This window comes from the organism of the source record quoted next, unplaced genomic scaffold (genome assembly GCF_019419815.1).
Source record: "Pyrus x bretschneideri cultivar Hongxiangsu unplaced genomic scaffold, Pyrus_bretschneideri_v1 Contig28, whole genome shotgun sequence".
Taxonomy (NCBI): Eukaryota; Viridiplantae; Streptophyta; class Magnoliopsida; order Rosales; family Rosaceae; genus Pyrus; species Pyrus x bretschneideri.
This window is the reverse complement of record NW_025999590.1, coordinates 3,786,440-3,923,686: the sequence shown is the minus strand read 5'-3', so window position 1 is coordinate 3,923,686 and position 137,247 is coordinate 3,786,440. Positions and strand designations below refer to the sequence as shown.

The 137,247-nt window shown below is 36.2% G+C and overlaps 22 protein-coding genes, 1 long non-coding RNA gene and 2 pseudogenes across 28 annotated transcripts; 10 read left to right on the top strand and 15 right to left on the bottom strand.

The window, feature by feature from the left end:
* The first annotated feature begins 10,726 nt into the window (after positions 1–10,726).
* On the top strand, positions 10,727–13,851 carry LOC103955369 (probable jasmonic acid carboxyl methyltransferase 2). The gene is made up of 3 exons (XM_009367244.3): positions 10,727–11,061; positions 11,221–11,901; positions 13,279–13,851. Exons 1-3 carry the CDS (start codon positions 10,987–10,989, stop codon positions 13,621–13,623), a joined length of 1,101 nt encoding a protein of 366 aa, XP_009365519.2. The 5' UTR covers positions 10,727–10,986; the 3' UTR covers positions 13,624–13,851.
* A 7,775-nt stretch (positions 13,852–21,626) lies between these two features.
* Positions 21,627–26,239, top strand: LOC103955370 (abscisic acid 8'-hydroxylase 1). Of its 2 annotated transcripts, XM_009367246.2 has the most exons (10): positions 21,627–21,941; positions 22,029–22,339; positions 22,606–22,927; positions 23,330–23,479; positions 24,458–24,730; positions 24,827–24,913; positions 25,199–25,277; positions 25,378–25,484; positions 25,617–25,738; positions 25,914–26,239. In XM_009367246.2, the coding sequence occupies exons 2-10, from the start codon at positions 22,194–22,196 to the stop codon at positions 26,008–26,010; spliced, it is 1,383 nt and encodes a 460-aa protein (XP_009365521.2). In that variant the 5' UTR covers positions 21,627–21,941; positions 22,029–22,193; the 3' UTR covers positions 26,011–26,239. The 2 variants fall into 2 exon arrangements, with proteins under 2 accessions (XP_009365521.2, XP_048444221.1); XM_048588264.1 differs by having other exon boundaries at positions 21,627–22,339.
* Positions 26,240–35,629: 9,390 nt separating this feature from the next.
* Positions 35,630–36,434, bottom strand: LOC103955371 (50S ribosomal protein L31, chloroplastic-like). The gene is made up of 2 exons (XM_048588246.1): positions 36,295–36,434; positions 35,630–36,210 (listed from the first exon to the last, which is right to left on the bottom strand). Exons 1-2 carry the CDS (start codon positions 36,415–36,417, stop codon positions 35,860–35,862), a joined length of 474 nt encoding a protein of 157 aa, XP_048444203.1. The 5' UTR covers positions 36,418–36,434; the 3' UTR covers positions 35,630–35,859.
* Positions 36,435–38,090: 1,656 nt separating this feature from the next.
* Positions 38,091–38,611, bottom strand: LOC125479230 (basic blue protein-like). Its single transcript, XM_048588352.1, has 2 exons — positions 38,428–38,611; positions 38,091–38,296 (listed from the first exon to the last, which is right to left on the bottom strand). The coding sequence occupies exons 1-2, from the start codon at positions 38,609–38,611 to the stop codon at positions 38,091–38,093; spliced, it is 390 nt and encodes a 129-aa protein (XP_048444309.1).
* A 767-nt stretch (positions 38,612–39,378) lies between these two features.
* LOC103955372 (peroxidase 9-like) lies at positions 39,379–41,312 on the bottom strand. The gene is made up of 4 exons (XM_048588553.1): positions 41,005–41,312; positions 40,729–40,920; positions 40,426–40,591; positions 39,379–39,974 (listed from the first exon to the last, which is right to left on the bottom strand). Exons 1-4 carry the CDS (start codon positions 41,263–41,265, stop codon positions 39,625–39,627), a joined length of 969 nt encoding a protein of 322 aa, XP_048444510.1. The 5' UTR covers positions 41,266–41,312; the 3' UTR covers positions 39,379–39,624.
* A 1,821-nt stretch (positions 41,313–43,133) lies between these two features.
* On the bottom strand, positions 43,134–43,654 carry LOC125479243 (basic blue protein-like). The gene is made up of 2 exons (XM_048588384.1): positions 43,471–43,654; positions 43,134–43,339 (listed from the first exon to the last, which is right to left on the bottom strand). The coding sequence occupies exons 1-2, from the start codon at positions 43,652–43,654 to the stop codon at positions 43,134–43,136; spliced, it is 390 nt and encodes a 129-aa protein (XP_048444341.1).
* A 500-nt stretch (positions 43,655–44,154) lies between these two features.
* LOC103955373 lies at positions 44,155–46,379 on the bottom strand (annotated as a pseudogene).
* Positions 46,380–47,512: 1,133 nt separating this feature from the next.
* On the bottom strand, positions 47,513–48,033 carry LOC103955481 (basic blue protein-like). The gene is made up of 2 exons (XM_009367380.2): positions 47,850–48,033; positions 47,513–47,718 (listed from the first exon to the last, which is right to left on the bottom strand). Exons 1-2 carry the CDS (start codon positions 48,031–48,033, stop codon positions 47,513–47,515), a joined length of 390 nt encoding a protein of 129 aa, XP_009365655.2.
* Positions 48,034–49,057: 1,024 nt separating this feature from the next.
* Positions 49,058–57,061, bottom strand: LOC125479116 (peroxidase 9-like). Its single transcript, XM_048588155.1, has 3 exons — positions 56,977–57,061; positions 56,749–56,910; positions 49,058–49,407 (listed from the first exon to the last, which is right to left on the bottom strand). Exons 1-3 carry the CDS (start codon positions 57,059–57,061, stop codon positions 49,058–49,060), a joined length of 597 nt encoding a protein of 198 aa, XP_048444112.1.
* A 5,222-nt stretch (positions 57,062–62,283) lies between these two features.
* On the top strand, positions 62,284–65,977 carry LOC103955376 (glucose-1-phosphate adenylyltransferase large subunit, chloroplastic/amyloplastic). Its single transcript, XM_009367250.2, has 14 exons — positions 62,284–62,983; positions 63,106–63,228; positions 63,336–63,509; positions 63,607–63,699; positions 63,778–63,861; positions 63,959–64,014; positions 64,160–64,253; positions 64,410–64,595; positions 64,742–64,822; positions 64,926–65,012; positions 65,088–65,192; positions 65,353–65,459; positions 65,549–65,609; positions 65,712–65,977. The coding sequence occupies exons 1-14, from the start codon at positions 62,798–62,800 to the stop codon at positions 65,811–65,813; spliced, it is 1,539 nt and encodes a 512-aa protein (XP_009365525.1). The 5' UTR covers positions 62,284–62,797; the 3' UTR covers positions 65,814–65,977.
* A 589-nt stretch (positions 65,978–66,566) lies between these two features.
* Positions 66,567–69,611, top strand: LOC103955378 (pentatricopeptide repeat-containing protein At1g01970). The gene is given in 3 exon segments (XM_009367255.3): positions 66,567–67,322; positions 68,293–68,452; positions 68,455–69,611. Coding segments are annotated over 3 exon segments (1,278 nt in total). The 5' UTR covers positions 66,567–66,833; the 3' UTR covers positions 69,084–69,611.
* On the bottom strand, positions 69,526–72,779 carry LOC103955377 (mannan endo-1,4-beta-mannosidase 7). Of its 2 annotated transcripts, XM_009367254.3 has the most exons (5): positions 72,391–72,765; positions 71,775–71,969; positions 70,895–71,017; positions 70,271–70,467; positions 69,526–70,164 (listed from the first exon to the last, which is right to left on the bottom strand). In XM_009367254.3, the coding sequence occupies exons 1-5, from the start codon at positions 72,706–72,708 to the stop codon at positions 69,708–69,710; spliced, it is 1,290 nt and encodes a 429-aa protein (XP_009365529.2). In that variant the 5' UTR covers positions 72,709–72,765; the 3' UTR covers positions 69,526–69,707. The 2 variants fall into 2 exon arrangements, with proteins under 2 accessions (XP_009365529.2, XP_048444239.1); XM_048588282.1 differs by lacking the exon at positions 71,775–71,969 and having other exon boundaries at positions 72,391–72,779.
* Positions 72,780–80,174: 7,395 nt separating this feature from the next.
* On the top strand, positions 80,175–82,160 carry LOC103955379 (annotated as a pseudogene).
* Positions 82,161–83,789: 1,629 nt separating this feature from the next.
* LOC103955380 (ornithine transcarbamylase, chloroplastic) lies at positions 83,790–86,448 on the top strand. The gene is made up of 5 exons (XM_009367256.3): positions 83,790–84,075; positions 84,916–85,250; positions 85,449–85,580; positions 85,671–85,946; positions 86,056–86,448. Exons 1-5 carry the CDS (start codon positions 83,865–83,867, stop codon positions 86,236–86,238), a joined length of 1,137 nt encoding a protein of 378 aa, XP_009365531.2. The 5' UTR covers positions 83,790–83,864; the 3' UTR covers positions 86,239–86,448.
* A 319-nt stretch (positions 86,449–86,767) lies between these two features.
* LOC103955381 (auxilin-like protein 1) lies at positions 86,768–93,957 on the bottom strand. The gene is given in 9 exon segments (XM_048588385.1): positions 86,768–86,986; positions 87,078–87,254; positions 87,413–87,502; positions 87,582–87,647; positions 87,765–87,862; positions 88,008–88,053; positions 88,148–92,416; positions 92,418–92,997; positions 93,410–93,957. Coding segments are annotated over 9 exon segments (5,691 nt in total). The 5' UTR covers positions 93,739–93,957; the 3' UTR covers positions 86,768–86,950.
* A 3,593-nt stretch (positions 93,958–97,550) lies between these two features.
* On the top strand, positions 97,551–99,963 carry LOC103955382 (proteasome subunit alpha type-1-A-like). The gene is made up of 2 exons (XM_009367258.3): positions 97,551–98,147; positions 99,305–99,963. Exons 1-2 carry the CDS (start codon positions 97,797–97,799, stop codon positions 99,794–99,796), a joined length of 843 nt encoding a protein of 280 aa, XP_009365533.2. The 5' UTR covers positions 97,551–97,796; the 3' UTR covers positions 99,797–99,963.
* A 391-nt stretch (positions 99,964–100,354) lies between these two features.
* On the bottom strand, positions 100,355–103,166 carry LOC103955383 (uncharacterized sugar kinase slr0537). 2 transcript variants are annotated; one of them, XM_009367259.3, is made up of 8 exons: positions 102,801–103,166; positions 102,352–102,615; positions 102,174–102,251; positions 101,979–102,032; positions 101,727–101,834; positions 101,254–101,351; positions 100,986–101,106; positions 100,355–100,903 (listed from the first exon to the last, which is right to left on the bottom strand). In XM_009367259.3, exons 1-8 carry the CDS (start codon positions 102,954–102,956, stop codon positions 100,655–100,657), a joined length of 1,128 nt encoding a protein of 375 aa, XP_009365534.1. In that variant the 5' UTR covers positions 102,957–103,166; the 3' UTR covers positions 100,355–100,654. The 2 variants fall into 2 exon arrangements, with proteins under 2 accessions (XP_009365534.1, XP_009365535.1); XM_009367260.3 differs by having other exon boundaries at positions 101,979–102,017; positions 102,801–103,164.
* Positions 103,167–105,183: 2,017 nt separating this feature from the next.
* LOC103955385 (gamma carbonic anhydrase 1, mitochondrial) lies at positions 105,184–108,665 on the bottom strand. Its single transcript, XM_009367261.3, has 5 exons — positions 108,478–108,665; positions 107,523–107,666; positions 106,781–106,906; positions 106,527–106,678; positions 105,184–105,711 (listed from the first exon to the last, which is right to left on the bottom strand). The coding sequence occupies exons 1-5, from the start codon at positions 108,590–108,592 to the stop codon at positions 105,430–105,432; spliced, it is 819 nt and encodes a 272-aa protein (XP_009365536.1). The 5' UTR covers positions 108,593–108,665; the 3' UTR covers positions 105,184–105,429.
* Positions 108,666–109,540: 875 nt separating this feature from the next.
* Positions 109,541–111,646, top strand: LOC103955386 (protein RER1B-like). The gene is made up of 4 exons (XM_009367262.2): positions 109,541–109,697; positions 109,965–110,339; positions 111,072–111,252; positions 111,375–111,646. Exons 2-4 carry the CDS (start codon positions 109,987–109,989, stop codon positions 111,414–111,416), a joined length of 576 nt encoding a protein of 191 aa, XP_009365537.1. The 5' UTR covers positions 109,541–109,697; positions 109,965–109,986; the 3' UTR covers positions 111,417–111,646.
* Positions 111,647–111,800: 154 nt separating this feature from the next.
* Positions 111,801–112,981, top strand: LOC103955482. Its single transcript, XM_009367381.2, has 2 exons — positions 111,801–112,268; positions 112,360–112,981. The coding sequence occupies exons 1-2, from the start codon at positions 112,157–112,159 to the stop codon at positions 112,593–112,595; spliced, it is 348 nt and encodes a 115-aa protein (XP_009365656.1). The 5' UTR covers positions 111,801–112,156; the 3' UTR covers positions 112,596–112,981.
* A 1,797-nt stretch (positions 112,982–114,778) lies between these two features.
* Positions 114,779–115,603, top strand: LOC125479323. The gene is made up of 2 exons (XR_007259928.1): positions 114,779–115,076; positions 115,253–115,603. It is a non-coding gene; the product is annotated as an uncharacterized LOC125479323 (long non-coding RNA).
* Positions 115,604–116,722: 1,119 nt separating this feature from the next.
* On the bottom strand, positions 116,723–118,487 carry LOC103955483 (phenylcoumaran benzylic ether reductase Betv6-like). The gene is made up of 5 exons (XM_048588154.1): positions 118,242–118,487; positions 118,032–118,166; positions 117,516–117,753; positions 117,058–117,261; positions 116,723–116,889 (listed from the first exon to the last, which is right to left on the bottom strand). Exons 1-5 carry the CDS (start codon positions 118,485–118,487, stop codon positions 116,723–116,725), a joined length of 990 nt encoding a protein of 329 aa, XP_048444111.1.
* Positions 118,488–120,665: 2,178 nt separating this feature from the next.
* Positions 120,666–124,340, bottom strand: LOC103955388 (phenylcoumaran benzylic ether reductase Betv6). Of its 2 annotated transcripts, none has more exons than XM_009367266.3 (5): positions 124,134–124,340; positions 123,918–124,052; positions 121,679–121,916; positions 121,198–121,401; positions 120,666–120,986 (listed from the first exon to the last, which is right to left on the bottom strand). In XM_009367266.3, the coding sequence occupies exons 1-5, from the start codon at positions 124,314–124,316 to the stop codon at positions 120,820–120,822; spliced, it is 927 nt and encodes a 308-aa protein (XP_009365541.1). In that variant the 5' UTR covers positions 124,317–124,340; the 3' UTR covers positions 120,666–120,819. The 2 variants fall into 2 exon arrangements, with proteins under 2 accessions (XP_009365541.1, XP_009365540.1); XM_009367265.3 differs by lacking the exons at positions 123,918–124,052; positions 124,134–124,340 and adding exons at positions 122,038–122,172; positions 122,281–122,608.
* Positions 124,341–126,019: 1,679 nt separating this feature from the next.
* On the bottom strand, positions 126,020–127,298 carry LOC103955387. Of its 2 annotated transcripts, none has more exons than XM_009367263.3 (4): positions 127,135–127,298; positions 126,914–126,996; positions 126,674–126,810; positions 126,020–126,407 (listed from the first exon to the last, which is right to left on the bottom strand). In XM_009367263.3, the coding sequence occupies exons 1-4, from the start codon at positions 127,184–127,186 to the stop codon at positions 126,266–126,268; spliced, it is 414 nt and encodes a 137-aa protein (XP_009365538.1). In that variant the 5' UTR covers positions 127,187–127,298; the 3' UTR covers positions 126,020–126,265. The 2 variants fall into 2 exon arrangements, with proteins under 2 accessions (XP_009365538.1, XP_009365539.1); XM_009367264.3 differs by having other exon boundaries at positions 126,674–126,807; positions 127,135–127,295.
* A 1,109-nt stretch (positions 127,299–128,407) lies between these two features.
* Positions 128,408–130,211, bottom strand: LOC103955484 (putative pectinesterase 11). The gene is made up of 4 exons (XM_009367383.1): positions 129,816–130,211; positions 129,279–129,467; positions 128,781–129,019; positions 128,408–128,597 (listed from the first exon to the last, which is right to left on the bottom strand). Exons 1-4 carry the CDS (start codon positions 130,209–130,211, stop codon positions 128,408–128,410), a joined length of 1,014 nt encoding a protein of 337 aa, XP_009365658.1.
* Between the last annotated feature and the right edge of the window lie 7,036 nt (positions 130,212–137,247).

Below are 137,247 nucleotides of genomic sequence, written 5' to 3'. Positions count from 1 at the left end.
TATGTGGCCCTCTATTATTACTTCTATTAGTTATATCCATGTGCTCAATTATTATTTGAGAATCATGTTAACGAAACATGTGTCTGTTTATTACGATAAGTTAAATATTTAGTTAGTTGTTTAATCAACTAACTAATCACACAACAAACCTTTTATTTTTGTCATGCCAAATTTGCGAATCAACAATTCACAATCATTATGTTTTTAGCAAAATTCAGTAGTCCTTGGTAAAGACTCTAGATTCATCAAGTCTTGTTATTAAGGGTTCTACACTATTAATGCCTTTTTAGCCAAAATGATCCCTGAGATTTGCATAATACATCACTTTGGTCCATGAGATTGAAAATCAATAGAAATGGTCCCTGAGATTGTCCACCATCCATTATTTTGGTCACTCCGTTAAGTGTCCCGGAGCTCTTGGCCGAAAGTTTGAGTAATTTTCAAAGCTTCGTAACTCAATTGTTTCTTAACCAAATTCGACCCATGATATATCAAAATGAAGATAGGAAAGTGTAGAACAATATTACACCTATTTGGAAGCCCAATGGTCGCCGGAGATGGCCGGAAAATGGCCCGAAAGCTGACTGGTCCTCGGGAAAATTGGAAAACTTGCCAGAAACTGGGTAAACTTTAAACGTTTACAACTTCTTCAATACTCAACGAAATCGAGTGATTCAAAAACAAAAATCATACTTCTTGATGAGACGAAGAGAATGATACCTTTATCGATGACTAAATCATCGTGTTTTGGCCCAAGAACGGCTCAAAAGTGGCTGTCTTGGTCTCGAGTTAGCCACTTTCGATCTTTTTTTGCCCAAACCACAGCGAATTAGCCACTAAAAAAGGTACCATTCTCTTCTTCCCGTTGAGAAGTATGATTTTTGTTTTTGAATCACTCGATTTCGTTGAGTATTGAAGAAGTTACGAACGTTTAAAGTTTACCCAGTTTCTGGCGAGTTTTCCAGTTTTCCTGCGGACCAGTCACCTTTCAAGTTATTTTATGGCCATTTCCGGCAACCATTCCAAATATGTGTAATCTTATTCTACACTTTCTTATCTTGATTTTGATATATTATGGGTCGAATTTGGTTAAGAAACGATTGAGTTTCGAAGCTTTGAAAATTGCCCAAACTTCCGGCCAAGAGCTTTAGGACATTTAACGGAGTTTTTAACGGAAGGACCAAAATAATGGATGGTGGACAATCTCAGGGACCATTTCTATTGATTTTCAATTTCAGGGACCAAAGTGATGTGTTATGCAAATCTCAATGACCATTTTGGCTAAAAAGCCTTAGTTAGGTGGTTAGTTAAAATGATTGTACAAGTCGGCAATTAGTTAGTAAGTTTGTTAGTATTTGGTTAGAGTTAGGATTTCTGTTATAAAAACAGAATTGTTAATCATTTTGTAAAAGTGAATACATGTCTCATTTTTCTATCTCTAAATTCTCTCGTTCATCTTTCTCTCTGTTACTCTTTCTTCTTCATTTTCTCTTGAATTCTCAAATATTTCAATGTAGTTAACATTTGTGACTTTCCGTACAAGGCATGGTGGGACTATTAATATGTTTTGTAGCTTAATTATCTATTTAAACAAGCATCTCTACCGCTTGGGCTTTTGATGGCAACACCATGATAGCGTTTTGGTGCCAAAAGATACGTTTCTTAGGCCATCTCCAACCAAATGAGCTATGTTTAGCCCTGTCCAAAGTTATAGCCATGTAAAAAATTATTTTTAAATGAACAGAGTCATGCCATATTTATATACCATTTTCAACTGAATACGCTAGTTTTTTAGTCTCCTCAATAATTTATTATTTTTAAGTTTGTTCTTTAACTTTATTGGTTAATTGAATTAAACTACCATATTAAAATAAATTTATCCGGACATATTTTGAGTGTTAATTGTTGTTAAATGAATAAGGTTATCGAGACATATTTTGAGTGCCTTTTGAAAAAATAATTGAAAATTTTAAATTTAGATTATTGGAAGAGGAAAGAGAGGGATGTGTATCAAAAAGAGTGTTTGAGGTGAATGGAATGTGAAGAATTGGATTAAAATAAGGTAAGATAATATAGAAGGGTGAAAAAGAGGTGAGAAATGGTGTAGAAATGACTTAGATATTTATAGGAAAAATTAGAATTTTTTTTTTGAATTTCATCCTTTAGAGAAAAAAGAAACCAACAAACGGGCTGCCAGGCAAGCTCAACATGCCTAACCCGATGGCCAAAAGGCTCTAATTTGGCTTGGTGGGAGCCACTTGATTTTGGCTCAGCCCTCTATTGACGTTGAATTTTGTGAGAAAAAAAAAAAAGAGGCTGAAAATTACCCTATGGCCCTATAAATGGAGATGGTCTTAGGTGCACATTCATTGGATGGACATCAAAGCTCAATAGCGTTCATGTCAAACCTTTCCACAAATCAATAATAGCAGAATCCACCATCAAGAGATTTTGGTTCTCTTTTCTCAATTTATACAGTAAAGGATTCCAGATTTGAGAATTTGAAGACTGGAAGTTGACACATATCAAGGGCATTTTCCGAATCATCATGTATTTGGCTGAGATTTTTAAATTATATGCTCCATTTAGCTTTGCACGTGCATGTCTTTTCCAACTCTCTGAAATGTGTCATCCTTTTTCTCATCAAATAATTCAAGGTAGAAACTTTTTTTTTTTTTTTTTTTATCAACTAAAAGCAGGAACCTTTATTAAACACATAACAAAGATTTACAAATTATTGGTCCACAGACAAAATATACTAACAAAAAAGAACCAGCTCAAAAACACAGAAAAAGCCCAACCAAAGGTTGAGCCCAAACCAGAAAAAACCAAGAACAACCTAGATCTAAGCTGCAGCCATTTCCACACCAGAAAATCCCATCCAGCAGCCCGCTTCCACACTTCCGACGAAGCATCCCCACTACGGTTGCCTCCATCAGCTGACAACAACTCTTTAATCGCAACCACAAGCTAGAAAAAACCAGCCATGAAGCATGTGGAGATCCATATGCAACGCTGCCAAAGGCAGAGAGAGAGAAGGTGGTGGTGTAGATAACACCCGAACTAACACTGAAATTCGATACACCGACTCGATAAATTGAGACGAATTGCGATGAAAAGTGGCTATAGATCGAATTGGAAATGACCCAAAAAAAGGAATGCCAAAGAATTGTGGAGAATTGACTAGAAAGGAATTGGTAGGAAAGGAAAAACGCAACAGAAAATCACAAAGAGAAAAACAGAACGAACAAAGAAGAAACTGCCATCAACCCCAACCGGAGTTAGGATCGACAACAACGAAAAATGACATAATTACAAACACTTAGACGAGACGGTGAGAAAGGCTCTCAAGCAGAGACAAAGGAAAGTTGGTGGTTTGCATTCTAGGTCGAAACTTTTGCATGCGTCATTAGGTGGCAATTGCATGGTGGTGAAAATTCAAGTTTTCGACAAAATATAGGAAGAATTAAAATATGAATATTGTCGGTACACCCAACAACATGCATCATAAATTCAAGGGTTCTTTAGATTTAAACCTTTGCAACTCTTAAACTCTAGACAAAAACCCATATATATTATAACTTCTAAATAAAATCCAAATTTTAAAGATGATGTCATGTTAAATAAAAGATGTCCATGAATTTGTGTTTATTTACAAAATCATGCCACCAAATCTCTTATACGTTTCTTAAGCTAGACATTTAATTTGTTTAGTATATTTTTTATATTGTGTGAACTCCTCCAATCCAAAATCTAATTAGATCAAATATATACGGACATATATTCTACATTTATGTATACTAATACCATAAAAAGAAGTAGGTAAATTAATTTTGTTACAAATTTAAAAAGCAGGCACATTAATTTTCATGTAATTATACAGTAGGTAAATTATTTTCATAAAATCAAACAATAATAGATATTGTTTTCAAAAAAATAATTTTCATAGTAGGTAAATTTTTTCATGTAATTATATGGTAGGTAAATTATTTTCATAAAATTAAACAATAGATATTGTTTTCAAAAAATTAATTTTCATAGTAAGTAAACTATTTTCATGTAATTATACTGTAGGTAAAAAATTAAACAATTGATATTGTTTTCATAAAATTAATTTTCATAGTAGGTAAATTATTTTCATAAAATTAAACAATAGATATTGTTGAAAATAAACACTAAATTAGGTATATTCAAATTGAAATTTATTGTAGAAATTAAAAAAAAAAATTCCAAATTAATTCCTCTATCTAGACCCATATATCATGGCTACAAGGTCTTGCCAAATTCAATGCACGTGATCAATTAAAACAAAATTACAAGAACTTTCCATACTAGCTTAGATGGGGTATATTAGGGATCCAAAAAATATAAAAACGGACACACAAACTTAATTTGGTAAGTTGCTTAGTTGGATCCTAATCATTGAGTTTTATTCGAATAAATATTTTATGATGGGCTAGAGGCTAGAAAAAATGAGTTTGGAGGGGGAAAGTTAAATAGCTAGGCTCTGGGTTTTCGGTTGAGCCACCGATTGCGATTGTTAAGTTCTTTTGGTCACAGCTCGCAGATTGCGATTGTTGGTGATAAACTATATGATTTGCATATGACATAGTTGTTAATAATTAAATTATTACTTAAGTGTTAATTAACGTGTTTATTTTTTATTGGTGACACATCATATGATTTGTAAATTTAATCTAAAAAATTAGTTTACCATTACTCTTTGCATATAGTTTTTTTCTTGTAAGATGATGCTATTTAGACACTTAAACTAACACATCTACTAATATATTATTTGATATGATGAGTCAGAACAGTGCAGCAGCAGAAGCTTCAACAGAAATGAAATGAAGGAAAAGAAGAAGAGAAGCGGAGAAGTAGAGAAAAGAGGATTGTATTTCACTGTCTTAGTCATTGCAAGGAATATGACCTATATATAGGCCTGGCAAACGGGTCGTGTCTGTCGTGTTCGTGTCGTTTTCGTGTAACACCTGTTATCTTAACGGGTCGTGTCGTGTCACACCCGTTATCTTAACGGGTCCTTAACAGGTCGTGTCACTTTACCCAACGGGTAAAGTGACCCGACCCGTTATGACCCGTTATGACCCGTTAAGAAAAAAATATATTTTTTTACAATTTGCACATACTACACATTGCGACATAAATATTACTTGAAAACATTAAAACATTTCTCGTTCAAGTACTATATCTACACTCGAAAATGAAAGCCTAATAAAAAAAATAATACATACACTACTAATCTATTACAAATATTAAATGTGCAAGGATAAAGAGTTTTTGTTTTTAAGATTGTAAGTCTTTCTTAAAAGTTTACACCTTCATTTACAAAATCTTCAATTTACATCGAACATCATGAAATTATATTGGAACTTTGGCTTGATCTATTGCCTTCAAGAGTTATGTTGAAGATGTTTTAAGTAAGATTTTCCACGTCCGAACTCTCTTCCGCATAAAATTATTAAATTAATGTATATAATTATTAATATGATAGTTGATTCATACTTTTATTAAGTATATAAATTCCACTAGTATAAATATTTTAAATTGAAGATCGAATTCATTCATTGTATTCATATAGGGTCAAGGAGTGTAGTTAAAAAAAATCATCAAAATCGGAGTTAAAATAACCGTTAAATCTTGATTTTTCGTTTATAACCGTCGAAAAGCTTTGTCCCGTTACTTGATCTCTGAATGTTTTTTTTTTGTGATTTTTTACTGATGTGATCTCCAAGCATATACAAACAATTTTGACGGTTTTGATCGTTGAAATTAGTTTTGGAGAATTCGTAAAATGATTGATTGACTAACACTTAGAGTTTATTTATACTTTTATTAAGTATAACATAAGATTTTGTGGTATCCACTTGTGTAAATATTTTAAATTGAAGATCGAATTCATTCATTATATTCATATAGGGTCAAGGAGTGTAGTTATAAAAAATCATCAAAATCGGAGTTAAAATAACCGTTAAATCTTGATTTTTCGTTTATAACCGTTGAAAAGCTTTGTCCCGTTACTTGATCTTTGAATGTTTTTTTTTTGTGATTTTTTGCTGATGTGATCTCCAAGCATATACAAACAATTTTGACGGTTTGGATCGTTGAAATTAGTTTTGGAGAATTCGTAAAACGATAGATTGACTAACACTTAGAGTTTATTTATACTTTTATTAAGTATAACATAAGATTTTGTGGTATCCACTTGTGTAAATATTTTAAATTGAAGATCGAATTCATTCATTATATTCATATAGGGTCAAGGAGTGTAGTTATAAAAAATCATCAAAATCGGAGTTAAAATAACCGTTAAATCGTGATTTTTCGTTTATAACCGTTGAAAAGCTTTGTCCCATTACTTGATCTTTGAATGTTTTTTTTTTGTGATTTTTTGCTGATGTGATCTCCAAGCATATACAAACAATTTTGACGGTTTGGATCGTTGAAATTAGTTTTGGAGAATTCGTAAAACGATAGATTGACTAACACTTAGAGTTTATTTATACTTTTATTAAGTATAACATAAGATTTGTGGTATCCACTTGTGTAAATATTTTAAATTGAAGATCGAATTCATTCATTGTATTCATATATGGTCAAGGAGTGTAGTTATAAAAAATCATCAAAATCGGAGTTAAAATAACCGTTAAATCTTGATTTTTCGTTTATAACCGTCGAAAAGCTTTGTCCCGTTACTTGATCTCTGAATGTTTTTTTTTTGTGATTTTTTGCTGATGTGATCTCCAAGCATATACAAACATTTTTGACGGTTTTGATCGTTGAAATTAGTTTTGGAGAATTCGTAAAATGATAGATTGACTAACACTTAGAGTTTATTTATACTTTTATTAAGTATAACATAAGATTTTGTGGTATCCACTTGTGTAAATATTTTAAATTGAAGATCGAATTCATTCATTGTATTCATATAGGGTCAAGGAGTGTAGTTATAAAAAATCATCAAAATCGGAGTTAAAATAACCGTTAAATCTTGATTTTTCGTTTATAACCGTCGAAAAGCTTTGTCCCGTTACTTGATCTCTGAATGTTTTTTTTTTGTGATTTTTTGCTGATGTGATCTCCAAGCATATACAAACAATTTTGACGGTTTTGATCGTTGAAATTAGTTTTGGAGAATTCATAAAATGATAGATTGACTAACACTTAGAGTTTATTTATACTTTTATTAAGTATAACATAAGATTTTGTGGTATCCACTTGTGTAAATATTTTAAATTGAAGATCGAATTCATTCATTGTATTCATATAGGGTCAAGGAGTGTAGTTATAAAAAATCATCAAAATCGGAGTTAAAATAACCGTTAAATCTTGATTTTTCGTTTATAACCGTTGAAAAGCTTTGTCTCGTTACTTGATCTTTGAATGTTTTTTTTTTGTGATTTTTTGCTGATGTGATCTCCAAGCATATACAAACAATTTTGACGGTTTGGATCGTTGAAATTAGTTTTGGAGAATTCGTAAAACGATAGATTGACTAACACTTAGAGTTTATTTATACTTTTATTAAGTATAACATAAGATTTTGTGGTATCCACTTGTGTAAATATTTTAAATTGAAGATCGAATTCATTCATTGTATTCATATAGGGTCAAGAAGTGTAGTTATAAAAAATTATCAAAATCGGAGTTAAAATAACCGTTAAATCGTGATTTTTCGTTTATAACCGTTGAAAAGCTTTGTCCCGTTACTTGATCTCTGAATTTTTTTTTTTGTGATTTTTTGCTGATATGATCTCCAAGCATATACAAACAATTTTGACGGTTTGGATCGTTGAAATTAGTTTTGGAGAATTCGTATGCCATCAATCAAGTTCCGTGTGTGTGTGTGTATATATATATATTTATTAAGTAGATTTAAATCTATTTATTTTGTACGTATAAATTATAATTGACTGGTACACGGAATAGTACATACATCACGTGTTCATTATAAAAATAGTGAGATATGTCATGACAGTCATGTGTGTGATAAAAAGTTAATAACTTAAAAAAAAAAAAAAATTTCTCACCACTTCTATTAATTTTCATTTTTCCCTCTCTTTTTTGTTTCCTTTTCAACTTTTTCTTATTATTTTCACTTTTCCCTCCAACATCTTTCCTTAATTCCCTCACTTTTTTGTTTTATTTTCAACTTTTCTTAACATTTTCATTTTCCCTCCATTTTTTTTTTCCAAAAAGGACGGCAAGTTGGCAAATGCATGATCATGCATATTAAATTATTAATTCATATGCATTATAATTTTTATAAAATTTAATATATATATATATATATAATATAATATAATTAGTATAGATAGACTTAATATTTTGGGGGTATAATTATTATAGTATATATAATTATTATAATTATTATAAATTTTATAGTTAATTTAATATATATATATATATATATATTTATTATAATTTTTACGGGTATAAAATTGTAAAATTAATGTATATAATTATTACAATATTTTTTTAGGGGTTATAAAATTATAAAAATAATATTTTGCTTATCGTGTATCGTGTTTACCCACGTGTATACCCGACCCGACCCGTTATCTTAATAGGTGCTTATCGGGTTACCCGATAAGACCCGATTCGTTATCGTGTCGACCCAAACACCTGTTAATTTCGTGTCGTGTCGTGTCGGGTTATCGGGTCGTGTCAGAAATTGCCAGGCCTACCTATATATACATATAAACTTGGAATCTTAGTGACTAAGCAAACCTCCTAACAACCAAGACTATAGGACTGTGGCACTCGTGATTACATTGGAGAACCGGCATAGAATGCAAGGTTGGGTTTCTATTAGAATTGGGGTGTATTCAATTGGGAATTGGAGAGATTTTTATGGAGTTTAATTGATTTGTAGAGATTTCATGTAAAATTTTAATTTAATTCCCTTTAAATCTCATGGGAAGGAGTGAGATTTGTGAATACTTAAAATACATTACAAAATCTCTCCAATTCCCTCTAATTCCTCAACTTTTTGAAATTCTTTAAAATTAAATTATAATTGAATACACTTGAAATGTTATAAACTTCTTTAAAATTCTAATTGAATACACCCAGATTTCTAAAGATTTTAATAAACTATCTTAAAATCCTGATTCAATTTCAAATAATCACTTAAAATCCTCATTGAATACCCCTAGATTCATTAAAAGAATTAAAATCCCTAAAAATCTCAATTGAATACATCCTTTAGTATGCAAATTTTACGTGTCCAAATAATTTTATTATTCTTTCTCAAAAAAAAAAAAAAAATTATTGTTGCATTATTAATTTTTATAGGTCGTTTATTTTTATGGATTCCTGTTTCCACTCATTTAATATTCAGCATTTACATTTTCTTGTAACTGTTAAGCATGTTGCATATCATATGGGACAATAAATGAGTTTAGTGTTTTATTTATCCAGTAATTGTATTAATCAGTCCGTTTTGTAACTGTATCATGTATTGTATAAGTACAGAGATTATGGTCTTTACAATTGAGATTGGAAGTTTCGCGTTGAAGGGAAAAAAAAAATTAAATCCAATATTCCAAGCTTATTGTTCTGTTTATTAGTTAATTAAATTGCCGATTCTCTGTGGTGATTGTTGAGATTTTTGTTAAGAAATAACGATAGCTATTTTATTATAATATTAGCATTAATATTTAATACAAATATCAAAGAAGATATTCGAGATTTTTATAATTATTAGTTAATTAAATTGCTGATTCTCTGTGTTAATTGTTGAGATATTTTTAGAAACAACGATGCCGATTTTATTATAATACTAAGCATTAATACAAATATCAAAGAAGACATTCAAGATTTTTATAATTATTATCTTTGTTTATTTAGAAAAAAAAAGAAGGAATATTTTGTCTAAAAAGATCACCATTTAATTTTTTTTTTCCTGAGTTTCAGAAACCTCACAACCGGCTCTGCATTCTTAATTTCTAATAACAGATCCTTAATTCTATTTACGATCAGCTGATTCTATTATATAGGTAAATACTTTCACTATTTTGGGGATTGAAAGAGATAAGGTAGAGTTTTGTCTGGCTGTTGGCCTTAGGTTTTATTAACGTTAGGTTAGAATGCATCCATGTGGTTCCACATGTAGTACGTAGTATTAATTATTACTTGTGTGCTGCAGTGTTGCAGAGATAAATTTTTCAATATGGTTGGAATTAATATGACATGATAGGAGATATATAAATTGAGAGATTTTTTTTTTTAAATATCTTTACATTTATATAATAACATACACTGTATGTTCCTCTATTCCGGTCACATTGAAAATCTCTCTGCTGCATAGCCCAAGATGTGGTGTATTTTTACTCATTACCCTTAAGTGATGTTAATGCTCGCTACCACATTTATCATCATTGGATGAGTTTAATTTAAATTTTTGTCTATCCATTAGCTACACAAATTTCAAAATTTAAATTTATCTAATAGTGATAAATTATGAGTATGCCATGTCAGCTATGCCACATAAGCAATAGCTTCAGTCTTATGCCAATGTACTTGAATTGTGGACTATAAATAGTTTTTCCTCGTATTTTAGATACGCTTGTATTGTAAAATTGATTGTGTGAAATATAGAAGATATTCATTTTCTTTCTCTTCTTGTATTTTAGACAAGATTGTATTGTAAAATTGGTTATGTAAAATATAGAACATATTCATTTCCTTTATATTCTTGTATTTTAGATAAGATTGTATTGTAAAACTGGTATGTGAAATATAGAAATTCATTTTCTTTCCCTTCAAGCTTCCCTCTACGATCTTAACTAATTGTTAAGATAAATAAGGTTCTGAGCCTCACCAACCATCACGACGACTTTGGTGAGCAACAATATTCCCCGAAATGGAGTCTATATATCCACCATCAACATCACTTCAAGGTTTCATAAGTAACAAACTATAGGCATACAGCGCTCTCTGGACTGCTGCGAGAGAGAGAGAGAGATGGAGGTGCTGCAAATACTTCACATGAACCAAGGCAATGGCGAGACTAGTTATGCTCAAAACTCTACAGTTCAGGTACACATTATTTTTTACTTCCAACAACAACATCACCCAATGATAACAAAGGACATTAGCCGAGCAGAACTAGCCAAAATCAACTAATATTGTTTTTTTTTTTTTTTTTTTTTTACATGGATCTCGATTGATTAATCTAATTATTTATTTTTTTTGTAGAGAAAAATATTATCCGTCGTAAAGCCAATCATTGATGAAGCTGTACAAAAAATGTTGTGCTCAAATATAGCACCAATTGGGAGCATGGGAATAGCTGATTTGGGTTGCTCACCTGGACCAAACACCTTACTACTCATCTCCATAATAATTGATGCCATACATGCCACAAGTTGCTCATCATCATCCACAGAGTTTAGAGTGTTTGTAAACGACCTCTTTAGCAACGACTTCAACACCATTTTTATGTCACTCCCGGCATTCTATAACCAACTGAAGGAAGAAAAAGGTGATGGATTCGGGTCTTTCTTTATCTCCGCCGTGCCAGGCTCGTTTTACGGCAGATTGTTTCCAGCCAAGAGTTTGCATTTCGTGCACTCTTCTTCTAGTCTTCATTGGCTCTCTCAGGTCCCTCCTGGGCTGGATTGCCAGGCAGCTGGCAAAGCATTGAACAAAGGAAAGATTTACATTTCTAAGACCAGCCCTCAATGCGTTTTGGAAGCATATTCGCTTCAATTTCACAAGGACTTTTTGCTATTTCTCAAGTCCAGGGCTGAAGAAATAGTAGGTGGAGGACGAATGGTGTTGTCACTCATGGGCAGGTCGTCCTCTGACCCATCAACTCAAGAGAGTTGCTACCAATGGGAACTCCTAGCTCATGCATTAATGAGCATGGTTTCAGAGGTAAATACATAGATAAATATGCAATATTTAGTTTTAAGTTTCTGTTAGTTCTCTTCATCTACTAAGAAATTTTTTCTTAGTAATTCAACTTTTTTACTACAAATTTACTGTTATTGAGAAACAATAATTCCAAGAATCAAACCTTCGAAGAAATGGCCTATCAACTATTTAAGCTGGGCGCAGTTATAGTTGATTAGGTAATAACAATTGAGTTTACATTTTTTTTTTCTTCTTTAAAATGATATTCAAGTGTGTGTTTTTATTATGAACGGAGTTTATAGACTAACTTATGAAGAATCCGTTTTTTCTCTATTAATTTTCATTAGCAATGCTAAATATATAACTTTAGTCCATGAAATTCAAAATTTTCTAATTAAAACCCAATGAAGTTTATTTTCTTGACTACAACTCAATGACTAGAATTCACCCAACCATTTTACCTAATTAAGCTCGTGTGTCATATCTTTTAGGTTCCCACAAGTACCCTCAACTATAGCAGTATTGCACTTTGTATGTTGATGTAGGAATAAAATGGAAAGAGGTTTTATTGCTTGTAACGTGTATTATTGGCATTTGAATTCTATTGATGTAGGAATAAACTTGGATGTTTTTATCTCCACAATAAATTTCAGACTTAATGCACCTATTGGTTAAAAAATAAAAATCTTATTTAAAAAAATTAAAAGACAACGTCTCTATGTCTTTTATGAGTTGCCTAAAACATGATTATATAAAACAAATTATGTGTATTACTTTCTGTTAAGAATATCAGTGTACCTGCTAAGTAATAACAGAACTAATGTACCTACATGTAAATATATATACATATATATTTATTATGTAAACGTACACATATCTCTAACACCAATAAAAATGCCTAATATATGTAGTAATACATTTACTTACAAAATATAAGAATGTTATTTGACTAAATATTAAACTAATGAATCTGCAAAATATAGGTAAATTAATTTACAATTTTTTAATTTTTTTTTGTCAGAATATATATTACTACTGGGCATATACATCTATATTGTTAATATATAATACGAATTTCCATGCAGGGTTCATTGTGTCATCAATGATTAGTGTGTGTTGTGCCATAAATTGGAAATATTTGTGATAATATGTCATTTATTTGTCTACATGGTAAGCTTATTTGAAATTTGGATTTTATTTAGATGTTTAAAATTATATGGATTTTTGTTTAAGAAACATGAGTTGCAAGGATTTTATCCCTAAACAACTTAAGTAAATGTATTAGTTTTATGTGTCCAAATAATTTTCTTATTTTTCCTAAGCATATATATTTTAGCGTGTACAAACACTAGCTTATAATTTGTTGCCTACTAACATATGGTATATGCAATGTTATAGGGTCTCATTGAAGAGGAAAAGGTTGATTCATTCAACGCTCCGTACTATGCCCCAAGTGAAGAGCAATTGAAATTTGAGTTAGAAAAAGAAGGATCATTTACAATGGACCGCCTTGAAGCCTTTGAAATTGATTGGGATGGTGGTGCAGAAATATCTGCCGTAGCTAGTGGGCAGCGAGTGGCCAAGACTGTAAGAGCTGTGGTTGAGTCGATGATTGAATCTCACTTTGGAAAAGATATCATGGATGATCTATTTCGTCGGTACGCTGAGCTCGTCGCCGATCACTTGTCAAAATCTAGAACCAAGAACATCAATTTGGTTGTTTCAGTCATTAGAAATGACTGAATTTTCTTATCTTCCCCATCTTTTTTTTTTTCCACAAATTAAAGGCTAGTTTGGTATTGCTATACTTTTTTAAAAACTTGCTTCTACTCTTTTGTGAGAATAAACTACTGCAAAATAAATTTGTTGAGTGTTTAATAAGCTTTTCTTATGAAAGTGCTTTTATTAAAATAAAAAACAGTGTATGATGGTTTGGTAAACTTTTTTTTATAAAACTACTGCGACTATGTTAAATGACTAGAAATGATATTGTGTTGAATGAGATAATAATAATTTACTAGTATTTCTGCACTCGCTCATGCGGGTGCAAAAGGCCTTTTTTACATCATGGGATCGCTACGCGTGGTGTGTAGAGTTATTTTTTCTTTTTACCTTTGTTCACACATAAAGACATTATTATAGTTACAATGTGCTAAGCGCGATGTACAATGTTTGTACTTGTCAAGAGACATTCTTTTATATTAATTTTTTTGACTAAAAATTTGTACGAACTTTTGCACCGTTAGATTTAAATTAAGATGCTGCAAACCTCTCAACCTAAAAAGAGAAAAGCACATAAACGAAATGAAGATAAACATGATGTTCATGATCAATCTCCCGTATCAAAAATGCCACAAAAAAAAAAAGGAACTTTATGTCCACATGATAGCAAAAAAAGTCACATATGAATACGCCATTTAAATTATCGTCATACTAAGTAAATAAACGGCACAAAGAGAAAACTAACCCTCAGTCTTAAAAAAAGATCACATTAAAATTGCAAACTTGAAGTCCAACTAGTCACCAACATATACAAACATATCGAATAATAAAATTAATAATATTTTAAAATTATTTCTCGCATTCCTCAAAACTAAAGAAAAACCGTGTCAACAATAAATTTAAATAACATAATAAAAATGTTAGCTATGTTATAAATTTTGTATTTAAGTGTAATTGTGTAAATCTTAGATTAGATTTGATTCTAGTTATTCTTCCCTATTATGACTTGTATTCCTTGGAGGAGAATGATTCTTCTCTCCCTTATTACTATAAATAAAGGCACTGCGTAAGGGAATAATACATCCTCTACAAACACATCTCTCTCCCTACTCTCTCTCTCTGCCGAGCGCCCCCTCTGTCCCTGTCAGATAATATAAGTCACAACAAGCTAAGAAGGAGAAAAATCAAATTTTAATCACGACAAATATAATCATATCGTGCTTGCGAGAGGATTTTTTTTACTATGGCCCCTAAAGTTATCTTGCATTAGTTATTCTTCATTGCATTTTGAAAAGACATGTTTAATGTATTACGCAAGTGATAAACTTTTTCTTTATGATGCAAGTCCTAAAAATTTGTCATGTTTTTGCTTTTACTTGCGTAAAGTAATGGTTTGTGTTACATATTAATTTTAAATGTACTTATATAAGTGGATAGTTTAACTTTCTATTTACTTTTTTCGTCATAAGACAAATTACAAAAACAAAAAAGAAGATGATTACCCATCATATTAAGTACAAAAATTCAAAAAAGTCAGTGATCCTAAATTAGATAGATACAAAATATCTTTATACACAACATTTCTTCATTTCTTGTGAAGACTCATTGGTTGTGGAGAAACCAACATCCACATACATGCTAGCCAAGGCATGTTTCTCCTCTCCCTTGAAGCTGCCTGTGCAAAGTATTACTCCATCTTTTCTTCCCTGAAACCATCTCTATTCCAAGCATTGGTAAACCAAACTTGTGACAATTCCAGTTTCTGAGTGGTAGCAATTTGAAACAAAGGGCAACCAAAGTATGCTATAGCAATGCGGATCACTTCAGTTGAAGCAAGGTGGGACTAAGAACTATTAATCCCTGCAAGCATCAGTTACATTTAAAATAAAATTTGATTTAATATATATACATTGAAAATGGAATTAGTGTCGTTTTGTATCCGATACAATACCTTAATAAAATTAAACCGTAAATAACAAAATATACATATTAGTGTACCTTAAAAACTTGATAGCCATATCTTCGCCACTCAAAATTAATGATTACATCCACCTTGCATTACATAAGTAATCAATATAAAATGGAAACCATCATATTAAAATGGACAGTGAAACTAAAATCCCCCACCTAGAACAGGAAGCTGAAAATCCACCCACCCCTTAAATTCTGCAAAATGAGTAACCATTATTTAACTAATAAATTAGTATATAAAAAAGAAGTTAATAGAAAGGCAACCTATTGTAAATACAAACAGAATGATTGCACCAAAGCCTATTAAACCAAAAGGAAATGAGGAGAATGCAGACCAAATGAATAGGACTCTGTTTCAGAAACTCATTCAATTACCTAGAAATAAAAAATGAAAATTTTATTAAATTAATTAATATAAACTCATTGGCAGAATGAACATAAAAATGAAAATTTCTACTAAATTAATTAAAATAAACTAATGCATAGGGGAACATAAACAACCTTTTGAATTAATCTAAAAGCGATACAAACTAAAAATATTAAGATTAACAGGAGGAAATTATTGAGATTGAGAGTTCAGAGTAAAAGAATAAGATTGAGAGTTGAGAAGTTATACCGAGGAAGACTCTTTGTCGATTTATCTCTCTGTTTCATCATCCGCCTTGCCCTAGTTCTCTTCTCCTTGATTTCTGCAATAAACGAAGAAATAATTTGCTATAAAAAATATATTTGTGTAATCAAATAATATGTAGCTAACCTAGTTGAGAAGAAATTGGGAATTTCGTAAGAATGAGACTCTGTGCACGTTTATCTTTTCAAATTTCTGAATTGAAATGAGATTTCTGGAAGGATATATTGGAATTCAGTTTATCAAACTGCTTTTTGCTCAACGTGGATGCAATTTTTCAATTTCCACGTTCTATTTTTTATTTGAGGGATTCATCATGTCTCTTTTTTATATTTTTTTTTTCATTTTTTTTCCCAGTAAAATGAGATATTGGCAGTTCAGTTTAATAGAAATTGTTTTTAGCTGAATGTAGGTGCAGTTTTTCAATTTTTCAATTTTTTATTTGAAGGATTCAGCACGTCACTTTTTTTTTGTTCTTTTTCCTTCATTTTTTTTTCCAATAAAACGAATTTTACAAAATCATTCTTCATTTTATTATTGTATTTTCTTATTTATATACATTTATATGGGATAATAATCTCTCTCCTATAATGGAGAAGGAGTTGGGTTAGTTGCGTTGGCCCATTTTTTCGGTGGAGTAATATTATTCATACCATATTTCTATACCACCTTAGATGATATATGATGTGGACAGTTACATCATTTGGAAAATTTGCAAAACCCAAGGAAATGAAGGAGAAAAACTTCTCGTATACCCCAATCATCATTTAATTAACTAGTTTTTATTAATTATTAGTTTATTAAATAATGAACTAAATTTAAAAATTTGATTAATTCAAATGATGTGGCTGTCCACATTAAATGCCACCTAAGGTGATATGAAAATATGGTACAAAAACATGGTATGAATATCATTACTCTTTTTGGTGAGATTTAATCTCTCCTTAGTCCAACAGGTCATCTCCTTCTTCTTTTTTTCCTTTTTTTTCTTCTAATTAATAAAACGAATTTTAGATTTTTTTTTTTACAAAATTGCCCTTGCATGTTTTCATGTATCAAATTCGGTTAGTTTTCTTTTATTTTTGTTCAAGGGGCCTTTTGGTCCAATTCTTTTTGGTGCAGTAGACGTGTTGGCTTTATAATATTAAAGATTAAAGGGATGCGATCATACCAACTCACATAAAACTCCGAAGTTAAGCGAGTTGTACTAAAAAAAAATATTAGAGATTTTTTTTTTTATTATTTTTTATAATCTCTAACGATTCAGACTTCAATTTCCCACATTTTCTGTGTTTTTTTTTTTTCGTTTGATTTGCAGATCGCAAATTGCCTTTCAATTTCCCAAATCCCAACTTCCAATTGCAGAAATCCCAAATTTCAATTGCAGAATCCCAAATTATAATTGGATATCGATGGCTTCGAAGAGAAGGCTGGAGGCGGTACGCCTTTGGAAGGAGAAGAGGGGAAGAGAGTTTTGCAGAATGAGGAGAAGAAGGTAGACGGGAGGTGTGGTTGTTGATGAGTCAATATTATACCCTATTTTAATATTAGGATTAATTTATTGGTTATTTTGGTAAGATTTGATATTTTGAATTATATTTTTAATGTAGGACATTCAACTGCTTTTTAGCATAAAGTAATCAAATGGATGAATTTGAAGTGATTTCAATTGGTGGATGTTCGTGAGTCTTTCAAGGTGATTGTATCAAAATTCCAGATTTTTTTCTAGCAAGAAGAGGGGAAGAGAGTTTTGCAGAATGAGGAGAAGAAGGTAGACGGGAGGCGTGGTGATTGATGAGTCAATATTATACCCTATTCTAATATTAGGATTAATTTATTGGTTATTTTGGTAAGATTTGGTATTTTGAATTATATTTTTAATGTAAGACATTCAACTTCTTTTTAGCATAAAGTAATCAAATGGATGAATTTGAAGTGATTTCAATTTGTGGATGTTCGTGAGTCTTTCAAGGTGGTTGTATCAAAATTCCAAATTTTTTTATAGCAACCAGTTTAATCATGGCGAAGAAAAAAGGCCCAGTGCGCAGTTTTCCATATTGACGTTTTTGGACGTTGTGGGCATTTTAGAAGTCATGATGACATATTTTGAGGTAGATTTCTTTTGAGGATTTATAGGGGATGACTTAAGCTTCTAAAAGAGAAATCCGAATTTGACTTTAAATAAGAAGCCTTTTACTTGCTAGTTTATTATTTTATTTTGTAGAAATCCGAATTTGATTTTAAATAAGAAGCTTTTTACTTGCTAGTTTGTTATTTTATTTTGTTTCCTAGTTTTTAGAAAACCTATTCTATGAATGATAGTAGATCTTGGTTCTGTTTTTCTATGTTTTTTATTGTCATTGGCATCAGTTTTTTTTTTTTTTTTTAAAACTCTTTTTGTTTTATCAAACACATTTGATGCCCTAGATTGTTTTAAATAATAAACTGTTTATTTAAAAACACCATAATCCCAAATTAACTCTTAATTATGGTCTTCCCTGTACTTTCTTAGTTATGTTGTTGGTTTGCTTTTGCACCAGAGAGGAATAAACACAGAGTTTTGAATATTAACCTTTTTTTATTATTCATGTAAAGAATCTATATGTGGGCATCTATTATTGCTTCTAATTAGTTGTATTCATGTCGTCAATTATTGAAGAGGCTTTTGGTAACACGATACATTTGATAACCACGTCAATGGAATATGAGTCTGTTTATTTGATGTTGGGTTGCTCTTCATATTGCCGATTAGTTTTATGATGAAACTTCAACTTTTTCATTCCCTACCAATTAAGCTGGATTTTGCATATAATTTTGTTGTTGTGAGTTGATGACTCGTAAACTAATATATTTACTAACATATTCTTTAATATGATGAGGACCGACATATAATGTATTTTAGTAAGTGCGTAAAGTTTACGTGTCTAAATAATGTATTTTAGTGTTTGTACGTATTTTAGTGTTTGCATGTATTCATCTCCATTAAAATGTATTTTAGTAAGTGCGTAAAGTTTACGTGTCTAAATAATGTATTTTAGTGTTTGTACGTATTCATCTCCATTAATATGTATTTTAGTAAGTGCGTAAAGTTTACATGTCTAAATAATTTTGTTGTTTCAATATTAGGGTCAAATTATTGTTACCTTATAACTCTAATTGAATATCACATATTTCCGACAAAAAAAAAACATAATCGATTAACATAAGGTGGCAATATTTGATATTTTGAGATAAATGTGGAAGACAAACCCATTTAATATTTGATATTTTGAGATAAATGTGGAAGACAAACACATTTAAATTCTTTAAATAATTAAGTAATTAGCAGATAAATTACATCATTTCTTTGTTTTTAATGTAGATAATATCGTTTATTAAAAAAAAAAGATAAATTGCAGAGGGTTTAATTAGATTAACGTGTAGCACGTGATTCAAACGTGTATATGCTTCCAGCTGGGATACATGCATGCATGGATTAATAATGTTCGCACCTGCGTGGTTTACATTTTTATTTCTGTTTCCATTCATTTAGGGGGTGTAGTCAAATTCAGATTTGAGAAGATTTTAAAAGACTTTAAAATTCTAATGTAGTTACTTAAAAGATTTTAAAATCCATTCAAATCTAGGTGTGGTCAATTAAAAAAATTTTAGAATCTATTCAAATCTATGTGTAGTCAATTAAAAGATTTTAAAGGATTTTAAAATCTATCCAAATCTAAGTGTATTAAAAAAAATTATGATTTTGGGGATTTCAATAAGTTGTGGATTTTGTGGGATTTGAGAGCAAAAAGTATGTATAACCAAGACTAAAAAGAATACAACCTCACTTCCTAGGATTTCAAATCCTTCCACCATAATCCATTCAAATTCTTTAAAATCCATATGAATTTTGTAGAAGTCTTTAATCCTCTTAAATCCTATCAAATCTATCATTTTTAAAAAGGAAAACTAATGAAAATGACTTGAAAACTTTGAGTTTTAACGATAAGGACAAAATAAAGGGTAAAATTTTTAATGCAAAATGTAATTTTTCGTTAAAATGAATAGTACAGCAAATTTTTTATTAAAATTCTTTTTTTTTAAATCCTTTAAAATCTTAATTTGTCTACACTCTTTAGTTTCAGCATTAACATTTTCTTGTGGGTGTGTTGACTGTTGAGCGGCTCTGGGTGTGCTCTCCCCAAAATAGTGTCTCCTTCACGTCTCATTCTTTATGTGTTTGACACGTGTACTACCATTTAACTATAATTTAACCATGTTAACTTTTACTAAATTAAAAAAATAAATAATAAAAATAAAAATAGCAGAGACAACTCCACAGTTTCCAGTCCCCGCCCATGCCCACTCCCACCCCCTCCCTTACTATGTTGGCTTTTGGGATGGAGATTGACGGATCTGGGGCGGGATGTGGGCGCACCGGGGTTCGAAGAAAAAAAATTGAGGACGTCATCTGCTTACAGTCGGGTTCGCCATTGATGGACAAGAAGAATCCATATGCGATAGATTTTGTCACCGGCCATGGAAATGGTGGCTCGAAGCTCTGTGATGAAAGACCCGGGTGTTGAAATCGAGCAGAGACACCACCTCACGCACCGCCGACGAAGCGGCGATGCTTTTCCTTTCGGCTTCTTCGACTTCCTGGAAAGAGAATTTTCAGTTTGTTTCCAGGGAAAATTGGGATGGAAATTTGGAATTTGATCTTTCATTATGATTTGGGGTCAATTGTTTTGTGTTTTGCAAGAACTGAGGGGACTCTACGCCTGGTTTTAATTTACTTTTTATTATTATTATTTTTTAACTTATTAAAAGTTAGCCGACAATTAAGTGATAGTATCAAACAAATAAGGAATGAGACACCAATTTCGGGACAGCAGACCCGGAGCCGTGTTGAGCATGTTGCATGTTATTATATGGGGCAATAATTGAGTTTATTGTTTTATTTATGGGTAAATTACACTTTTATACCTCAGGTTTAGGGTTTATTTCAATTCCTTACCACATCTTCACATTTTACTTTCATATCTTAAATACTATTTTATTTCAAAATAATACCTTCGTTACATTTTCCATCCATTGATCTGTTAAGTGCTGATGTGGCTGTCACATATATGCCACGTGGTAAAAAAAATTTTTTTTTTAATTTCTTTTTAAAAAAAAACCTGAATTTTCTTTAAAAAAAATAAAATAAAATAAAATTTGATAACCATGATTGCTTCATGTGAACAATCTAAAATATATGTGGGATCTATTATTGCTTCTAATTAGTTGTATTCATGTGGTCAATAATTAATAAAGAGGCGTTTAGTAACACGATACATTTGATAACCATGTGAACGGAATCTCTACCACTTGGAGCCTTCGATGGCAGCACCTTGATGGCGTTTGAGTGCCAAAGGATAGGCATCTTGGGTGCAATTTCAATGTCTGGAATATCAACCCTCAATGGCGTTCATGCCAAAACCTTTCGACAAATCAATAATTACAAAAGATAGCGCACAAATTTGAGCGGCCAAATCGATTAAGTGAATTGTCTGGTTGTCGTTATACCTTGGGACCTTATTTCAAAATCGCATCAAACCATGTCGGCCAAAACACCAACCCAATTTTCCTCCATTTTTTATTTCACACCAGCAACCACTCAACGTTAACACATGTTTTATTCAACAACTTAAATTGAGTCACTAAAGTCGGTCGAATTAAATCTATCTGTGACTCAAATATATGTTGAAACTCAGTGCATGTAAGTACTCATTAAAATCCAATTTTCCTCGTACGTTGATGTCTCTCGCTTATAATTCAAGAGTTCAGTTCTTCATAAAATTTTCAGATCATTCTACCTACCAAGTTACTCAAAATCTGCAGAACAACAAGGTAGCAGAAGAATAAACATGTCTTCCCGTTTACCACAAGAAGCTTATTATTCTTTGGTTGTTACGCCGTGGTAGTAGTATTAGGTGCCTTGTCATGTCTGCTTTATCAAATTATCAAGTCAATGAACTGCTCAAATCACGACATATCAACGGCTGATATTCCTCCAGGCAGCCGAGGATTACCATTCATTGGAGAAACCCTGAAGTTCATGGCTTCCCTGAACAGTGGTAAGGGGCTTTACGAGTTTGTCCGTCTTCGCCGTCTCCGGTAATAATATCTCTCTCTTTGAGTGCATGATCTACCCTTTACTCTATAATTTCTTCTGTTAATGAACAGGCCAACGGTCCACACTAATTATGTTGTTCTCTAATTTGTAACTCGCCACTTGTACTGTATGTGGTTCATCACAAAAAGTTTTAGTATAAATGTAATTATAAGTGAAACCGCTCAATATAATTAAGTTATATTCAATTTTATCAATTTTCAACGTGAGATTCTTGTATTCTTCAACACCGTAATTTCTGTAAGTGCAGGCATGGAAATTGCTTTAGGACTAACATATTCGGAGAGACGCATGTTTTCGTTTCAAGCACGGAGTCAGCAAGGGCAGTCTTAAACAATGACTTGGGGAGATTCAGCAAGAGGTACATGAAAAGTATTGCTGCGCTAGTGGGAAATCAAAGCCTCCTATGTGCTTCCCACCAACACCACAAACTAATTCGTGGGCAGCTAAGCAACTTGTTTTCTACCAATTCTTTATCAGTTTTTATCAAACAGTTTGATGAACTCATTGTTGATGCTCTGAGAGGGTGGGAGCATAGAAGCTGTGTGGTCATACAAGATGAAGCACTCAAGGTAACATACAAATAATGCAATTTCTTCAGAACTTGCGATTTTCCATTTCTGTATCAAATTTCCAAACCTTTACTAGAAGTCTATAACTGTGTCACGGGCACACAAAGCTTAAATTGTCCTGCTTGGCATAATGAAGACTGAATGAATACTTTCAAGGAAATAATTTACATTCACAAGGGCCTTTCTTTAAAGCTTGTGAAATTTTATAATAAAAAATTAATTGTTTCTTGAAAAATCACTCATTAATACTTAACGTTTTCTATTATTGTCACAAGCGTTTTGGGTTATATTAAAGTGCTTTAATTTATACATTCAGAAAGCATTTCAAAACAGATCATGGTTTGCTAGTTTTTGTGATTACTATTTGATATGGTATTTGATGTAAGTTTCATTTTGGAGCAGATAACCTGCAAAGCTATGTGCAAGATGTTGATCAGCGTGGAAAGCGGATACGAACTAGAGGTGTTGCAAAAGGAGGTGGCTCATGTTTGTGAAGCGATGTTATCATTCCCCTTAAGGTTACCGAGGACTAGGTTTTACAAAGGACTTCAGGTAAAATACTATATTCAACTACGCGTTCGAATCCTTCCTCCCTTGGCGGAGCCACTAAGACCATCTCTAAAGGAGATGTCAAATTCTAAACCTAAAATTTAAATTTGAAGGCTTACATGGCACTTTGACATCTTTTAAACTTTTGCTCTCCAACCGATATGTCAAATTTTAAACATAAAATAATAATTCATGTACTTTCTTTGCATTGGAAATGAAAAGAAACAAAATGATAATGCTTTAAACTAAGAAAAAAATTAATAAAAAAATTTTAATAATTAATTAAATTTTTTTTGAAGGTGCTATCAAATTTGGCAGCAATGGAGAGAGATGTCAATTCATGTCATGCCACATCAAATTTGGCTTTTCGGTTGGAAAACATTAATGTTGTCTTTTATTACCGTTATTGCTGATTTAGACAATTTAACATCTCTTTTGGAGATGCTCTAAGGGGCCAGAATGGTCCCTTGCCCATCCTGCTTTTTTTTCCTGGCTAGTATTGTAGATGTTATTGCTGCATATCAGTCTAATACCCTTTTCAAGTGTTTTCTCAATCTAACTATTTTCCATTCCAAGTCAGCCTTATTTTTCTCTTCATCCCTCTTATAGAAGTGCAGTCTTCACTTCCCCTCCTCATTTTATCAACATTTCTTTGGCTTTAAGTTATATTTTAAAAAATTTCTTGCGTACTCTTTACCTCATATTCGGGTTCCTAGGTTTGTACAACATTTTTAGTTCTCTTTATTGAAATTAGGGTCTTTTAATTTTTATGCAAATTACTTCAATCTCTCATGTTTTGAGTTTAAATTTTCTATGTATGCAAATTACACATGAAATATTTGCTCCAATACTGCTCTTCAGTACTCAAAAAATAAATATAAAAAAGGCCCAAAATATCTCATAATTGGGCTTTGTATTGATCTTTATGGGCTTCTAGGCCTAAATTTCAAAACCTAACCAGGCTCAAACTGTATGATTCAGGCTAGAAAGAAAATCATGGGAATAATTGGGGATGCAATTAGTGAAAGGAGAAAAGGGTTAGAAGTTAAGTGTGAAGATCTTTTACAGCGGCTTTTGACAGAGGATGAAAAAGCATGTGGTGAAACAGGCACTACTGCCCGGCAGCTAACAGATGAAGAGATAAAAGACAATATATTAACCATGATCATTGCAGGTCAGGATACAACAGCCAGTGCAATGACATGGATGGTCAAATTCTTAGACGAGAACCCAGAAGTGCTTCACACTCTTATGGTAAGTCAGAGTTAAGGCTTCACTTTCTCTTATTAATTTTGTTTATAGTTGTATTAGTGAATAATATGCTACTTTTTTTTTTGTTGATTGAAACAGAAAGAACAACTTGACTTGGCGAGAAAAACTTCTTCAAAGTCATTTCTAACATTGGAGAGCATTAACGACATGCCGTATGCTTCTAAGGTGCTATTAATCAACAATACTCACTTCACTTTTGGCATTTGTGTTATTTAACAAACCTAGAAACAACTTTCTCTAAGATTTTTTTTTAATTTTTTTAATTTTGTTCTTTTATCAATAATTATCGTCTACATACACATGTGGACCTCTTTAGAGTGGAGACTAATGCCAATTGATCAGATGGTCATATGCTTGTTCTTGAAGACTCGCAACTATTAAAAACAACATGTTTCTTGACATACTTCGTTTATTAATTGATTGAACAAATGAGTTCGGTGTGTCAATTAGGTGGTAAAAGAATCCCTAAGGTTGGCTTCTGTCGTGCCATGGTTTCCAAGACTAGCTCTCGAGGACTGCGAGATGGAAGGTTTGAGCTTTGAACAAAATATGTTTGTTTTATTTATTTTCCCTCTGTCTGTCTGTGTATGTAACTTGTTGATTGATTTGTGTTTCTGGGGGTGCATTAGGATTTAAGATAAAGAGAGGGTGGAATGTGAATGTTGATGCTAAATCAGTACACCTTGATCCTACGGTGTACACTGATCCCAACAAGTTCAATCCGTCAAGGTTTGACGTACGTATGCATGGATATAATTCACCTCATTCAATTAATTTCTTGTTAAAATTAAGTTAAAACATGTGTACATGATTAAAAGTTGCAACTCACTGAATTCGACTTTGTGATAAACCACATGCATGCATGCAGGATGAGTCAAAAGTACCATACAGCTTCTTAGCTTTTGGGATGGGAGGGAGGACATGCCTGGGGATGAACATGGCCAAGGCCATGATGCTGGTCTTTCTCCACCGCCTCACCACTACTTACAGGTCGCATATCTCACTTTTTTTCCCTTCTTTTTTGATATCGATCATTGAATTTGAGGCTAGGGTTTCAAGCTAGAATTCAGTAATTAATCAACGTGGAATGCCAAAATTCATAATTATATTGACAAATTAAGATGATTATTTACAAAACTCTTAATTGATGTAAAACCTTATCCAGGTGGAAGGTGATTGACGCAGACTCCAGTATTGAAAAATGGGGGCTCTTCTCAAAATTAAAAAGTGGCTGTCCGGTAACCGTGACCTGTATCGCTTAGAATTATACCCCCAGATATCAGCCAGATATCAGCAATAAGATGCCTAACTGATTCCATGTCGATTAAAATCTCAAGGTCCAGACTTTCTGCTTGTTGAATGTTGGGTAGTTAGCTCAACACTGCATTTAAAATTACCATTAGGAACATATTAAATCAGCTTTAATGTATCAGAATATTCAAGATGAAGGCATCATTTCAATATCCATATATATTTTTCAATTCAACTTAATTCATGGAGAAAAAGCTCAACCCATTTGGTATTGGACACAAAAAAAATAAAAATAAGAAAATAAAAAAAAATAAAAAAACTCCCTACTCTGAGAAGCTCTCCATCAATTCAACATCTACTTTTTTTTTTTTTTCTTCAAACGATAAAATTAGTAGGTCAAAATAGTTAATTGTTGGAGGGGAGAAGAATCGGTGAGGATCAAAATCGCATTATAGTGTATTGGCATAATTGTTTTCTGCCAATGCGACCAATTAAACATCTAAATTGACTCTTTATTGTTGTACTTTTCCTGTCATTTTTAGCTCTAAATAAGTTATTCAAAATTCAGACAATGACATTGAAAGTGATTTAACTAATTTCTCATTCAACAAGGTACAACCTAATAAAACAATTCATGTACATGTGTGTGTGTGTGTATGTGTGTGTATATATATATATATATATAATCCATGTTCTCAAAACCAAATGCCAAATCTTTATACTAAGAATTTTCAAGTGTCAATGTTACAGATCATTATATCTCTAGGACGCATTCTTGTTCATGATGTTGACTTAGCCACATATGCCTCTCCAACTTAATGCAATCTAATGTGTGGCCTTCTACTTAAAACCCTAAATTCTCTTTTATCACCAACTTTTATCCCCTGTTTTGACTGAAATATATGAGACAGAATAATGTGTATAAACCGGCTACTTCACCAAGAATTTGAGAGGATTAATTGTTTGATAAATACTAAGGAGGCTTAAATGTTGAAATGGTCCATACACCTCTTTAGTTGATTTGGTCCTTGTGTTTTCAATTCAGCCGATTTAGTCCTCGTGTTTCACTTAAATTAGTCAAATACTTTTCATCCAGTTAAATGTTTTATAAATATGTTTCGAATTGGTTAACAAATAAAAATAAAAGATAAGAAAAACAAAAGAACTCAAAAGTAAAAGAAAGCATCGCCACCATCGAGCACACCCAAGGCAACACCCAATTAACGTGAATTATCCTTGCAATCACCCACACTCTCGAGAGAGAGATTTTTCAGTGTAACCGGAATACGTAAATTAGTAAATCTTCACCCAACGGTTCCCAAGATGACAACGCGTAGATCACCCTTTCCCCATCCGTGCCATCTCCCTTCTCCCATACCCCTCATGGTTATGAAGATTTTTAGATTGTTTCATATCTGAACTTTTTAATTTTTGACAAAAATCTTATCATTTTTTTAATTGGAGTTTATTTCTTTATGTAATTAGAGTTTTTAATTTTTTAAAATGAATTTTTAAACACTAAGATAACGGAATGGATTACATTGGCTAACGATGTAAAATACAAGGACTAAATAGGAAAAATTTAAAACATGAGGATTAAATTGATTAAAAGGTTAAAGCAAAAAGACCATTTTGATATTTAAGCCTAATAATAAACTGGAAAAAAAAAAGTAGGACATGTTTATTTATACAGAGAATATGAATTTTATTCTATAAATGAACTTTTAATTTCCATTAACCAAATTCTTTTTTCTCACATACTTGCTTTTATTTTTCTCCCCCCATTTATTTTGAGTGGTTTAGGAGACATATTGAAGCATAAAAAAATAAAAGGGAGGAGAAGGAGGAGTTTGTTATTTAGTGGTGGTTGCACAAAATAAATAGAGTTTTTGTGTGGAGTTGTGGAAGGATTAGTACAACTCGTATTTGTTAGGACTTAATCATTGAGGGGAGGCTTCTTTACAATGAAGCAGTTTCCTCTTATCCACTTGATATTTGTCTTCTGGAACAACAAAAGCCAAAATCCAAAAGCAATAAGCAGCTTTTCTCGTTTATTATAAGGCACGTAACAACAATTTTCCTTTCTTTTTCAAGACTTTTTAAGTTGTTTTTATTTATTCGCTGGGCAGTAGCTAGCAAGTCCACCATCCAGCACCACCTACACTCGTGGTGTTATACATTTCAAATGTTTAGTAAAACATCTCCTTCAATTATTTTGTGTGGCCTCCATCCGTACAAATGGCACTAACCCTATGAATTTAACTTCGACAAGAAAAATACTCACGGAATTAAAGTATTTTTTTCTATACTACATGATTGGGATACAGGACACCTGTGTAACATATTGGACCACCCAGATCATCTTCAAAACACGATTTACATGTCTGTGAATTCATTATTTGAAGACAGCAACAAAACGTTAAATAAAACCAACATTATTGATCTGAAACGGATAATGTTTGGCTGTATAAACTTGGATAAAATATTTGATTTTATAATGCAGTTGTCTCTGTGTTTAATTTGTTGGATCAATAATATCGTTGTCCTGGGGTTTTGTTATTTGCTTCTCTTCATTCCACACAGCTCAGTCACTGAGGTTCCGTCGCCGTTTTCATATGGCAATTGACCATTGTGTACAGTTGTCTCCCATCTTCCTCCTATGAAATTAAAATGGGGCCATGTTGATGTGACAAATATATGGGAGAAGGAAATAATTAGAGATTTTAGAAATATAGAAGGGAAGTAAGGAAATGGAACTTAACTAACTAGCCGTCTCTTGTTGATTTGATTCTTGATGTTTAAGCATTTGTCATTATAAATTTCAAAGGGAAACTCAAACTGTTCCAATTCCATATGTATTAATAACTAATGTAGAACAAAGGGCCGACTGGATTGAAGAGTAAATGGACTGATGGAAGACAAAGAGACACAATGAGAATTTGCAGATTTAGCGTCCAAGCTTTGATTTGATGTGATGTATGATGGATTTTGGCTGAGCTTGTGTAATAAATTATGTCATTTTCCTTTCGTTTAAATTCCTAAGAAATTTTAGTTGTTCCAAGGTGTTGTAAACAGGTTATTTAAGTCATTGGGCACTTTGTATTGTAATCATCTTTCAATCAATAATCAAACAATCTTTTTGAGATTTCTCTCATAACTGGTGGATTCTAGACTTCTGATTCTTCAAAGAGTTACGCTTGTAATGCTTTAGCTTCATGCTATGTCATAAATACACATAACAGTTAAAAATTGAAATAGCTGGTTTGGTAAACGCAATGAACTCAAAAATTATAATCGCAAAAGTGTGTGTAACTTTGCAAGAGATATACAAACAATTAGTGTAAACATAACCATGAGAGACCTAAATGGAAGACATGAGGGAATTACTCTCATTCATAGTTTAATTTATAGAATAACATGTAACGTATATACTCGTATTTCAGGCACACAAAAAAATCTCTCCATATGAAGGGAGAAGAAGATGGCACAAAGCATGCAGAAGAGTTGACTAATCCCTTAGTTTTGGTGAAGCAAAACGTATTAATCTTACATTCCAAGCATGCGGGAAAAAAATGACAAAACCTCCCTCCTCACCACCTCATCAAGCAAATACCAACACAACACAACAGGCACAACTGTCATCAATCCATAGGGATTTCCAAGTGCCCACTTCCCAGCTTTATTCTTTCCTCTTTATTTTTATTTAAAACTTTTTTTTCCTCAAAATAAATTATTCGCCACAAACTAAGCCAAATTTTGCTCGAGTTGCCTTAACTCTTTCGTAAAAATATATTTAAACAGAAAAATAATTTAATAATAATAATACTATCAAGTAGCATGTTCCTAACAATCAACCATTCATCATATTGTCGTTACTTAGTACTACCGTCTAGTAGTATTCTTCGATTTTCACCAAATGCGAATTTAAACCACATTATTGCCAGCTCATTATGAGGCTAAATCCATCCCTCTCGCTTTTTATGTAGATAATAGCGTGTGTTCTAAAAAAAAAAAAAAAAAACAATTCAACATATTCTCTGGGGTAATGCGAGGAAGACTTTATAAACTACAAGATGTGTCACCAATAAGAAATAAGTAACACTTAGTAATAATCCAATCATCAACTTCCATGCCATTTAGTTTGCAAAATTTAGTCTTCCTAGCATTACCCTATTCTCTGTGAGTCTTCTCGACTTCTGAAATAATGGACTACCATGATGAAATGACCAATTGATTTCCTTCTTAAGAAGAGAGAGAAAATTAAAAACAAATCAACATATTCTCAACACATCTTTGTGTCATTTTTGGCTGATCCATGTGACGATTATATAGCAAAGAGCTTGGGATTCCAATTGTTTTGCTGCGAAACCATTTTTCTGTCACGTCTCAAAACTAGGTTTGTAAAAATGTTGTATATTATAAGGCACATGAGAGTACAAATGTTATTAAGTGAATATATAGAAGAGTTTTATCAATTCTTTGCCATGTAAACAAAACGCAAATACGTATCAACATCATCATTGACAAAAAGGAATTGGAATTTTGGAACCATTATTTTGCACTTTTCAATTTCCCATTCCCTTCAAGAAATTTTTAGTATATCGGAAATACGGTCTGGCACACCAAATGCCATAATACAATTGGTTGAATTTTTTTTTTCAAGTTTCCAACCCACACTTAGTATATCCAACAATATTCCCGACACATTGAAAAATCTCTCATTTCTTCCTCCTTAAGCTAGTTGACAACAACAGTACATACACCCTAATTTGACACAACCACGATTTCACCTTTCCATTCATTTCATTTCGTAATTCATCATCATATTCATGGAAAACGCATATAATCATTTAGTTTAGTGGCATTCAGAATATTTGGTCTATCAGCATTCAACTGAAGTATCAGTTCTTTAACAAAAAGAGCATGAATACAAAAGATTAACTGAAAAGGTGGAACATAACAAAATTGGCGAAATTTCACAAAATTAAACATCGAGTATATATTTATATCAAAACGCCCAACTTGATTTCAATTTTATTTACAAATAGATAGTAAGCATGACACTATTCTTTTATTTAATTGTAATATTAAGATTAAAGACAGTGATAGTAATGTGCATCCGTGTACTAAGAACTCTTGAAAGCTAATACTTGTAACACATTAAAATACTAATTACTGCTAATGTAAAAGTAGCCTCAATGAATTACTGCAGAGGTAAAAGAAGCCATGCGAACGTAACCGCCCTCTGTTCTTCTCCTCCTCCTTTCATCTTCTTCCTCTTGCTTCTTCTCTTCTTTCTGAATCTGCTTCTTATCTTCAATGAACTTCTTTATTTTCCAGTTAAACTCCTCCGTCCTCTGCCGCTCTTCGTCTTCCTTCTCCTTCCTCCGCCTCTCCCTCTCCCTCTCCACCCTTTCATTCTCATACTCTTTCTTCTGCTTCATCTTGTTTTTCACAATAAATTCCTGTATTTTCCGGTTGAACTCCTCGTCGTCCAACACCTCCACGGACCCCAACCGTCTCGCCGCCTCTTCCCCGCCGAAGCTCTTAGTTTTCCGGTAAATATCCGTCTCCGATCGCCGTATAACTCTTTTAGTACTACTTCTCTTCTTCTTAAACCTCTCCGACTGTGTTCTCATGTACCGCTTCTCCTTCTCCACCAATGCAGCGTCAGCACTCTCTATAGTAATTGCAGGAACCGGAGGGACGTAACGACTTTCCGTTTCTGTAACCGTTTCGCGGCGTTCAACCGACGGCAATGGCACCACTGCATTTTTAGACTCCTCATCTGCCTTCGACTCTGTTTCTGGAAAAGACGGCGTCTTCTCTGTTTCTGAACACACACCGCCGTTATCTCCGCCATTGACGACGACGCTCCGGCAATACACTCTGTTGACGGCGAACTCCTCGTATACATCCGGTGATCGGGCGGATTCTTCGTCGTGTTGGCAGGCCATAGCGTAAATGGCGGCGAGGAGCGCCATGATGAGCGAGAAAACGTAAAACTGGTTGTCAAAGACGGCGTGAACTTGGCGTGAAATGTCGGAGAGTTGGGAGGCGGACGGAAGAGAACGGGAGAGGGCGAAGATGAGAGGAGAGACGGCGGCGCACGCCGTCAGAACAGATTTGAACTTCTGGTGACGGCGGTACTTACGCATGGCAATGGCTTTCTCGGCCGCCACGTAATCGAACGCCGCTTTGTATGTATCCATGTTTTGGAGAGAAAAAAATGAAATGATCTAGGCGATGGCGACGGTGGTTGTGCGTTTTGTGTGAACGCTCGACGAAGAAGACCGCTGTGGCGATATGAGAGGGAAGAGCATGAAGAGGGTGTATTTATAGAGGGTTTGGGTAGCTTGAGAGATAATTTAGGCAAGGAATTACGGACAGAGAAAATGGAAAATCTTCTGGGAAATATTAGCGGGGAAGGGAAAGTATGAGAGAATCTTGCGTCTTGAATTTTCGAGAGACCGATTTGTCGCCCATTTTATAGGTAGAGCTCGGAATATCATAGTCCTGAGTTTATAATTTCTTTAATTTTTTTTTAACAAATAATATTATCAACACTAACGGGAGAAGATGAGCTTAGCCTCAAAATTATCTAGTAATAATGTAACTCAAATTCGCCTATAGCAAAAATCGAACCTAAAATCTCTCATTTACATTTGAATATTAGACCTAAAATCTCTCACTCCAATAGAGTCGTGAGCCAACCGTGACTGGACCCCGCAGAGGACACATGATCCTAATCCAATAAGACAATAAGACAAAAATCAAAGTATGAGAGAAGGGGAGAAGGGGAGGAAAGGGGATAAAAATAGAAGGGGAAAAAATCATACTCCTAGTAAGTGATAGCAATAGCTCCGACGTGACGTTTATTGATGTTTTAAATAAATTTTAAGTCAAATTTTTCTTTGTTAAACAAATAATTATGTGATTCTTCCCTTCCGATAATGTAATGTAATGTAGTCTAATAATTGCTATTAATTTCCCTCCGATGATGAGATGCATGCATAGAAATAATTCTCGTTATCAAAAATTTAGGATGAAAGGGACTCTTTGACGAGAATTTTTTTTGTGTCGAGAAAACAGCATTTCTCACTTTTAAATGAAGACAAATATCATCACACGTAGTACTGAATGGTCACTTTTGTTTGTTTTTATATACATTAAATTCATTTAAATCATGCGAAAAGAGATTAAAGATAGATGGTGGAGCACACTATTCAAAATTAACTTATTACTTGAGAAAAACTTTACAATTGAATGTGTTATATAACTCATAACTATTCAAAATAACAATATAAAATCCCTAATTAAATCTAACTCAAAATAATTTTTCTAATTAAATCAAATCTCTAAAATACTTTCCCTTTTATATTTTCCTTACACATATTTTTATATGTGCATCCTCAATTAGATAATCTTCAACCATATTCTTTCTAAACACAACAATAAAGAGGCAAGCGAACTGGTTCATGAGAACTCGGTTGAAGTTGTGAGCTTTTGATCAAAAGCCACGGGACACACATCAACAAGCATGCATCCCTAACAAGATGCATGGTTTTCTATCTTTTTTCTGAAACTTTTCGTGATTACATATTTTGCCACATGAACTTTCACCAAAAGCACCTAAATTAATTGAAAAGACACACCCCGTTGCAACGGCTTCGATGAATCCTCTTGCAATGGCTCGATCAAGAAGTCTCGATGGCTTTAAGACCCAACAAATAACCTGTTTCGGAGAGATGCTTCTATCCTCTAAGAAGGGTGTCCATCGAGTTGCTTGATATTCACCAGTAAATTAGTGTGCATTTTAACATTTAGGCCCTCTACTGGGACCCTTTCATAGGAGAGGGCAGGGATATGATTGAGATTAAAAATACAAGATTTAAAATAGTTATAGAAATTAAATGTAACGGCTAAAACACTTGTAATATTGAATGATATATAGGATTGAAACCATACCCAAAAAACAAATATATTAATCTTTTGTTCAACCTTTTCCCTCTCATGATGATCCCTACAATTTTTTTTTTTGGATATGGATTCTCTCCCCTCCTATTTACCCTCCTTTCATATTGAACGCTCAAGATTAAGTCACATCATCATCTTGTTTGACCTTCTTTGTAGAGAGAGAAAGCAGAAAAGGAAACTAAGAGAGGAGGGGAAGGGAAAAGAGGGGTGAGAATCCAACTCCCAATTTTTAGTGCGGCCATCACATAGTAATTTATCCACACATCATAACATATCACATAATTACCCACTGCTATTACTAATCCACATGTTACAATATAAGTGGTGGACAACATGATTGATGAACCTAAGAGCATATCATTCTAATAAACGATATACATCATGACAAGATTGATAACTATCAAGTGATCGACTATCAGAAGAAAAAAAATTCAGATAATCCACGCATAGTCCTGCTGGCACTCTCCACATTTGCAGTCGTAACTATACAATGTTTGGACTGGCTTAAGTTGCAGAAAATCAATGCAGTCGAAATATACGAACATCGCCAAAACAATGACAAACAAGATTTGAATTCGACCAGATGCAGCCGAATTCGTTGTGAAATCCTCTGTTGATGTTTATCATGTTGAAGATGGACTTCAAAGACATGTTCAAGCTGATCTAATCTACATTGTTTGGTCTATAATGTATGATTCGTACTCAAATTCTATGTATGATTTTGTTTGTGACTTGTGAGATGCAGAGGTGGCAATGGTGGAAGCAAGAATCTGCCAAGGGCGTAGCGAAACATGGTCAGGGTTTTGCGCAAACACCGGAAACTGCAACAGTCAATGCGGAAACTGCAACAGTCAATGCAGAAACTGGGAAGGTGCTTTGCACGGAGCTTGTCACGCTCAATTCCCAGGAGTTGCTTGCTTCTGCTACTTCAGATGTTGATTCACGATCAACGAACAGCAGCAGGCAGCAGTATCTTCAACTTCAAGCTTCGACATGTATCCAGTTATATGAATGTAAACAAAAGCTGCAAAGCAAGCCTAGTACTACTTACTAAATAATAGTACTGCTGCAGAACTACCTCTACTACTTACACCATCTTACCGATGAATCCGATAAACAGAGGGTCATCAAAACAACTCCGCAGTCAGACGAGAATGTTCATCAACGGTCCTAACTCTACTTCTCTAATACGATTAACTGCACTTCTCAAAAACTGCAGCCAAGTTTATTAGACAAAATATCGACAAACATATGTATCGCATGTAAGCAACTGCAAGCTCGAATTATTAGCTGTATGAAGAATATCGACCACATATTCGCATTACAAAAAAGTGCAGCAAACCGAACTGGAGCAAATATTAAAAATCTTAATCATCAATGTGCACATCACTTGCTAGTTACATTTTCTCAACTAAAGTCACCCAACAGGGTAACTGGCATTAGCTTGGCTTCATATCTTTACTACAAGCGATATTTTAAACTACTTTACAAGAAGTGCAACGGAAGAGATCTCCTTTGTGACCGAAAGGTCACTGATTCGAGTCATAAAAATAGTCTCTTTGCAAAACAAGGATAATCATGAATACAGTATACTACAGATGTCCCTCCCCGACCCTCGCTAAGCAGGAAGCTTTGGTGGCTTGGGGTCGCAACTCAAACTAACGCACAATTTGATGAATCATTTTCTCAACATTACACAGCTCCACAATGTAATTATGTAAATTAAATTAGCAAAAAAAAAGAAGAGGAGACAGATATTAACGTAATAAACACAGATTAGGCATTGAAATCTACTCAATTTTCACAAAAACACATGCTTTCCATCTTCAATTTTCATGCTTTACCTAAAATCTTACACTGAGTAAGCAAAGCATTGGCTTTTTCTATTTCTTCTTGCCGCCTTTACCGGCGGCGGCTTTGCGGCGGGAGGGCAGAATAATCTCTCCCTTGAGGACAGGAATCTCCATGATCTGGGTGAGCTCGCCGTACTTCTTCCTGAACTTCTCGACCTGGTCGTCGTCGACGAGCATGCCTGACCGGTTTCCGAGGTAGAAGGGGTGGTTGCCCGACCACACGTCCACCACGTACTCCTTCTGCGTCCCACCCGTCGTCATCACCAGCTCCCCCTTGCAATACACCTTAGCGTCCTCGTGGAACTGCGGGTGTATCTCCTTCTTCCTGCACGTCACCACAGAGCGGCAATTCCCCGCCGACGACCCACCGCCAACGCAGACCTGGAAAAGACCGAAATAATCAATTAACAAATTCATTTGGTAATATAAGAAGAGATATATAAGAGGGTAATTGGGTAAATTTACCTTCTTGGGAGGGAGGAGCGTGGGGCAGGGTGTTCCATGGAGGAATGAGGTGGTTAGATTGAGCGCCATTTCTGTGTGTTCGACAAACGACGGAGAAGATGAGGTTTTATGTGGTTCTGTCATCCAAATTTACTGAATTGCCCCTAAATGGTTTGGGCTTGGTTTTGGACTAAATTTTAGGCTACAAAATTAACTGGGCCGTTCGGCAAACAAAAAAGTTCAACTGGACTGAAGCCCAATTAGAGAGATTGAAGGCGGTGGGATCTGATCTTACGACTAAGAGACAAAAATTGGAAAAAACATCCTACCAAAGGCGACCTTCTGTATTTTGGTCTCACTCGATGATCTTGGTCGAACCATGTAGTGCGAGCGTTGTGACCTGAAGAACTTTCTCGTTTAAAAGATGCCAAGGAGGATGGAGACTTGAAACAATATAATTTTCTTGGTTCATTTCTCATTCGACCTATGAACATGCGTTCGTTCCTTATATATAAACCGACAGTCGAGGGTGTCATTAGTTTGCTTACTAGTACAATGGATCCCCTAGCAGCAAGAGCGACAATGTCAGAACTACAAGGCCTAAGAAAGTTCCTCTGAAGACTGCCATTAATAATTAAAGTCCAAGGCTTTGAGTGTATGGTTTACTCTCACTGCATGGGTATACGGTGCACTCCCACCTACTACTGTGGGTAAAGAGCTGTTTACATTGTGGAACTTCTTGTCTCTGGTTTCACCTGCTCCAAGGAAGAATATTTCTCTAACATTTGATTTTTCTCCACTTTTGGCTGTAGAGAGTTTGCATCACTTTAATCAATCAATATGTAATATTGCCTTAAATTGGGTAAAATCGCATTTTAGGCATACGTACAAAGTTTCCTCACTGTTTCTTACGCTGGGCAAAATCCCAACGCGGTTTAAATATTGGGTTTAGGGTATGGATGAGGGTGACCTATGAAAATGCCATTAGCAGCTAATCAGACGAAAACTGGAAATAGTTTCGCAGAAGATGAGCAAGATGACTAGATGACAGCACAACTTCTTGAAATGGCATATAAGATTGATACGAATATTGGTTTCATATTTGTGATTTCTGCAGGTAAGTGTGATTGATTCAATCACCATGATTAAGGTTCGACTGCTATATACAGAAAACCTACGTTTGGGCAGTATCTTCTGCCAGCTGCCATTGCGAGGACATCGAACAACCCACACGGTAACTCGTGTGAACACGAGCACTTAAAAGTGAAAGGCTCCATTTTAAGATGCTAGCAAGAAAAATAATGATGCAGAACAATTGGCCAAATGGATTGAAAAGGAAATGGACTGTTGGAAGGCAAAAGGATGCAGTGGGAATATGTAAATTTGGTGTTCGTACTCCGATTTAGGCCCATGATACTTTTTTGCAAAGGGAACGACACCACGGTTCAAACTCACTATTTTGCTATGACATATCATGAATTTTGGCTATTCGAGGACATTTTAGCCTTCCAAATGTAGATTTAAATGTGTAGTACGTGTGTTATATGTGTAAAGTATATTGGAGTTTTAAAAATGTGCAAATTTAGGAGTCTCATGCATCTATGTGTGAGAGCAAGAGGGTTACCCGAGGTTAGAGATAAGATAAAAAAAAAACTCCAAAATCTAAGAACAATACAGCTCCAATTATTTCCTCATATTATAGCATCTCTTTTGTATGACATAGTTAACAATGGAGCCTGATAAACATAATTCACAGTGGAGCCTGATAAACTGCATCATGTTTATAACTATATATATATATATATATATATATATAGTTACTCCACATGAACAGTAAGTTTCATTCCATTTTCACAGTAGGGAGACGGATAAGGTGCGAAGTAGATTGTGCCCTTCTCCAATACCGCATGATCGTTTCCTGACGTGTATAGTTTTATCACGCCGGCATATAACTCACACTTGTCGAACAAATATTTGTCCCGTACAGCAGCTACCATGAGAAGGGGATCTTTATATTCGAAAACTGTTTTCAAAATACAATATTGAATTAGTAAACAAACCAGCTGCTAATCAAATATAAAAATATTTGAGGAATCGGATGCATGAACACGAATTGAAAAGAAAACCAAAGTGTTAGTCAGTCATTTTAATTACCCAAAACATCTCCAGCCTTGAACTTCTTGTCCTCAGTCCACTGGGTTAAGTTAGCATCAGGGCTCCATCTTTTCTCATCCCCCACTATATATTCTTTTCCATCAACTTCTTCGCATCGGAGCAGCAAACAACCGACAAAAAGGCCGATTCCAATCACCAAAATTTTGTTCATTCCAACTGCCATCTTTGATCGATCCACAGACAAACTATATATATAACCTTGACCTTTCTCTATCAACTCCAAATACAAAACAATATATATATACAATATTGAGCCTATTACGCATTCAATTCGTACGTTTTGATTTACTTCTCCAAATGCCATATGATCGATATATATTTCCATAACTAATTATCACATTTATTGAATACTTATTGAAAATATATATTCCTTATTCTTCTATGCTTGTGTATTTCAACTCATAATCAGGTCAAGTTCTGATGATGATTTTGTATCATTTTAGAGGTATATCATTGAATGGGTGTATAATCCATCGAAAATTTTGTAATGATTTTATACCATTTTGAGTCAAATACTTAACTGTTGCCAATGTGGGAATTGGTTTCCCGTGAGACACCGTGTGGTGTCACTAGTGAGAGGGCATTTTGGAGAAGAGAGTCTCTTTATCGACAATTGTGGTGTTTCCTAGAAGTTCATTTAGTTTTTCATTTTTTAGTTTTAGGACATGAATGTCGGTTTGGATTGCTTAGATGATATCGGTTTATATGAAGCATGTTACGTACATTATGTTGTGTACTTGGCACAAAGTTTTTATTATTTATTTTTTCATATACATTGCGCGGCAAGTTTTAAAATTTCATCAATGAGAAAGGTTTTTGCGCGACAAGGTGTATTTGAACGCCCAAAATTTCATCGTGCAAGAGTTTATTTTTTACTACTGATCATTTCACCATCAAGAATTTAAACACGTAAAAAGTTGTCCTTTGAGAACGAACAAAGAAGCATATTTTGTTTTTTTTTTAAACAAGAATATGTATGTTCCTGGGAAAGGCATCAACCATGAAGAAAGAAGGTACAAATGATTAAGATAAGTGTTTTACTTTGCGTTTATCTAGAACCTTTGCAGCATTAAAGCTAAAAGTTTAACCCCAGAAGAAATTAAAAAGGTCAAATTAAGAAAGTGGTCTCTTATTAGTTTAAGCATAAACATAAACTTAATTTAGCTAGTTAATTACTTAATTAACGCGACGACAATTCTTTCGGACTTGTCCCTCGAACCCAGTAAGAGGACTAATGTTCCCCATCTTAACCATGGACTTAGCAAACTGCTGAAAGAATAAGCTCTCATTAGCTGCATAGGTTTTCACCAGCTCAGCTGCCTGCCTTCTGTTCCCAGTAAGAAGTACTTGGTCTGAAGGGAGAAGTCCATGTCCCCCAAGTATAAGCTTGAAGTAGCTGTTGTCGAACCTTGTAGGGGAAACAAAGTCCAAGGGAGCAGGTGTGCTGTCGCCACCTCTTCTTGGGCAAACTGATTTCCGAGTCTGCCTGACGAACGAACACTTAGCGAACCCAATTGTATGCCCTCCTGCATTGATATTGTTCGTAACAAAAAAAACCATAAATGTTCAACTTGAATTTGTACCGCGTTTAGGCCATTGTGGTTCGTGAAACATAGTTTTACTCTACTAATAATAGTGTAACATCCTAACAAAAACTTAAAATTTTTCACTCTTTCATATCCATCTTTCACTTTGGCCCTCGACTTTCATATCATCTTTAGTTTTGAATATGTGTGCCTCATCGTCAAATTCATCAAATTTCTAACTTTTCCCACTGGAATAGACAAAAATCACCCTCATTTTGCTGGAAATTTTTAACCCATTTGACAACATGGGACAAATTGGCACGCTTCAAAATATTAGAAAGCTCAAAACTAACTTGAAAGTCGAGGGAAAATCAGAAGAACGTACCAAGTTTAAAGGATCCCTTGCAAATAATGTGATAACAAAGGAGAAAATTCAGTAATTATTGGGTACCTGAGAGGGCAACAAGGTCAGTTTCGTCAAGACCCTGACGTTCGAAGGCGGTTATTAGGGCTGAGAGATTGGGTAGTGGTGCTGGAATGTCTCTGTTTGAGCTTTCAAAACTTGCAGTTTTGGAGTCCCTTCTTCCTAGTGGCAACACCCAGTCAGGTCCACCGCTCTGTTCCATTGCACCACATACACCAACCAAGTTGATCACTTATTAGTAAATTAATCAAGTAATAGTTTGGGCTATGTAACATACGTTTGTTCTTCTATTTATAAACCGACATTTGAGGGTGTAATTAGTTTGCTTACTAGTACAGTGGATCCCCTAGCAGCAAGAGCAACAATGTCAGCACATGACACAGTCAGGGGACATGCTTCTTCTAGCTTGGCCTTCATCTCGTCGATTACTTCAAATCCTCTCAGAGAATTCACGTTTGGTTCTGTCCCCTTTTCGCTCATTATAGTCGTGCTGTTGTCTAGTAGCACCGAGGCGTCACAGCCCTGTCATCCAATCATATCATATATTTAGCCTTAGCCATGCATATTTTATTATACATTTCAAAGTAAGTTTTGATCAAAACGAACCTGAGCAAAGCAATCATGGAAGTGAAGCCTTATCAGAAAGGCTGCCACCCGGGGATTCTTCTCGATGGCCCGCTGTAATACGGAGATGACAATGTCGTTAACCTGAGGGCACGACGATTGATAGAATTGTGGGAAAAGATCGTCAGTCTGAGACCCACCCGACCCAAAGTTGAAACCATCCAGGTGAGGGGCGGAGAGCGTGGCTGATACCACCAGTGTCACAACTACAAGACCTAACAATGTTCCTCTGAAGACTGCCATTGATAATTCAAGTCCAAGGCTTTGAGTGTATGGTTTACTCTCAGTGCATGGTGACTAGTGGAACCACTCCCACCTACTGCTGTGGAAAAAGAGCTGTTCACATTGTCTGTCTCTGGAGTCACCTGCTCCAGGGAAGAATATTTCTCTGACATTTTATTTTTCTCCACTTTTGGCAATAGAGTGTGCATCACTTTAATCAATCAATATGTAATATTGCCTTAATGAGGATAAAATCCCATTTTAGGCATAGGTACGAAGTTTCCTCACCTAAATGGTTTGGGCTTGGTTTTGGACTAAATTTTAGGCTAGAAAATTAACTGGGCCGTTCGGCAAACAAAAAGTTCAACTGGACTGAAGCCCAATTAGAGAGATTGAAGGAGGTGGGATCTGATCTTACGACTAAGAGACAAAAATTGGAAAAAACATCCTACCAAAGCGACCTTCTGTATTTTGGTCTCACTCGATGATATTGGTCGAACTATGTAGTGTGAGCGTTGTGATCTGAAGAACTTTCTCGTTCAAAAGATGCCAGGCAGGATGGAGACTTGAAACAATATAATTTTCTAGGTTCATTTCTCATTCGACCTATGAACATGCGTTCGTTCCTTATATATAAACTGACAGTCGAGGGTGTCATTAGTTTGCTTACTAGTACAATGGATCCCCTAGCAGCAAGAGCGACAATGTCAGAACTACAAGACCTAAGAAAGTTCCTCTGAAGACTGCCATTAATAATTCAAGTCCAAGGCTTTGAGTGTATGGTTTACTCTCACTGCATGGGTATACGGTGCACTCCCACCTACTACTGTGGATAAAGAGCTGTTCACATTGTGGAACTTCTTGTCTCTGGTGTCACCTGCTCCAAGGAAGAATATTTCTCTAACATTTGTTTTTTCTCCACTTTTGGCTGTAGAGAGTTTGCATCACTTTAATCAATCAATATGTAATATTGCCTTAAATTGGGTAAAATCGCATTTCATACGTACGAAGTTTCCTCACTGTTTCTTACGCTGGGCAAAACCCCAACGCGGTTTAAATATTGGGTTTAGGGTATAGATGAGGGTGTGAAAATGCCATTAGCAGCTAATCATACTAAAACTGGAAATAGTTTCGCAGAAGATGAGCAAGATGACTAGATGACAGCACAACTCCTTGAAATGGCATATAAGATTGATTCTCGAATATTGGTTTCATACTTGTGATTTCTGCAGGTAAGTGTGATTGATTCAATCACCATGATTAGGTTCGACTGCTATATACAGAAAACCTACGTTTGGGCAGTATCTTCTGCCAGCTGCGATTGCGAGGACATCGAACAACCCACACGGTAACTAGTGTGAACTCGAGCACTTAAAAGTGAAAGGCTCCATTTTAGGATGCTAGCAAGAAAAATAATGATGCAGAACAATTGGCCAAATGGATTGAAAAGGAAATGGACTGTCGGAAGGCAAAAGGATGCAGTGGGAATATGTAAATTTGGTGTTCGTGCTCTGATTTAGGCCCATGATACTTTTTTGCAAAGGGAACGATACCACGGTTCAAACTCACTATTTTGCTATGACATACCATGAATTTTGGCTATTCGATGACATTTTAGCCTCCCAAATACAGATTTAAATGTGTAGTACGTGTGTTATACGTGTAAAGTATATTGGAGTTTTAAAAATGTGCAAATTTAGGAGTCTCATGCATCTATGTGTGAGAGCAAGAGGGTTACCCGTGGAGATAAGAGAAAAAAAACTCCAAAATCTAAAAACAATACAGCTCCAATTATTTACTCATATTATAGCATCTCTTTTGTATGACATAGTTAACAATGGAGCCTGATAAACTGCATCATGTTTATAACTATATATATATATATATAGTTACTCCACATGAACTGTAAGTTTCATTCCATTTTGACAGTAGGGAGGCGGATAAGGTGCGAAGTAGATTGTGCCCTTCTCCAATACCGCATGATCGTTTCCTGACGTGTATAGTTTTATCACGCCGGCATATAACTCACACTTGTCGAACAAATATTTGTCCCGTACAGCAGCTACCATGAGAAGGGGATCTTTATATTCGAAAACTGTTTTCAAAATACAATATTGAATTAGTAAACAAACCAGCTGCTAATCAAATATAATAATATTTGAGGAATCGGATGCATGAACACGAATTGAAAAGAAAACCAAAGTGTTAGTCAGTCATTTTAATTACCCAAAACATCTCCAGCCTTGAACTTCTTGTCCTCAGTCCACTGGGTTAAGTTAGTATCAGGGCTCCATCTTTTCTCATCCCCCACTATATATTCTTTTCCATCAACTTCTTCGCATCGGAGCAGCAAACAACTGACAAAAAGGCCGATTCCAATCACCAAAATTTTGTTCATTCCAACTGCCATCTTTGATCGATCCACAGACAAACTATATATATAACCTTGACCTTTCTCTATCAACTCCAAATACAAAACAATATATATATACAATATTGAGCCTATTACGCATTCAATTCGTACGTTTTGATTTGCTTCTCCAAATGCCATATGATCGATATATATTTCCATAACTAATTATCACATTTATTGAATAATTATTGAAAATATATATTCCTTATTCTTCTATGCTTGTGTATTTCAACTCATAATCGGGTCAATTTCTGATGAAAGATTTTGTATCATTTTAGAGGTATATCATTGAATGGGTGGATAATCCATTGAAAATTTTGTAATGATTTTATACCATTTTGAGTCAAATACTTAACTGTTGCCAATGTGGGAATTGGTTTCCCATGAGACATCGTGTGGTGCCACTAGTGAGAGGGCGTTTTGGAGAAGAGAGTCTCATCTATCAACAATTGTGGTGTTCCCTAGTAGTTCATTTAGTTTTTTTAGTCTAATTTTTTAGTTTTAGGACATGAATGTCGGTTTGGATTGCTTAGATGATATCGGTTTATATGAAGCATGTTACGTACATTATGTTGTGTACTTGGTACAAAGTTTTTATTCTATTTATTTTTTCATATACATTGCGCGGCAAGTTTTAAAATTTCATCAATGAGAAAGGTTTTTGCGCGACAAGGTGTATTTGGACGCTCAAAATTTTATCGTGCAAGAGTTTATTTTTTACTACTGATCATTTCACCATCAAGAGTGCAAACACGTAAAAAGTTGTCCTTTGAGAACGAACAAAGAAGCATGCTTTGTTTTTTTTTTTTTTTTTTTCTTTCTAAACTAGAATATGTATGTTCCTGGGAAAGGCATCAATCATGAAGAAAGAAGGTACAAATGATTAAGATAAGTGTTTTACTTTGCGTTTATCTAGAACCTTTGCAGCATTAAAGCTAAAAGTTTAACCCCAGAAGAAATTAAAAAGGTCAAATTAAGAAAGTGGTCTCTTATTAGTTTAAGCATATACATAAACTTAATTCAGCTAGTTAATTACTTAATTAACGCGACGACAATTCGTTCGGACTTGTCCCTCGAACCCAGTAAGAGGACTAATGTTCCCCATCTTAACCATGGACTTAGCAAACTGCTGAAAGAATAAGCTCTCATTAGCTGCATAGGTTTTCACCAGCTCAGCTGCCTGCCTTCTGTTCCCAGTAAGAAGTACTTGGTCTGAAGGGAGAAGTCCATGTCCCCCAAGTATAAGCTTGAAGTAGCTGTTGTCGAACCTTGTAGGGGAAACAAAGTCCAAGGGAGCAGGTGTGTTGTCGCCACCTCTTCTTGGGCAAACTGATTTCCGAGTCTGCCTGACGAACGAACACTTAGCGAACCCAATTGTATGCCCTCCAGCATTGATATTGTTCATAACAAAAAAACCATAAATGTTCAACTTGAATTTGTACCGCATTTACGCCATTGTGGTTCGTGAAACATAGTTTTACTCTACTAATAATAGTGTGACATCCTAACAAAAACTTAAAATTTTTCACTCTTTCATATCCATCTTTCACTTTGGCTCTCGACTTTCATATCCTCTTTAGTTTTGAATATGTGTGCCTCATTGTCAAATTCATCAAATTTCTAACTTTTCCCACTGGAATAGACAAAAATCACCCTCATTTTGCTGGAAATTTTTAACCCATTTGACAACATGGGACAAATTGGCACGCTTCAAAATATTAGAAAGCTCAAAACTAACTTGAAAGTCGAGGGAAAATCAGAAGAACGTACCAAGTTTAAAGGATCCCTTGCAAATAATGTGATAACAAAGGAGAAAATTCAGTAATTATTGGGTACCTGAGAGGGCAACAAGGTCAGTTTCGTCAAGACCCTGACGTTCTAAGGCGGTTATTAGGGCTGAGAGATTGGGTAGTGGTGCTGGAATGTCTCTGTTTGAGCTTTCAAAACTTGCAGTTTTGGAGTCCCTTCTTCCTAGCGGCAACACCCAGTCAGGTCCACCGCTCTGTTCCATTGCACCACATACACCAACCAAGTTGATCACTTATTAGTAAATTAATCAAGTAATAGTTTGGGCTATGTAACATACGTTTGTTCTTCTATTTATAAACCGACATTTGAGGGTGTAATTAGTTTGCTTACTAGTACAGTGGATCCCCTAGCAGCAAGAGCAACAATGTCAGCACATGACACAGTCAGGGGACATGCTTCTTCTAGCTTGGCCTTCATCTCGTCGATTACTTCAAATCCTCTCAGAGAATTCACGTTTGGTTTTGCCCCCTTTTCGCTTATTATAGTCGTGCTGTTGTCTAGTAGCACCGAGGCGTCACAGCCCTGTCATCCAATCATATCATATATTTAGCCTTAGCCATGCATATTTTATTATACATTTCAAAGTAAGTTTTGATCAAAACGAACCTGAGCAAAGCAATCATGGAAGTGAAGCCTTATCAGAAAGGCTGCCACCCGGGGATTCTTCTCGATGGCCCGCTGTAATACGGAGATGACAATGTCGTTAACCTGAGGGCACGACGATTGATAGAATTGTGGGAAAAATCGTCAGTCTGAGACGCACCCGACCCAAAGTTGAAACCATCCAGGTGAGGGGCGGAGAGCGTGGCTGATACCACCAGTGTCACAACTACAAGACCTAACAATGTTCCTCTGAAGACTGCCATTGATAATTCAAGTCCAAGGCTTTGAGTGTATGGTTTACTCTCAGTGCATGGTGACTAGTGGAACCACTCCCACCTACTGCTGTGGAAAAAGAGCTGTTCACATTGTCTGTCTCTGGAGTCACCTGCTCCAGGGAAGAATATTTCTCTGACATTTTATTTTTCTCCACTTTTGGCAATAGAGTGTGCATCACTTTAATCAATCAATATGTAATATTGCCTTAGTGAGGGTAAAATCCCATTTTAGGCATAGGTACGAAGTTTCCTCACCGTTTCTTACGCTGGGCAAAATCCCAACGCGTTTTGAATATTGAGTTTAGGGTATAGATGAGGGTGACCTATGAAAATGCCATTAGCAGCTAATCGGACTAAAACTGGAAATAGTTTCGCAGAAGATGAGCAAGATGACTAGATGACAGCACAACTTCTTGAAATGGCATATAAGATTGATACGAATATTGGTTTCATATTTGTGATTTCTGCAGGTAAGTGCGATTGATTCAATCACCATGATTAAGGTTCGACTGCTATATACAGAAAACCTACGTTTGGGCAGTATCTTCTGCCAGCTGCGATTGCGAGGACATTGAACAACCCACACGGTAACTCGTGTGAACACGAGCACTTAAAAGTGAACGGCTCCGTTTTAAGATGCTAGCAAGAAAAATAATGATCCAGAACAATTGGCCAAATGGATTGAAAACGAAATCGACCAGTTGGAAGGCAAAAGGATGCAGTAGGAATATGTAAATTTGGTGTTCGTGCTCCAATTTAGGCCCATGATACTTTTTTGCAAAGAGAACAACATCACGGTTCAAACTCACTATTTTGCTATGACATACCATGAATTTTGGCTATTCGAGGACATTTTAGCCCCCCAAATGTAGATTTAAATGTGTAGTACGATGTGTTATACGTGTAAAGTATATTGGAGTTTTAAAAATGTGCAAATTTAGGAGTCACATGCATCTATGTGTGAGAGCAAGAGGGTTACCCGAGGTTAGAGATCAGAGAAAAAAAAAAACTCCAAAATCTAAAAACAATACAGCTCCAATTATTTCCTCATATTATAGCATCTCTTTTGTATGACATAGTTAACAATGGAGCCTGATAAACATAATTCACAGTGGAGCCTGATAAACTGCATCATGTTTATATACTATATATATATATATATATATAGTTACTCCACATGAACAGTAAGTTTCATTCCATCTTCACAGTAGGGAGACGGATAAGGTGCGAAGTAGATTGTGCCCTTCTCCAATACCGCATGATCGTTTCCTGACGTGTATAGTTTTATCACGCCGGCATATAACTCACACTTGTCGAACAAATATTTGTCCCGTACAGCAGCTACCATGAGAAGGGGATCTTTATATTCGAAAACTGTTTTCAAAATACAATATTGAATTAGTAAACAAACCAGCTGCTAATCAAATATAAAAATATTTGAGGAATCGGATGCATGAACACGAATTGAAAAGAAAACCAAAGTGTTAGTCAGTCATTTTAATTACCCAAAACATCTCCAGCCTTGAACTTCTTGTCCTCAGTCCACTGGGTTAAGTTAGCATCAGGGCTCCATCTTTTCTCATCCCCCACTATATATTCTTTTCCATCAACTTCTTCGCATCGGAGCAGCAAACAACCGACAAAAAGGCCGATTCCAATCACCAAAATTTTGTTCATTCCAACTGCCATCTTTGATCGATCCACAGACAAACTATATATATAACCTTGACCTTTCTCTATCAACTCCAAATACAAAACAATATATATATACAATATTGAGCCTATTACGCATTCAATTCGTACGTTTTGATTTACTTCTCCAAATGCCATATGATCGATATATATTTCCATAACTAATTATCACATTTATTGAATAATTATTGAAAATATATATTCCTTATTCTTCTATGCTTGTGTATTTCAACTCATAATCGGGTCAATTTCTGATGATGATTTTGTATCATTTTAGAGGTATATCATTAAATGGGTGGATAATCCATCGAAAATTTTGTAATGATTTTATACCATTTTGAGTCAAATACTTAACTGTTGCCAATGTGGGAATTGGTTTCCCGTGAGACACCATGTGGTGCCACTAGTGAGAGGGCATTTTGGAGAAGAGAGTCTCATCTATTGACAATTGTGGTGTTTCCTAGAAGTTCATTTAGTTTTTCATTTTTTAGTTCATGAATGTCGGTTTGGATTGCTTAGATGATATCGGTTTATATGAAGCATGTTAGGTACATTATGTTGTGTACTTGGCATAAAGTTTTTATTCTATTTATTTTTTCATATACATTGCGCGGCAAGTTTTAAAATTTCATCAATGAGAAAGGTTTTTGCGCGACAAGGTGTATTTGGATGCCCAAAATTTCATCGTGCAAGAGTTTATTTTTTACTACTAATCATTTCACCATCAAGAGTGCAAACACGTAAAAAGTTGTCCTTTGAGAACGAACAAAGAAGCATACTTGTTTTTTTTTTTTTTTTTTTTTTTCTAAACAAGAATATGTATGTTCCTGGGAAAGGCATCAACCATGAAGAAAGAAGGTACAACTGATTAAGATAAGTGTTTTACTTTGCGTTTATCTGGAACCTTTGCAGCATTAAAGCTAAAAGTTTAACCCCAGAAGAAATTAAAAAGGTCAAATTAAGAAAGTGGTCTCTTAATAGTTTAAGCATATACATAAACTTAATTTAGCTAGTTAATTACTTAATTAACGCGACGACAATTCTTTCGGACTTGTCCCTCGAACCCAGTAAGAGGACTAATGTTCCCCATCTTAACCATGGACTTAGCAAACTGCTGAAAGAATAAGCTCTCATTAGCTGCATAGGTTTTCACCGGCTCAGCTGCCTGCCTTCTGTTCCCAGTAAGAAGTACTTGGTCTGAAGGGAGAAGTCCATGTCCCCCAAGTATAAGCTTGAAGTAGCTGTTGTCGAACCTTGTAGGGGAAACAAAGTCCAAGGGAGCAGGTGTGTTGTCGCCACCTCTTCTTGGGCAAACTGATTTCCGAGTCTGCCTGACGAACGAACACTTAGCGAACCCAATTGTATGCCCTCCTGCATTGATATTGTTCATAACAAAAAAAACCATAAATGTTCAACTTGAATTTGTACTGCGTTGATATTCCCCAAGTTTATTACATCTGTGCGTGCGCATACTACTATTTTTTTATTACCTGGTTTGTTTACTAATTCAATATATTTTGAAAACAGTTTTCAAATATAGAGGTCTGTTAGGTACTCTACTTGAATCTAACTTTTTAAACTCAAAAACAATTTTTAGGTTTTACGCCTGAAAAACTTGTTTGGTAGGATTATTTTCAAAAACTGAACTCAAGACTAACTCAAAAATATACTCTATTATCTAAAAACATAAAAAGTAAGTTTTTAGAGTTTTTAAACTTAAACTCACTCATTTCTTTTTTTTCTCTCTCTCTCTTCTTCTTTCTCTCTCCTTTTTTTTTACACCTTTTTAATCTCTCCTCCAATCCGCTCTCTTCATTCTCTCGATTCTTTCTCTCACTCATCTTCTCTCTATCTCGTCTAATCCTCTCTTTTCTTTCTCTTTCCTTCAATCATCTCTTACTTTCTTTCCTCCTCTCTCATCTGTCTCCCTCTCCTACGACCCCCTCTTTTTAGATCTATTTGTCTAGTTTAAGTCATAAGATTTAAAAAATTTAAATCGCAAACCAATCAAGTTTTTGAGTCTTAAAGAAAATTGTTTTCAAGAGATGTTTTTAAGAAATGTTTTGAGAAATGATAAAAAATTTCAAATAGGATACCAAACAGGCCCTAAAAATCCGGATCGCATTGTGGCTACGGCAGTGGACAATTATTTGGTCGAGAATCGGTACTTTGGTACCGATTGTTCGCAAATATAGTCGCTATTAATTTAGCGACTAAATGCATATGAGTCGCTAACAGCATACCGATCCATACTTTCAAATTTTTTTTTTTTTCCTTTTACGCTTGTTAATTTTTCTTTTATTTCTCTTACCATAAAAACAAACCATCATCTTCATATTCTTCCAAAATATTTTTTTCGTGCAAAATCTATTATAATTCATATTTAAGCACTTGTAATCAATGATTTAAAATCTAAATTGAAAGATATTTGAATTTAATAGTGATTGCTCAAATAAAGTAAATAAATTGGAATAGGGAAAGTTCGGTACCACATTACCGATCCTCATCCAGTCGTACTTAAATCATCATTCAATCTATATATTTTCACTTTCGTCTCAACGTGGAGTTTTGAAAATTAATAAACCTATACACTTCAGGAAACGATCATGATGTATTGAAGAAGGGCACAATCTACTTTACACCTTATTAGAGCTCGTTTGGATGTACTTTTGAAATGACTGAAAGGTCTTTTGGTGAAAATATTTTTAGAACCAATCATTAATAAAGATGCAAGTAAATCCTGAAAAAGCATTTAAAGTGCTTCCTAGAAGAAGCACATAACTAGTGCTTCTTGCAAAAAGCACTTTAAGTGCTTTTGGAACTTAAAAATATTTTTTTTAAAAGTGGTTTCAGTCATATTAAAAGCACATCCAAACGAGCCATCATTCTCCTTATTGTGAAAATGGAATGAAACTTATAGTTCATGTAGAGTAACTATATATATAGTTACAAACATGATGCAGTTTAATTATCAGGCATGCTCCATTGTTAATTATGTCATACAAGAGAGATGCTTTAATATGAAGAAACAATTGGAGCTGTATTGTTTTTTGCCCTTGTTCATGATTTTTTTTTTTTCAGGGTAACAACAATAGTTTCTTACATTATCTTAAATAATAAAAGTATAAAGATAATTAACTCTTACTTTAGTGTGTATAATCTCACTAAAATTAACTCTTACTTTAGTGTCTATAATCTCACTAAAGTAGCTTTTTATTTTTCTCTTCTCTCCAACCTTGGGTAACCCCCTTGCTCTCACACATAAATGCATGATAATTCATTAAATTGCACTGTTTTTAATATACCTATACGTATAATACACATATGTACTATACAAAGTTAATACATGTTACTTTTGACACACCCCAACCTAGGAAGGTCGAAGCATGCTGGCCATCATCGTGAGGTGACGTAACCATAAGGGTAAGTGATGTGAAAAAGTGGATAAATTTAAAACTAATTAGAACTAATTATACTAAACAGTGAAAGAGTGCGCAATCATGGGAATAACCCACTACAATTATTCAGAGCATGATAGACAGTACGACTACCGTGGAGTAGGCAAAGTAGCTAAGTACATCTATTACACAACAGTGGATAAGTTCATACTTCTAAACCAAAGAGAATGTTAGAACTTCCCAGATTCCTCAAATGCCACAAAGAGTACAACTATCTAGGTCCTGGAGGGGCGAAAAATAAAATTGAGGGGGTTAGCAAAACAATGCTTATACGAAAACCTTTATTTTGGAATATAGTAACCCCTCGCCGTAAAACAAGTATAGTTTCCTTAAAACATACTACGTAGGTATGTAAACAACAATATAACCAGAAAATATGCCAATTCATGATATATCAATGCCACAGTAATAAAAATCATATGATAATCAAGTATAGCTGAGTGTTCATCCATCTAAACTGACACATGAGTTCGAACAGATAATCTCTGACACAAACAGGACTGGGTGTAATCAATATGCTCTAATACTACGATCACGTGAAGGCTGGTGCAGAAGCACGGTCACATACAGGTCAGATTGCCTAATGCAATATGCCCGACAGGACATGCACCTAACTTGATCCAAGGTGAGCGAACGGTGAGATGTGAACATACACGTGAAGGACTGGTCCAGGCCTTGGGGCGAGTACTAACACTGGTGCAGCAGAATGAGCATGAACAAATATGTATGAATGTCATGACAGTAATATCCAACCATATAACAGCATTTATCACATTTAATATCACAATAACGAATACTTGGCAATATAAGCATAAAAGTGAAGTAACTACGCATTTAGGAAAACTATAAATATGTATAGGTATAAAATAAAATGCCCCCTCACAAATACGTCACAAGGTCGTAGTCCCCGAGTCTAGCCTGGCCCAGTACTTCTTTGGGATATGTTTCCCCTATATGTGAAATAACTATAATAGGATTAATTAAAGCACATATACGGAAACTTAAATAAAACCCCTATAGTTTATTCAAACCTAGGGTTTAAATACATGAAATAAATCTACGCGACCTCACGAACATACACAAATTTTCATATAAATTTTTGGACCTCACACGCGCCCTCTCGCGCCGGCCAAGGCACAGCCAGACGCGCCCCCCATGTGTAGGCACGTACCATCAGTGTGATTGACGCCATTAGGAATATTCTGTTATAACCTTAACAGAGATTAACGGCGTTACCTGACACCGTTAGAATATTCCGTCAACTTTGACGAATATTCCTTATCTTCTCCGATGAGCTCCATCGTCCGCCGCAATCCTCTGCCGCCAGCACCGCAGTCTGCAACTTGAATCTCGCCGGTTTCTGGAAAAATTTCAAACTTGCATAACTTCTTCATTTCTCAACTATTTTCGACCTACTTTATATGGATTTGAAGCTTATAAAAAGTATAATCGTGTTATACCTCATTTGAGTCCAAAAGGTGGACAGAGGTGGTCAGAAATCACCTCGAAATTTGTGACCAAAAGTGAACTCCTCGAAACTCAGTTGTTTCGACGTCCAAGCTACTTCAAAATTGTCCTTGAGGTCTCGGGATGTTGTGGGAAAGCTTCCTCGACCTTCAAAACTCCTTAACTTGGCCTGAAAATTTGATGAACTCAAACTCACTGAGTTCGAACCTTCCAAGTTCGACGTCCAAAACTCAGTCAAACTAAGGTTGGTTGGTATGGTTGAGTTCGTGAAGATGAGATGAACGTAATGGTGAGGTTTTTAAGCTCGATTTATGAGCTTTGGTGCTCATTCATGGTAATTGCAGAGAAAGAGAGCTTCCGGAAGGAGAGAGAAAAGGAAGAGAGAGAGAGAGCTTTTGCTTTTGCTTTTCTGATTGGGTGCATTGAGGAGGGAATGGATGGGATTGGTGAGAGATTTGAGGGAGTTGATTGGTGAGGGATTGACATAATGGGGAGTGCACGGGTTGGCTTTAAAGAAAACCAAGGGTAGGGTTTAGATTTTGTACAGAAAAGAGAATCGAAAATCTATCCGAAATAATGTTTTCAAACTGATAAAAATTCTCGTACTCTCTCAACAATGTGTACAATTTAAAAGTGATAACGAGGAATAAAATAAAAGCAATATAAACACGTCCATACCATTTGCCTACAAGGGCATAATAGTTAATTCACATACACAGGGAGGAATTACATAGAAATCGTCACAATTTTGATACATTTTTAATAATTAATATAAAATATACGTATTTTATACATGTTTTTGACATATTTAAAAAAAGATTTAAATAAATAATTTTTAAATTTTTAAAAAGGCCCTTTTGGTCGAGACATTTTTAGCAGCATTTTGTATCTTACTATTTGTACACGTTTAATGTTAAAATGGTCAATTTTCTGATTTTATAAATATGAAGTCAATAATTGATCGCTAGCGTCACCAATATTTAATAAATATGTCAATCATTTCAATTATTTCAATAATTAGAATTTGTTAATTCCACACTCAGGCCATTTTCCAAGAAAAAATAAAACTTAGTTTGTTTATCATACAACGCATGAATAAATTGGGGCATTTTGATTGATATGCTTGGTTTTTGGATTTCTTAGACTAAACATCTAAGACTTTTAGGGGGCATTTGTTGCGCCGGACTATCTCGGACTGGATTAGCTTCAAGGACTAAGCTGGACTAGCTTAGACTAGACTAAACTGGACTAACTTAGTGAAGCGTTTGGTGCAGTATTGGACTAAGAAGATGGATAATAACAAATTCTAATATTATTTTATTTAATATATAAATTATTAATATTTTATTATGATCTTATCTTTTTCTCCATCTTTTCCTACCATTTCCGTCCCACTCTTTTCCTCTTCTCTCATCGTCCCACCCTCTCCCTCTTTTTTTCCTCTCAAACCTCTCAATTCATGTCTCTTTCTCATTCCTGGTCAAACTCCTTATTGATTCCAGTCTCTATTTCTCTGTCCTCCCTCCCTCTCTAGCTATGCGTTGTTTGAACGGAACCTCACGACTCCAATTTTCCCGACGAGTTGCAGGTTTCCCGATATGTTTTTTGGCCAACCCTCATTAAATTGGATGAAGTTAGCACTGCCAAAAAATTCATCACCATCCCTGGACCGAGATCTTAGCTTTGCATGCTCGAATCTGTCATGGATTTGAAGAAACCCAAACAGGCCGAGACTTCCAGGCCATTTTCCGGTCACATTCGACCACATTTTGGCCTTAATTCAAGTAAAATCGTAATCTTGTCACTCCCAGCTTCAATTTGGTATATTTTATATGAAAGTTGGTTGTGAAATGGATCTGAAAGAGAGTCGGAAAGTTAATGATTGATCTAGGTGACCGGAGATGACGAGGAGTCTGTCGGGAGTGGTCGTTGAGCATGACAAGGACGAGAAATAGAGGATAGTCTTAGCTAGTCCCATGGTTATTGGGGGGTCTCACTAAGACCTATTAGTGAAGGGTTTTGTCCATGCTAGTCCCCTTTAGTCTTATTAATGTTAGTCCCAGCATGGAACAAACACAGTATTGGACTAATAGCTAGTCTAGTCCAGTCCAATCCGACTTAGTGAGGGTAAACAAACGCCCCCTTAAAGATTTGATCAAACTAATTTCTACAATTTTAATTAATTTACTAATTAAGTTCAAAACTTCTTGCCTCAGTCCACTGGGTTAAGTTAGCATCAGGGCTCCATCTTTAGTCATCCGACTCATCCCCCCCACTATATATTCTCTTCCATCAACTTCTTCGCATTGAAGCAGCAAACAGCTGACAAAAAGGCCGATTCTAATCACCAAAACTTTTTTCATTCCAACTGCCATCGATCTTTGATCGATCCACAAACGAACTATATATGCAACCTTAACCTTTCGCTATCAACTGCAAATGCAAAACCACATTACAAATCCATTTATACATACAACATTGAGCCTATTACGCATTCAATTAGTAAGTTTTGATTTGCTTCTCCAAATGCCATATGATATTTCCATAACTAATTATCACATTTATTGAATAAATTATTATTGAAAATATTCCTTATCTTCTATGCTTGTGTATTTTTTTTTTTATAGCCGACCATGCTTGTGTATTTCAACTCATCGTCAGGGTCAATTTCTGAAATCACATTAATTCCTGATGATTTTATTCCATTTTAGAGATAACATTGACTAGGTGGATGATCCATTGAAGTTTTTGTAATGATTTTATACCATTTTGACGTCAAATACTTGATCATTGCCAATGCAAGAATTGGATTCCTTTGAGGTGAGACGCTATGTGGTGCCACTCGTGAGGGGGCGTTTTGGAGAATAGAGTCTCACATATCAGCAATTGTGTTTCCTTGTAGCTCATTTAGTATTTCAATTTTTAGCGTAGATTTTTTTGGTTTTAAGACATGAATGTCAGTTTGGATTGCTTGGATGATATTAGTTTATATATGAAGCATGTTACATTATGTTGTGTGTATTTTCTTTAATACTATCACTGAGTGTGTTGATCATGGAAACGATCTTGTGATGCTAAAACTTAAGAAAATTTTGTTTTGACTTCGTTTCGAGATTTGATATTGTTTACGATAAAAAAAACCCTAAATGTTCAACTTGAATTTGTGCCGCGTTTAAAATCCAATATGAACAACTTGCATTCATTCAATTACAGGTATCAATATCCACCCCACCCCAAACAAAAACACAATATAAAAACTTATTGTATGAAAATTTTTGTTTACTCCAAGTCGAATGCCAACAGAAACCGTAACATAAATGAAATGTGTACACTTAAATTCCAATTTAGCAAAACTCCAGCGAAACCATTAACATGTTTTTCGTATCGCTATACATTTTTGAGCAGCCAAGCAATGTCAGAGCATAAAGCACAAGTGAGCATATCATTGCAACGTAATGTTCGAACAACAAATGATTGGAAATTGAAGTAATATACAGAAAGAGATGACACCTTCACTCCCCGGTCCAGCATTTTGTTCTCCAATTTGTAAACCACGTCGTCGTCCTCCTCCGGTTTCTGGTTCCTTTATCCAAACAACCTCCGCCCCCACTCGTCTCAGCAAGAACGGCAGCTCCATCAACAACAATGGGATCCTGTTCCTTTTTTTCTTTTTTTTACAGTTCATCAAAAAAGAGGGAAGATCAAATAAAATAAAATAAATAGGTTTTCTCTATTTTCCACTTTTCCCATTGCTTTCCGATTTTCCGAGAAAATTATAGATGTTTACCGGAAAGGGAGAGCTCGTGGGAGACCAAGAGAACCAGCTTGGACTTCATGATATCCAGAGGGTTTGGTCCGCTGCTCCGGGCTGCTCGACCGGCCGCGGAGTGGACTACGTCAGGTGTACTGTCACTTCCATCACCGAAACGAATGCCACAGTTCGCGCTAGCTGCATTAATCGAACGCGTCTCTTATGAAGAAAACTATGGCGGAAAAGAGAGAAGAGTGCCAGAACCAGCAAGGACCATTTCTTCTTCTGCATTCCCATCCATGGATTCACCGGCTTCCCAATCAATCTCTTCACTCACCCTTTTTACCATTTCGTGAACAACAATGGCGAAGAAGAATGGGGAAATTTGGAAAAATAACCACAATTTGGACTCCATATAGAATTTATAACCATGATTTTAAATGAGAGCTACTAGACCCACCTATTGTCTTATTTTTCCACCCACGTTATAATTCCACCCACCTTTAAAAAGTTAAAAAATTAAAATGCTATTTTTCCACCCACTATTATTTCCAAAATAACCTTTAATATATACATACATATAAAATTATAAAATTGTCTCTCAAAAAATATAACAAATAATATCTAAATGAAAACCACTAAGGTCTGCAAATTCAAATGGAAACGACAGAGGTATCCAAATTCAAAAGAATTTGACAATGACAAATTTAAAAATACGATGGACAAATTCAAATGACCTACACACAAATTATTCTTCTACATTTTTAATGGACACATAATCTTCTACCTCTTCTATATAAGCGTCATCTTCTACCTATTCAATGAAAAAGTCATCTTCTAAGTCTATTGCTATTTTTTTACTTTCTTTGGATGAAAGGAGATGAAAATATGAGTTAGGGTTTAAGGTAGACAAATTGTCTCCCATGCCCAATCTGTTTTTTTTTAATTAAGCAAAACAAGATAATTAATGTCCTTATCAGTTTTTTTTTTTTTTTTTTTTTTTTGTAAATGGACAAATTTGTAATTAAAATTTCATTAAAAGGTGGGTGGAAAGATAAGACATTGAGGTGAGAATAACATCACTCTTTTAAATTAATGATAATTATAATCAAAAGTTGATATAAGAATACTATTATACCCTTAATTACTAAAAACTTTCCCATAACTAATCTAAAAGACTTGGAAATGAAGGACACGTAAAGTGCGAATTCTTTCTCTTCATAGAAACCAACCAAATAGATTTGAGCTAAATTGTGAATATGTAACATAAAATCAAGCATTCAATTCTTTGATTGGATTTTGGTTAAAGATTGAAAAGCTGAAATCCATAAGCTAAAAGTTAAAAGCCAGAAACAAATGGCAATCTTTTTACAAGCTGAAATGGGGTGGAGAACCATGGCTTGACCGGCCAATGGGAACAATGCTTTCAGAGTAATGATGAAAGAGGTCGAAATCTACTCTCTGTTCAGAAAATCAAAAGCAACAAAAATCAGAAAAATTAAGGGAGTTTGAATATAAAAAAATTCGCAGTATTATTCATTTAAAAAAAAAAAAACCACATTTTTACACTAAAAAATCAATCATGATACTATTCATTTTACCCTTTATTTTGTCCTTATAGTTAAAACTCAAAGTTTTCAAACTCTTTTCATTAGTTTTTCTAAAAATTAAATAACAAAAATTGAAGGAAAATATTAAAAATCATAAGAAGAATAGTACCTTTGGTGGGTCCACCCATTATCGTTACAGTGATTATCTTCATCTCCATGGCTGAAGCGGAAACCCTAGACCTTGTGCTGGTTTGAAGATATTAGATCATCTCCAACCGAATGAAGGTTAGAGAGTTCCCTTTAACCCTATAGCTCTATAATAAAATATTTTTTAATGAATAGTGTTATGCCATATTTCATACCATCTCTAACCGAGGAGGCCAAAGGACCATAGGCCAAACATAGTCCTGTGCAAAAAAATCATCTCCAACCGAGGGGACCAAAGAGCCGTAGGCCAAACATAATTTATTATTTTATTGAATTAATATAGTTAATTAAATTAAACTACTATATTAAAATAAGGTTTACGGACATATTTTGAGTGTCACTTGTCGTCAAATGAATAAGCTTCTGGATTTCTTATCTTTATATAATCTCAATAATTTTTTGGATCGGATTTTGAGTGACACGTGTTGCTAACGTGAGTAACTCTCTAGATTTCTTATCTTTATGTAATCTCAATAATTTTTCGAACATAATTTTGAGTGACACGTGTCGCTAAAGTGAAAAGTATGTGAGAAATGGTGTAGGAATGACTTAGATATTTATAGGGAAAAAATTATAATTTTTTTTAAATTCTAAAAAAAATTCAAATTCCAACAGTAACCTGACGGCAGCATGACATCAGCTAGCCCTTGCTAGCTGGCGTCATGCTGACGTCAGGTAGCCATTGGCATTCAGATGGGCTAAGCTGGAGGGTTAGCAAAATGTCAAGCTTAAGATTCTAGCACTGGAGGGCTGGCAAAATGTTAAGCTTGACATTCTGGCGCTAAAGGACTGGGCTGAAGGGCTAGCTGGAAATGGCCAGCTCGTTGGACTGATTTGGGGGTATTGGCCTGAGGGAGCCCACAAGCCTTTGGCCTAGCCCTTGGTTGGAGACGGTTTTCCTGTTATTCCGAACTATTTTTAGTCCTATGGCCCTTTGGCCAAGTTGATTGGAGATGGCCTTAGCACCTCAGAGAAGAGCTGAAAGTTTGAAGCAAGGTGGAGGAGATAACCTCATGGGTATATCAGTACTTTTACATTAACTTTTGGATATAATTATAGCAACTTAAAAGTGTGGCTATAATTATATTTGGGGTCCAAATTTTGGTTAATTTTCTAAATTTCCCAAGTCTTTTTTTCCTCTCTTCTTGACTGTGATTCTCTTGTTCACACCAGATGCTCGATGAAATGCTTCATTTGACAAGCTTTAGCAATCTTCAATAATACTCACAGTTTTCTATAGCTACCCTTGACAAGCATCATAATAGTTGTTGATATATGTTCGCATAAGCATTCACCAAATGTGGGCAGGATCGACATGTTTCTACCAAGTGCTCAACAAAATGTTCCAATGAGGTTTTTTTTTTGTTCGAAATCTTAATCTTATTATTTGAAAATTCTAACCCCGTCAGTGCATATATATCACACTTGACCTTTTGGGCTTGAAAAACCGAACAGGTGTGGACACTGGTGTTGATGGAATTAAATGAGAAACAAACAGTGTATCTTTTGGCCCCAAAATCCACTCAAATGATAGCAACCCATCAACTACAAAAGCGATGGTACCCCGGCAACAACATACGACTAAGCTCAGCTTCCACGTGTACGGTTGACAGTGCAACAGATAATGATATACCAGTCCATTAGCCATGCCCACATCTCCGTTTCATGAGAAATATTGACGACAGTCCGAGACTCTAAAAAATGAAACTCTTTATAAATTTCTGTCATCTTTATGTATTTTCAATACTATTTTATAATATTAATAAAAAAATTTAATTTTAAATTGTAAAATGACAAAATATTCATAAAGACTGAGAGTCCATTTTTCTTCCATTTTTTAGTCTACCCGACAAAGCAACAGCGGGGGCTATTTTTATGTTGGCCCTTTCTCTTTGTTATGATCACGTGCCACCATGTGATTGAAGAACAATTCACAAAAAGAGTGTGCTATCCACCCATTATATTTGACTTCTTACATACCTTTTGTTAATTTCTATCCGTTGATTTTCTTTAATTCATCCGACCCGACGCCAAAAATTAAAAAAATGTATGAAAAATAAAATAAATGTGTGAATATCACATCTCCTCACAAAACTAAGATAAGCAGGGAGAATGATATGATCAGGTAATACTTTTTTGGCACGTGTACCTTGTCATTTCCTATGCAAAATACCATATTGTTCTATAGCGATCTATTACATACTTGCCTGCTCAATTATTGTTGTGTGACGATGAGTTTTTGATTTGACTCACACAGATGACAAGAATGTTTAGAATACGATGAGCTCTTTGAAATTAGTACAACCCTACCTAGTTTGTTGGGGGTAAATTAAGCAAAAATTGTTTAGAGAATTGTTATTAGCACTAAAAAAATTCATATTCTACACTCCTTACGAGTGTATTTTTCTTTCTAATTATAAAATGTTTGAAGTGCCAAATAAGATTTTTGAAATGCTAATAACAATTTCCATTGTTTAAAGGAGGAGAAAAATGACTTCTTTCTAATTATAAAAAATTTGACGTACCAAATAATATTTTTAGAATGCTAATAACAATCTTCATTGTTTAAAGGAGGAGAAAAATGACTTCTTTCTAATTATAAAAAATTTGACGTACCAAATAATATTTTTAGAATGCTAATAACAATCTCCATTGTTTAAAGGAGGAGAAAAATGACTTCTTTCTAATTATAAAAAATTTGACGTACCAAATAATATTTTTAGAATGTTAATAATAATTTCCATTGTTTAAAGGAGAACAAAATGACTTCAGCGGTCAGATCGTGAGTTAAAGTCGGGGCAACTGATTGGAGATACTGTTCGTAAATGACGGCAGATGGAGGTGGTGAGTGCAACCACTCAGTTGGTTCCCGTCTCACAAATTGGAGATACTGTTTGTAAATGACAGCATATGGACGGTCCATATCTCTCTACTCAAAATTAAATTTTTTTTTTTAACAAACGATATTATCTACATTAAAAAAAAAAGTGAGCTTAGTCTTATAATGAGTTAACAATAATGTCGTTCAAACTCACATTTGAGGAAAATCGAACCTAAGATCTCTTACTTACAAATAAAAAGAAATATCACTAAATTATAGTATTAAGGGATTAAAATTAAATATCTTTAAAAATTAGTATATTCTTATTTGTATTTATATACCCCTACATTTTATTTTAAGTTTTCTCCTTGGAGAAAACGTGGCGGGAGAGTGTCACTAACTGCCAGAATACAAAGAAGACTCACCATAAAGTACTTGTAAAAGTTGATGACTATGAAAACGTGGCAGGAGAGTGTCACTAACTGCCAGAATACCTAGTAGCTTTGTGTTAGCCTCACTTGTACGAACACTGAAAATATCGATATGTAAATTTATAAAACTATCAATAGATATATTGATATCAATATCTATTTTAGCTGCTACCGATGAAAATGTTAAAAAATTTGTCCAAAAGCATAAAAATTTAAAATCAAATTTGAGAGAATGTCATATGATAATTTGTTGATGTTTAATTGATAAGATGAAAATACCGACAAAATTTATTAATTTTAATCAAAATTTAAAAATTTCTCTAAAAAAGATAAAGTCTAAACTTCGTCCCCAGTCTTTATTCTTAAATTTTTAGGAAAATTAACGAAAAATTCTCAAAAATTTTAGTTTGAATGAAAAATGACAAATAAATATGTAACACAATAGTACTAGAAAAGGTAAAAATATAGTTTTTCATTAAAAATTAACAGTTTTGTTAAAATCCTTTAATTTTTTTCGTTATTTTCATAAAATATATGAGGACTGTTTCAAAATCCGAGAGAGTTGGAAAACCTACACACTCGATCACAGTACATCTCTCTCACTCACCATTTCCGGTTGCCAACTAGTTCACTCTTAAATTCCATTAATTTAAGCCCTTGATTTAATTTAGTTTTCTGTGACCTCTCTCACGCATTCACTCTCACCCAAAACCCACAGCACCTCCATCGCCAACCCGGCATTCACTCTCTTCCACTTGCCATTTTTGGCTCACTTCGATCACCTCCCATTTTGGTCACACCATCGTTAGAACAGGAAGAGTAGCATTAAGGCTTTGATCCTTTTGGCATCTGGGGTTCTTCTCATTCTTTCTAATTTTACAATTTTCCGACGATCCGGGAATTCCTGATTTCGCCTCTGGTATTTTGGGTGATTTTCTGTTTTCGATCCTGTGCATGTTTGTAGGGCTTTTCTGAAAAGTGCTTTTATTTGCTGTTGCATAAAAAAACCATTTAGGTCATAGAATATTTGAATCAGGATATTTGAAAAGTTGTGTGCTTTTTCGTTTCTGTGAACCATGGATTCCTGCTGTGCGACATTGAGGGCCAATGGGTTCTTGGGGGAGAGTGTGAGGTTGGGTTCAAAGAGCAGAGATTTGAGTGCCCTGTTTCTCAAAAGCTCTAAATTTGAAAGCAGAGGTAGGAAGCTTAAGCCTCCTGGTGTGGCTTACTCCATTTTTACCGATGTCAACCAAGAGGCTGTGGTAAGTCTTCCTGATCCTGTGTGTGTAACTGTTGTTCTTGTTTTCTAAACCGAAATCTTGGGATTTTGATGATTTGGGTTTTTTTGAGTAATCACTTTTGGCTTTTGTGCTTTTGATTTCAGACGTTTCAGGCACCACTGTTTGAGACTCCAAGGGCTGACCCCAAAAATGTGGCTTCTATAATTTTGGGTGGAGGTGCCGGAACTCGCCTCTTTCCTCTCACCAGCAAGAGAGCCAAGCCGGCGGTAAGAGATCAGTATTTGTTTGTCTTTCGTTTCAGTTAATCATATCGAAAAATGGTTTCTTTACGTAAAATTTGGTGTTGAATTTTGCAATGTTATGTGATTTGCAGGTTCCGATTGGAGGGTGTTACAGGCTGATTGATATCCCAATGAGCAATTGCATTAACAGTGGCATTAAAAAGATATTCATATTAACGCAATATAACTCGTTTTCCCTCAATCGTCACCTTGCTCGTACTTATAATTTCGGGGATGGTATGAATTTCGGAGATGGATTTGTGGAGGTAATGTGTTAGAATTTGTCTGTCAAACCACATTTGATCGTTGCAATTAATGAAGAAAATATTTAATGAATTGAAGACTAATTTTTTGGAGCAATAGGTTTTGGCTGCCACTCAAACACCAGGAGAAGCTGGGAAGAGATGGTTCCAAGGAACAGCTGATGCTGTCAGGCAATTTATATGGGTCTTCGAGGTGGGTGCTTTCGATTTTACAAGTCTTTATCGAGAATTTGGTGGAAATAGACTGAAATCTTTTGGATGATCTGTGCAGGATGCAAAGAACAAAAATGTTGAGCATATACTGATATTATCCGGCGATCATCTTTACAGGATGGACTATCTGGACTTTATACAGGTGCTTATTACTTGCTGGTGGAAAGTTTTAATTTATTTTAGTTATAACCTTCTAAAAATCCATATATCCTTCATACCAATGGCCGTAATTCTTACAGAAACATATTGATACAAATGCCGACATTACAGTTTCATGTATACCCATGGATGAAAGGTACATTTTCGTTTCCTAATACTACTGTTTCAAGCGTCCCTCACAGATAGATATATGTTCAAAATAAACTCTGCTTCTTTTGTTCCACCTTGGAAATATGACTGACAGATATTTGTCCTTGTCGTGGATCTTGTTTGTCTTGCAGCCGGGCATCAGATTACGGACTCATGAAAATAGACCAGTCAGGGCGTATAATCCAATTTGCTGAAAAACCAAAAGGCGCTGACCTAGAAGCAATGGTAGTTAAAGCTGCTTATTTTGATTGTATTTTTGTGCTTTCCTCCTTGTTTTACTGGATTTACTGTAATCAAAGTACTTCAATTATCGTTCCAGATGATGCGCCATATCCTTCCCCTAATTTCAATTTTTGTCTATGGCTTATTTGCCCACTGCAGCAAGTTGACACCACTGTTCTGGGGCTTTCTGATCTGGAGGCTATGAATTCTCCTTATATTGCATCGATGGGTGTTTATGTGTTCAGAACTGATGTCCTACTAAAGCTATTAAGGTGGAGCTATCCTTCTTGCAATGATTTTGGCTCCGAGATTATTCCATCAGCTGTGAAGGAGCACAACGTCCAGGTGAGATAGCTCTTTCGATAAAAGTTTTATCTCATCTTTGTTTTTTTCTTATAGTTCATCTTTGAATATTTATACAAGTAATTCTCAAAAATTGGTTTGTATCTGGTAACTGAGTGACTGAGTAACGGGATGCTCTACATGATCAGGCATATCTATTCAATGACTACTGGGAGGATATCGGAACTGTAAAGTCTTTCTTCGATGCAAACTTGGCCCTCACAGAACAGGTTGGTAATACCTGCACTGAATCATTCCTACTCTTCGATTGGATTTTTTCCCTGACGTGCATATGTGGGAACGATTACTGATTACATACTTTCTTTCCTGCAGCCCCCGAAGTTTGAATTCAATGATCCAAAGACACCTTTCTACACCTCTCCTAGATTCTTGCCACCTACAAAAGTTGAAGAATGCAGGGTATGATTGCGAGCTTAATTTACCATGTGATATTCGCTATGTCTTTCTGATCTCATTGTTAAGTGAATTTTGCAGATTATGGATGCAATTATTTCTCATGGTTGCTTCTTGCGAGAGTGTAGCGTTCAACACTCCATTGTAGGTGTGCGCTCTCGTCTAGAGTCCGGTGTAGAACTGAAGGTACGCATTGGTAACAACAGGCTACCAGATTCCAATCTGTCAATCTTGAACTCATTGTTTTGTTATATATTTCAAACGGCAGTTAGAATTCGCTTGCAAACATAAGCATGCTGGTATTACGAGCGCTGACTACATTTGGTTATTTTAAATCGATGTTCAGGATACTATGATGATGGGTGCAGACTACTACCAAACGGAATCTGAGATTGCATCTCTGCTAGCTCAAGGAAAGGTTCCAATTGGTGTCGGAGAAAATACCAAAATCTGGTGAAATACCATTAGTTACAGATTTCTGTTTAGTTCTGAATAGAATTCTCGCTCTTTTATACTGATTTTTTGTGCCATATCTCTTGAAGGAATTGCATAATCGACAAGAACGCCAAGATAGGAAGAAATGTGGTGATATCAAATGGCGATGTAAGTACTCCTTTCGAAACTTGATATGACTCGAAAAGATCTGATCATCATTGCATTATTTCTGATTTCGACATTGATGAACAAATTGCTTCGGCTTCTCAGGGAGTTGAAGAAGCAGAGAGGGCAGACGAAGGATTTTACATAAGGTCGGGAATCACAGTCGTATTGAAGAATGCAACGATTAAAGATGGAACTGTCATCTAAATCTATCAGTTCGACGGCGAGGTACTTGTTCCGAGCCACGGTGAATGGTACCTTGATGAAGTAGCTTGAAATGCTTGCTTCTGTAAATTAACATGTTTCTTTGATGTATGTAACTTAACATTCTAGTTACTTAATAAGATCAATAAAGCTCTTTCTTTCGTTTATATCTCACGAACTACGTTTTGATTTTTTTTATTTTTATTTTCCTGGTATCACCATCATATGATGATGCCACCACACACAAACAGCTGAATGCGAGCTTAAGAATCAACACGAATAATTGTTTTGACAACACTGTCACGCGGTGTTGCCACCACACATATATGCCAATAAGGTCTGTCATTTTGTGTCGTGTTTGTATTACTTTTCAAAGGGACTTCGAATTAAACCCTTTCCTACCACCCCTTCATATATTAAAAAAATGGTTTCTGAAATTAGCATAACTCCTTATTTTGGTCATTGAGATTTGAAATCGATAGAAATGATCACTAAATTTGTACATTGTCAATCATTTTGGTTATTTTCTAGGAAATATCTTTGGTAAATAAGAATCAAAATGACCAAAACACACTTAATATAACAAACAATAGGCTACAATGATTTTGACAAGTGGGAGTATTTTTATCATTTTATCATATTGAATGGAGATTTTTTACGAAATAACCAAAATAATTGACTATACACAAACTCGGAGTCTATTTTTATTTGATTTAAATGTCAAAGACGAGAAAAGTTCTGCCAAAATCATTTCGGCTAAAAAGCCAAGAAAACAAAAACAAAAAGTTGTAGAAGATTACGCCTTTTCTTTACAATGGGCAAGGAGCCCATCCTGCCTAGCAAACCGGGAAACTTCACCTGTTGGCAGCCTCTGATAGATTCCGCAGCCGCCGAAACTCAGTCACTCAGTCTCAGCTACTGAATCTTGTTTGTGCTTCCATCCACTCCAAATATGCAAAATTAACAACTTCTAATCCTCACTCTCTCTAATCCAATTCAAATTTTCCCTTCGTCTTCGTTTCAATGGCAGCTGGTCAAGTTTTCTTCACGGGCGCCCATGCTTCCAACGTTTTCTGCTATCCCTATCCCCAGCCAGCAAACCCAATGACCAACGAATCGAAGAAAACCCATTGCCACAGATTCACAGGCAACTCTTTGTGGGCAATCCCAATGAGCCTTGTCACCCACAACCGCCGTTTCCAGCGGCCATTGGCGGCGGCAAGCGTGGAGGAGACGGCGAAGACTGAGAGCAATGAAGGGAAGTCGCGGATTAGGCTGGATGTGGTGAGTCCTGAGATTACAGAAGCTCAGAAAGAAGCTATTGAACAACTGCCACAAAATATGAGCAAGCGGTGTAGGGCTTTAATGAGGCAGCTCATTTGCTTCTCTCCAGAGAAGGGCAGTTTGTGCGAGTTGTTGGCTGATTGGGGTAGGATTATGAAGCCTTGCAGAGCTGACTGGCTTGCTGTTCTTAAAGAATTGAGGGTAAAGGATCACCCCATTTATCTTCAGGTATTTGCTTTTTACTGGCTTTATCGTGATAGTTTTAAAGTTCAGTACTTTGAGTTCTACAACCTTCAGGCAATTTTGTTTTACTGGGTTTATTTTTAATTTTCTAAAGTTCAATGCTTTCCAAGTTTTATTATCATTTGCTTTTGTCTTGTATTTACTGTTTTTAGTGTTTTTGTGGATGTGAATTCTTGGGGTCCTTTGAATTTGAAGAAATCAGAGGATTCTTGAAAGGAAGTTTGTGTGTTTTTCTGTGTGTGTGTGTGTGTGTGTGTGTGTGTGTGTGTGTGTGTTAGGGAGGGAGAGGTAGATGATTTTTAGGTCACCTTAGCCAGCTATGATCAGATTGTTCATGCTGTTGATAGACCAAGGTGTGTATTGTGTTGAAATTGAATACCCATCTGAGTTCTTGATAAAAACAATTTCAATTAGCAATTACGTATCAAGTGTGAATGGCCATTTCTGGTGCTGCCTAATCATGTTTTGTTTTCAATTAGGGGAGATAAGGACTGTTAGGTGGTCATGGTACTTAGGCGTGGCATGACGGGTAATCAGAAATGATGATTAAGAGATCTTGAATGGGCGAAATAAGAATAAGTTATTTACGATAATCTAAAATTCTCAGCTGTGACTAAAACTTGTTTTCTCAATTCAAGCGGTCCAAACTCATTGAGCAAGATGATTTCTTGCTGTTGAACCCCCTTTAGCATCATAGGTAAGTCCTTGTTCGAATATCTGGCTTAGGTTTCCCTGTTTTCGAATTTGAAGTGCTAGGGATGGAGCTGTCATGTTCCATCTCTTTCAAGTTCTAATCCTCTTCCAACTTTTATACATTTTTAGAACTCCAATTTGTTCATGTTTGATCTGCATGTTATGAGATTCTCGCACTCTCCACATGTATATTTTATCGTCTTCAACAAGTTCACTTACAAATGTCGTATTTTTGAAAATCTGCTTACTGAACCGTTTGTAGGTGGCCGAAATTGCTTTACTAGAAGAATCTTTTGAAGCCAACATTCGTGACTATACCAAAATAATTCATGGTTATGGGAAACAAAACCGAGTTGAGGATGCTGTAAAAACCCTTTCGAACATGAAGGCTAGAGGCTTCATATGTGATCAGGTAACTCTAACTCCATGATTGACATGTATAGCAAGGCTGGAAATCTTAAGCTAGCTGAAGAAACTTTTGAAGAACTTAGGCTCCTTGGACAGCTGTTGGATAAAAGATCGTATGGCTCAATGATTATGGCGTACATTAGAGCTGGAATGCCTGATCAGGGAGAGAGTTTGCTCACAGAAATGGATGTTCGAGAGGTTTATGCTGGAAGTGAAGTTTACAAGGCATTGTTAAGAGCATACTCAATGGTTGGTGATACTGAAGGAGCTCAAAGGGTGTTCAATGCAGTTCAGCTAGCTGGTATTTCTCCAGACACTAAGCTATGCGGACTTCTCATAAATGCATATGGTGTATCGGGTGAAAGTCAAAAGGCGCGTGTTGCGTTCGAAAACATGAGGACTGCTGGTCTTAAGCCAAATGATAAATGTATAGCTCTAGTGTTGGCTGCTTACGAAAAGGAGAATAAGCTTCAAAAGGCATTAAAATTTCTGATAGCTTTGGAGAGAGATGGTATCATGGTTGGGAAAGAAGCCGCTGAAACACTGGCTGGATGGTTTAGGAAACTAGGGGTTGTGGAAGAGGTGGATATGGTCTTGAGAGAATTTGCAGCAACGGAAGAGAATTCTAGCATTCCGGCTTCCTAGTTACCCTCTCTGGGTTTTATTTTCTGCGGCAATGAGGAGAAGTCTCTCTTTCCAAGTATATCGCTCCTTCTCATTGCTAGGAATATGATAGTGAAGTTATGAGGGAGCCGAAAAGATCTGATCACAAATGGTGATTTTAGTACACTCCTCGAAACTTGAAAGGAATCGAAAACAGATCACCATTGCATTATTTCTGATTTCAACATTGATGAACAAATTGCTTTGACTTCTCAGGGAATTGAAGAGCAGACAGAGCAGACAAAGGATTTTACTTAGGGTCGGGAATCAGTCGTACTGAAGAGTGCAACGATTAAAGATGGAACTGTCATCTAAATCTATCAATTCGACTGCGAGGTACTTGTTCAGATCGAGCCATAGTTAATGGCACCTTGACAAAGTTCGTCTGTAGCTTTAACTCGATGTAGTAGCTGGAAATGCTTGCTTCTGCAAATGAACAAGTTTATTTGATGTACTTTACCAAACATACTAGTTACTTAATAAGATCAATAAAGCTCTATCTTTCGTTTATATCTCACGAACTACGTGTGATCGTTGCTTTTCGAAACAGATTATAATCCTTAACTCTTGGATGAACATACATGGATTTAAGACATCAACCTTCATTCAGTTTTCTGTACCATTGGCCTTATTCCCAGACCAGAACCGATCCCTTCGACTTTCCCTCGCTCGCTTCCACTTCTCGATGTTTCTCAACCTGGCATACTTCTTCCGAATCTCATTAAGCTTCCGAGACTCCTCGGCAATCAAACCAACTGTCGAGGAGCTCTCGCTCAACACAACCCCATACCCGTCTTGGAAATTGTTCATTCCTTCGGCCAGAAGTTGCCAGAATAAGCCGCCAACGGCAGCACCTCCACCCCTAGCCGACGAGTAGATACCCAAGTAGACTACAGTGAACATCCGGTCACGCTGGCTTGTGGTATAACCCGACTCTTTCAAAGACCTTCCAAACTCCGCAAACAGAACTGGCTTCTTCAGAATGTTTTGTGCATCCTGGATGTGACCACTGACCCAACTGTTCAAAAAAGAGACTTGATCTTCGTAACTTGACCCGGTTAACCTGCACATCGTTCAAAAAAACACTGTTCACGACATTTTCTCTCTCCTTAAAGTAGAATATCGTTGTATCAAACAAAAAAATAGCGACACATTTTATGAATCTTTACCATTGATCGGGATATGCGTGGACGGTGGCAAAGTCAATGTCAGGGATCTGATTATTTGCAATGAAATCAGTTCCAATTGGATAGTTATTCGGATTTTTTTTCGGATTTGATGATCCATAAAACCCTTCAAGGCCAACTTCTAGCAAATGATTTCCATCTATGGATTTCAAGTAAGACGCCATTTCCGTTATCCAAGCCTGTCAAGCAAATACAAAGGTCAATCATTTTCCCCACCAACGGCGAAAGCACTCTGTTGGGGCGACACAGACACTGAGAGACGGAAGTTAGGGGAGCAAATGGGATTAGATACCCCAGTAGTTCTAGCCGTAAAAAGTTACTGTAGTAGTTTTTCGCACACTCAATTTCTCGCTCGCCTTTAGCCAAAATACTAGAGAGACTAGCTGAACAAATGAAGACGGGGCACACCATGATACAAGTTTTTAGACATCAATTTTAAACCAAATGTGCATGACATGCTCTTAACAAACTGAGCTTGAATAGATTTGTAGAGATAAACTTTTTCCGATACCAGGAAAAGAGAGATTCGAATACAGATCCTCAGGTCTACAAACCGATCGCTTCGGAACGTGAGAGAAAGAAAAAAAAAGAGAAGGTTTGGCAGACCTGAATGGTTTTTCCAGATGGATCTGAAGTGCATCTTGGCTCATTCATAAGCTCCCAAGCCATTATGGTTGGTTCATCTTTGTAAGCAACTCCAGTCAGAGTGTTGATCCTCGTAAGAACAGTCTACATATACACAAGATCACAAAACCTCCATATCAATATATTATTATTCAGAACAAACGGGACTTGACCTAATTTCAACTAACTATACAATTTTTTAATACTTTTTCTCTTTCTGACAAAGACGATCTATTCTAAATTATTGTAATCTACAAGGTGGGCCACGAATAGGTAGTAGATTGTCCTGATAAATAGAGTATTTTTTCAACTCATTACGTTTACTACATTTAAAGTTTAAACTCTCCCCTCTCTTTAGTGTAGTTTAGAGACAAAAAGAAGAAAACCGGTACACTATATTGACCAACTTGGCCAAACTCATGTTTGCGGAAAACTATTATCTAGTCTTTTGCAAATTGGTAAAAGTTAACGTGAAATATTTCTCACTATAAAAGTAATGATACTAGAAGATGAAAACCAACCAAATAATACCTATAAACTTACATCAACCCAACATTGTTTTTACTAAAAGCACTTATAATACTGAGAAATTAAGAGCTCGTTTGGATGTGTTTTTCAAATAGCTGAAAGCATTTTTGGTGAAAATGTTTTTGGAACCAATCTTTAGTAAAAATACAAGTAAATCCAAGAAAATCACTTAAAAACGCTTTTTGAAAAAGAAAAAAAACACATAACTGATACTTCTTGCAAAAAACACTTCAAGTGCTTTTGAAACCCAAAAATATTTTCTCTAAAAGTGTTTTCAGTTATTTTAAAAGCACATCCAAACGAACCCTAAAACAAATTAAGAAAAATGATTTACCTTGATATGATTTTTGTAAAATCCCTTCACGAGAAAGTTGGTATAGAAATCATCTTCAGAAGATAGAGATTGGCCTTGGCTTCTAGCCCACTCCACATACTGTTTCTTGCCTCCATAGTTGTAATAGTTGTTCACCAAACTCAGTATCAACTTGATCCCATTCTTTTTTGCCTCAGATATCACAAAATCCAACCCCTTCCAACCCCAAAAACCAAACAAAAAAGACAATCACACCAAAATTAAAACTATAAATTATTTATGGAAGAGCTAAAAGCGTTTTCTGACAATAAAAAACACTTGGTAGTAAATGGTAAAAATGCTTATGGATCGTAAAAATGTTTATGGACCGTAAAAATGCTTTATGGACAAGCACCTGTCAAATGTTTCTTTAAAAAATACTTTCGAGTGTTTTTTTAATTACTACAATTTTGAACGTGCTTCTAACAAAAACGCTTAGTAGCAAAAGTGTTTCCGACAAGGGCAGTCCCAAACAATCTCTAATACCAGATCATTTGTAAACGCTTCTGAGGATGGCTTGAAACAAAACTAAAGAGTTTATGGACTATCTTCTGAGTGACGTGCTTCTAATAAAAGCGGTTCCAGCAAAAGCACTTACCCGAAAAGTTCGCTCGTCGTACGACCCCGGAGAGGTCTGCAGAGCTCTGTATCCGCCATCGGCGAAAGCCCAAGTCCTTGCAATTGTGAGCCCATGTTCCTTCGCCTCTCGGAGGGCAGACGAAACTTTCACCCTCTCGGAAGGGTCGGTCCCCATGTACATCAACCAGTAGGCATTGAAGCCGTGTCCATAGTACGGAACTCCGTTCAGCACAAGCTGCACTCCTCTGGTTTTCATAAACCCGTCTTCCGCTAAAACTCCACGGTTCTGGAAGATGAACAGCAGTGCCCCGAAGAACATCACAACCAAATGCTTCATCTTTCTTCTTTTCCTCCTCCTCCTCCTCTCCTCCTCTGTTTCGCTTTCTGTAATAAATACAGTGTGGATGGAAGGAACTTTATAGGAAATTATGATAATTTTGTGGCGGTTTATGGAAAAGTGTTAGTGATAGTGTAGTTTCCCGTTTCAATGGTTTTACCTTTTTTTTGGACTCAAATTAAGTGGAGGAAGGTAATGAGTGAAAACCCGATTATACCCTTATTGTTTAGTTACATGCAATGTGGATCTCGTCTTAAAATCCGTGATCAAACAGCTTGAGAACCAAGAGGTCATTTTAGTTAATCTCGTCTTAAAATCCGTAATCAAACAACTTTAGTTGATCCGATTCTTATTTCTTACTCTCCTATTCTTAAGTTCCTTGATTTTGGTATTTTACTTTTCTTAATTCTTGAAAAATAAAATGCAACAAGGGGTCGTTTAGTTTGTGAAATAACCATGTGGAAAATGAAACTCTTATGTTGATTCTTATGAGACGAGAACGAAGGACGTGTCATTTTGGTGCTTGGAAACGCATGAAAGTTGAGTGCAAGTGCTAATTTTCTCATTCTACGTCTGACTATGGAACTACGTAGGGTTGAAAAAACTGAAATCAATCCTAAACAGAAAAAACCAAAACCGACCCCTAGAACTGTGTCCCTAACCGAAGTTCTTGTTTCTTGTCATGTAGTTTAAATTAGATTCGAATATCACTTCAATAAAAAAAGTTTGTAAATAAGTGTATTAAATGTTTTTCCAAGAAGAATCAAAGGTATGTTAACAGTTCATGATTAGTTAGTAGAAATATTACCATGGGGTGTGAATGTGTAAAAGTACAAAGTGAATTTGTAAACCAACCTTTCAAAAAATTGAGAGGCAATGCCATGTTCCTTTGGCAACCTAACTTACGCTGAAAATTTAGGAGACACACGATAGGGACATTTTTAGTAGCTTAACTCGCATCACTTGTCCCTTTGCCTAAAAGAAACATAACCATACATGTGGCTACAAATTAAACATTTGTTCGCATATAGATCATAGTGCTTTACTGGTGTGGCGGAAATTAGTCGTGTCTATGCATTTTAGTGTGAGTTTTATTCCTACTGATTTTTTTTTTCTCCTTAAAAACTAACTATTTAACCTACTAACGCTATTGCTCTAACCAAATCCTCTTCTTTTTTTTTTTTTCTTTTTTTTCAGTTTTAAAATCAATACTCTTGCAAAATATTTGTAGTTCGGTTAGTTAAGAGCATTCAATTGTACGTTTGAAGTCTCGAGTTTGACTTTCCCAATAGGCTTGTTTTATTAGCACCCCACAAATTGTTAACTAAACCCTACTAAACACACCCCACACTTACTTTTCAAAAGAAAAATTGTCTTAATACACCCATATTAACTTCCTAAAAGACCCTCATAATCCACTCGCACATAAATATGAAAAATAAAAAAACAAAAATTTCTCTTAGACGCCTGCAACCTGCAAAACTGCCACAACCCTTGCTTCCACAACTCTGCTTCAAAACTATAGTAGTGGATATAAGTACATATCTATGATCATTCATATATAAGAGTAATTAAAAGTCCTGGGAAAAGTCCGGCCCTATAAATCTGGCATGAATACATATTATCCTTCTCTAATGAGCAGATATTTTGCAGTGGATGTGGCAAAATATTTACCCGATCAAACTTTCTATTGTTAATATTTACATGGTAGTAATTGGTAATCCTAGCATCAAGTTTAATGTTTCGTGTCAAACTGTGAATCAGTTACAGTTAAAAAAAAAAAAAATGGAAGCCTGAGATTAAAGTTAATTTGAGAGCTCCAAGAAAAATATTTTTGGTGTGTAAGTTTTGATTTCACGTTGGATTTGTGGGTTTTATTAAGAAATCAAAGTCTTAAATTTTAGGCCTAAATAGTCATTTCATTATAATAACATTTTATTAATTCAATATTAAAATTTTAAATGAGGTGTAATCAACAATTTATGAGGTGTCAATAAGAAAACCCTTCCTAATATCATTGTATCAAAATAAATCAATACGCCACTCAATATTAGGTCTGGTGGTATTTCTCTTCACTTGGAAGTGAGAGGTTTTAGGTTTGAATCTCGTGGATGGGGAATTCGATACCAAATTAGGCTGCCCATTGTGTAGCTTTGTCAAACTCCCCCTCTTCTTAGTGTAAAAATATTGATGTACTAAAAAAAACAAATCAATAGTCCCAAAACCGATAAGTTTTCAAGTAGTGATTAAAAGAAATTTCTTTTGTATTATGTAGTATTAAATAATAAGGGAATGAATGATTGTGATTGAAAGTAAAAGATTTAAACAGTTGTGGAAATCAAATATAATGACCAAAACACTCGTAGCATTAAAACCACACATATTATTATCAAATAATGTAGAATAATAAGATTTTAAAAAATAAAACAACCACAAATATGTTTTGTTTTCTGTTACTTTTTGGCCATTCATGCGTTTATGGTGATGAGGGAAAAACCTGAAAAATAAATCCGAAAGCAAAAGAGAAAATATTATTGCCAAAAACAGTAAGGCGCGTAAATCACTGAGCGGACATCACGGTGGCGTTATAACCACGGCTGACGGAGGATTATGACCTGCTGGTAAGAAAATTATTTAATTTGAATATTCAACTGCCACGAAAAGGACGAGGGTCCAATACGATACGAGGAAGCTTTTCAATCGTCCAATTACATAACTTTTCTTGTATCCCAATAAATAGGGTACTAGGGAATAATGACGGAGTCAGAATGAGACCATTGATCATGACCTCAATAACATTAAAAATCCGATGTATATTTGTATGTGCATCGTATTTGATCATATAAACGGTTAGGACAAACTAAATTGTAACTTCCTACTTCTATTTTTTCTTATTATCCCTAGCTTCCTTTTCTCTTTTCTGGTGTACGACTCTATTGCGCGCACCAAGTGCTCAATAAAGTGCCTCAGTTGACAAGTCTTAGAATCTTTAACATTACTCTACAGTTTCCTATAGCCACCCTTGACAAGCCTCTACATATCATAGTAGTTGTTGACATATGTTAGCATTAAGCCTTCATCGTGTTGGCAAGAATCGACACATTTCTACTAGTGCTCGACGAAATGGTCCAACGAAGTTTTTTTGGTTGAAATCATGACACCATTATTTGAAATCATGGCTCTGCCACTAACGAGGAAGCTTCTCATTCAGATCAAATCACATAACTTTTTTTGTATCCCATTAAGTGGAGTCGCCTGTATGAATTCTAAAACGCACACTTGGCCTTCCGTCAACACCAAGTACTACGTATCTTTTCTTATAGTCTATTTAAAATCTTCTTAAATTTTCATCTACCACATTTTACTCCAAGCCTTCGTCTTATGATCACATATTCTAATCGAAACATCTCTAACCAAGTTGAGTAACCGCAGGCCTGCATCGTAATTTTAGACTTTTAGTATATGAGTTTTGTAACTTGAGACAACATATAGATTCAAAAGGCATAATTTTATTGCGAATGCAGATATGAGCAAATGCAAAGCAAAGAATAAAGCAAAAAAGAAGGAAAAAACTGCAAGTTTGGTTCGTTGCTTTTCTTCTCAATGGGATCTTACTCCATTCGTGTTTGACACTTTGTGCGTTCTCCTTCTTATGTGATGTCATAAAACGGATTTTTCCTAGTCAGCCGACGTAAAACTTGCACCAATTTCATATTCTTTTCTTTTATGCAACGAGACAAGAGGTATATAGAGAAAAATAGTATGAAACTTGTTCAAAGCAAATCTCTCTCCACTGACAGCAATGTTACATTATTACAATTTACGTTACGTGTTACAAATTATGTCTTTTGAATAAGTTGTAACACGTAACGTAAATTGTAATCATGCAAACTATAGATGCAAACCTGTTGAGTCGAATTTTCTCATCTTCAAATCCTCTCTTCTTTTCCCTCCTTCTCTCATATTTTCCTCTTTATTTTTTTCTCTCTATAAAGAAGTCAGGATAAGATATTAATGTGGCCTAATCATAACTTTTTAAATAAGAAGAGACTGATGAAGAGAGAATTCTACTCCCAAACCTGCGCCGCTCTTATACTTGTGTGCCATAAATTTTGTTAGCAGTTCATGTGAACCCTAAAACTACTCATATTTGCACTTTTTTTTTCCCTTTTTTCTGTGGCCACACACAGGAAGAACACAAACTTTTTATTTATTATATACAAGAAAAAAAACTCGAGAGAAATTCAAATGTGAACAGAGTAAACGGAAACAGAAAAGATAATATTTGGTGCTTTTCAACTCATTTTATCAGGTTTTTATGGGAGGAAGGAACTATTTCGGGAGTTTGCCGACTCAAATTTTAGAGGACCCAATTGTGATTTTTGGATTCTCATGCAAGATCATGCACCCCACCATCCGAAACCTAGTACGACAGAGTTTAATTAAGAGTCCCTATGAAAAGTAATACAAACAACACGAAATGGCCGACCTCGCGGCCGATTGTGTGATGGCGATACTACGTGACAGTATTATCAGAAAAAGTATTTTGTTAAGTCTTGAGCTGGATTCAGCTGTTCGTGTGCGGTGGCATCGTCACGGTGATCCAAAAAAAGGAAATCGACTTGTGTTGATGCTCAAACTCACATCCAATCATTAACTTTCTTTGAATTCTTAAGTGCATGATCAACCGTTTAATTTAGCAATATGTTCTCCAGAATTTTCGGATTATGAGAAGCTTATAAATGAGAGTTCGTTTGGAGCTGCTTTTAAGATAACTAAAAATGCTTATGGAAGAAACATCACTTGAATTTTTACTAAAAATTGATTTCAATCATTTTAAAAGTATTTTCCAACGAGCCTTGAGACGGAAGCATACCCTTTAGACACAAATTTTGGGCCCCTGGACAAGGTTCTGTTTACTTTATATGGATTGGCCAGGCCTATGGGCTTAGACTCTGCATTATTGCAGGCCTTACAATACTGAGTTCAACACGTGTTGAAATATATAGGGTTTAGACAAAGACCACTATTTTTTTACCGAGAGAAAATCCAATTCTCGTTGGATTCTCTTTGTGAGGATTCCGAGAATTCTCCAATCAATCACATTCGTTCATCGTATATCGTGCGATCAGTTTTCATCAAGTACTGTATATATTCAATTTTAAATAAAAAAATTTACTATGATTTTGAACCACACGATGTACGATGAACGGATGTGATTTGAGGATCTCCGAGATCTTCATAAAGAGGATCCGGCGAGGATCCTCACTCTGTTTTACCAAACAAGACCATGGGCAACAAAATTGATTTTGTATGATTTTTTCTTAGGAATTGTTATTAGCACTCCAAAATTCTTATTCTACACTTCAAACTTTCTATATTTGGAAAGAAAAATTACACTTGTGTGGAATGTAAAATAAGATTTTTGAAGTACCGAAACAATTCCCTTTTTCTTATCGGATTTCATTGAGTGCATAGTCCAAGCCCATCAACCAAGTCCATGGCCCATGGGCAACAAAATAGGTCAGGACCAGTGGACACATACACTTTGACAAGTATTTTGACACCCGTTTTTTAGGGCACACTTTAACATTTTTCAAGAATCTGAACCGTTTATATTTTAAATCACTATTCATAGATCATGTTTACTAAAAATCACCAAAATTCGAAATCACATGACCATCGATTAAATGATACTCATTTTAGTGTTTCATTGTATAATCATATTCAACTATTCGTTCATTTTCTTCACTACAAATAAATGTTTCAATAATTCTAGATTTGTCTGTTCTTTATAAAATTAATCTATAAATGATGAATGGAAAGATAAACCATTTGAATCGTAAAAGAGTTACAATTATATATATAGTAGGATAAAAAGACATATATAGATCGTAGGATAAGAAGACGCCTATTTTTGGACACAAAGCATGCCCAAACTGGTTGCTGAAGGAAATTGACGGCCTTGACTTTAAATTGAAGTGGTAGGGGAGGATATGGATTCTATCTGTGCTGAATTGGTTTTCCTTTTTTTTTTTTTTTTCTCTCTATAAAAAAATTCGGAGTATGATTATTTCATCTCCAAATTCTCCTCCTCTTATCTTTCTTTTTATTTGAAGAATCATGATTAAGTCACATTAACATCTCATATCAACTGTTTATAAAGAGATGTCACTTAGTACTATGGTCTACTAGTATTCTGCTTCAGCTGTAAGTGAGAGGTTCTAGGTTCGATTCTCACCAAGGCAAGTTTGAACCACATTATTGCTAACATATTGTAAGACTAAACCTAGCCCCCTCCTCTTAGTGTATTTAATATTGTTTGTTCAAAAACTCTTTATAGAGAGATAAAGACTGAGGAGGAAAGTATGAGAGGAGGTGAGGGAAGAGAAATTGGAGGGAGAGAGTCATACTCCAAAAAGTGAACACTAGATGTTGACTTGACTAATCATGACCATTCGAATATGAGGAGACTAAAGGGAAGGAGGGTTTAGCGGGGAGAGAATCGTACTCCATTTTACGCAGCTCTAGAGTATATAGAAGAATAAGTATTTATAGGAGGAATGGATATGGGATGTTGGATAAATAAATGATACCTAAGTTAATTGGGTAGAAAATACAAAAAGCCAAACCGAACAAAATTCAAACAGCCAAACGTCTCTCAATTAAATCTTACGTTACAAATGTTACAAAATAAATGAAATGTTACGTTACAAATGTTACAGGATAAATGAAAATTAATAAATAGTTAGTCTTGATTTTATGACTTCAAAAGTGCTGGGGAACTTTGAGCGTTGTGTTTCTTGTCAAACCAAATACAAGAACTATCACAATGAAGAGCAAAATGCGCTGAACGGTGGGCGATAATATTTAATTGCTTGTTGATGTACAAGAGTAGAGCGACCTTCAGATTGTAGACAACATAAGTTTGCAATCCTCAACAATAGGTCCAACCGAAGACACATTGAGAGAGCCGTCGTCCAAAAGAAAAGTTACAATCTAGAGTGAATCGCTTTCCAAAGCCATCACGAGCAGCCATCACTTCAACTTGCAGAGAAAGGTAATAGGGTCATATCGTCTCGCAAAGTTGCCATCACAGTCTCTTACAATGCCACCAACTCCACCCAAACTGATACCAGGACCCATCAATAGTTAACTTGAGTCTACCACTAGGCTTGGACCCTTACAGGACAGCTGTGAATGATCTCTGTTCGCTGCAGTTCCAGAGAAAGCAACTCGGCTAAATATTCTCGACACCAACTAATTAACAGACCAATAGTCGAAGAACTAGAAAATCAACAACCACGCACGTGATGCCACGCTGAAGCTGAGATACAAGAGAAAACGCGTGCGGGAGCGGGTTAGGCTGCCAGTGGTAGCTGGGGGGTCGCAGTCCTCCCTCCCACACCTTTATAAACTAGCAACTCTTGAGCAGAATAAGCTCTCTTTTGGATATTCTTCCGAGTTTCTATTGTTACTTACTTCAGTAAGCACGTACACAGATTCAAGAGAAGATATGGGATCGAAGTCTGAATCCGTTTGTGTCAGTGGCGCGTCCGGTTTCATCAGCTCCTGGCTCGTCATGAGACTCCTCGAGCGCGGTTACACCGTCCGCGCCACCGTGCGTGACCCCAGTACGTCTATATATATCCTACATTTTGCTTTTTGACTTTTCGGCTTTCATAAGTATTTGGTTAGAGTTAATGTTTTGTGATTTTATTAATGGACTGCAGCGAATCAGAAGAAGGTGAAGCATCTGTTGGACTTGCTGAAGGCGGAGACGCACCTGACGCTGTGGAAGGCGGATCTGGCGGACGAGGGAAGCTTTGATGAAGCCATACAAGGCTGCACCGGAGTGTTCCATGTTGCTACACCTATGGACTTTGAGCCCAAGGACCCCGAGGTGTCATGCATGCATGCACAAAGAAAAAATGATACATATACTATACTGCTGTACGTAGTAATACGAACAGGGAAATTAAAACTCGTATCAAAAGATAAAGTACTGAGAAGTGGTAACTAAAACAAGATAAGATATTAGAAAACTAAATTTTGTATGGTTTGACAGAATGAAGTGATCAAGCCAACAATCAATGGACTTTTGGACATCCTGAAGGCATGCCAGAAAGTTAAAACAGTTTGAAGGTTGGTGTTCACATCCTCAGCTGGAACCGTTATTATGGAAGAGCACAAAAAGCCGGTCTACAACGAATCCAACTGGAGCGACGTTGAATTTTGCCGCTCCGTCAAGATGACTGGTTGGGTAAGTAAACATAATCGATTTGTTATTGGTATTTCAAAATAATAGACACGAACAATACATATTCTACATTTAACCTACTTTGTTCAGATGTGCTTCGTCTCCAAGACTTTAGCTAAGCAAGCTGCATGGAAGTATGCCAAAGAAAACAACATTGATTTCATCACCATTGTCCCAACTCTTGTGATTGGTCCATTTCTCACGCCATCTATTCCACCAAGCCTTATCACTGGACTTTCACCAATCACACGTAAAATTAAAATATCACTCGAATAAAAGAAGTAAGTGTTGTATAGTTCTATTGTTAATTATTAACCTATGTAATTAACATCAAATTATTTAATTATTTCAGGAACTAAATCACATTATGGCATCATCAATCAGGGGCAGTATGTTCACTTGGGCGACCTCTGCCTTTCTCACATCTATTTGTACGAGCATTTGAAAGCTGAGGGCCGCTACATTTGTTCGTCACATGATGCAAAAATTCACGACCTTGTGAAAATGCTCAGAGAAAAATACCCCGCGTACAATATTTCCACAAAGTAATTGCTAATTAATCCCTCCTAACCCTTAAGATAAATTAACTAATCAATTCTTTGTTACGCATATCATAATTGTTAACTAAACGCTAATGCAATGCAGGTTCGAGGGCATTGACGACAACTTAGATACTATTCATTTTTCTTCAAAGAAGTTGAGGCACATAGGGTTTGAGTTCAAGTACAGCTTGGAGGACATGTTTGTGGAGGCTGTTGATACGTGCCGGGCAAAGGGCTTGATTTTTATTCCGGCCGAGAAAACTGAGGCTGCTGATGAGAGCAACGTCGTCGACGTCAAAATTGCCGGTTAAAATATTGATGAGGTGATTAATGTTTGCATTTTGTGTCGAGGCTTAATCTCTGTTGTTTTACATTTGATGGCCTGGATTTGATCTCTGTTGTTAAAAAGCTAATCTCCAATTAAGTATAATATTAGAAAGTACGCGACTCAAATTATAATCAAGAAAAGTAGGAGCCACAGCTCGAAGTTCACAACAAATGACGAAAAGTCCAACTGCCAAAAAAAAAAAAAAAAAAAAATCATTGTCGTACACCATTTCGAGCGGGAAATAGTACTCAAAGGTGAAACATAATGCAAAGGATCTTCGATCCCTTCCTCTTAATCTACCAAGTTCGGAGATTCAGGTCATTGAAATGTGATCAAACAGTTAAAGTTATTATAATTTTTAAAGTGGACTTTTGTTTGTAACCGTTTGATCAAATTTCAATGGTCTGAATCTCCGAACTTGGTGGATTATGAGGAAGAGATCCGGAGATGATCCATTTCCAAACAGAATGTCTACTAGTGCAAATAAATATTAGAAACACTAGTAGACATTCTCTCTTGCTTGACCCTGGCTACGGGCATGGTGAACTTCCCCATAGCCTATTTGGGTCTGAAAATGATGGATAACCGTGGCTTACCACCAGTTATCCTCCTTTTTAAAAAAGAAAAAGATTTATGTTGTTGTGTGCAGTGGTGGATCTAGGAAAAATTATTTGGAGGGTCACATGGAAAAGTTCACAAACATTTCTTAGACACATTATAACCTTCAAAATTAAACCATAGTTCCATTATTCATAACTTATAGAACAAATAACAATACAAGTTACAATAGTCAATGACTTGTTTTCACATTTTGAAAATACTCCATCATAGCTTCATTATCAACAGAAGAAAAAACACTGATTTAAGCTGAAAATCGCCGATTTCTCTACAAATCCTTTACTCCATATAGGGAATCACATTCACAAGAAGTTGAAACGTCTTTCTATTCAACAAACTAGAACGTATAGAAGGTTTGCGTGATGGTAATAATTTGATTATTGGACGTAGATTTATTGACACATTTTAGTTTTTGTGTTTTTTTGTACCATACTTCACTAATCCCTAAACTACCGAGCACTAGTCAACTTTATGCTTTTAGGGACCCACTAAAAGACTCATGTTGAGGCACCCCTACCAAAGCACAAGGATTTCTCTCCAACCAAGAGGCCAATTACGATGCGACACGTGCCAACATTAGAATAAAGCTCCTAGAGTCGCACATAGACTGCAAACAAAAGCATGCGACTTTCGTCAACTATAGAAGGAGATCATTCTTCTATGATTAATCCCTAATGCCATTATTATACCTAATTCATTATTAGAACTCACTAATAATGATTATGCTTGAACCTTTGTATTATGTAAACTCTACATTATTAATTAGAACTCCTCTACCCTCATGGATATAGCCAAACTTAGGATAAAACACATACATCTTGTTACTCTCGCTAAGTGACCAGAACAACCTCTTGGATCAGGTCACAACTTTAACACTTTACATAAGTCCATCCAATTTTGTGCATTTTATTTTCTTATTATTTATATAAGTCCATCTAATCTAACAAAATCTATAATTTGCCTCCAAAAAAAAAAAAAAAAACTAAAATAGAAAAATATAATAAAAGAATAAGCTTACTAATGATATTTAAATCATTTATAGATCTTAAATTAAATCCGATAAGATTTTGATCCGATCCAAATGAGATGCTAATCAAATTTGTCCAATTTTCTGATCATTAATAAATATCATATTTTTGCTAAAATAAATAATTATTTCGGGTATACTTTCAGGTAGTGAGGTGAATTTTTAAAATGTATATCGAAATATATATCAAATTCGTAAATCCGCTACGTTTAGAGGTCTACTTTACTAAATTATGATGCAAAGTGTAATTTGCTATAAAACTTTCCTCTAATTGACACGTGGGATAAGAATCACCCCTGCTAATAAAACTCCGTGACTGTTTCGGGCCTCTGCAGTTTTCGATTTTATGAAAAACCGCTGAAACTGTTCCCACCAAAACCAATGGCGGCGGCGATTTCTTCTCACCTCGCGTTCCGATCAGAGAAACCCTCTCTCTCCTCTTCATCTTCCTCTTTCTCCGGCCAGAGTATCCGATCGCCTCGATGCTCCGCCAAGCTCACGGGCATTTCCCGGCCTTCTCCGGCGAGCCTCCGACGAATCTCGTGCCAGAGCTCCGTTGCTACTTCGCCTGCATCAGTCGCCGACGGAACAGGTCAATTCTCGTCTCTCATTCTTAATCTGACTGATTACTTGTTTAGCTTGAAGTTAATTTCTGTTCTTTCGCTTAATACGTTTGGATTCGGGGTTTCGGCACTGTGTTGGATTTGTTTTTGTGCGATTCCAAATTGCAATGGTAAAGTGCTTGATTAGGGTCTAGGGTTCTTGAAATTCTCGGAGGTAATTAAATGGCGATGTTCTTGAACAATGCAGGCATGTGAGTGTGTTGGTGAGTGAATGTCATTTCGGTTTGGAAGATTTGGCCGTTGTGGAAATTAGGGTTTCTGATGGAAATTAGATATAAGGCAATTAGAACTGTGTCGCCTCGCTGATTAGAACTTTGCAAATGTTGAATTGTGTTAGCTGTTTACAGTTTCATCTCGAAAACTGATTCTTGAAATCTCCGAGCTTATGAAGAACCTAACTGTAACCGGAACTGTAATTCTTTATCTTAGACGACGGTGCTGAATTGTGAGAAGAATAGATGACTTTGGTGAAATGTTGCCACAATATTAGTGCTTGTTTGGATGTGCTTGTAAAATGACGGGAAGTGGTGAAAATGTTTTTGGAACCAATTCTTAGTAAAAATACAAGTAAATTCTGGAAAAGCACTTAAAGTGCACCTGGAAGAAGCACATAAGTGGTGCTTCTTGAGAAAGCACTTTACGTGCTTTTGGAACCAAAAAACATTTTCTCTAGAAGTGCTTTCAGCCATTTTAAAAGCACATCCAAACGAGCTCTTACTTGAGAAAACTTATACCGTTGCGTTATCTTATGGCTCAGCAAAATCAATTATCTTCTGACTTGCTGCTTTCCACGTTTCTTCATTTTTCAGCAAAATCTCAGCTGAAGGATTTTCTGCACATAAATGATTTTGACAAATCCACTATTCTGAAGATCTTAGACCGAGCTGCGGAGGTCAAGGCACTTCTCAAATCAGGAGACAGGTCATTTCAACCTTTTAAGGGCAAGACAATGGCTATGATCTTTGCAAAGCCTTCCATGAGAACCCGTGTCTCATTCGAGACTGGGTTTTTCTTGCTAGGAGGTCATGCCATATACTTGGGACCTGATGACATTCAGATGGGTAAGCGGGAGGAAACTCGAGATGTTGCACGTGTTCTGTCTCGCTATAATGACATTATTATGGCGCGCGTCTTTGCTCATCAGGTATGCTGGTGAGTTCTTAGTTTGTAATTTACCAAAGGCGATAGACTTGCGTAATTAAAGTTCAGTTCTGGGCTGGTTAGAGTATTTGTTATGGCAGCAGTATGTCCATGTGTTGTGAGTTTTCTCATGGAATCTCGTGAATGTTTCCGCTTGAGCAACGTACTTAGAAAAGATTTTTCTTCACCTGTTTTGTCGCAGGATATCCTTGATTTGGCTAAATTTTCAACTGTACCTGTTGTCAATGGCTTGACAGACTACAACCATCCCTGTCAAATTATGGCTGATGTCCTCACTATCATTGAACACATTGGCCAGATAGAAGGAACTAAGGTCGGTCCATTGTTTTGCTTGCAAATTACGGTTTTTATTCTGCTAGATTTAGAATACAGTTTCCGACTGTAAATTCTCCGCAAATTTCAGGTTGTCTATGTCGGAGATGGAAACAACGTTGTCCACTCCTGGTTGTTGATGGCTGCTGTTATTCCTTTCCACTTCGTTTGTGCATGTCCCAAAGGTTTTGAACCAGATAAGAAAACAGTTGAGAAGGCGCAGCAGGCGGGTATCAGCAAGATTGAGATTACAAACGATCCAAAGGAAGCGGTCAAAGGAGCCGATGTTGTGTACTCAGATGTGTGGGCTAGCATGGGGCAAAAGGAGGAGGCTGATTCTCGCCGTAAAATTTTCCAAGGATTTCAGGTATGCGCTATGTTTATCTAAAATTTTCCAAGGATGTTAGGTATGTTTGTCCGGTCGGGTGGCTGATGTTGGTTATATTTTTTACTTGTATTTCGCTCTGTTACTACAGGTTGATGAAAATCTAATGAAGATAGCAGGGCCGAAAGCCTATTTCATGCATTGTTTACCAGCAGAAAGAGGAGTGGAAGTGACCGACGGAGTAGTTGAGGCTCCAAATTCTATTGTCTTTCCCCAAGCCGAGAATCGAATGCACGCGCAGAACGCTATCATGCTTCATCTGCTCGGAGTTTGATCATATATGATATCCCTAGCAATGAAACCGGAAACTGCCTTGGTGTACCGAGTTGTATCGACAACAGTACAAGAACGTTTCAAGTTTAGAGACACTTTTTAGCCTAAAATTAGGTGCAGAATTGTGCTTTCGGATCGGTACTTGTTTGCTTGTTATCATCTATGGAGCAGATCAAATGCAAACTTAATGCATGAAGTTTTCGAGTCAAAACTGGATTGAAGTATTTGGGGCAACTAGGGATGCCATTTTCTATTTGGATATGGAGGCTAACCCTCGTAGGGCATGAGAGAGACCAGGATATGCCTCGGTTATGCCCAAGAATTTACCCAACTATATGGTTCGGCCAAATCCTAGATGTAACCGTTATTATATTCCCTGTATCTCTCTCTCTCATCACGTTTTATCTCCGACAACTCCTTTGATGTTAGCCTGTTGTTTTCTCCTTCATATAAGGATCACAACCCAAAGAAATAACATCTACGTGACTCACACGAGGAAGACGAGAAAAGGACGAACCAAAACGAGGACGAGGACGAGGACGGCTTTTCCTACTTTTCTTATTTCTGGGTAAAGAGGATGATAAGATTACACTTCCATTTTCTACAAAGAATGCCTACAATCTATTTCCTAATATTGCTATATAAATTATTCCAAGAGGAACCTATCGCAGTAATACTTTATTTGCTCCTCTGTACGTACCAAAAAAAAGAGTCTACCGCTCTTCTACGTTGAATCTATTCCAAGCCTCCTGGAGAGTAAACCCGAAAAAAATATAAGTAAAGACTCAAAATTTTGATCTCGATCTTTACATATTCGGGGACAGAAGATTGGAAACGCACCTGTAGAAGATCAAACACCTTCTCGCAAGTGTACTTCTGCTGTATGCTTGCACCCCGTTGCTGTAACTTGTCAGGATGAACAAAGAGAGCAGCTTTACGGTAAGCTTTCTTTACAGCCACAGTTGTAATGATTTCTGTTAGAGGAATTGGCTGCCAGCCACTATCCGGCCCGAGGATCTGCCAGTTACAGACATCAAGTTAAAACTAGCTAATTATGGAGGAACTGGAAATTTTGGTCTGCTTTGGCTACAATCATCATCATTGAACACTGAAGATGAAACAGAAACAAAGCATACTAATATCGCAAAAGAAACATGAATCAGGCTGGCACATACATATTGTAGCGTTGAAAGTAGTGCCCGCAAATTTCTCTCTTTCCCGCTTGACCACCTTTTGACCTCGGCATCAAGACCTTCTGCTAATCTCTGCACAAAATTATATGCACAAGAGTGAGAAAACGTTTGGTGTGTACGTAAACGTGTATTCACAAGAGTGAGAAATTACATTTCTCTCAGCTTGCTCTTTCTGTACAAGAAGATCACGCATATTCTTCTCCGCAAGAGCTTTAGCCTGAAGGAGGTTGGAAAGAGTAAAAAATATCAAGCAGAGCTTGTTATAAGTCACCACTGTGTATTCAGAACCAGCAAAGATCAAGAAGATCAAAACCGAGAAAGATCAGAAACATACCGCACGTTCAGCCGTCCGTTGATTCCTCTCCAACTTAGCTTTGCACCTTTGAGATGATTCAACATTACTTCCACCACTCCTCTCAGCAGGGGAAGGATCTTCATTAAGGAAAAAAATTGTTCAGAAGTCGCAGAGAGTTAAATAGTACATACCCTATAATTGAATGCTATGATGACACAGTAAAAATACGAGATCAATGCATAGAATGGAATGCTATAATGGCACTGAGAGATAACCACATACCGCTGTTATTTGAAGAACTTGGGTATCTTGATTTAGACTCTGGGTCCTGCAAGAATTTTTATTATCCATTAATTTTTGTTGTTAGAGCTGGACAAGCTTCATGATACTTGTAAGAGTAAACCATTAAAACAAATACTCACAGAGGGCGAAACACCCAGCTTCATTCCATCATCTCTAGAAGCACCAGAAGATTTCTCAGAAACAGATCTCTTAGCTTGCTTTCCTGCCTCGTAAGCCTTCCCGGATAATGCTTTTTCTAAGGCACGCTCCCGAGCCTCTTCAGTTGCTCTTTCCACAGCAGCACGTTCAGATTTTAGTTTAGCTTCCTTTGAAGCCTTCTCAGCTAAGGAAATATCATTAGCCTTTACAGAAGTCTTTCCCGACCTTTCTTGGGCCTCAGCGATTGCCTTTTGACGAGTTTCAGCAGCTCTTTCTCGAGCTTCAGCAAATGCCCTTTCGCGAGCTTCACGAATTACCCTTTCAACAGCTTTTTTCTCCTTTACTCTTTCCCTTTCCCTCCCTTTTGCATTCTGTTTTTGTTTCAGGAGTTCCTTCTCTATCTCTACTTCCTTTTGCAATCTAGCACTAGTTTCACACTCTTCTGCAGTCGGGGTTTCTTGTTGATTTTCCATTTTTTGTTGTTCCACTTCTTTCTTTGAAGTATGACGTTTTTCACTTTTCTTTGCAGTCAAGGTTGTTTGACGATTCTCACCTTTTTCTTGTTCCAAGACTTGCAGCGAACTATGAATGATTACACACTCTTCTGTCGTGGTTGCTTTATGATTATCCATATTTTCCTCTGCACATGTTGTCTCCGTCTCATGATCCAGTCGCACATTTCTGCCCTTTCTTCTTAGGATATGAGAAAGCTGAGCTACTTCTGTACTGGTCCCATCATCAAACCACCTTTTCCTGTGAGAAGGTTTGGAATTATTCTTGTTCTCTTCCTGATCCACAGCAACTTCAATTTCCTTCACATCCTCATTGATTTCTTGCATTTCTTCGACATGCTTTTCTAAAGTGACATCTTGCTTTTGCCCACAGTTCATGGCATTTATATCTACATTTATCCCATTTTCTTCACAAGGATGGCTCTCAATTGGATCTTCCATTTGCTTCAGTATCTCAGCAAGTTTGACACCTGAAGCCAAGCCATCAGCTTCACATATTTCTTTCTCCTCCATGCCATTCCCCTCTTCAACTGATTCTGATTGGTTCCCATTCTCCTTGAGCTTAATAAGAGTTTCAGAAACATCGAGTTTATCAAACCATCTTTTCCTATGTGAAGACCTGGAATTATTCCTGTTCTCTTCCTGCTTCGCAGAAACTTCAGCTTCCATCATATACTTATTTATATCTCCCAATTCTTCAACTTGTTTTCTGAAATCGTTGACTACTTCAGTCTCTCTAACAAGCTGGTGATCTTGCTTTTGACCAGAGCTCATGTCATTTCTCTTCAGAGTTATTCCATTTTCGTCACAAGAATGGACCTCTGTTGCATCTTGTACTTGCTTTGGTAACTCAGCAAGTTTGCAGTCTGTTTCATGCATCTCTTTCTCTACTGTGCCATTATCCTCTTCAACTGATTCTGATTGGTTCACATTCTCTTTGAGTTCATCCAAAGTTTCAGCAACTTCTATTCTATCCCCGTCCTCTTCATGTGCAGGTACCTTCAGAGCTTCTTCTACATCCTTGTCATATTCTGCATGTCCGGTGGGCCCCTCTTTTTCGTCTAGGTCCTCACCGTCACCCTCCTCACATAGGTTATTAGTTGCCTCAAAATTGCAGTCTGTTTCATGCATCTCTTTCTCTACTGTGCCATTATCCTCTTCAACTGATTCTGACTGGTTCACATTCTCTTTGAGTTCATCCAAAGTTTCAGCAACTTCTATTCTATCCCCGTTCTCTTCATGTGCAGGTACCTCCAGAGTTTCTTCTACATCCTTGTCATACTCTGCATGTCCAGTGGACCCCTCTTTTTTGTTTAGGTCCTCGCTGTCACTCTCCTCACATAGGTTATTAGTTGCCTCAAAATTGCAGTCTGTTTCATGCATCTCTTTCTCTACCGTGCCATTATCCTCTTCAACTGATTCTGACTGGTCCACATTCTCTTTGAGTTCATCCAAAGTTTCAGCAACTTCTATTCTATCCCAGTCCTCTTCATGTGCAGGTACATCCAGAGTTTCTTCTACATCCTTGTCATACTCTGCATGTCCAGTGGACCACTCTTTTTCGTTTAGGTCCTCACTGTCACCCTCCTCACATAGGTTATTAGTTGCCTTAAAATTGCAGTCTGTTTCACACATCTCTTTCTCTACTGTGCCATTATCCTCTTCAACTGATTCTGAATGGTCCACATTCTCTTCAAGTTCATCCAAAGTTTCAGCAACTTCTATTCTATCCCCATCCTCTTCATGTGCAGGTACGTCCAGAGTTTCTTCTACATCCTGGGCATACTCTGCATGACCAGTGGGGCCCTCTTTTTCATTTAGGTCCTCACTGTCACCCTCTTCACATAGGTTATTAGTTGCCTCATAATTGCAGTCTGGGTTCTTTAGATCCTCTCGAGCCTCTGTCACCTTCTCATCTTCTGTACTCTGATCAATCAGTACTTCCATTCTCCCATCTACTACACATGGAAAACTCTCTTGTTGCCTCTTCTCACATTCTATCTCCTGACTAGCAGCCCCTTCAGGTATCATCTCAGGTTCTCTCAAGTCGTCAAGCTTCTCATGTCCTTCAGACTTGCTCTCATTTCTCTTCTCAACATATTCCTCATCGTTAGAGTCCTTAAGTGTCTCCTCAATGATGTTTTGCCTGTTGTCCTTGTTGAACCACCTCTCAGTGTCTTCTCCCCTGTGGACATGTTTTTGCTCCCTCTCATCTTCTTCCTGCTTGTAAGCCTCGTCGCCTATCTTCTCATAGTCAACCCACTCTTGTGACATCAATTTCTGTTTCACATGTCTGGTTTCCTGTAACTCTTGAGTTTCATGCCTTCTGTTGTATCCTTTTAGCTTCTCGAGCTCCCCTGGCTTCTCTTCAAGAATTTCCTTCAAATAGGAAGCCTGAAGCTTCCCAGTTTCTTCATGCACTCTGGAAGCTTCCAGTCTATTCTCATTTTCTTCCTGATCAAAAGCATCTTTAACTGTTTCCAGTTCACTTGCATGTTCTTCACACTTAGATGACCCTGCATCCAGACTGAATATCTTCTCTAACTCCCCTTGTTCATCGTATTTAGCTGCTTGTAATCTCTCGCCACATAGTTCTGGATTTTCAAATGCTTCCGTGGTTGTCTTCTTCCTTTTCTGTTCCTCTTCAACAGCAATTTGTATCATTTTTATGGCAGGGTTGGCTTCTTCATCCTCTACTGTTGTAGCCTGGTGTTCACTTGAGTCAGAAAACTCATAGAACACTTCTGCTGGTTCTGATAGATCAAGTTCTCCCGTGTCAGGAAATTCATAGAACTGTTCTGCGGCTTCTGAGAAATCAGGTTCACCTGTGTCAGCAACTTCATAAAATTGTTCAGCTGCTTCTAGTACATCAGCTTGTTGCTGCGTACAACCCATGTGAGTCGATATAGATTCATTCTCTATTTTCCCTCCAGTTTCCTTAGCACCAAAATTTTTATTTGCATCATCAAGTGCTGCAGTGACTTGTTCCAGCCCATTAGAAAAAATTGAAAAATGAACAGGAACAGCCACTTCTTCACGTAACTCCTGAGTCTTCCTCTCTTCGGGTAGGCCAACTCCATCTGCAAATTTATCCCCCTTCACCTCAAGTTTTGTACTTTTAGAAACACGAACAGGAACAGCCACTTCTTCATGTAACCCCGGCGTCTCTCTCTCTTTGGGTATGCTTACTTTGTCTGCATATTTATCCCCCTTCACCTCAAGTTTTGTACTGGTAGAATGATGAACAGGAACAGTCACTTCTTCATGTAATTCCCGAGACTTTCTCTCTTTAGGCATGCTTACTTTGTCTGCAAATTTATCCTCCTTCGCCTCAAGTTTCATACCAGTAGAATCATGAACAAAAATAGCCACTTCTTCATGTAGCTCCCGAGCCTTCCTCTCTTGGGGTATGCTCACTTTGTCTGCAAATTTATCCCCCCTCACCTCAAGTTTTGTACTAGTATATACATGAACAGGAACAGCCCCTTCTTCATGTAACCCCCCAGTCTTCCTCTCTTTTGGTATGCTTACTGTATCTACAAATTTATCTCCCTTCACCTCAAATTTCGCGCCATTGTTAAAGCTCGGTTTGACACGATTTTGTGAACCAGTTTTCCTTCTTTCCTTCGACTCTTTTGCCATATTTATCCTTGCTTGAGCCTCCTCTATTGCCTTTATCAAAGCAGCCGCAGAGGCAGCAGCGGTAGAATTTGTGTCTACTTCCTCATCAAAGTACGGTAGGTGAAGAAACAGGGCCAGAACCTTCTAAATTATCACTTCTAGAAACGCCAAAAATAGAAGCCATTGGTTTCTCAAATTCAACCTTGCCCTCAGACAGCGGGCTTGAAATTGATGGGCTGCTTGAAGGATTAATTTCACAAGCATTAAATAACTCACTGTGCGAAATGGATCTTTTCCGATCATAATTATTCTGAACCTTGGCAACTGCCCCAGAAGTCTGCTTCCTATCATCAACAACTGGAAGGTCTCTTGCCGCCTTCAGATGGTTGCCCTCCGTCATTCTCTCACATAAATTATTGTTAGGGGAAGCACCATTTTCTTTGGAAGGTACCAGTTTATCACCTTCAGTCGCATGTATGGGACTGACTTCATCAACCAAACATGTATATGCTGGAACAGCATGAAGCATTGCTCCGCCCGTAAAACTTTTGCTTCTGTGATTGGTTTTATGGTATGACATGTTGAACTTCTTGGCACCATCAAATGATTGATAAGACGCTTCATGTGACAAAACACGATTCCCCTCGGTATCAGAAGGATCTGCCTCTTTCGAAGGCGACCGCTTTTCAGCCGGCTTCCTATTCATAAGAAGGAATACAGTCATACACACACGCCAGAATGTCAATCTATGTAGCTGTAAAAAGTTTGCTTCTTTATCTTTCGGTGTGAAATGTCTGTTATTTCCGGTTGATTTAATCCTACATATAAGAACTAAGAGCTCTCGGATTCGGTTCAAATTTATCTTCTTGAAGTTTTCTCAGAAACCAAACAAAGGATGAAATTATTAACGGTTGAATTTCAACTGCAATTTACAACTGCCAGCTACCGAAATTACTCAAATTTATAAAAATCAAACTGAAATTTCAAAGAACGAGCTATCTAAAGTATCAAAATTACTAATTTACCATGCCAGATTACGAAAGAAACGAACTTGCAGACTCAAAAAACATGTAAAATTGCGCATTCTCAAGGAGCGAGGAGTAAACGTACCTTCTTTCCTTCTTCTTCGGCTCCGCAAAGAGCTCCTCATACGGCACTGCGAAATCCGAATCTCCAAATCCACCGAAGACGTTAGAGTAATCGAGCTTCGAGCTCCGAACATCCACCGAATCCTTCCGCTCACGGAGCTCCGGAACGTCAAGCACCGGAATCGACGAAGCTCCGGAGCCGCCGAAAATCTCGCCGTAGTCGTCGACTCGGGAGGAGAAACTCGAGACATTGAACTTGGATGCAGCTGCGGAGGAGAAAACGCCGTCGTATATCGCCAGACCGTTGGAGAGCTTCTGAGAAAGCGACACGGACGAAGCTTGGTAATCCATTGATGGACCGGAAGGTGAGAACTACGCGCTGCGCTGCGTTTTGCTTCTTCTTCCTCCTCCTGTCAGTGTTCGGAGCAAAATCCACAGAGAGATCACCGTGAGAGAGATGAAATTATGAGAGGATTTTCCGGGAAAATGTTGTTATGCGGTCTAACTGTCGGAGTACGGAAGTTGAATTAATCGGTTTTGGAGCAAAAGATCGGGAGGGTGACCGGCGGTAGCCGGTGAGTGTGGACAGTGAACTTTTGACTCAGGCTTTTTATCGATTGGCTGTTTGTGCTGTCGTGTTGCGTGGGAAGCTCTTCCGAATCCGACGCGTCAGTGTCAAATCTGCAACAGTTGACACCGACAAAAGAAAGGGGTAAATTGGGTATCATGCTAAAATCAGGGGTAGTTTTGGAAGGTTAAATAAACAACTGAAAAAAAAAAAAAAAAAAAATTTCATGTTTATAAGAGCGATTGAAGGGAAGGATAATCGTAGTGGCCAAACTCATGGAAAAGACTTAGCTGCTGAAAGATTCAGCAGCATCTCCTGTTGTCAACCAATTACGGTTAGATATGTGTCTAAATTGTGATTAAAAAATTTACAACTTGGATACGTGTCCAGCCGTGATTGGTTGGCAGCAAGAGGTGCTGCTAAATCTTCAGAAGTCAAGTCTCGTTCCAAACTCATCAAGATGATCAGCCATTCAGTATTACGGTCTTGTGATATTCATTTTCATTTGAAAGTGAAAAATCTTAGGTTCGAATATCATGGATGACGAATTTGACACCAAATTAGGCTGTTCATTGTGTGGCTTAGCCAAACTCCCCCTCCCCTTAGCTTAAAAATATCGATGTACTCGGAAGAAAAAAAAAAAAAAAATCAACCAGATGGTTCATAAATTAAAAAAGCAATCAATGTCATCCTTAACACATGGGTGGTGTAAATGAATATTGTCCTTCCATTTAGAAAAAAGAAAGAAACTCCCAAATATTCTAATGCTTAACTGAAGTAAATAATAACGTATTAGGTCCACAAGCAAATCTCCACAACTGAGCATAAAGAAAGCACTCATTGCAGGCCGGTGAGGCAAAGTACTTATTCAAGAAGTGGTTATTACCAAAAGCGGAATGGGAAAGATGGATAAAGAAAGCCTAATTATAACAAAAGTCCTTCTAACTGGTATTCATTTGAATGTGACTAGAATCCAACCGTTGTTTGCACAAGTACTTATCATGTGACTACAACCTAACGGTCGTTTTTTCTTTTGGTAACATAAAGTGGTGAATCATCATCCTAAAAACTAGCTCAAAAACTTACTACAAATAGTTCGAGTTCTAAGAACTCATATTATATTATCAAATAACCGAATTCTAATTTAATAAAGGATTCTCAACACAATAGTACTTAAGATTCATATTATAGCTTCAATTAGCATTGTCATCTGCCACCATGCTCTTTTCCCAATAGACATGCACTAACTCGCATTCGGCTATGTGTTTCATAAATTGTCTGCACCGATAAATGATGCTAGCAAGATGATGAAAGTCGGTATTGATCATATAATTAATTCAATTAACCTAACGGTCGTTTTTGTTGAAGCCTTTTGAATGCAAATATGCAATAGAGAGACGATTCACGTAACTAACTAAAACAAATTCGGCAATGGCAATGCCCAATGTGTGATCTAACCAATTCATTCGTTTTTGGCTTGAAAATTAAAAATGTAATGCGACTGACTTAAAGTAATCTAAGTTGCATATTTACTATTAGCTTAAAAACGCTTTCAAGTAACTAAAATGACGTTTATGAAAGTGCTTTATGACAAAAATAGTGATAATTTTATAATGCTTGTAACATGAACACTTCCAATCAGGCGTTTAGTGGTGGATCTGGAATTTTAAACCTCATACCAAGATAATCATACAGTCCTTTGCGGACCTTATGTGCTTTTTTTTTTCTTTTTTCCAGTTTTCAACGGTCTCGAGGTTTAGTAAGCCCCTAATGGATCTGTCCTTTATTTATGCACGGCAAGAAAATAAATTAGTGAGAATTTACAACTTGCTCATAAAAGGCAATCTCAAGCCAACAAAACTTTTCGTTTTGTGATTGGCGGAGAGTATCATACGCAATCTTACTTGTATTTTGCAAATATGTTATTTTCATAACTCAAACTTATGACTTTCAATCACCAAAAATAACATTTTTATTACGTCAAGACTTATCCTCAACCACTTATAGCTCATAAACCTTGCAATAGATTAAGACATAGCTTTTACTTTCTACAAAAGCACGTCATCATCTGTGGCCGCACATGCACACTTTCATCTGCAAAAGTTACAAGTAACGATCCTGCGAGGACTAGTAAACAACTATGTATGATTGGACTGAGGAGACAAAGCCTTTTTGGGGGAATCTAATGAATATCTTAGATTAATGATCACATGAATAATTGATGCATAAAAAATATATAATAATGTGATGATCATGAGGCTCCTTCTGTCTTTCGCTTTTTCTTTAGCTTAGTGCTTTGCCAACACCGTTGAACAGGCTTTTATTTGTTGATGGAATTTCTTAAAATCCATGTCACGAGATAATAATACACGTATTGTGATAATACTCTAATATACATTGCATGAATGTAAGTTATTCTCCTTTAATAGAAAAAAATGATACAAAACACCTAATGCTGTAGAGTTAGAACATGTATTATGACGAGGCGAGGGGCTATTTTAGCATCCCAAAATGAAACTATATATTCAAGAAATCTAACTCACCTCTTGTGACGCGTCATCCATCTGCCCAAGAGACACATTATGGTTGAGAATCCTGCTCTCATAAGGTTCCCGTTTGGGGACCTATGAGGATTCCATGCATATTAGTCAAAAAATTATATTAGTTTAGATTAAGAAAAACTTAAAATATTTGGCCACTTAATAAAGCAAAATCAGCTTAAAATTCATGAACTAATAAAAAAACTCATTTTTATTGCTTTGCTTTATTAAGTTGTCAAATATTTTAAACACTTAGATCTAAACTAATGTAAATTTGTGACTAATATGCATTTTGTCCTTACAATTCCTTAAATAAGGACCTTAAGAGACGAGGACTATATGGGTGACTCTCCTGCATTCTAGTCCCACAGTTCTCCAATTACTAGTGGATTCAAATTCGGGGGATCCCCTTGTATCTGCCACAAAGGGGTAATTCTAGGGAAATCAAATATTTAAACCAAATTTTGTAACCTCAAATAATGTGGTTGTTGATAATTAGATTATTACTTAAGTGTTGATTAACGTGCTTATTTCTAATTGGTATTCCCTCATTTTGTTTGCAAATTTAATTTAAAATTTTGATTTCATTAGCATTATCCGTCTCCAATGAACGTATGACTGAAAAAATCTCCCCCTTGCAGGGAATTTTTTCTCCTGTACATTTTGGGTTCAAAGTCCAACTCCATGGGCTAGACTTTTTGCTTAGAATTATAGTCAACCCACAATCCATAGACCTACTTTTGGGCCTGAGGCCCAATAAGTCATCTGGGCTCAGACCTAAACCCTTTATTTTCTTTTGTTAATTTACCAATTACGAGCAAAGAGAAAAAAATGCAGGCACAAAACAAAACCAACGGAATCCTCTCCAGATTTTTTTGTTGCCTTTTCGGATTCTTTCGATGAGGATCTTAAAAATTTGTAAATTATATCGTTTATTGTATATTGTGCAACCAACTTTATCAAGTACTGTTTATATTTAATTTTAAATAAAAACATTTAAAATAATTTCTAACCAATATTGTACGAAGAAGGGACGATAAATAGATCCGGAATCCTCACAAAAGGATCCGGTGAGGATCCGAATTCGGCACAAAAAACCCTCTCTTGCAGAAATAGAGAGTCGGAGTCTACTTGCCTTGAACAAAAAGAAAACCCTCTATAAAATTCCCCAGAAGTTCACTGAGAGAGAAAGGCACTGTGATTTCTGCTTTAGAGAGAGAAACAAGAAACCCAGAAGTTCAGCGAAAGAGAGGCACTGTGATTTCTGCTTAGGGAGAGAAACAAGAAACGACGCCGTAAAGATGTTCAGGAACCAATACGACACCGACGTGACGACATGGAGCCCCGCCGGGCGGCTCTTCCAGGTGGAGTACGCCATGGAGGCAGTCAAGCAAGGGTCCGCCGCCATTGGGCTCCGATCCAAAACTCACGTGGTTTTGGCGTGCGTCAACAAGGCCAACTCCGAGCTTTCTTCTCACCAGAAGAAGATCTTCAAGGTCGACGACCATATCGGCGTCGCCATTGCCGGGCTCACAGCCGACGGCCGGGTGCTCTCCCGGTACATGCGGTCGGAAGCCATAAATTACAACTACACGTACGAGTCGCAGCTCCCCGTAGGACGACTCGTCGTTCAGCTCGCCGATAAGGCTCAGGTAAAAGCCCTAATTTTGAATCTGTTTATGCAGCTCATTTATGTAAATTTTTGGTTTTTAGTGGATGGGTTTTGTGACTTGTGGTTGTTGGATGGGGAATTGGGGATTAGGGTTCTTCCTGGGGGTGGGTAGTTAAAATTCTTAATTTCCGGGGGGTTTCTGGGAAATTGACGGTCTCATTAGGTATCAAACAACCCAAGTTAAAAGATCATATCTTGTTACTCCGTTTCACCCGAGTAGCATATGGTAAAGTGAAATTTCGGGGCAGAAATGATAGGCTATTTGGGTTTGGATTGTGGTGTAGTTGTAGACATTTGTCCAACTGGCTTTGTAGGAATTCTTGTGACCATGAAGATCTTATACCTTTTCTTGTAAAGTAGTTATAGACATGTACATTATGCATTTCAATAAAAAATCGGCTCCAGGTAGAGAGGATAACTTTGTTTCGGGATCCCGTACCTCCGGAAAAGTTGGTTTGTTGTTGATGAGCTACTAGCTACTGTTTGTAGATTACTGGTGTTAAGAATCATGTATGATACAACTTATGATAAATGTACTTTATTTGCGTGTGGACAGAATTCTGAGATAAGAACTTTCCTCCCCCCTTCTCTCTCTTTGTGCATACACTCACATGTACACACTATTTATCTTTGAATCTTTTAGTTAAATTTTATTTCAGATTGGTATACAGAGGTTTATCTTTGCATATTCTTATGCATTCATTTAACAATTTTGTGGAGACATCTGCTCAAATTTCGTAAGCTTTAATCCACAAGGATACAAGTGAATGGATTCAGTAAGATTATGTTAGTTGCGTATTTTGCTTATTCTCTGAAGTGAGTTGAAGTTGAACTCTAGACTTGAGAAATTTGTAATTTTGTTGGGTTCTGAAATCAGCCGTTTTAGCTTGAGGAATTGTCGTTTGTTACTAGTAGATGCTGAATCTGTTTGTCACCCGTATTCTTCTGATTAGAAGCAAAACTTTGCAAAACTGCCTCAAAAAGAGCAAAAAAACTCCTTGATGTCTCTTCAATATTTATTTTGGTCTCTCTGATCAGTTATCTTCCCTTCATGTTTACCACTACATGTGTCTATTTGTACATCTATTTGGAGAGCCTATGTTTCGTTTTCTTAGTTATATACCCTGTGGATAACAGGTCTGTACCCAGCGCTCATGGAAGCGACCGTATGGTGTTGGACTATTAGTAGGTGGGTTGGATGAGTCTGGAGCACACCTATATTACAACTGCCCAAGTGGGAACTACTTTGAATACCAGGCATTTGCAATAGGGTCTCGCTCACAAGCTGCAAAGACATACTTGGAACGCAGGTTTGAGAACTTCACAGGCTCTTCAAGGGAGGATCTGATCAAGGATGCCCTCATTGCAACTAGGGAAACCTTGCAGGGAGAAAAACTGAGAAGTTCCATATGCACAATTGCTGTGGTAGGAGTTGGGGAGTCATTCCATATATTGGATCAAGACACCGTCCAGAAGTTGATCGATGAATTTGAGATCGTGCAGGATGAGGCTCCTGCTGCTGAACCTGAAGCTGGTGCTGAGCCTGCTGCAGCTGCAGAAGAGGGTGCTGGTGCTGGCGCTGACCAGGGTGCTGCTCCCGAACCAGATGTAGCTCCGATGGATATTTGAGGATGATACTTACAGCTGCCTTTTCGTCCTTTCAACGAGGTTTTCTAGCATTATGTGTTTTTTTAAGAGTATGGATGGTATTTGTGGAAGATAACAATCTGTCGTTGAACATTCGCCCTTATCTTTTTCTTCTCTCTTACAAACATTTTGAAGGTGGCTTCTGCTTAGATCAACTTTGCATTCGGTACCGTACGACACAGTTATTGAACCTAACTGGTGTCCAAAAACACCGTTCTTACGGAACCGTTTACAGAGCTTGTGATCTTTTAACGTTGTTTTGATGAATTTAGTGTAGATTATCATGTTGTTTGTCACACAATCTAGCGAGCGCTGCAACTCTAAGTGCATCTACAAGGTTTTCGAGCAAAGTTCGGTTTTCTATTAGCTCTTGCTTCGCCTCAGAGGGAGTTTAGTCGTTAATACCATCGTCCCTTTGAAATTTTATTAGAAAAACCGTGGTTGCAGGCAAGCATTGCAGTTTCAACTTCAGATTTTGCTTAAGAGAGGATAACATTGATCAAATAGAAAAGGATATGAACAGGATCGAGGAATTTGAAATAATAAAAGGACTATTTGTGATAAAAACGCAATATTTAGTGTCATATAACAAGTAAAAACTTGCAAAAACAGTAGACATAGTAAACCAACATTGCAACTTAAAACCAGAAAGAAAAGTTACAAAACAGCCTCGATCTGTTCAGGATCCTCCCCTGATGTTCTTCGGTTGTACTCACTCGTCAAGTCAGCCTCAAAATGCAACCATCGTTATGCCGTTGCTTTCGAAAACACATATAGTTGGCTAGTAGTCATGAATTTTGAAACAATCGTTGTTCCGATAACACAATAGAACAAAAAAAATCATGTGGGGATCTGAGGAAGAGTGAGGCCTTTGGTCAGCATCTGCTTGTACATCCATTGCCAGTTCTCGGGCGTGACCTCACCCCCGAGAGATCGAATAACAGATCCGCCACTGCACGATCCTACTTTGCAGCATTCCTCCAGAGATAATCCCTTCACCAATCCATATAAAAATCCACTCGCAAACAGGTCTCCTGCTCCTGTGGCATCTACTGCATTGGCTTCCCCTATGGCTGGAACTCTCACAATCTGACACAGGAAGACAAAAATTTCAGAAGATACCCTCGATAATCAACATAACACCGGGCTAAAATCTTACTAAGCTTCCGACCTCTTTTCCATGCTTTGCCATACATCCGTTGGAGCCTAACGTCACCACAGCCCAGCGGCAGTGTTCCGCCAGAAACTCAAGTGCAACCTCGGGATCAGCCTTCTGTTCACCCTCGGAACCTCTACAACAGAATTTAACACCACATTACCAGTCTGCTAGAAAAGAAGGAAAATCAACCGAAATGGTAGAAAAGGAGAGGCAGCTTTATTTCATCAAAATTGGGGTTACCAGTTCTAACATATTACAATTCCAACCAAAAGAAAGTCACCTTAGCAACTCTGCTGCTTCATCCTCATTGGCAAAGCAGAGATCTATGTCCCCTGACTCCAGCAGCTGCAGAAGAGGTGATCTAAAGTTGCGAACCATCTGGGTAAGGTTAAAGACTATATAAGATAATATATAGAGACCTGAAACTTGATATTAAAAGCCGAAATAAGAAAACAAAGATTAAGAACCAGAACTATGTATTTTCACTTTGCTTGCAAATAAAAACTCAAGATTCTAAACCAATGCACTTGCAGCTATATTAGTTTTCTTTAGTTAGCCTTTCGGTTCAAGATTGTATGGGGGCTGCTATTCTCTAATGAAATTTTTGTCATTCATTCTGGAAACGGCATTATCTTGTGTCATAACGCTCTCTCCCAGTCAATAAGTCATGAGTAGGATCTCAACTTGCTTGGACAACAAATTTGGACAAATCCCATCCTCCAAACAAAAGAATCCGAAGAAAAATAATTGTACCTCAAAACTGGCCAAGTCTAAGGACACAAATAGACCCTCTTGTTTCGCAATCGATATAGCCGCTTGAATCACCTCCAAATTGATGATACCATACCTCAACAACAACCACTGAAAGGAAAGAGATATCAGCATTTACATATACAAAACCCTTTCAACTATTTAAATCATACCAACCATGTCTAAGTTTCACACATGATTCTGCGTAAAGCGCATTATGACATTACATTTTGTTGGAGCATAGAAGAGACTAACCTTAGAGCCCTTAAAGTCCGCTCTCGTCAAGTCATCGGCCTGGATAACATAATTCTAATAATTCTCTGTAAGCTCATTCAAAGAAGTTGTCCAAATACTGACAGCCCAAGCACACACCACACACAACACACACACACGCATGCAGAGACACGCAGATATGTATGCATACATGGGCATATAAACAGAGGCACGCACCTGAGACTGAAGTTTCACAGCACTTGAGAGACAGGGACGCATTGTCCGATTGCCCAAAGCATCGACCAAGCAAACACACTGCACCACACCAAATTACCATCAAAGTTTCAGCACTCAACATATACAAACTCAATCCGTAAACCCCGAAAAAAGACAGAAAATGAAGCTAAATCCTAACCTGAGCTGTGGGTCCCTTCTTCATCCTCAATCTAGAGAGGTTCACAGCATGAGAGCTCATGTTACTGACAAATAACTGGCCTTGCTCATCATCTCCACATGCACCAATTATCCCACAGGAGACTCCGAAACCGGCACTCAGCCCTCGGATAGTATTGGCAACACTGCCACCGGCGATGGTTTTCATTGGCAAGGAATCATAAGGGGATGAAATTACATGGGTTTTCACCTCACTCAATATATACTCAAGCTCTTCAATTTCAACCTACAAAAATATGTCCCAAAAGCTAAAGTCCCGAACTTTCTGATTGAATTCAGCAACATTAACAAAACCCAGAATTCAAAATTATACAAATCCATAAAAAAGCATCAAAATTTGCAAACCCAAGTAGCAGAAAAAAAAAGAAAGATTAATATTGCAAAAGGAGCAATGAAGTCGAAGGGGATTACAGGAATGGAGCCACCGCGCTCGCCGGGGAGTTGATCGAGCAGGGACCAGTCAACGCGGGCAACATGGTCGACGAGGGCGGAAGCCTGTAGTCCCAGTACCAGAGGAGCCTCTTGCGCGGCGGGGTTGGCGGTGGCGGGTGAGGCTCCTGCACCCATTTTCCTGGCCCTTCTGGCTCTTTGGGAATCGGTACTCTGCTCTCTCTCCTTCTCTGCACACTCCGGCTTGTGTTGTTGTCGTGTATTTATATACACTGCAAAGCAATCGTGTATTTATATACAATGCAAAGCAATCAGGAGGCGCCGTTGCAAGTTCGCAGGTCCAGTCCAAAAGCCTGAACGGGCCACGTCTTGTTCTTGTTCTTGTTTAGTGTTTTTTTCCCTCTTATCTTGTTTTGTTTAGTTGATGTCATGTGTTTGTATGTTTCATTATGTCACTATATTCGTAAATATTGTCGAGAGATGTTATTGACACTTAAAAGAAGTTATTTTTTACTTATTGTAATGTCATTTTGTTTCTAAATATAGAAAACTTGAAGTATAAGATGTCTTGCATTTGTAAACTCAATTAAATGTTACGATTAAATTTATAATTTTTATGAAAATAAAGGGTTTTTCTTGTCAAATGAAAATGAAATTATTGAGTTTTCGATAAATTCTTTGCATGGGTGGTGGAGCCCGAGCATCTTCGGATTGCTCTACATTACGTGTAAGAAGCTTACAATACAACGGACAATAATTTCAAATTATTGTCTATAAACTTTGAGAAATTATTAAAAAAAACCGTGAGTTAATCTTCTTCTTTTAAAAATGTGATCGTTGAGTTTTGGCGAAATCTTTTAATTGGTTTTATATGGGTGAAGGCGTGGAGCAAACCGTTAAAAAGGCGTGAAGCAAACCGTTAGAATTTAGAAAAGAAAGAAAAAACTAAGAGAATTGTTATTGGCACTTCAAAATTTTCAAATTTTTTATATTTAAAAAGAAAAATACACTTGTAAGAAGTATAAAATGAGATTTTTGGAGTGCCAATAAAACTTCACAAAACTAATTGGATTTATGAACAAAGCAATTCAAAATGTCTCTTAAGTCTAGTGCTAACTGAAGCATCCCCAGGGTGTCTTAAGGAAACACTCATGTACTGTTCACTTTTAACGTTAAAGATATTTTTACTTTAAAATGTCACTCCTGGTACTATTCAGTTACAACACATTTTTGTCATTTTGATTAAAACTTAAAGTTTTCAAGTCATTTCCATTAGTTTTCTTTATATTATATGATAGAACACATCACCAACAACTAAGGGAACAAGCTTTCTTTTGTATCCATCCATTGCCTTTGTTTGTTTTAATTTAATTTCCAAACAAAAAAAAAATGATAAAATAAACAACACTTTCAAGGAAAATGTCTGATGAAGCTTTATTATAATTAAGTCCATGTATCTTAGTGCGATTTTTTATTTTTTATTTTTTTAAACAAACTATATCATCGACACTAAGGGATAGGAGAGTTTGGCTAAGCCTCACAATGGGCTAACAATAATGTAGTTCAAATTACTTTTGGTGGTAATCGAACTTAAACCTTACAATGGACTAGCAATAATGTATTCCGGTACGAATTTAATATCTACGGATACTCAAAAAGGGGAAAATTAAGAGGAATAATTGGAAGAAAATTTAGAGTAGGGCATGTAGAGGAGAGATTTATCGCGTAGGGTTTGATTCATTTGAATTATTGGTGGGAATCCAAATCATCTTCCATCATTTTCTGCTGATTCATTCAAATGATTGTTGGGAATCCCAATCATCTTCCATCATGTTCTACTGAAATCACGGAGATTTCAGCTTTCCAAGATTCCCATTAGCCAATTATTCTTTTAGAAAATGTTCTATCATCATAAACATTTACAACGTTAGGGTGGCAACTTTCCAAGATTCCCCATTAGCCAACTATTTTCCAGTAGTCATCTTGTTGCCAAACTTTATGCAAATGCAATGGCTCAAATCTTTGCCTGTACCCCATTCCTGCAAAAAAGATTTCATGTATTTTGTGGCCAAGCTTTGTTTTGTTTCCTAATTTTAATATATGCATGCTTTAATGCAAGGGAGGGAGAGCCTTGGCGCAACATTTCCAAACGTTGCTCCTTGTCACCCCAATTTCCGACAGCCGGACTGTAGAATTTTCCCGGCATGGTTCATGCTTGACAATGACGATTACTTCAGCAAAACATCGGCCACAAACTGTGATGCAAACAATGTTTCCAGTCTTCTATTTGAATGCAATGTGAGAGAGCAGAAAATACGGGAAATACATTACGACAACAACAATGTACTTTCAAATGTTTGATCGAGAGGATGAAGAGATGAGTATACAAATTAACTAGAAGTCATCAAGAAATTAGGTACCTTGGATACAAAAGAACATCATCAACATACAAACCGCCGGAGCAGAAAATATAGTTTCTGTAGATCCGTTGGCTAGAAAGATTCATAGTTCTGCCCTAAAACCGGCTATTATTGGGAAAGGAAATGATACCCTTCCATGTATTTGTGCTTAACAACAAATATTTCTTGGTGCCCCAAATCTCTCAAGATTCGAGTTAAAAAGGAGGAGAAAACTAAAACAACTTACAAAATTATTTTAGGTCCTTTGCTGCTTTATCTGGTAATACATTATCGGGAAGAATAAGTTCTGGGGGAATCTCACGAACAACACCCAGCATTGAGTCGTACTCCTCATCCTTATGTGCATACTTCTTGCGGAGGGCCTTCTCAAACTCAATCTCATCAAACGACTTCACATTCTCAGCTGCATGGACTTGTGCAAGGTTAGTGTAATTGGTGGCTGACTGGGAGATGAAGGCTTTTTCTTCATCTGTGAGCTTCCTCAGGAATTTTGCTGGGTTTCCTGCCCATACCTGTAATACAAATGCATTTTACTGCTTACTCTAAATTCATGTGAAACAAAATTATCAATAACAGTTGACGGTCTTGGACCGCATAAATAAAAGCTTAACTTAGCCTGCCTGGATAAAGCTGAGTCCGGAATCGTAGCATACAATTCCAAGCTGATAATATCATTAATAAGGGTTTTCTCTTTGTTTGGATTGCAGTACCTACGTTTTTATAGTAAGAGGATGCTTGACACCAGTCCTATCAAAATAGTTTATGTCCCTACACATTTATTTCTAAAAGGGAAATCAAACAACAGACGTTTACTGCTCAAATAACTCAACTTCTTTAAACAGAGGGTGGAAAATTTGAAACTCCACCGCCGCCACCACACACACACACATAAAACGTAAAGAAAAATAAAATAAAAGAAATAACAAGCACTCTGCTCCAGCCATTCCCGTATCACTTTATATCGATCTACTTGAACTAGGTATTATTGGTGAGCTTATTAGAAAGGGTTTTTTGATAACTCTGCTTTTAGTCTATCTCGGCACAATCATAATTCAAAGAATTTCAGATTAATACAATCTTCTCTGACTGCCAGGACGAGCACGAACAGAAGAAATATAATAAAATTTTAGATAACTGATTTCTTATTTATTTTGTTGGATCCAAAGTAAGAACATGTTTTAGGATCAGCAATTTGGAATCTGGCTGGATAGTGGTAACAACAACAGATTCAAATTCTAAGCTATTTTTTCTACGTGTGTTAAGACTCCCAATATCCTTTGCATATAAATTGCTAAAGAGGGTCAGCAGGTAGGCTTTTTACACATACCTCTCCACTAGGGATCCTTGTATTCTGTCTCACCAGGGATCCAGCAGCTACCATGGCATGTTTCTCAACAACGACACCATCAAGAAGAGTGGCTCCCATACCAACAAAGGCCTCATCCTCAACAGTACAGCCATGTATAACGGCACTGTGACCTGCTCAATGCAAATTTTTGTTACACAAATTATAAAAATTTATTCAGCACTACAATCAGGCAAATTCGAGTCGAACATATCCTTGACCGCATAATTACTCACCTACAGTAACATTGTCTCCAATAATAGTGGGTAACGCCTTCCCGCTTAAATTAGACTTCGCCACATGAACAAGGGAGTTGTCCTGTATGTTCGTTCCAGATCCAACAACGATGTTGTTCACATCACCTATGCAAAAATACATTATTTTTTGTTACAAATTATTACCAAAATCCACTATAAAATAGCCCTAAAAAACAATTACATCTCATATCCAGCTAAATTGACAAGAAACCAGAATTCTCCACAGATAACTAATCAACTGTTAGTACTCAGGTACTACTCTTACCATTGCTAACCTCCGTATACAATGAGAAACGGGGCACAACTGTATAAAGTTTAAACTATGAAAAAGACAAATCAGAACAGCAACAGTGCATATTCTCCCAATAAAATGTACATATAATCTGAATATTACTCCTAGTTTCAACTCTAAACTTGACTATACATGCACAGATGTTTAGGTGTAACAAATCCACGATTTCTGCAAAGTGCATCAGTAACAAATATGCACAGATGTTATGAGAAATATATGTACTTGAAATCTAACACAGAATAAAGGTTAAAGAGGTTCTAGATATGGATAACATCAAGCACAAATCATCAGCTCATGGACCAACAAAAAGGAAAAAAACAGCATAAAAAGAGTGGCCTTTCTTCCAAAATTCCCATGCTACTTAGAACTCATGTATACATCGTATTAAATGAAATTTGTATATGACTGTGTCTGAAAAGAAGTTCTTACCTCTCAAAACACATCCATACCAAATGGAAGACCCTCTTCCCACTTGAACATCGCCAATGACGGAGGCACTTGGTGCCACAAACACATCTTTGTCAACCACAGGAGCTTTATCGAATACGTTCATCAGAGTTCTATGTCGAGACACTACAGAAAAGAACATAATCACTTTCCTCATGCATAGAAAAAAGAAAGCACTTCTCAAAAGAAAAAAAGAAAGCAAAACCCGAAAACCCTGAATCACCCATGTAAACAAACTAAGAATGCACTATACTGGCAATGTATTAGCTTTTCAAAAATAGGTGAACCAAACTACAATGCTGGTTATAAAAAAATTTCCATTTTCGTTTTCTTCATTTCCTCCCCTCCTCGACCATGAAACTTTGAGCTTTATGGTTTGACTGGCTACACACACGCAGAAAGGCCACCACTTTACCACCGGAACGACAGGCCCAATCATTTCCATTACTCAAAACTACTCCACAAAATTTCATTTCACATAAATGATAAAATATTTAGGGACCCCTTTTTACTTCTCACACACACTTTGTTAAAATTTCTGTTCTTTGATATTCTTCAATTCATCCTATCTGACGGTCAAAAAATGGAAGGGTGTGAGAAGTGAAAAGGGGTGTGGATGTCACACCCCAATATTTAACGATTCCAAGAACCCCCATTTAACAAAATTTTCAAATTAATGTTGGGTTGATAACAATCTGCTAGTGAGAACACACACATTCCTAGATACATGACTATCTAATTCTGCAATTGCCTATCAAATGAAAAGCAAAGCCCTAAACTTTATGCTAATTCTACAGCTTCGATGTCGAAATCAATACGAAATGCGAACCAAACATCCCCTAAATTACCAAAATCATAAAAAATAAATCAAATCCGAAGTTAAGAGATTGAGCTAAAAGATGGGATCTAGGGTTCGAGAGAAAGGGCTTAGGCTTACGCTGCTCTTTGAAGTAGTAGCTGCCCTGGAGGCTGCTGCCGAGGCGATCAATGGCCTGGCCCGTCTCCCGAATCCAGAATCCGACGGTGTATATTGCTCGTCCTAAAGTCCCCATCTTCTTCTCACTTCCTCCGCCAGCTACCACCAGCCCTCTGCTCACTGCCACTCTCTCTGACTCTCTGTTGTGTGATTTGAAGCAGGCCGGAGAAACGAAGGTATTGGCCCAAATTGGAAGGGTTAGGGTAGAATATCCCAAAGCCTAGGGAGGGTATTAAAGGGATTTTAACCTTCTTTTGTTAAATTACCAAAGCATCCCCGGTTTCAATTTAATGCCAAAGTATGGTTATTGTCCTTCATCTTGGTTAGTCTAGTTTAATCATTTCGGTTCTTGTAGTTTAAATTATAGTGATTTTTCAACTGAGTTCAACCTAATATCTATCACTACCATCACGAGGTGATTCAGTAGTTGGGAATAAATATCAAGCCCGTACTTCACACGGTATATCCTGAATTCGATTCTTTGCGTTGGTAATTATGGCTACTGTGAGTCTTCCTAATCCCCCAAAAAATAACTTGTTGTGATAAGGCCCAAATGACCGTTGTGTGGATGAATAACATCAATTAGGGTTAGTTTGGAAGTGCTGTTAAAATGATTGAAAGCGTGCTTGGTAAAAATGTTTTTGAAAATAATGCACGTGAAAAAGAGTTTTCAGTCTTTTTATTTTTTGAACAAACAATATTATCTACACTAAATAGGAGGGGGTGGGCTTAGCCTCACTATAGGCTAGCAATAATATGGTTCAAACTCGCATTTGGTGAGAATCGAACCTAAGACCTCTCACTTACAAATGAAGAGAAATACCACTAGGCAGTAGTACTAAATAACTTTTAGTCATTTTAAATATACTGTTCAAACTAGCCTTCAAATATATCTTTAGAGAAAAGGAGATCCTCTCCCTAAAAACTGAGCAAAGGCCTTTAATTAACCGCCAAGCCCAACGGCCATTTAAAGGACGCGGTTAATTTGTCAAACACGAAGCTGTGCGTTTCGATGCCTTTAACCGCGCGCACGCAATTGAGGGCTAGCGTGCTATGTTATGTTCTTCACCCTTTTGATTTTCACCGGCCTCAAGTAGTGAATAAGCTTACAAAATTCATCTGCTTAGAAATTTGGATTTAACAATTTGATTCTCTCATCTGATCCAAACACACTTTGAAAGGTAAAGACTTTTTCCTATCTTTCTATTTTTCTTGAACTAAATTATTGGTTTTTATGGAGAATTTTCAAAATTTTCCATTTTTAATCTCGTTTTTCCTTTGAAAATTGTTTGATTCCGATTTGGGTTTGAGAGATTATTGGGGTTTTGATGAACCAATGAAATGTGAATTGATAAATCCGAATTGGTGATGCTCTAGAGATGATTTATTTTCTCGGGAACCAAACAGAATCTAGTATTTTGAGTTGGGTCATTGCTTTTGATGCTCAGGAAAATCGGAGGCTAATTTTTCATGGAAGGAGTTGGGGGCGGCGATGCTGGCTCGGCGGTGGCGCCGTTGGCGAAGTGGAGGGACGAATTTTCAAGGGCATTTCAGTACTACTTGGACCGGTCGACCCCGAATCCGGTTCACAGATGGCTGGGGACTCTTGCCGTGGTGGCGGTTTATGTGCTCCGAGTTTACTATGTTCAAGGGTTCTACATTGTGTCATACGGCCTGGGAATTTATATCTTGAATCTGTTGATTGGGTTTCTGTCACCAAAGGTTGATCCGGAGCTCGAAGCGTTGGACGGGGCTTCGCTGCCAACCCGAGGTTCGGATGAGTTTAAGCCGTTCATTCGCCGCCTTCCCGAGTTCAAGTTCTGGTAATTGAGGAACTTCCTTAGTGAAATTGTGAGAGATAGTTGCATTGTATATGTATTTTCTATGGGGTTTTGGGTGTGATCTAAAGTAGGTGTTGTGGCTAGTTTAAAATGTTTGAGTAGCACTTATATGAATGCTACTTTTGATCACACCAAAAAAAAACCCGCCTTTTTGATCCCGGGTTTTTTTGGTATGATTGAAAGTAGGTGTTGTGGTTAATTTAAAATATTTGAGTAGCACTTATATGAATGCTACTTTCGATCACATAAAAAAAAACCCGCCTTTTTGATCCCGGGTTTTTTTTGTGTGATTGAAAGTAGGTGTTGTGGCTAATTTAAAATGTCTTGGCTACTTTTATGTATGCTTTTAAAATGTGTGCACTTGTATGGATGGTAGAAGTGTGAACTTAATATGAAGCTTGATAAGTCAACAGGATCTTTTAGCATCAACATGGTTCCACTGATGGCACCTCATCGAGAACAGAGTGTAAAAGAGATGGAGGATAACGGGGTCCTTCATGAAGCAGCTCACGATAGTGCTGAATGGAAGTTGGGATTGAGTGAATAACTTCAGCAGTCGAGATTGTTCTTTCTCGATTTGAAAATAGTCATTGCACAAACGCATTGTTTACCGTAACATATACGTTATTGCAATTAATGTGTGCTTGTATCTGTTCAGTTTTATGACTGCTAACTGAGACTCAGTAATTTATTCTCTTGCTTATGTGGTTTCAGGTATTCCATTACAAAGGCTTTCTGTGTCGCTTTTCTGATGACCTTCTTCTCCCTGTTGGATGTCCCCGTTTTCTGGCCCATTCTCCTATTTTATTGGGTCGTTCTTTTTACTCTTACAATGAAGCGCCAGATAATGCACATGATTAAGTACAAATATATACCGTTCAGCATCGGAAAGCAGGTGAGAGCGCTACAATGTTGTTCAGCCACCATTTACCTTTTTTACCCTAAAGCAGGATCAATTGTATTGTTGAGAGTTTCCTTAAGTTCAACATTTTTACTCGTTCCCTTTGATTATTACAGAGGTATACAGGGAAGAGATCTGATGCAGCGAACTCAGACTGAAGCTTTGGTCGAATCAGCGTTTAGGAAAAGTGAACGAAAGAAGTGCAGTGTTTGAATGTTTTTATTTTTTCTGAAAACTTTACTTGTTAATACTCGCAAAATTCATAGATATGTTTGAATTTTTCTCACTATTAGGATAATTTGCTTACTATTAGGACTTAATGAGGGGTGAAAACTTGCATAAATTGATAATTCTCACTTGTCATTAACCTGTATGATATTTACCTGTACTTTCGTTCTTCTTCCGCTTTACTTGCTGCTGAATTACTGAATGCCATGTTTTGAGTATATTATTGTTGTGCATTAATTAAATCGTGGTGTTAAGCAAGCGGGGCTGCGGGGTTATGATTACCAGGTGGACTTGGGGAGAGTCTTAGGGTTTGTGAGATGCCAGATAGATGTCCAAATCATGCACCTAATATGCATAACAACCCTCCACCAACTGAACAACGAAATCACACACTGCAGTTTTTATTTTATTGCTTGACTTTTGTATTATCGAAACCCATAAGCAAACAATTCTTGTAAATTAAGCTTAGTGTTTTATTTTAATCACATAATTAATTAGGCAATGGCCAGCTAATAGTGTTCGTGGTCTCCTCTACTCTATCCTCTCTCTTCTTTCTTCTTTCTCTTGCTGCATTCCATTCCTTCTCTTAAACCCCTCGAATTGAAACATAATATTCTGTCTCTCCAATTGAACCGGGTTTTCTCTCTGCTCCACCCCCGACGGGCAACAAATGAGTGGGAGAACCTATGTTGTGATATTCTTCTTCTGGGCTGCTCTTACTGTCATCACCCCCACACTCGTTTTTCTTTCAGAGACTTCCAAACCGTACTTGGATTCAAATGGTAAGAAGACTGAGTTATGAACATTTTGTTGTACCCTTGGATTTCTCGTACTTTGAAATTGTTGTAATCTATTTTGCTTTGTGTTTGGCAGGTGAGGAAATTGAAGGAACCAAGGGTAGAAGACTGATTGGAATCGTAGGATATGAATCACAACGTCGACCACGAGTTCTGCCAACTACGGAAGCCCCTACAGCATCACCATCACTGGCGCAAGCTCCAGTTTCGGAACTAAAACCAGGTTTGAAGCACAGAGAAACCAGTCTTGTAAAGGTCTTTATAGAGTCATTGAGATTTGTGATCAACAATACTAAGTTCAAGTTAAATTAAGGCGGAGTCGGAGTCAGATTCTTATAGGATTTTAGGTTAGGTTGTTCTTCGTGCATAAAAGCTACTTCAGAGACAAAGCTCGCACTTTTCGGTATGAGCCTCTCTGATCATCTTCGGAAGAAAAATGTAAGTGTGACATGTCAATACAAGGAAGAGAACTGCACTGGTTTTCCTGTAAAATGTATGTTTATTTCGTTTTCTAAACGTTGAGGGGGAATGAAACGTTAGATTAAGAGCTAGTTGGTTGTTTTTCCTGATGTTAGTTGTACCGAAAGGTAAGGAAAAGCATAAGCTGAGGGAACATCATATGTGAGCGAAGACATTGAATAATGGATGTTTTCTTGTCATTATATAAAGTTATATAAAGTTGAAGAGACATTGTGGTACGGGTTGTCTCCTAAGCAAGCAAGACACAGTTCAACTCATAATTTGCTGAGGACCAATTTTAAACTTGCTTGTAATGTAAGGATCGATTGTGTAGTAATATAAATGTGACCACAACTGACTTTTGTTCAATTTAAAATTGGTAACAGATGTTATTTAGTATTACGATATAGTGATATTCATTTCTACTTGTAAGTGAGAGGTATTAGGTTCGATTTTTGTGAAAAATGAATTTGAACCATATTAATATGGTTATCTGAGTGTGAGACTTAGATTTAGATCAAATAAAAATGCAAAGGCTAAGATGTTCCCTAGCCGATGTAGAGTCACAACTAATTCCTATTTTTTAAATAAAATGGTACCCCTTCCCTTAGAGAGAGAGAGAGATATATATATATATATATATATATATTTTTTTTTTTAACTGTTAGATTTGACTTTAATGAAATTCTGTGGTTGAGATTCTGTGACTTGTAATTTAATCTCAGTTACATAATTTCATTAAAGTTAAATCTAATGGTTAAGATGAAGTCTCCATTTTTTTTGAAAAATAGGAATTCCTTCCCTTAAAGAGTATGTGTGTGTGTATATATAAACCTAAGTAGTCTCACATTGAATGCACATGTTCAAAGTCGATCGGACAGGAATAAAAGGATGTTATGATGACTTGTATGAGCTGAAAGCATTGTCACGTAACAGTTTAAAGGATAATGTTAAGAAAATTAAATTTTGTAAATTAAATTTGTAAACTAAATAATGTAATTGTTGATGATTGGATTATTACTTAAACATTGATTAACGTACTTATTTCTTATTGGTGATACATCATTTGATTTGTAAATTTAATTTAAAATTTTGATCTCTCTAGCATTATCTCAATTTAAATATGCATGTGCCTATACTTGACTATGCAAACAACACTAGTCAAGAGCAATTTAGATCAAGAAAAGCCAAACCTAAAACTATATCCTAGGCTTAACAAAATTAACATCCATTACTATTTAAACTCAAGGTCTTAATTTAACCACAGCTAACTTTGTTCGTGTGACATGGGGGTCAATGTACAAGTGCTTGCTTTCGCGTGTCAATATGCCACCGAGGTCGTTACCATAATTATTACAAGGAAAAATGAGAGGGAAGAAAAGACTAAGACATTTTTCACATTGACTAAGACCAGTGTGATGTCGTGTGGAAAAACATACAAAGGATTTCATGTTTTTATGAGATCATGTAACTTAGTGTTTGTGCGTTTGGCCACGAAGCATCATTTTGGTAACGATTACAAAAGAAAAGAGATACCTTGTATAAGGTTGTCAAATACATATAATTTCATATTTTTGTAAAAAATGTTTTATGTTAAATACTCAAAAGATTTTGTAACTTATGAGTTCATGCTGGTTTGCCTAGTGAGAGATTTTGGATGCAGCCGGGGATATTATGGAGGTAGATTGTTTGCTCTGTTGTTTGGGTGCCATTCTCATCCCTTCTTATTTTGTGCAGTCACGGTTAAGCCATGTCAACATTTTATATTACTTTTTTATTATAAAGATAATAAGACAAAAAACAATAAGAATATAAAATATTGATGTGACTTAACCGTGATCGCACAAATATAATGAAATAAGAAAGGCACCTAAACAGGAGGACTAGCAATCTGCCTCCAATATTATATATATAATCAAACCCAACACACAAAACACTGTTCATTAACAGTGTTCTTCCTTTTTTGCCCTTGCTTGGTTCTTTTATTTCATTTCTGCCTGATTTGCACGTGTCGTTCATCGCTTTTGGGAAGGAAACTGAAAAAGTCGGGTCTTTCCATTTGCTTCTGGTACGTTCTTCTTCCTCCTCTCTTCACTTTTGCTCTTCGCTTTCTATCTGCAACCTTAAAACTCTCAAACCACAAGCCAACCATAACCAAACCCTCCTCAACTCTTCTTTCTCCCTTCTCTCTCTTTCCTCTCACTTTTATCTCCGTGATACACTTAATAGAAAGTGTCGTACGGCGGCGATTTCGACGATTCCGGCAACGGCCGGCCTCGACGTTGGTCTCAAACGGTTGCTCTTCACATCAGGTAGCTTGTAGACCTATTGCAGGTAAACGTCTGCTTCAAATTTCTAGGTTTTTAGTAATTTTTCATGCTTTTGTAAAAAAATTCGTTTAAATTTTTGGATTTTGGAAATATGTGATTTTTGTACTTTTAATGGATTTTGTTGTGTTTTTTTGGAGTGTCTGAGGAATTGGGTTTGGGGTTTTTGTTGGTGATTTGTAGGTTTACGGAAGTGAATCCAAAGGGGAAGGTGCCTGTGGACCTGCGGTGAAGTTTGATGACAAATGGGTGGCGGATTCTGATGTCATTGTTGGTTCTATTTTTATTCATCTCTCCAATTGGTTCTTTTTTTATTCTCACCAACTTTTTTGTCTAATATTATTTGTTTCATTTTTTTGGTGACTTTTGTAGAAGGGACCTTCGCCAAGGTGAAGTATCTAAACATGAATCGCAACAGTTAGCTTTGATTCATGTTCTACATTTTTTTTTGTGTCTAATATTATTAAAAGATGATTCAACTTTTTTGCATAAAATTGCATCAGTTTATATAAAGATGAGATACAGATGAACTCATTGCCTGTCTACCCCTACATATATTTTATATATATATATATATATATATATTTATTTATTTGGTCGTTCAACCTGGTCTTTTAAATCCTCCAACTACATTAAAGATAGAAATCTGTCTATGTTTCACAAACCAATTTACGTAACATGTTTTTTTTTTTTCCTTCTTTTTCATCTCCCTTAATAAGTATTGTTTAATAACACTAAAATCTCTTGGTTGTAACAACCAAAGAAGCCAGTTAGATTTTCCTTCATTTTGATACGTAGGAATTCAAACCTTTTTCGGTTTTTAGTATCTTCACATATTTCAGTTTTTTTAGTTTCTGTGTATATATACTCTGTTTTGCATTCTTTTATTGGTTTTGAAACTACAAGTGAATATATCAGAAGACTACCAACCTTCTATAAAATGGTTCCAATAATATAATTTTGTATATAATACTCTTAAACTATCTTTTACTAACTTTTCTTACACAATCGCGGTAGGTCATGCTATTCAGAAAGTGGTTTAAAGGGTTCCAAGAGCTTGAGTCACCCAATTTCTCGTTTTCATGTAAAAATTCTTTCAAAAAGCTCAAACATCTTTCTATCCAAATAACATTAACTGTCTCTAACAATCTCTTATCCCTTTGAATCATAATTTTTCATACAGTTTCTAATCCCGCAGCAACGCGTAGGTACTATTTCTAGTATATACCTATATCTCAACGTATCATCCGGTTGTATGGTAGAATCTCCCAGTCCACCCCAAAAATGTTACTGTTTTTAGTTATAAATCTACATACTAGGAAATCTCAAAGTGTTTGACATCTCTGAAAATCATAAACCACAAATGTGCAGGAGAACATAGAAATTACATTAAAAAACTATTAGTATTAACGGCACGTGAAAGAGTTTGAAATTATTACAATAATATATATAGGGAAGGGAAGTTTCAAACTCAGATACATGTGTAGAAACCTAACATTCCATCTACTAGGATATAGAAATTGCATTAAAACTACGTAAATTTTGTTCCCATCACAAACACTCTTCAGCTCAAACAACATTAACAACATTTAAATTATTTTTTCTGAGTTGTTAAGCAAATATCTTAGCAGAAGGCGTGTGATCTTAATTTCTTCAAACAAATTGATCGAGGTACTCGTCCACAGTTGTGTACTTCACATCAGGGTAGAGCTCATAAGCTTCGACTCCAAACGACGGCTCGATTTCGAAGTTGGTCTGATCTCCCTTCACAAACACTGAGTGGTTGATTGCTAATATCACATTGATTGGAGTTGGGGCCTCTGCAAAATTAAACAACAAATGTTAATTAACCAGATCATGATTAATTACTGCAGGAATCTTATAGCACAGTTGATTAAGAGCGTTCGCTCATGCGCTCCAGATCCTAAGTTTGAATTCCTTCCCTTCCGCTATTGTTTGTACAGAAAAATGCATGGTTACTTACTGACCTTCAATATCCTTGAGAACTTTGTCCTCTGGGACATAGACTTTTTCAAGGACTTTGCCAATCTTCTTCTCCCACAGGGCAACAAGCCCATTGAATGAGTAGATGTTCTGGGGAGGTTTCACGTAGAGGATCTTGTTCAATGTTCTTGGATCATCAACGGCCCTGATTGTATAGGTTGCAATGTCATCTTCCTTGTTAAAGACAGCTGCAACATTAACAAAAGATACAGAGCACGTTTGAGACTGCTTCTGAAATAATTGAAGCGGTTGCAGACAACTAAAAGCTATTTAATATAAAACACTTAAAAATTCTTATGAATCATAAAACCTTATAAAAAGGTACCAAACAAGTACTTTCTTCATAAAGAACTCCCATGTGCCTTTTCAAAAACAACTTAATTAATTACTAATCTCGCTTATGAACAGAAGCGCTTTCTACTAGAATTAACGCGAGTGGTACCTTTAGGATTTCCATCCCCTAAGATGGTGACTTTGTCTCTGGGTGGAGAAGTGGAACCTGGCTGTGCCAATGAGGACAGAAAGTAGCCAGCATAGAAGTTGTTGTTGACATAAGTGTAGGGAATGCCCTCAGCCTCAACAGCACGCCGGATTTGGACCTTGACGTCAAACGTAGACTTGGCTGGCTCAACCGCATGCACTCGATCCACATCGTTTCCAAACTCCGACGGGAAAAATCTCTGCATAAGATATAGGCTGTTACTATTAATCCCCATGGTTGAACAAATCTTTACTTTAAAAACCCTAAATTAGAAGGAAAAAAGAAAATTGAGTCTGTGACCAGTCTAATAATTCCAAGTCTTCTGTTTATCTTCATGTAAATTTCATCTAAATATTGATAGTACTAATCAAGACAGGATATGTAGATGGTAGGTAACATGTCAATATTAGATAGTCAAACATGTCACGTGATCAGACAGCCTAACTAACGTTTGCCCAGTTACTTGGAGACACTAACCTTGACATTGCCAGCTTCTTTGATGGCTGCAATGATCTTGGTTTGGTCTGCAAATTGCTTGAAACCCACCGTTGATATCACAACGTCCACCTGTTTGATCGCCTTCACCAAACTCTCATGGTCATAAAGATTTCCCTGCATATTAATCACCATAATTAACTACGTACATAATTAATTAAATTAAACACAAATAGAGATTAATATGCGTACGTAGAGCAAAGTGACACCCAAGTTCTTAAACTTCTCAATGAGGTTAGCCTTAGAAGGGTCGTTGACCGTGCTTCTAAGCAGAGCAAAGGTTGGATGGCCGGCCTTCGTCGCCTTACCAGGGTCGTTGCCCGTGGTCTCTCTAATCAAAGCGAAGGTCGGATGGCCGGCCTTCGCGCTCGCTTGAACGATAAACTTTCCGATGTAGCCAATACCTCCGATGATCAAAACCTTGCTCTTCTTAGCCATTGAAATTTTAAAGAAATTATCAAATTCTTCTTCTTCTTCCTAGTTTTTTCTTGTGTGAATATTTTTGAAGTTGTGAAGTGAATAGAAGTAGTATGAGCACATTTTATGGACGAATTATATAATATAATAGTATATCATGCTTCTAGGTGGGAAAGAATATGGTGACAAATTTAAAATGCGGGATTGACTGTTCACTTTTTTTTTTTTTTTGGCCCCTTTATTATTGGACTTCATGAGAAGTGTAATGATAGGGTTAGATCTCACAACAAATGTGAATCTTATTTTTATTAAAAAGGTGGTTAAATAAAGTATAAAAAATGCAGCAAGAGTAATATTTTTGTTATGAAAATATTCTTTATCTTCTTACCTACCATAGGATAGGAACAGGTACAAAGGTATTGGTTCAAGATTCCATTTTAATTGTTCTTATATTAATACTAGTGCTAAATTGGATTAATTGTACCTCTAGTAATAAGGTAACCGGAAGATAGTTCACGTGATGAAGTTTGTTAAAATTTAAGCTCAAAATTAAAATTTTCATCAACGCTCCATTAACTTATTCAGCCTTCATAATCAAAAGAGATGTGGCTGCTATTTGGCAGGGGATGTTTGCCTAGGTTCACACTTGGATGCAGATAACGAGTTCAATAATGGAACCTAAACCCATGAAGCCTAGACTCTATTTAAAAGGAAAAGACTTGGCTGCTGAAGAATTCAGCAACAGGTCTACTTACATCCAATTCTGGTTGGATACGTGTTCAAGTTTTGATTTTTTTTTTAATCAAACTTGGACACGTATCCAATCGGGATTGGATGTAAGTAGGACCTGCTGCTGAATTTACAGCAACCAAATCCAGTTCTATTTAAAATAGGAAGTGTTATTGAAATTCCAAAAATCTCATTCTACACTCCTCATAAGTGTATTTTTCTTTCTTAGTATAAAAAGTTTGGAGTGTAGAATAAGATTTTTAAAGTCCTAATAACAATTTCTTTTAAAATTTCCAAAGATGTTTTGAACATTGAATGTCCAACGTTCGCATCTTTCTCTTGCCGATTATCCACGGCGGTTTTCTTCCCAGAAAACTGCTCCACTCCTGCGAATTTCTTTCATTAAAAACCCTAGAGGGGCTGGAAGTTTCTCGACTTTTCCTTCCGTTTCCACTTTTCTGTCACAAATCTCTGCTTCAATCGGCTCGCAAATTTCTGCCAATGGCTGTTTTTCTTGCCTAAGAAACCCTGAAGGTTTATTTTTGATTCAGCTTAAATTTAACTTTTCTTAAAGCCATTGGATTCGCTTAAATTTAATAGGGACGGGTCACAGTAGATCAGCTCAACCGAGCTTGGGTGAAATCGAGTGATAAATGACTTGTCATTAATGTCTCTTTCTCTCTCTCTGTACCCCTCCCTCTTTCTTTCTCATCTCTCTGCTTCTCTCGATCACTCTCTTGCAAATAGATCACAAACCACCACCAACCCTGCTCCATCTTTGTTGTCACGTCACAGACCATCACCACAATCCGACTACCATCGATAGCCCAGCCCAACTTCCTCTCCATCTCCTCCAAACTGTGTATTTTTGACACTCAATAAGCTTTTGGTCTTTTGAGTACTCATTGTTATAGTCCTAGTAACGCATTATATGTGTTTATTTACTTAAGTTTCACAGGATGTCAAGTTCATGCTTGTTTGATCCCATAAATGCTAAAAACAGTCATCTTCCATGTCCCATCTACCTCTTCCAAAACCCAAAAAACTCAACAAAATCAAATCCCTAGACCAACAAAAGCAAAACACACCCCCAAAAATTGGATAAAGACTCTGCAATTACAATTGTTGCCCTAACTGCAATAATCTCTTTATCTTTAAAGTCATCCCCCAATTGCAATACTCGACTATGACTTCCACCTCCGCCGGCGGCGACTGCGGCAAGCTAAATTCCGACTACGAATAAAGAACAAGAAGAGAAAAACATATGAAGAGATACTCCGTATAAGGAAGTTTGATTATAATAGCTCTCACACTAAGTACGATTACTGTAGGGTCGGATGAGACCAAAATATAAATGATCTCATAAAAGGGTAATTCGCGGATTATATGCTTAGAAGATTTAGCAAGTCATGAGCTCATGATGGTTGTACGGTAGAGTCTCCCAGTGTAAATCATAACCAGCCACAAATGTGCAGGAAAAACATAGAAATTACATTAAGACTCTGTGAATTTTGTTCTCATCACAAACACTTATTCGCTCAAACAACATTAACAGCATTTAAACTTATTTTTTTACGAGATATTTAGCAAACATCTTAGCGAAAGTCCTGTGATCTTAATTTCTTCAAACAAATTGATCGAGGTACTCGTCCACAGTTGTGTACTTCACATCAGGATAGAGCTCATAAGCCTCGACTCCAAATGACGGCTCGATTTCGAACTTGGTCTGATCTCCGTTCACAAACACTGAGTGGCTGATTGCTAATATCATATTGATTGGAATTGGGGCCGCTGCAAAATTAAACAACATACGTTAATTAACCAAATCTTGATTAAAGTTAAGTTAAACGCAGTTAAGTTGAACCAATACATGATTAATTACTGCATGAGAGGCTTATAGCACGGTCGATTAAGAGCATTCGCTCATGCACTTGAGATCCCGAGTTTGAACTCCTTCCTGTTCTCTATCGTTTGTATAAAAAATGCATGATTAATTACTGACCTTCAATATCCTTGAGAAGTTTGTCCTCTGGGACATAGACTTTTTCAAGGACTTTGCCAATCTTCTTCTCCCACAGAGCAACAAACTCATTGAATGAGTAGATGTTCTGGGGAGGCTTCAGGAAGAGGACCTTGTTCAATGTTCTTGGATCATCAACGGCCCTGATTATATAGGTTCCTATGTCATCTTCCTTGTTAAAGACAGCTGCAACATTAACAAGAGATACATAGCATGTTTGAGACCGCTTCTAAAATGGCTCAAAACGGTTGTAGACAACTAAAAGCATTTATAGCACTATTTAATATAAAACACTTAAAAAGCTTATGGATCGTAAAACCTTTTTTAGTATTGCCTAGAGAGGCACCTAACAGGTACTTCTTCAAGAAGAACTTTCAGGTGCCTTTTCAGAAACCACTTGGTTAATTACTAATATCGTTTATGAACATAAGTGTAATTTTTCTGAAATTAACGTGAGCGGTACCCTTTGGATTTCCATCCCCTAAGATGGTGACTTTGTCTCTGGGTGGAGAAGTGGCACCTGGCTGTGCCAATGACTGCAGAAAGGAGCCAGCAAAGCAGTTGCTGGAGACATAAGTGTGGGGGATGCCCTCAGCCTCAATAGCACGCCGGATTTGGACCTTGGCGTCAAACGAAGACTTGGCTGGCTCAACTGCTTTCACTCGGTCCACATCGTTTCCAAACTCCGACGGGAAAAATCTCTGCATAAATACTATTAATCCTCATAATTGAGCAAAACTTGAGTCGGACTGTCTGATAATTCTAAAGTCTCATGATCAGACAACCTAATCGAAGATTTCTTGGTTAATTAGAGACACTAACCTTGATATTGCCAGCTTCTTTGATGGCTGCAATGATCTTGGTTTGGTCTGCAGTTTGCAAAAGACCCACCGTCGATATCACAACGTCCACCTGTTTGATCGCCTTCACCAAACTCTCATGGTTATAAAGATCTCCCTGCATATTAATCACCGTAATTAACCAAGTAACATAACATAATTAATTAAATTAAACACAAAGAGAGATTAATATGCAATTAAACACTAAGAGAGATTAAATGCTTACATAGAGCAAAGTGACACCCAAGTTCTTGAACTTCTCAATGAGATTAACCTTAGCAGGGTCGTTGACTGCGGTCTCTCTAACCAGAGCAAACGTCGGATGCCCGAGCTTCGTGCTCGCTTCAACAATAAACTTTCCAATGTAGCCAGTGCTTCCAATTATCAAAATCTTGCTCTTCTCAGTCATTGAAATTTCTAAGAATTATCAAATTCTTCTTTTTTTTTTCCCTAGTTTTTTCTTTTGTGTGTATTCTCACAGTTGTGAAGTGAAGTAGCTGGAGCGCATTTTATGAACGAAATTACAAGGTGACAAATTGAAATAGTGGACTTGATTGTTCACCTGTTTTTAAAAATTTTAATCGTCATTTACTTGACTTTATGTGAATATTTTATTGATCTTACTTATATACTACGTGAAAAGTTAGTATTACCCTCGTCAAGCTGTTCAAAAAAGGGGTTAGAGAATGGCAGTGAGGGAATTTTACACTTATGTTGTATCAAAGACCCCTGAAGTGATCCATACGTCATTGTCGTTCTAGAACCCAAATGAACATCGTCGGGATCACCGTAATGTTCATAATTTAAAAAAAAAATCAAAGACCTCGTATGATAGTATTTTATTTTTGTTTTTTTATTTTGTGCGTTTTTTGTTTATATATTTGTCATTTGTCTCTCGTCATTGTTTTTACCGTCTTTTGTGTTTTCTCATTTATCTTCTTTACTGCTATATTATTGACAAATGATATAATTTATATTAACTCATTTCATAGTGGGGTAGTAATAATGTGGCTCAAGTGGACTAGTCTGACAGTGGACTAACAATAATATAATTTAAGTTCTCTTTTGGTGAAAATCGACCCAAATCTTCTCACTTACAAGTAAAAATAAACAATACTAGACTGTACTACCAAACGACCCTTTATTGTCTTTTTAAAATTTTCAACCAAAAGTGAAAAAGAAAAAAGAAATAGGCTTGTGATCTAGTTTCATTTTAGGAAAGCTATTTTAATATTTGAAGATGGTAAGTTATGGAACAAATAAATCACACCAATTTAAAAAAGGCACAAGAGAAATGTTAAGGAAACTCTAAAAAATATGGCTCTTTATGAATTTTTTACCGCATCATATTCAGCATAATCTCTACTAACTAATAAAACACTCATGGTCAACTAAAATTTTATGAAATTACTAATTTAACCTTCTAATTAAAACAGAACATGAATAAGAAATATGGGGCATAAATGTAATTTCACACAACCAAATTTTGTTCTTTTTTTCAAAGTCTTACCTACATGTAATCCTAATATATCTCTAATTAAAAAAAAAAAAAAAAAAACCCACTCCCACTGTGACATCCCACATCGCCCAGGGATATGATCCTTATATGTATATTCTCATCCCTACCTAGCACGAGGCCTTTTGGGAGCTCACTGGCTTTGGGTTTCATGGGAACTCCGAAGTTAAGCAAGTAGCGCGAGAGCATTCCCAGGATGAGTGACCCATCGAGAAGTTCTCGTGTGAGTTCCCAGAAACAAAACCGTGATGGCGTGATCGGGGCCCAAAACGGACAATATCGTGTTACGGTGGTGGAGCGGGCCCGGGAGAATATCGAAGATTTCTTGGTTAATTAGGGACACTAACCTTGATATTGCCAGCTTCTTTGATGGCTGCAATGATCTTGGTTTGGTCTGCAGTTTGCAGGAGACCCACCGTCGATATCACAACGTCCACCTGTTTGATCGCCTTCACCAAACTCTCATGGTTATAAAGATCTCCCTGCATATTAATCACCGTAATTAACCAAGTAACATAACATAATTAATTAAATTAAACACAAAGAGAGATTAATATGCTTACATAGAGCAAGGTGACACCCAAGTTCTTGAACTTCTCAATGAGATTAGCCTTTGCAGGGTCGTTGACCGTGGTCTCTCTAACCAGAGCAAAGGTCGGATGCCCGGCCTTTGCGCTTGCTTCAACGACAAACTTTCCAATAGAACCAGTGCTTCCGATTATCAAAATTTTGCTCTTCTCAGCCATTGAAATGTCGAAAAAATTATCAAATTCTTCTTCCTTTTCCTAGTTTTTTCTTTTGTGTGTATTTTCGAAGTTGTGAAGTGAAGAGAGGAAGCTTGAGCGCATTTTATGGACGAAACTACATGGTGACAAATTGAAATAGTGGACTTGATTGTTCACCGGTTTTTAAATTTTTTAATCGTCATTTATTTGACGTTATGTGAATATTTTATTGATTTCACATATATACTACGTGAAAAGTTAGTATTACCCTCATCAAGCTGTTCAAAAAAAGGGTTGGTGAAGGGCAGTGCCGGAATTTTACACTTTTGTTGTTCCAGAATCAAAGACCCTGAAGTGATCCATGCATCATTGTCGTTCGATAACCCAAACGAGCATCGTCGGGATCACGTTAATGTTCATAATTTTAAAATAATCAACGACCCCGTATGATAGTATTTTGTTTTTGTTTTTTATTTTGTGCGTTTTTTGTTTGTATATTTGTTCTCTATCTCTAGTCATTGTTTTTACCGTCTTTATGTTTTCTCATTTATCTCCTTTACTACTATTTTATTGATAAACGATATCATTTATACTAATATCTTTCATGATAGGATAGTAATAATGTAGCTTGACAGTGGACCAATAATAATGTGGTTTAAGTTCACATTTGGTGAAAATCGACCTCAATCTTCTCACTTACAAGTAAAAAAAAAAAATATTATTAGACTGTAATACCAAACGACCCTTTATTGTCTTTTTAAAATTTTCAAGCAAAAGTGAAAAAGAAAAAAGAAATACGCTTGTGATCTAGTTTCATTTGAGGAGAGCTATTTTAATCTTTGAAGACAGCAAGTTATGGAACAAATAAATCACACAAATTAAGAAAAGACACAAAAGAAACGTTAAAGTGACTCTCAAAAAAATGGCTTTTTATGAATTTTTTAGCGCATCATATTCAACATAATATTTTATAATACCAACACAGAATTTAACATTAAACTGTAAATTGAAAGTTCCTTTTAACCTTCTCAAAACACAATAATCTTAGAGCGAAAGGCTAAGAAAGTGTGATCATGCCATGTTTGTCTGTATTCAATCACTTACAAAGGAATCATTTCATGGAATAAAAAGACAAAGTATCCCAACACGTCATCAAGTTCCGCGAGTCATCTAAAATATAAAAATAATGTGTTCATTTCTCTTTCTTTTGTTATTTTCTTTGGGTTTTTATTTTCTGGTGGAAGGAACATTTGTAGGGCTCAATGATTGTGGAACCGTATAAGGAAATGGATTAGCTCCATATCTTTTCTACCAAATTTTTTTAATTAATTAATCCAAATTTTTAAAATTTGATCAACGATTACAAACAAAAAAATCTTTTTAAAAGTTATAACTTTAATCGTTTGATCAAATTTTAAGAATCGGAATTGATTTATTGAGAAAATTTGGTAAAAAAATTCAAAAATGATCCCTTTCCTATCTTAAAAAGGTGGAATATTTAAAAATGGATAGTGGACGAGATTGTTATCATTACAAACGAATTCTTGCTAAAAATTTTTTTTTAATTATATTATTAATAATTCATTATAAAATAATGCGTACTCCCTTCCCTCCTAATACCTAAGTTCTTCCAACTCTCAAGTTAGACTCAGATAATATCGAATGTATTAACTAAACAATATTAAATCGTTAGCAGACCAAATTATGCAACTACTCAAAAGCGCTAGAAAGAACAAGAAACTTCGCATAAATAAGTATACGTACACAATTTGTACAAGTCAAGATACACAATTATGACTACCAAAAAAACTCGATCTCATAAATCATAAGATCCTCGCAATTTAAACATTGAAAAAAGAAAAGAAAAAAGGTGACGGATCAAACTAGTTGCATAAATAGAAGCCCATGACTGACGGATCAAGCATATGGAACCACTATTATGGGCCGGATTATTGGGCCTCATTGACAAATCAGGTACTAATTTGATCACGGCCGTTTGATTTAGGGGCCCAGCTGTTGGCTACATGAAACTGTGCTGCGTAAGTAGTTTTGGTATCGCCTTCTTCTAATATCGGAGGTTCATTCAGAAATGCCCAATTGCTCGCTGTCCACCTGCATATATGCATCCAATGGTAATTATTTATTTGTTTTTTGTTTTGTTTTGTTTTTTTGTTTTTTTGTTTTTTTTTTTATGTTCTACAAATAAAAGACGTCGAGCGCTTTAAGTTAACGGAATACTTAATGTAAAATTCAAGTTAAGTAACGTTCTAAGATTTATAGAGTAGATCTCACTTAGTAGAACAAGGTTTTGTTGTTATTGTTTTATACAAATAAAAAATTAGAAGATAATTATGAAGATAATTAAACATGTTAATTACCAGCCATTGTTGTTTAAGATTTTTTGAGTCCTAGGGCTTGTTTCAGTATCTGTACTGCTGATCTTTGTTGTGGTCACAGGAAACGAGCTGGATTTCTGGAATCTTCTTCCCGGTTCATCAGCGGTGCTAATTTCCTGCTATGTGTATAATATTGTCAATCTCAATATAAGCTGTGCTAAAATCAGTCGCTCATGCGTACTACGATAACAACATAAAAGGAATTTAATATAACATAAATACCCGGCTGATGCTATTTGATTTCTTGTGTGCTTTCCAGTAAGCTTCAATCTCCTCCTTGGTGAGTGATTTATTCCTCTGAGCTCCTTAAGAATTAAAGATTGTGACCACAATCAGTAACTTGGTTCGCAATTAAGTGAAATAAATAGGGATAAAACACGCGGATTAACTCAGTAATAAGCTACAAATTAATACAAGTAATTGACAGGATTAGGGTTAAATACCTGGCTTGGACCTTAAGACAGGTGAGTCCCATCCTGGCACGAGTGATCCCATTTCTCTTCAAACTATGGTCTTCAATTCAGCTGCTCACTTTGTGTGATTAATATAACGAGAAGTTAATTATTGTATATATACGTGCTGCTTTTTTGACGGTGACTGGGGAGCCAATACATATCTTTTCCTTGTTCTTATCCCCCAATTGCCAAAAGATAATATCTTGTCAAGCTTTTTAGCTAAGACGCAATACCGCTAGCAGCCCACAGGTTTTAGATATAAGGCGGCAAATCCGGATTCATTCCGGATTCTGAGGATTTTAGACAATTGTAAATGATATTTGTTGATTGTATACGTATAATTAGAAATTATTTTAAAATTTTTATTTAAAATTAAATATAAATAATACTGATAAAAATTAATTGTATAATATATAATAAAGAGACACAATTTATAAATTTCGAAGATCATTTCAAAAAGATCCGGATAAAACCTTGTCGGTAAGCGGCAATACCTGAGAATTTTAGATAAATATCACATATATTTGAAGTTTGGAAGTGACACGAGTCAAATAAAGACGTATAACACGCAACCAAGAAAGCCAATTAGTTTTCAGAGTTATCAGCTTCGGTAGCTATCCACTGATCAGCTAGAGGGAGACTTAGAATGTTCGCAACAAAGGTGGTATGTCAGATATTATTTTACAAATAAATAAGAGTTTCTTTTTTTTTTTTTTTTTTTTTTTTTTTAATATCTGTCTACTTCCATTCCCTTTCATTTTTTTCTCTTAAATTTTCTATTTCATCTTTTTTTTAATAAAAAATTAATATAAAATATTGACGTGATTTAATCGTGACCGTTTAAATAAGAGAAAAAGGAATAAGGGAAAAAAAAAAAAAAAAAAAAAAAGAGGAGAGAATCCTATTCTGTGCAAATTGACAGGAATACCGATAAATCCCTCCCTGGAGGATCGATGCAGCCAAAACCAGACTGATAGGGCTTTCTTTTGGAAGGTTTCAACGTAGTACATGCATGCAGTCGTTCATTAGATAAATTTTCTTTACAAAAGTGGTAAATATGTTGTACGTTTGTATAAGGCGGTGAACGATTGGTCTTTGAAAACATGGCCGGCCATATCAAGTTAAGAAGAAAAAACAAATTGATGTATATTTGTCTGTAAAACCAATGAATGAATGTTTTGATACATGGGATCAACAATTTTGCAATTAAATATTTATAAAACTATACATATATTTCCACACAGGAATATTAATTAATTAATCAATTCTTGGTGGAAAATGCCTTCTTCTTGAAACTGTTAGGCGTTGCCCTAATCCAAGCTTTGGCATCAATGGAGTCCTTAGTTATTAAAGGTGCAGCTTCTTCACTCGTTAGGACTCGTGCCCAGTCAACTCTTTTTGATGTCACAGCTCCAGGTCCAGAACATTCGTATTGTCCATAGTAAACAGAACTGCATATGCATCAATTATTGGAACCAAATTAGCCAACGTAAATAACCAAAAAAAATTGAGTAAGAAATTTGGAATGAAAATAAGAAAGTTGTTATTAGCAATCCAAAATAATCTTCATATAAAGAAACTGATGAGCAGACGATAATTATTTTGAAATACTAATAACAATTTCGTAAAAATACCTTAATTGGTCGGCTGAGTGTCCCCAATTGTCCCAACCCTGAGGGAGTATGGCATTAGGCATGTAAGTGAAGGCAAAAATGACTCTGGAGTAGACACCCCATGGCCTTCCTAACACTGCCGTTTTGACGCTGGTGATCTTGCAACCAAAGAAAATGAACCCGGTATCCTCTGAAGGTGACATCCTCCGTTGGGCTGTTATGGCACCCCCTCCGTCCGAAATCGAATGCAAATGGCACTTCTGTAAAATTAATTAATTTATTCAGCAATTGAACCCCAAACATATGATTTATCACCATACTTAATTCTTGAGAAATCTGTGAACTGCTACCAACGTAGCATGATGTTATTAATCCGCATATTATAATATGGATATAAAATGTATCATGTGCGAAATGATAACAAGAAGTGAAAGGTTTAGCCCGAAACAATATAACTTTAAACAAATAATCAAAAACCAAAACTCTGTAAAAATATTGTATTATTCTTATATGAGTTACCTCAAAAAAGGAAGCAGCATTCCCACATATAAAATCAGTGGCTCCTTCAATATAACAGTTGTTGTAGTAATGCCTGCTGGTGTCGTCAAGTAGGGTATCTTGGTAAGACAAAATTCTGCACACATAAAATGCTGCTCTATCTCCTGAGACCCTTAGCGCCACTGCTTTATCACCCCTTCCATAAGTGTTCTGCAATGAATTTCAACAATTAAAATTATTAGATTCAAGCGTATAGATGCATTATCGTAGGGAATCGAAGTAAGAATGGAGTGCCAGCTGTTGACTACCTAACGTACTCCCTCTCCTCTTTTATCCGGGCTAGAGACGGCCTAACTATGAAGACTTGGAAAGAGACTCTAAAAAAAAAAGACATGGAATACTTGGAGCTCATAAAAGAATTGGCACAAAACCGAGTGCAGTGATGCTAGTATTCATATAACCAACCCGACTTAGAGGGACAAGATTTTGTTCTTGTTGTTATTGTCGTCGTAAGAGTATATATGCATGTGAAAAATTTACGTATATTTGAGTGTGTACCTGAATTGTGAGGTAGCGCCCTATAAAATCCGAAGCCAACACAGAGAAAGTTGCAGATTCAAATATATTTCCACTGTCGTTCCACGTAATAACAGTGCCACCTGCCGTTGTGCCACTTATTGTAATAAAGGGCTTGTCCGCGGGGACAGTAATTTTTTCTTTGTAGACTCCAGGGTTAACCTTAACGAACACAAGATCGACGTTATTCGACGGCACGGCGTCGATGGCATCTTGTATTTTCTTGTAATCGCCTTTCCCAGTCTGATCCACGGTTATTAGTATTGCCGTGGACCCCTGAGTTGTGTCTGCTTCTGCTTGAGAAATCGCTAGAAGAACATACAACGAAGCCATGACAGAGAAGCACTTGGTCATAGAAGCGCCACAAACAGCCACCATGGTCGCAGTTGGAAGATTTTGGATCAAACACCTCTTAAAAAAATCAATTAATTAAAGAATGAATGTGTTGAAGTAAATATTGAAGAATGTGGAAAAAATCAATTAAGTAAAGAATGAATGTGTTGAAGTAAACATTGAAGAATGTGGAATGTTGAAGAAGATCGATCTTAATTCTTATATAGTAGTCTCAGGTGAATGACAGAGGAAGGTGAGGCCGTTTTCTTCGCAATGAAGTTTAAAGATAATTAGAATTAATCACTTCTTACGTAAACATGTGGAGGATAATTGTAAGGAATTTCCAGAGTAGCCGACGGCAGGAGACATTGAGACTGAAGAAACAAATGTCTGAAAAATGCGTGAATCCGAGGTGGCTAATCAGGTTAATTTGATATGAAAATGTTGTAATGGCGGCCTAATTAAATTATTGACGTTACACAAGTCTTGAGGTAGCTTAAGAATAATAAGCATGTCGTCATTTGTGTGATATTAGGGTTTATGACCAATTACGTTATTTGAGCAGGCAGCTCAGTTGCTTGGATTTGGAGCTTTGACCATGGCATGCCACCGTTGTAAACTAGGGCTGAAGCCCGGAACAGGTCCAATTCATAATTCTCACAATGAATTACAAGGCGAATATGCACATCGAAGAAAAACTAACAATAATATATCACTAACATTAATTGCAGAAAATAAAGTGATATCGGATTGTATGACTAGTAAAGTGGGTACGTACATGAAAGGCTCGGTAACTAATGAAGTTATTAGCTACTGAGAGGGCTTTTACACACATAGCTAACCCAGCACCAATTCTTCGATAACGAGTGGGACCAAATGATTCAATCGGGATAGTTGTTGAACCACACCACAAGTTCCAACAACTACAAAAGCGGCAAAACAGACAGCAGCAATATTACTGGAAAGACAGTTTCAATATTTCCATACGTAATCCTTTGTATAGGCGTTGAGGTGGACGTATTTTGTGTCTGCGGTCTTGTTTATTTCGCGGGATTTATTCCATGTTATGTTGTTACGGTGTCGGATGACTTTCCACTTATGGACAGCTAGTCTGAAGGTTCATAAATCTTTTCGTAGTAGACACCAGGTTGGACGGCACAGCATCAAATGGCATCTTGTATTTTAGTGTAATCATTGCTGCCGGACTGGTCGACTGTTATAGAAATTGACGGGGACACCAGAGTTATGCATACTTGAACGGCTTGTGAGAATACAGGCATAAAAGTAAGAAGTTTCAAGGCAACTGATAAGAAGCCCTTCATCATTCGAAATGTAGCCACCATGTTCGTAGAGAATCACAGAGATATTTGTAAGATGTTATGTAGGCGCGCGTTGCATGCATGCGGGTGGTGCATATATAGGGCTTCCCATATACGAGTATAGTACGAAGAGATATGTTAAGGGAAATCTTTTAAAAGTGAAACTTTTTATGGATTCTCATTAATTTCGTAGTTTAACGTTAATTTTCATGTCAATATTATAAAACTTTGTGATAAAAACATGAGATAGCAGAGAATCCATGCAAAGTATCACTTTTGTGAGAGTCCTCTTAAAATTTCTCATGGTAGGAATACTGGGTTGGTAATATTTCCATGTATAGAAGGGCAATTAAGTTACCCGCTTCATATCAGTTCTTGATTTGAACGAGTTTGAACTTATAAATGTTTTCCCGATTTAGTTAGGATTCTGCCTTTGCCTTTGGACGACTCCTTTCTCTTTTGGAAGAGATTTCTGAGTGTGGTAGTTACATGCCATGCAACGTTATTGATCTTTATTTTGAAATAAAAGATTAATGACAAGGTTGATATGTCACAAACATTTGATATATAGTTAATAATAGATAATAATATTAAATTTTAAGTGAATTCATAACTTTACTCAGTGGTGTAATTCGTTGTCGCATTTTATTTTCATGAGTACCATTATATATTTAGACACACGAATTTGACCTTTGTTGACCAATCTCTAACACAAATAAATTTCAATACACTACAAATTTAGTAGATCAAAATAGTTTTTTTTCCTTCTAGAGAAATAAAATGTATAACGAAAAACCACGAGTACAATCAAAGAGGAATGCATCCCAAGCCGTCGTTGACAAAGAATGATCCCAAATATAATAATTCTGAATAGAATGACCAAAACTAGTAACAACGTTAGTCAGAGAATTATTTCTCTGCAGATGAACAACTCCGCCAGGTAAGAGATATCCTCCACAGTAGTTTTTAGCCTCCAAGGAACGTGACACTTTCTTTGAACAACATCAATGACCAATTTCAAATCTCCTTCCACACAAACTTTTTTAAAGCCTTTTCATCTTAACAAATTTGAAGGCATCTCGTAATGAAATCGCCTTAGCAACTGAAATTGTGTTGTGAGAAAAAAAAAAATGCGAAAATCACTTCTATTTTAAATGGCAAATACTTAATGTAGTTCATTTTATCGTGTAGGCTCTAATTCTATCTTCTGGCCCATATTGTTGTGTATTCCTCCAGTCAGTCCACATGTCATGCACAATAATAAGCATGCATGTTAATAAGAGACCCAAAAAGAAGAGACAACTCCTTTGCAAAACGACCCTAGTCCATAAATAACGATCCTGCATGAAACCATGTTTGCTAGCAGAAAATCTTGCATAGATGTAGCTGGCATTGCTCCCGATATTTCAAATGTGACAGTGGATTTTATGGAAACCCCGAGGAGGGGGCATGGCAGCCCAAACTTTATCCATGTTCAATAATGTTGAGTTGGTTTAGAAATATTTTTAAAATGCTTGAAAGTATTTTTAGTAAAATTGTTTTTTTTGGAAGAAACATCAGCGATGTGCTTCTTGCAGGAAGTTTTTTAAGTGCATTTTTAGGATTTACTTTAATTTTCACTAATGATCGGTTTCAAAAACATTTTCACTAAAAACGCTTTTAGTCATTTTAAAAATACTTCCAAATGAGCCCTTATATAAAAGTTTTTTTTTTTTTTTTCACACAACATTGTACTATTATATTAAGACGTTACGTGACAGTAAACTCGTTTTACATAAGTTTTTCTTATGCAAAGATGCCAATCAATTTTATTATTTTTTTGTCGAAGATGCCAATCAATTAAATTTGAAGGAAACAAGCTTTGGTGTATCCTCGTTGGCAGTACCTCCCAGTCCAGCAATAGTCATGGCTACCACTACTTAATAATAACGTTTTAGGGCTCCACATTTCAAATCCATGCGATAATTGTGGTCTGATTATAGCAAACATTTTTGGTCATATAGTTTGAGGCCTTTTTAAGTACGACTTAAAATGTTTTGGTCACTCCCACTTGTTTCCACTTTGACAGTTGGAAGGACTCATTTGTTTGTTTTTAATATGATATATGAAGCATATTAAGAACCTAGTTAAACAAGCAGATGCTTCTTTTTCCCTTTCCATGATTCCATCTTTATATATAATCTATACATATTGTAATTACATAAAGTGGACAAACTTAATTAACTCGCTTATGGTTGTAACCCACGTGAATGCTCAATGGTTGTGGACGAATTCTAAAGCTTGTATTCACACGGCACGTTTTGAGTTCAAATGGTGGTTGATGAATCACACGATGGTTGCTAGAAGGATGCTAAAATGCTTACATGTGTCATATCAATTCCTAAAAAAGTAGAATATCGTAGCAAAGCTACCAGCTAATCTCATTTTTCTAAAGTAATAAAACTAGCTTATGTTTGTTATAATCCGAGTACTTGAACTGAAAAATAATTAAGTTGGTGGGTGTAGTGGACCATATGACCAATCATGCCTTCCACCAGCAAAACAAGAGGTTAGATCTCACTAACATTCTACGAATCTATGAGGATAGATATCTTTATCACTTAATTGAGAAATGCTACCGAGAGTTGCTCGCACATGGATTCGTTTATGATTATTTCATCTGCAAGCAAAAGATGCACACATGCACGATTATCCCTAGCTTTATTAAGGGACTGTCGACACTGCATCTTCGAGTTAACTGTTTTAGATCTTGATGAAGATAAATTTATTAGTTGATAATCATTTTCGTGCGTAAAATATTTGTTCATTCTAGTTTCAAAAGATAAAAACTTACTAACAACTTGAACGTTGAAATGATAAAATTTTAAGCTAATTAACCACGTATTCCACATGTTTGAACGTTTTTTATTTTCAAATTGTAATTGACTTAGAATACTGAGACAATAGCATCTCGTCCCATGACAATCTTTCTCCTAAACCTAGCTCTAACATTTCCGGTGAACTATCTCATCTGAAATTGAAAGACAGGACCTCATCTCTTTCTTCCCTTTCCTTTTCCTCCAAAGCACCCAACAAAGCAGACCTAATCCAATCCAATGATTGCCCTGATGTTAATTAATTAAATTATTTGCCTAACACGCATTTATCTTTCAGCTCGTTCACTGTATTTAGAAAACTGAGGCGTGAAATGAAACCCTAGAATGATCAAGAATAAAAGCAGAGATAAAGGCATTAGCACGTGCAAGTATGACTGTTGCTGGTGACCTTGCTGACACCGACTCATCCGTTAATATTTCTAGTTTCCCGCCCGGTGCTTCAACTCCAAACACTAAAACTCGTAAACCAGAAAATAATGATTTGGTGGTGGAGACGAATTTCAGGCACGTATTCTATATTACGCTTTAAATTCGACTCTTGTGAGTTGTGGCGTTGATAAAACACACAAAAGTAACCAAGAAGAAGCAAATGTCTCTACAAATTTTTCTAATCTCTAAAAAATGGACTGAAGTGACGGAATTAACCTTTTCTTCTGGTAAAAAAAATACTAATGAAAATGGTTTGAAAATTTTGAGTTTTTAACAAAATGACAAAAATGTGTTGTAAGTAAATATTACTATGAGTGACTTTTTAGAGTAAAAATATCATTTTTCATTAAAATTAACAATACCAAGAATGTTTTGTTAAAACTCCCAAGAAAAAAACCACTAAAACTGGTATTAATTTACGACAATATTCCTATATTTACCCAATGCCACTGGGCAAACTTTTGGTTGGTTCGGAGCCAAATAATCAATATATAAATCAATTTTCCATTTACCATGCATGCATTGCATGCTTCGGAGTCTCGGACCTCGGTGCCTTGTGGACCGTTTTTGGAGGGATTTATGAAGATAATATAACTTTATGCATGCTTAACATTGTTGACTCACAATCTATTGTTTAAGATCTAATCTATCTAGCTTTCATTTTTCTTATATACATTTTTACCATCAGACATTTTTTACCATCAACGAGGACATTCCAATGGTCCCCGTTTCATCACACGCGAAGGCACTACTCGCACGTGTTGAAAATTGGTGTACTTTCGGCTGCTTGTCGCAAGCTACATGCGGATTACAAGTATGTAAAATAAAGTTGTTTTAATTATAGTATGACTGGTGCATGTCTCTATTTGATTGCAGGAGTTATCAGTGTTCAATTTGTGTAGATGCGAAATGATAAATGTTTTTGTTGTGTTCGATACGTGACTAATCATATAAGGTTTATTAATCTTTAATATATGGTATCATTTCATGTCTTAAATGATTTGAAGATATATAAGTCCTAATTACACCACAACAAAACAGCTATTTAGCAAAGAATAAATATCCTTAAAAAAAAGGTATTTATGAAAAATATAAAATTACAGCAGTTTACCAATATGTAGTGGGTTAGTCGTTACAAAAAGCTAAGAACATACAGCCCTATGAGAAGATCTTACCACTGCGGGAAATGAGAGAGGATACTTGCAGGATTCTCTTTATAAGGATTTCAGGGATCTTTCAATCACATTCGTTCATCGTATATCGTGCGGTCAGTTTTCGTCAGGTACGGTTTATATTCAATTTTAAATAAAAAAATTTACAATAATTTCTGACCGCACGATGTACTATGAACACATGTGATTTGAGGCTCCCCGAGATCCTCACAATGACGATCCGGTGAGGATCCTCACTCATGGGAAATTAGTTTTTTTTTCTTTTCTTTTTTTCAGAAGATTAATTAAGGCAACATGTGGTAATTAAGTTGACGAAGTGTACACATGGAAAATAAAAATTAAATAAACAAAAAAAATTATTTAGTTATTTAATAAATTTTTATAGACATGATTTTCAAATGAAAGTTAAGAAATTAAACAGTTCTAGTTATAATATTTATAAGTAGAAGATCTTATATTTGACTTTTATAAATAAAGAGTGCAATAATAAATTATTATCGGCCCATTGTATAGTTTAACTAACTTTCATTCTCATGCTATCATGTAAAAATGGATTTGACTTCAATACTTATATGTATTGAATACAATCACATTCTCAATGTTCAAATACTAGTTGTATGAAAGGTAATACTATCCATACACCTATTTTTATCTCCTATACACTTTTGTTAATTTTTGTTCATTAATCTTCTTCGATCCATTCATTCTGATGGTCGAAAATTAAGAGGTGTGTATGAGAGGTAAAAATAAGTGCGTGAATAACACAACTGTTGTGTAAAATATATATATTCATAGACATTATATATGAGCGTGGATAACCATTGTATTAAATAAAATAATAATATTCTTGTGTAGCACCATGTTCTCGTAAGAAAATCAGACAGACGCGACCGTAGGATAGGTACCCGGTTAAAAGAACGGCCACAAACAGATCTTCCAACAAAGCGGGGCCCATCGCAACGGAGGCTGAAGCAAGCGTGTGGGCGCACACGTGGAAGTGGGGCCCCAGTAGTTTAACCGGCAAAAAATAGAAGTTGGTTACGAAAAAGGGAGCAGAGGCGTTTTATAGAGCGGGATTCCAACCTCCTCTTCCAGAAGAGAACAGCTTTTCGGCTGAGAGAGAGAGACGGTCAGGTGTTGGTGGCGGCGCACGGTGGTTGAGGTGGTGGTTGTAGTGGCACGACTCGTCGCCTGCTGCTGCAACCAACTGTGAACAACCGCAATCTCCACGGCATTTCAAATTAAATTAAATTTCAATTTTCATTTGGATAATTTTATGTTTTAA

Bases quoted from the DNA above. Each gene is read 5' to 3' on its own strand.
- LOC103955369 (XM_009367244.3), top strand. From the start codon at position 10,987: ATGGAGGTGCTGCAAATACTTCACATGAACCAAGGCAATGGCGAGACT. The intron at 11,062-11,220 runs GTACACATTATT...TTTTTTTTGTAG, and splicing joins CTCAAAACTCTACAGTTCAG to AGAAAAATATTATCCGTCGT. The intron at 11,902-13,278 runs GTAAATACATAG...GCAATGTTATAG, and splicing joins TAATGAGCATGGTTTCAGAG to GGTCTCATTGAAGAGGAAAA.
- LOC103955370 (XM_009367246.2), top strand. From the start codon at position 22,194: ATGAACTGCTCAAATCACGACATATCAACGGCTGATATTCCTCCAGGC. The intron at 25,485-25,616 runs GTACGTATGCAT...GCATGCATGCAG, and splicing joins TCAATCCGTCAAGGTTTGAC to GATGAGTCAAAAGTACCATA. The intron at 25,739-25,913 runs GTCGCATATCTC...AACCTTATCCAG, and splicing joins CGCCTCACCACTACTTACAG to GTGGAAGGTGATTGACGCAG.
- LOC103955371 (XM_048588246.1), bottom strand. From the start codon at position 36,417: ATGACAGAACCACATAAAACCTCATCTTCTCCGTCGTTTGTCGAACAC. The intron at 36,211-36,294 runs GTAAATTTACCC...GGTCTTTTCCAG, and splicing joins CGCTCCTCCCTCCCAAGAAG to GTCTGCGTTGGCGGTGGGTC.
- LOC125479230 (XM_048588352.1), bottom strand. From the start codon at position 38,611: ATGGCAGTTGGAATGAACAAAATTTTGGTGATTGGAATCGGCCTTTTT. The intron at 38,297-38,427 runs GTAATTAAAATG...TTTTGAAAACAG, and splicing joins CAAGGCTGGAGATGTTTTGG to TTTTCGAATATAAAGATCCC.
- LOC103955372 (XM_048588553.1), bottom strand. From the start codon at position 41,265: ATGGCAGTCTTCAGAGGAACATTGTTAGGTCTTGTAGTTGTGACACTG. The intron at 40,921-41,004 runs GTTCGTTTTGAT...ATTGGATGACAG, and splicing joins TCCATGATTGCTTTGCTCAG to GGCTGTGACGCCTCGGTGCT. The intron at 40,592-40,728 runs GTAAGCAAACTA...GCAATGGAACAG, and splicing joins CTAGGGGATCCACTGTACTA to AGCGGTGGACCTGACTGGGT.
- LOC125479243 (XM_048588384.1), bottom strand. From the start codon at position 43,654: ATGGCAGTTGGAATGAACAAAATTTTGGTGATTGGAATCGGCCTTTTT. The intron at 43,340-43,470 runs GTAATTAAAATG...TTTTGAAAACAG, and splicing joins CAAGGCTGGAGATGTTTTGG to TTTTCGAATATAAAGATCCC.
- LOC103955481 (XM_009367380.2), bottom strand. From the start codon at position 48,033: ATGGCAGTTGGAATGAACAAAATTTTGGTGATTGGAATCGGCCTTTTT. The intron at 47,719-47,849 runs GTAATTAAAATG...TTTTGAAAACAG, and splicing joins CAAGGCTGGAGATGTTTTGG to TTTTCGAATATAAAGATCCC.
- LOC125479116 (XM_048588155.1), bottom strand. From the start codon at position 57,061: ATGGTAAAAAGGGTGAGTGAAGAGATTGATTGGGAAGCCGGTGAATCC. The intron at 56,911-56,976 runs GTTCTGGCACTC...CGATTAATGCAG, and splicing joins AGAAGAAATGGTCCTTGCTG to CTAGCGCGAACTGTGGCATT. The intron at 49,408-56,748 runs GTAAACATCTAT...ATATCAATGCAG, and splicing joins CCACGAGCTCTCCCTTTCCG to GAGGGCATACAATTGGGTTC.
- LOC103955376 (XM_009367250.2), top strand. From the start codon at position 62,798: ATGGATTCCTGCTGTGCGACATTGAGGGCCAATGGGTTCTTGGGGGAG. The intron at 62,984-63,105 runs GTAAGTCTTCCT...TTTTGATTTCAG, and splicing joins ATGTCAACCAAGAGGCTGTG to ACGTTTCAGGCACCACTGTT. The intron at 65,193-65,352 runs GTACGCATTGGT...ATCGATGTTCAG, and splicing joins AGTCCGGTGTAGAACTGAAG to GATACTATGATGATGGGTGC.
- LOC103955377 (XM_009367254.3), bottom strand. From the start codon at position 72,708: ATGAAGCATTTGGTTGTGATGTTCTTCGGGGCACTGCTGTTCATCTTC. The intron at 71,018-71,774 runs GTAAATCATTTT...GTGTATATGTAG, and splicing joins TTTACAAAAATCATATCAAG to ACTGTTCTTACGAGGATCAA. The intron at 70,165-70,270 runs GTAAAGATTCAT...AACGATGTGCAG, and splicing joins CACGCATATCCCGATCAATG to GTTAACCGGGTCAAGTTACG.
- LOC103955380 (XM_009367256.3), top strand. From the start codon at position 83,865: ATGGCGGCGGCGATTTCTTCTCACCTCGCGTTCCGATCAGAGAAACCC. The intron at 85,581-85,670 runs GTCGGTCCATTG...CGCAAATTTCAG, and splicing joins GCCAGATAGAAGGAACTAAG to GTTGTCTATGTCGGAGATGG. The intron at 85,947-86,055 runs GTATGCGCTATG...CTGTTACTACAG, and splicing joins AAATTTTCCAAGGATTTCAG to GTTGATGAAAATCTAATGAA.
- LOC103955382 (XM_009367258.3), top strand. From the start codon at position 97,797: ATGTTCAGGAACCAATACGACACCGACGTGACGACATGGAGCCCCGCC. The intron at 98,148-99,304 runs GTAAAAGCCCTA...TGTGGATAACAG, and splicing joins AGCTCGCCGATAAGGCTCAG to GTCTGTACCCAGCGCTCATG.
- LOC103955383 (XM_009367259.3), bottom strand. From the start codon at position 102,956: ATGGGTGCAGGAGCCTCACCCGCCACCGCCAACCCCGCCGCGCAAGAG. The intron at 102,033-102,173 runs GTGCGTGCCTCT...GAGAATTATTAG, and splicing joins CTGTGAAACTTCAGTCTCAG to AATTATGTTATCCAGGCCGA. The intron at 101,352-101,726 runs GTACAATTATTT...AACCTTACCCAG, and splicing joins TAGACTTGGCCAGTTTTGAG to ATGGTTCGCAACTTTAGATC.
- LOC103955385 (XM_009367261.3), bottom strand. From the start codon at position 108,592: ATGGGGACTTTAGGACGAGCAATATACACCGTCGGATTCTGGATTCGG. The intron at 106,907-107,522 runs GTAAGAACTTCT...ATTTTTGCATAG, and splicing joins GTATGGATGTGTTTTGAGAG to GTGATGTGAACAACATCGTT. The intron at 105,712-106,526 runs GTATGTGTAAAA...TTTGTATTACAG, and splicing joins CAAGGATCCCTAGTGGAGAG to GTATGGGCAGGAAACCCAGC.
- LOC103955386 (XM_009367262.2), top strand. From the start codon at position 109,987: ATGGAAGGAGTTGGGGGCGGCGATGCTGGCTCGGCGGTGGCGCCGTTG. The intron at 110,340-111,071 runs GTAATTGAGGAA...ATGTGGTTTCAG, and splicing joins CTTCCCGAGTTCAAGTTCTG to GTATTCCATTACAAAGGCTT. The intron at 111,253-111,374 runs GTGAGAGCGCTA...TGATTATTACAG, and splicing joins CGTTCAGCATCGGAAAGCAG to AGGTATACAGGGAAGAGATC.
- LOC103955482 (XM_009367381.2), top strand. From the start codon at position 112,157: ATGAGTGGGAGAACCTATGTTGTGATATTCTTCTTCTGGGCTGCTCTT. The intron at 112,269-112,359 runs GTAAGAAGACTG...TGTGTTTGGCAG, and splicing joins ACCGTACTTGGATTCAAATG to GTGAGGAAATTGAAGGAACC.
- LOC103955483 (XM_048588154.1), bottom strand. From the start codon at position 118,487: ATGGCTAAGAAGAGCAAGGTTTTGATCATCGGAGGTATTGGCTACATC. The intron at 118,167-118,241 runs GTACGCATATTA...ATTAATATGCAG, and splicing joins TGGGTGTCACTTTGCTCTAC to GGAAATCTTTATGACCATGA. The intron at 117,754-118,031 runs GTTAGTGTCTCC...TATCTTATGCAG, and splicing joins AAGAAGCTGGCAATGTCAAG to AGATTTTTCCCGTCGGAGTT.
- LOC103955388 (XM_009367266.3), bottom strand. From the start codon at position 124,316: ATGGCTGAGAAGAGCAAAATTTTGATAATCGGAAGCACTGGTTCTATT. The intron at 121,917-123,917 runs GTTAGTGTCCCT...GTATTTATGCAG, and splicing joins AAGAAGCTGGCAATATCAAG to AGATTTTTCCCGTCGGAGTT. The intron at 120,987-121,197 runs GTCAGTAATTAA...TTAATTTTGCAG, and splicing joins ACTTCTCAAGGATATTGAAG to CGGCCCCAATTCCAATCAAT.
- LOC103955387 (XM_009367263.3), bottom strand. From the start codon at position 127,186: ATGGGATCACTCGTGCCAGGATGGGACTCACCTGTCTTAAGGTCCAAG. The intron at 126,997-127,134 runs GTATTTAACCCT...TTAATTCTTAAG, and splicing joins TGTCTTAAGGTCCAAGCCAG to GAGCTCAGAGGAATAAATCA. The intron at 126,408-126,673 runs GTAATTAACATG...GCATATATGCAG, and splicing joins ATCTTAAACAACAATGGCTG to GTGGACAGCGAGCAATTGGG.
- LOC103955484 (XM_009367383.1), bottom strand. From the start codon at position 130,211: ATGGTGGCTGTTTGTGGCGCTTCTATGACCAAGTGCTTCTCTGTCATG. The intron at 129,468-129,815 runs GTACACACTCAA...AATTCATTGCAG, and splicing joins GGCGCTACCTCACAATTCAG to AACACTTATGGAAGGGGTGA. The intron at 128,598-128,780 runs GTATTTTTACGA...ATGCATATGCAG, and splicing joins CACTCAGCCGACCAATTAAG to TTCTGTTTACTATGGACAAT.